Raw genomic sequence first — 144,179 nt, 5'->3', positions numbered from 1 at the left:
CCAGTATTTTAACTGGAACCAAAAAAAAATCCAGTGTGATGATTACTAGGATTTGATTACATTTAGCAATGGAGTAACCCTTTCTCTCTGAAGACAAACTGCTGGCAGAGACAGATTTACCACTGACCAACAATGTTTTTATGCAAATGTGCCTGAGTGAGCGCAGTAACCCCAAATTATAAGAGTCATTCAATCTCTTGCCAGGACAGCAATATTTATATATTGCAAAGATAAATTGGATATCAAACCAGTTCCATTACATAGGGAAAGTTCTCTATGTAAATCAGCATTTCTAATCATGTTTCTTTCCACCCCCCTACCCCACTTTGCTTTCCTTCCTTTATCTTCAAAGATGAATTCCAAATGTGTTTTCCTATTGTGTATTCACTTTGAATATTGAGTGTTCAGCTAATGCCAAGCTAATGGATAATGTAAACTCCTCACTAGGAAACTTTAAAGTCTCGAAGTGTTTCTTCATGCCCTGGGAAGTATAAAGGGGTCATATTAATGTACAGTGCTTCGTCTGCTCTTGTGCAAGTTTCTGTTTGGACTTCTATTCCTCCTGCTGTCTGATGGGAGGAAATGGGCAGTAATCTCCCTAGAGACTTTATTCCCCCATCAGGAATGAGTGCAAGGGGTCAGATGCCCCTCTGCATGCTAGTCACCATCTGCTGACAGCAGCACTCCCCCGGGAGAGCAGGCTTTGTTTACTGATGGGGCTAATATGAGGAGACACGTGAAGTCGTTTGGTTTGTGGAAGAGGGCAGGAGAGGCATGGTGCTGTGAAAACATTCCCACACACTCTAATGGCTCATTCACATAGAAAACAAGAGAGAGCCTTCAGCGCTTTCACATAGCTCAGAGCAGAACAAACCGACTCCAGAACCCCAAGGCACCAGTCAAAAACACTTTACTAATGCACTGAGGTGCTCTCCGTAATAGCTTACCTATGAGACCTCAGCTCTCATTTAGGCAACTAAAGACTTGGTTAGATTGAAAAGCTGCTTGGTATAGCATTGTTGCCATTGTTTGCTGTTAGTTCCTAAACTTTTTTTAAAAAAACGTAACCTTTAGTCTCCTAAACCTACAACATCCTAAAACTGTTATAATAGCTGAAACGTGCATTGGAGCACGTAGAAAACATTACCAGTACAGTCACCAATCTATTTACTTTAGAATAAAATGTATAGAACATAGAAGAATAAAACCTGCCTAGAAATACAACCTGTCTAAAAAGAAATGTGTTGTTTTGGTTTATTTCTCTGTATTTGGTAGACACACCACACATACAGACGTGTGTAATTTTAGAGTACAATTTAGGGAAACAAATAAGTGAGTTTCTGAATTAGATTCCAGCATAGTTGGAACATGTCTAGGAAAGTCCATGTTATAAGCCGTTTTAAGTGATGACTGATGTTTAATGGGCAACAGCATTCATTATTTGAACTACAATTTAATAAGACTATAAGAAGCACCAATACAGTGCCACAAAGTCACACACATGGTCATATGTCAGTATCTGACTTCTAACACCAGCCTGCATAGCATGATTAGAATAAGCATAAGAGGGCAGACTTATAGTAATCCTTCTTTAAGAATCTTACAAGATCTTTTTTGATTTAGGGAGTTCTAGGTCTAGTATGGCATCATGATTTAACACTGTATTATGTAAAGAGGATTTCCTGATTGTTCTAGAAGTGCTATGAATCTCCTTAGATTTTATTTTATTATTTTTTTTTGAGAATACTAAGTCACAGTACTGTCTTCACCTAATCCATGCTATTCATGTTTTCCTCTACCTATTGTTTTTCCTCCACATATTTCTTTCCTTTCTTAAGGGTCCTAGTCTAATTTCTTTTCATACAGAAGCTGTTCTTTTTGTTATCATGTTTGTTGCCCTTTATCATTTCCAGTTGTTTTACATCTTTCTGTGCCTTGTTGATCAGACCATAGCCACAAACTCTATACTGTATGGAGGTCCCAATCATAATGTAAAATAGGTTTTTTGTTTGTTTGTTTGTTTTATATCATTATTGAGCAGATATTTTCATAGAAATTACCACAGTAAATCCATAATCTTAATTTCTGCAGGACAGCATTAATTGTAACCCAGCACTAATTGTAACCCAGTATATGTGGACAGACACACACACACACCACACATTTGTTTTTAAACATACATGCATGATACAAGCTACATATTATCATTATCTCTGTCAGTTAGCTCTGTTTCCTTTCATGGACATTAAGTTGCATGTACTGAATTTTCTGCCTTCTTATTGTCCATCACTCTGTACTGTGAAATTCCTAAACTTTTTTATTAATTGACCTTTTTGTTTACTTTGCTGAATCCTCAGCAATTTGCTATCTACTTCTATTCCCAAATAATTTAGGGGAATATGTTGAGCAGTACAGAGCCCAGCACAGATCCTTTTGAGAAATCAGTGATACCCTTCTACCAGAATGAAGAATGACTTCCCCTTTCCTATCTTTTAATTTAAAAGAAGACTTGACCTCTTTTAAGAGAGCTTAGTTTCTTTCAGAGTCATTGGTGAGGAACTTTTAAGAACAAATGCAACCTATTCATTGGATTTATATTTAACCAGTGTATCCGTACCCACATCTTTGAAGAAATGGATGAAAATATCCACGTTCCTTTTTCCACTTTTGTTTACTCTAAATTCTTATCAAAGTCAATACAGCTCAAGGATTTGTTGAAATGGATGTGGCTATGCAAAGCCATCAGGTCAAATATATTAACTAACTACTTAACTAACCCTAAGTTAAGTTTTCCAAGTAATTGTTTGTTACATTTGCTTTAGTTTTTACTGCTTCTGAAAGGATGCTATGTCTAATTTAAGTTTGATTCTAAAAATATTCATATTTAGCCTAAAATAACGCCACTTAGTGAATGTGCCATGGCATATGTAATGTTTAGAAAAGGCTTCACTTTTCTGAGAATTAAAAGTATTGTTCTGTTTAATCTTCCAATGTTTAATACACTACATGTTTGGAGATGTGTGGTATGGCTCAAAGGGCAGGATTTGGCCCTTTGTTACCTACTGTTACTGGCACTAGTCTCCTAGCTATTGAAGAATGATGCATCAAATTTATATCACTGCAAATGTCACTATTCTGAATCTTGCATATGTTGCCTGAGCTGTCAGTAATAAAAATCTGTTCTTAATTATTCTCCCATTTAAAAAATAATAATTTTCTAGTAACTCAGTGAAATGGAATTTGATGTCTCTTTGGCTAGAAACATTTGAATGTTTTTAATCTATAAAGTTTAGTGTGCTTTTGCAAATTAGTAGGACTTTCCCATTTAAATCGCTTTGATTAACAATGAAAGCAGAATTTGTTTAAATCTCAGTTAAGTTTAAAAGTGCATAAGTAACTTAAGGAAAACATTTAAAGAGAATACCATCTTTAAAACAATTCAACAGAAAGCCAGACGTACAAAATTGGGTTTGTGAGTGGTATAGGGATGCAAACTATAAAAATGCATAGTTAAAATTAATCATGTTACATATTTTAAACTTTTGTCCATCTTGTTCTTCTTCCTTAATAGCAAAGAATAGGGTTTGGTTTTGCTTCATTAATGTTATGTGGAACTAATTTCACTGTGAAGAGAAATTGGAAATAGTGAAGAATATTAAGAAAAATGGAGGCATTGGATAGCATCAGATTTTCTGGTTGGAAGCAGAAAAATCCAGACCATAAATCCTATTTGCTTTTAATACTTTTTTTTTTTCTATCACAGTACTTCTTTCAGTTAATTACCTTCATTCAAAGCCCAAAGAAGTGAAGAGAAAAGACTCCATTTGAAACTTTAGACTAGCCTCATAGATATGATAATTAGCATGGAATTCTACCTTCATTAAAGGTTGAAGGGTTTAAAATACACAAAGAGTAATGTGCTCTCCTTTCTTTGTTTTTTCAATGTGATGATAGACTTGAACATTTTAGCTCATCACTCTGCTTCACCGAATAACATGTCTTTTGGAAACATGGGTATTAACAGCCAATCTATAAAACACATAATATACAGCTGAAAAAACATTTCTTTTTCTTGTCCATCTGGTCTTGGCAACATGTATTTAAACCACAGCATATAAAACATGTTATACAAAACACGCTAGTTGATTCTGGATAATATTTCAATACCTTGCTTGGTTGCTTCTCAAACCAGACTGCTATATTACTGTTTAAGTTTCTGGTTTAAGTTTCTGGTTGTATCTCTTTGTCCAAAATTCTAGACGAAATTTGTTCTTGCTCCTTGAAGTCGAGCAAACTAAGATTTATTTGCCAGACACATTATTAAAATATTTTTGGAAGTTTAATGCCAAAAAGCTATGTAATCAGAAAGCAGTATGAAACATACTATGGAAAGCTAGACAAATATTTGCTGATAAGAATTTTTTTCTGCCCTTTTTGCATTTAATCTGTGCACTAATTGAGGCAAAAATCCAATGGAAAAAAAAAAAAAGTGGTCCCATAAACAATGACCGTAATAATGTATGTACACAAGGACTGAATTAGAGTTGTACACATTGTCTGGAGAGAGATTCTAGCAGTATATTGTGCAGTGATTCTTCCTATACTAGACTTTAAATATCTGTTGAAACAATAAACATACACATAAAAAGTGTAAATTTCTAAACTACAAACACTTCATTTTTTAGTATTTCCAATTTTTATATTTTCCTATAGTTCCTATTTTATCATATGCTAAAATTCTTTGTTGTGTATGTATGTATGTATTAAAATAAACCATTGAGATTATTACTGTAGTTTAGAATTATTTTGGTCAGGATGTTTTAGAGCGGTGTGACAACAGGCCCAGATGTGCCCAAACTTAAATCTGTAATCATTTAGAAATCACTGTCTAAACCATTTTCACCTGTTCTGTTCACCCCCATCTTTTATCTATTACCAGCTGGCCTTCTGACCAGTTTGCTAGTTCTTGCTAGTTAGGATGACCACTGTCAAAATCACGGCAAGACCAAATGCAATTTTTTCAACTTTTTCAGATCTTAGTGACCAACTTATGGAAGTAGTTGGTCTGGAAGGAGCCATGGAGATGGGTCAGATATATACAGGTCTGAAAAGTGCTGGAAGACGGCTTGCCCAGTGTTCTATCTGTTGTCATCAGGTATTGTCAGCTTTAATTTGCACTGCACTGGTGTAGTCAAACAGTAAAGATTTTATATTATTAGTTACACTTTCTTTGGTAGCTTAATAGTCATAAATACTGTAGTTAATGTTTATGAAAGTATCATTTTATATATTAAATTTATTCTGTCCATATTCTATGTCCATACATCTTCCTGCGTTTAAGTGTGTTGAAAAGGAAGAAGGAAGGAAGGAAAGAAAGAAGTGTTTAGATTCAATCTTTACATGTTATATTCAGCTGTCATTTCATCCTTTGAAGAAATATTGTTAAGCATTTGGAGAAGAAGGAGTAAGGCAGAAACTTGGACTTTATTATTGACATACATTCTATGCAGTTTAGAGCAAAAAGACATCTAACATTACTTTAATGACACATTTTAACCCATTTGTAATGCATTCCTCCTCAGGGAATAGTAGCATGTAATTAGTATTTGTAACCATTTTTTATCCGTAGAAGTCAAAGTGCTCTGTTTTCTAATTTATTTGTTATTTATTGAATACTGACAAGCCGTTGTTAATAAATGTGCTGGTATGTGTTAGTTGTGAACAGTGGAGCAGCCTAATTTAGTTGTGTTTTATCATCTACTGTGATAGAAATGACCAGTACAATTACAATAGAGGAAAGATGGATTCGATCTTAACAAGAAGATAACTATTCTAACTTTGGATCAGATGAGGGCTGGAAATGAGAGAGGTATTCAACTCTGAAGAATTTTTCAGGAAGAATTTTCTGAAATTTAAATAAAATCATAAGCTAAATAATGATAAGACCAAGAAGACTAAAATAAGACATAAAATAAGGTAATTAATATAAGAGTAGCATCAGAACTTTAAGAAAGTAAGTTAGGATTTCCTGAAGTTCGTGGCATATTTTTAAGACTATTCTCAGGACTGAGTGATGTTGGCTTCAAAGTGCTCTTTCATGAGGATTAGGAAGAGAAATGAGGATGCCGAGGCATTCCAAACTTTTCTGGATACTGAGAAATATTTTTATAATCACACATGACAAGACCACAACTGCAAAAAGAACCAGAACCCTTCCAAACCTAAAAAATTAGAGCTCATTGAATGTTCTTCTCTTCCTCCACTTATGGCTGTAGATGACAGTGGTTAATCCCACAAACTGCTAGTCATTTTTAAATAACGTCCAAGTCAGAGTTTCCAGCTGAGAGGTCAACTGACTCATTTTCCACTATGAGAATTATCTGCTTCATGTTATCTTGAATAGTCCTGTATGCAAACTATTATAACACAGAAATAGGGTTGGAAAAGAACATCCAAAAGATCATTCTTTTTTTTTTTTCCCCCCCCAATCATTTTTCTATACTTTTCTAAATATGGTGCTAGAAAGTAGACATGGAACAATCTAAACCTTTATGTTAAAATCAGTGAGGCTTCACTAACAATTTAAATTTATAACATAGTATATTAAAGCCTCTGAACACAGTACAACAGTCAGTTGTTAGTGCTCTCAGTTAAATACAAGTGTAAAAGTGTGTTTTATTATTCTAATAACAGCAATAATAGAGCTAGAGATTTATTTCTCCCTTTCTTTATAGCAGTCAGTCCAAATCATTAAAAATAGCAAGGCCTTTCTTTGTGTTTCAGTGAATAAGGTTTATTCCTAAAGTTCTTGCATAATTCTCTCTTTATTTCACAAATTGCAGAGTATTCTCCCATGAGAGTAGCGTATTTCTAGCAAGACGTTTGAATATTTGCAACGTTTTTAATTTGTGTTCAAAATAAAGCTAAGGCTTGTTCATGCTGCCTTTTTTGACTAGGTTACTTTTGTAAGCATGTTGGGTCGTGCTGGAGATTACATAGAAGCTTGGGGTAAATCAAGTATTATATGTGTGTGCCACCGCATGTGTCTTCTTAAAAAATCCATTTATCAGGTTTGTCTAGTTACTTTTGCTTATACTGTGAAATATATCGCTTTAGGACCAGCAAGTCACTGCCTATGCAGATAGATGGGGAACCTTGGATGCAAACCCCTTGCACAGTAAGTATACTGTTATCTCTGAGGAAAAGAAAAGAAAATGAAAAAAAATAATGATTTTTTTTTTTGCAATTGCAAAATTACAGTAGTCAGATATATTTACTTATTTATTTTCAATTCTTCAATGAAAGAAACAGAATCTTTCAATTTAAACCTGTCATTGGCATTAACTCAATTGCTTAAGAAATGTGTTCACATGCTGTATTATGAAGTTCAACACCCACTGCATTTTCAATGCATCATGCTGTTTTTTCTACAGGTTGGGATGGAATAAAAGGCAGTTATTTCAAAAGTTTGGAAAATGTTCAGAGGGTGCAGTTCAGGCATCGCTTTACCCGTTGTGATCATTTGTGATGCTGTATCAGTTTTATAGTCTCTTGCTGTATTGCTGAGGAAGATTCAATGTGAGTTTTGATGCTAATATGCACAAGTAATTAATGATCCCTTAAAAACTAAGGCATATTTTCCATTTAAGAGTTCATATCAAGAACATTTTATTTAAAGCTGAAGCCTTGACGATGCTGATTGAATTATACGACAGAAATAATAATTAAAAATTCCTTGCAATTTGAAGAAATGAAGACTCTTGCACTATCATAGAGCGTTCCAATCCCCACATGTATCAAGTGAGGGCAACTAAGCGGGAAAGAGAAATCCATTCCTCCAGATAGGAAGGATCTTGTTCAGAGCTGGTTCTTTGAGGAACTCCAGTTGTTCTGTTCAACTGAGTGGACAATGCAAGAAAGGTAGAACACTGAGATCTCTCCCTTGTCGTCTGTCTCTGATATATTATAGAGGGTAACCAAGCAGTTCCAGATGTTGAAGAAGTCTAAGCTTTTCACTGTTGAATATAGTCACAGTAATGTGTTTTATGTGCAATTTTACTAATTTTTACTTAAGAAAACCTGTGTTTTTAGGTAGATGAGTTACTATCACCTTACAGTGCATAAGTCTGATGAACCAGTAATGTGACAAGAAAGAAAGTGTCCCACTACAGAAGGGAGTAATTCTCCAAACCTGGGTCCTGGATCCTTTCACGATCTTCGTCTATAGTAAAGGCAACATGAAAAAGTAAAAGGGAGCACCTTCAGTAAGGTGCTAACAGGCTTGGGAGCTGATAAAGTATGGGCTAGGATGAAAGTAAAGGGTTATGATAGTCCATGTTTTGCCCGATATTCTGTAGTGAACAGCAGAGAGCATGCCTAAACTCTAATTCTCTATGGTAAGCTCTCAGATACTGCAAAGAGAGGGGAACCATGTGAATGCACAGTATGTGAAGGCAAAACAGTGGGAATTTTGACGTTTATTCCAAAAAACCTTTTGGAATTAAGAGATATTATCTTTACTTCTTCTACAGCAATGGCTCAGTGCAGAGCAACAGTACTGTAGCCAGTATTTACTTGTTCGAGAAAAAGATGTAATTTTTCAGTTGCCAGATTACAGAAGAGAATTTATGGAAGGATGCTGGCAATAACATGTGATTTTTTTTCATCTTGATTGCTTGCTCTGTGCAAAATCCCTGCTATCTGATTGATAATGCTAGCAGAAGCTGCCTGCACGATAGAGGACAAACCTGGAAAAAGAGACAGTTCATACATTTCAATTACTGCCTTAAGGAAATGGCAAATTATTACTGATAATGACTGCTGTCCAATTAAAGTAACCTTTTAAAGGAGATTGAAATAGCATATACTTTCTTGTGGACCCTATCCCTTTTGCTGTATCATCGCTAAGAGAATATGCTTTGTGTTACATAAGAAAACCCCGCTGTAAAATTTATTTATTTATCAAGAGAACATATTTTGTCTATGCTACAGCACCACTATGAACTTAGATATAGAATAATTATTTTATGTTATATTATTCGTTTTACAGGAAAAAATATGTTTGTTTGTTTTGTCTGTTGAGGAACTTAATGTATTATCTACCCCGCTCTGTTTCTACATCTCACAAATTAAAAACAGGTATAGACCCACCTCTCCTCTCTCCACTAATTCTAACTATGCTAATGTTTTTCCTTGAAGTTCTTTACAAAGTACTAGGAATTGCTCCTGACACAATGCCAAAGGTAGATGTTAGCCTTCTTTCAACTGGGTTTAAGATTTGATTTCCAAGGGGTCTTTGGAAGCCAAAGGCATCTATTTGATCACATAAGTACAAGGATGATCTCTTGTGGTGTATATCCAAAACTGGAGTCTGAAAAAAATATAAAATCAAAAATATTCTATGTGTAGCCAGCTATGTAGCCAATTATTTGAACCTGCAAGATCTCAAATTGCAGAAAAAAAAAAAAAAGATGAGACCAATATGAGAATCATAAGATTTTATCTTCTCTAGAAACAAAACTGCATAAAAAAATTGCTTGGAGGTAATTTTCTCACAAAATTACCTGCAAGCAGATGATTAATGACCAGCTTTTAAATGGAAAATAACTAGATCAGATTAAGAAATCCATGAGTTTTGTTGCTTAGGAGACATATGAGAGTTTGCAGTTTGCTTTTCCTCTTAGAAATTTCTTTCCCTGGCTCTTACAAGGACCTGAGGACAATATATAAAGATGCTGGTATTTGTACAACATGCATTGTGACGTGGTGGGACATTCCTATGCTTCACATCAGGATGCTGAGGGAAGGCAGTTATTAGTTTGCTAGATGTGTTATTTTAAGGACAGAGACTACTGTCCCCACACAGTAGATATAGTGAGATGGATATACCATCTCAGTAGTTCTATATACATCAATTAGATCATGTACAGAGATCATATATGTCAGTTAGATAAGACAGCTGAGCTTCAGCTTTTTGATTCTTGGGTGCTCTAGACAGAAAGCTACTGTTGAAAAAAGGCTGCTCTCTCTCCCCCTCCAACTGTGCTTTAGAAAGCTGAAATAACACAATTTTGGCATGGTGACCTCAGGAATTTCATTGTCATTTAAATTCAGTAGCTTTAGGGGCTAACCTAAAAAAATTACAGAGCCCAAGTGAGAAAGAAATTCATACAATCAGCATGTATTTAATCAACCTTGCCCCAAGGTACACATGGTTAAACAGAACTCAGAAGTCTTAAAGGACTTAGAAGTTCTTTTCTGTTTCTCCTTCAGATTTTGGGTACAAACGAGGGCATTTTGTAAATGATTACTCAAGAAATCAGGTTCAACTTGATCAAAATTCTCCTTCTGTATTCCATTACATTCCACTATGCAGATTAAGGAAAGTAAGTTCTGTATCCAGTCCTGTTATGTATGAAATGCAGGCTGCAAATGCAGACTTGGAAGTTTATTTTCCACTGAAGAAATCAATAAGTTTATCTTCGCTACTTCTCCTCTTTTTCCTTCTCATGCACAGAGACCACGTTCCCCCAAAATGATAGCATGGGCTCAGAATAAATAAATAAATAAATATGATTTATATAATCAGAATCACTGCATTATTGTATTCCATTATATATATATGGAATATATATATATAATGGAATACAATAATGCAGTGATTCTCCAGAAGCTATGATCTGTGATTTTTCATTCCTGTGATCTCTTTTAGTACTAAAGAAGTTGCAGCATGCTTCTTTTATTATCTAATCTTACACATGCACCTAACATCCCTAAAAGACAATTCTATAAGTTCTGTTAATATTTAAAAATGTGAGTGGCCTCAGTCTAAACATCTAATAAACATCCAGAATTAATTCAATATTTTGAACACATGCAGACATCAGTATCTGACAAAGTCACTCTGCTCTGGTATAATAAGATGCAGAATCTGAACATCAAATTGTATTTTTTTTATTCTTTTTTTATAGAAGAATCTTCGGGAGAAGGAAAGATGATAATGTTAATATTATGTTAAACATCTCGTCTGATTAGCTGAGGAGGAAATTCTATCAGAGCTCTCCCAGACAAATATAGAAACATGAAAGATATCTATGGTTTCACCTGATCTCCAAACAGGTCATTAATAGTAATGAAACTTCAGAGATTCTTAAGTTAATTCAATAAACTTCTAGCTTTAGCCATCAGGAATTTTTTTTAAGTAATCTTTCAATTTAGCTATGTAATGTATCAACATTGTTTTGAAAAATCTATAAGAATATTCCATCTTAATTAGAAATAACTGTGATTTTAGTTCTTTCTTCTATTCATGACTTGGTTGGCATCATATCTGAAAGAGTGTCAAGCTGCTAGCAACATTAGACTAAATAAAATAGAAGACAGAAACGTCTATAAAAGGTGTAAGAGTATTGCCAAATGAAGGAATGGTAATCCATATTCAAAGCCCACCTGGTAGATTGCCAGAAAAAATAGTTTCATAAACATCTGAAATGTTTGCATATTTTTAAATTTAAATTTAAAAAAATTAAATTTATTAAAAAACAGTATTTTTAAAAATTATTTACTGATAGGGAAAACTTGTCAGAACCATTTAATTATGGAACTCAGAAATTATATTTTGAAATATTATAATTTGTATGCACCTTAAAAATAAGTTTTAGTGAATGACTGGATACTTTCTTTCTAGCCTTTCCTTTACGGATGTGATGAGCATGATCTCAGAGGACTTAGTGAAGTCCTACTTTTGTATTTAAATCCAAAGAGAAAGAAGAACAAAATACATATCACATTCATGATATGCCAGGGCTGGATGAAAAAAAATGAAAGACAGTCACAGATTTGTTTTATGTAGATCCATTGGCTCCAAAACTCCATAAATGGCATGAAGAAGTTGCAGCTGTTTTCTAGACTCTCAGTCTGTAAAGTATCCTCTTTCCATGTCACTGAATGTAAATTTTTTTTTTGTTTTTTGTTAACATGGGAAATTAAACTTTGTGTCTGCTTCTTTCGAGCAAAGAGGAACTGGATCCTAGATATGGTGGCTGGTGTTTGTAGAATGTTGTATAATAACTACACAAGTATAGTTATTCCCATAAATGGAAGTCAATTGCTAGAAAAAAAGTTTTGGGTGTTATACTGAAATGCTACATTTTCCCTCTTTTGAACACCAGTGTGCATAGTTTTGAGGCCGGAGTGGTTTGTTGAGCTTCTAACACTTTATTGTGCAGTTGGGCATTATTTTTTGTGCTCACAGGTACACTGCACATTAGTTTTGTTTACCTATGCATTTTTTCTTAATTTCACAACAGTAGTTTTTGTAATTGACAAAGCAATTTACTGCATGTGTGCTTTCTGCACCCCAGACAAATACTCTATCATGTAATGCACCTTTCTTTCCAGTTCAGATTGTTAAGAAAAGAATTAGTTGTGACTAATTGCCAATTAATTTGCAGTGGTTCAGGGAGGAGGGAGGAAAAAAAAACAATTGTACCTACTAATTAAAATTTGAAATATTCCAAAGTGTCATCTTTAGGTGTCTATGGAATACATAATTTCCATTTTAGTTCTGCACTAGATCTGTAACAACCCTGAGTTTGACAGCTCTATTAATTTAAAACCTCAGTGATACCTATTAGTACAAAACATGAAAAAAAAGCCATTAATCATTTATTTTAATTTTGCAGCTCTGTCATTTTCTCAGTATGTTTAAAAATTATGATGACACCATAATGTTTTCCAATCTACCTGTGTGAAGGGGAAACGGATCACACTACTTAGGAGAGAGACTAGAGTATATTATTAGAGCTTAATTAATGCCAAACTGATTAGATTTGATTGCACTTTGCACAATAATATTGTTAAGAAATTTATTTAAAAGATGTATTGCATAATGCTATATTTAAAACAACTGGTCTAGACCTGAGAGATTTGACCAAAATGTCACATAATGCAAATAACAGGTTAATTATTATAGCACTGCTTATATTCTGTGCATCTTAGTCATCCAGTACAGCCCTCAATCACCTATGAGAAGTTAAAAGTATTTGCCACTTCTGTGATATAGAAGTGCTACATCCACCTATTTCCTGTAAGAGAAGAAGCAAATGTGCATCAAAACTGGGAAAACCTTCATACCCTCAAAACTATCAACAGCCAGACCCTGATGATAACATGGAACAAAGTGACCATAAACTAGCAGGTCCAAGATGTATTGCATAATGCTATATTTAAAACAACTGGTCTAGACCTGAGAGATTTGACCAAAATGTCACATAATGCAAATAACAGGTTAATTATTATAGCACTGCTTATATTCTGTGCATCTTAGTCATCCAGTACAGCCCTCAATCACCTATGAGAAGTTAAAAGTATTTGCCACTTCTGTGATATAGAAGTGCTACATCCACCTATTTCCTGTAAGAGAAGAAGCAAATGTGCATCAAAACTGGGAAAACCTTCATACCCTCAAAACTATCAACAGCCAGACCCTGATGATAACATGGAACAAAGTGACCATAAACTAGCAGGTCCAAGCTGAAAAGGAGGTTTTTGTTTCGTTTTGTTTGTTTTCCCCCCTCTATCCTTAAAATGCAGGGTTCTTTTATTTAATATTAATTGAAATATTACAAGCAGGGCTGACTTTCTCCATTTTTGGTTATCTAGTCTCATTTAGCATTGTAGTTAGCACTTGCATATGTAGCACCACATTCTGTGTTAACAGTAAGCATTTAGGCAATCTGTGAAGTCAGGAACATACAGATAACCAGTACATAGTGTAGAAATTCTAACATACAAGCAAAACTGATTGACCTAAAAGAGGTGGCTATTATACTAAAATTATTGATGGTCACTTCATTTTTTTGAGTGGATTCATTTTGTTAATGTAACTTAAAGGCATATTTTGAAACTCTGACCTGCTCCTGAAACAAATAAATTTCTGGTTTATGCATTTATAAATATCTTTAATATAACAAATTCTGGCTTCTCCTTTATCAGAAAATTTGTTATCTATGAAGAGGGAGTGATTATTAAATTACTAACTCTTAAGATTTATGCTCTTTGTAAATGGATCTTTTGTCCCTTCCCATGAATGGACACACTTTTTAATGCTAGAAAGACAATTTTGAAATTGCAAATGCAATATTTTTTCTGCTAAGCCTATTTACTAGATATAGCAGTCCTTTACATTTCTGTGATTGTGAACTCAAAGGCTAAAATCATGGCTACAGTTAGCAAATGAGAGTTTTGCCAGTGCCATTTTGCCACTCAAGCCATTCCAACAGCTTGAGATTAGCCTATAATGTTGTATATGCAACTTTCAACAACAAAAAATCCATAACATCATAGCCACTCATGTTTTTTGCTTTCATTCTACATGAAATTGCATTTCCAAATTTTTTTGTACTTTTAATTAAATTTCTTACGAATATGCCAAATAGAAGCATTTTCTTGCATTTTTTCCTCCAGCAGCACTTCAGTCAGTTCCCTAATTTATGTTTAAAATGTCCTCCATACTTGCTGTAAGTCATTCTATATTTTCAATAAACCAGAGTACATTATCTCAAAAATATTTTCTATTATTCCTTACTATTTTGCATGAGTTTGTCTGTCAGGGTATCATTAGTTACTAAAAATTTTAGGTTTGAGTTTGTTGTTTGTTTTCCTGACCAATCACTTTTTCTCTATTTTTTTGAGTGTGTGCAAGGAAATCACAGATTCACCTTGGAAAAATGAAAAAGAAAAAAAATAGTGAGCCTTATTGAAAGCTTTTTCAAAGCTTTTAAAATTGTGCTTCTAATACAAAAGACATGAAGTTTTTTGCTGAAGGGGAGAGAAAAAACAAATAGTAAAAGTTAGTCTTCAGACACTAGACATACACAGAATTTATACACAGATAGTGATTTTTTTTTAATTTTTTTTTTTTTTTTAGTTTTAACTTTTTACATCTTTCCAGGACCAGATCATCATCTTGTAATTATTATTATTTTTTTGGTCCATTTTCGCCTCTGCAGACCCTCTTAGTGTTCAGTCCTTCTTTGACCCGATACACTGTTTCCCTTTCTAAGACCCTTAGTGATCTTGAAGTGTTTAATTTCACTTGTCATTGACATAGCACCAACTTTGGTGATGTTGCCAGTATGCAAACAGAAGAAGCAACAATTCTAGGACAGAAATGCAGTAACTGAAAGTCTTGAGAAAGACAAAGTTAGTATATTTCAGGCAATGTAGTGCAATGGTTCAGTGTGTATTGTACTGATTTCTTTTTATGACCTATATATATATACATATGTGCATATATATTTCATTGGGAAAATAAAAAATCAAAGGTTATCATTGTTAACCAATGCAATATTAACTTACATTACCATGAACATGTTAAAAAATTACTTTAAGTTACCATTTTACTTTTTTAGATTCAGAATGTAAAGTATATTTTATGCCACTGGAATTGTGCCAATTTACAACAGTTGAAAATATGTCGTAGAGAAATGCATGTAGGACTCCATCCTCATGCGCATGAGTGGTTAATCATGTTCAGGCATCTTAGCTGATCTCAGCTGATAGGATACAACATACTGAAGAGGTCATGTTCTCTGAAACAGATGGCTCAAGCCAAAAAAGAACATTACAAATGATAAATATTTTCTCAATATGTAATTGCATTCACCCTCAGCAACATTGAACAGCCCCAGTCCAACATGCAATCTGTATGGGTTCTCAGGAATAACTCACCTCTTCATACAAAAACCATCTTTTGAGTTTTGCTCTTTTATTCATTTTAAGATGGAATTATTATGATTTACCTCTGAAATGAAATTCTGAGAACATTCCTATTGCCTCATCATGGCCAAATCTTGTAATATACTGAACCCTCATGCCTCTCCTAAAATTCACTCACAGCAGCTGCAGATTACTTTATGTATTGATTCTCAGGATCAGGTTGATGTCATCACTATTCCTGAGATCCAAAATATGTTTTACGAAGCATGTGAAAGTTACAGTAATCCTTGAGGCAATTTTCCATCAGCTGGTATAAAGTGACATTAATGGAATAATGCCAACTTACCCCAACTACAGATTTGGCTTCCAAAGTGGTGCCTGAAGCAGAATTTCATGTGATAAAATATGTTGATGCCAGTCTTTGAAAGCAGTAGTTATTTTCTGTGTGAAAGTAATATAGAATGCCATTAAATAAAGTATTAAAATTAAATATTAAAATAAAATTATACTACATTTGATACTAATGAACAATGTTGACAAGAAGAGATCACGTATGAAATTCGAGATTAATGAACTAAGGTGGCATGCAAATGAACATTTGGAGAATAAAATAAGTCTCTAATAGAGTTAAATAAACCCACTCATTTTGTTGGGATTTTCATGTTTCTGTCTCTTTTATAGTAAAGTAAATTTCCACCCCAAGAAATGTCCTGATCTATATTTTAATGAGCCTCTCCACGTGACATACATTTTTTGTTTCATTACTGTTAGTGAATGACAAGTGAAGGATATTCATTTTAACTTGAAAATGTCAGGTATGCACTTTAAGAGATATATTTTTCCAGTTTTTAATGAGGTGGTGTTTCTTTTTGAAAGAAATACCTATCTCTGATGTGGGTACTATGCAGATGACAACTGATATTTAATAAGTGATGGTTCTTGTATTAGTCGTAGTTCACTAAAGAAAATGTCTCGGATTGCTTTTGAAAAACTCTTAACGTCACTAGCCCAAAGGCAAGATGTGACCTTTTTATTACATAATGAGAATCATTTATTATCTTACAATGTATCTTAAAGTCACAGACAAAATGCCACTTTGATAATTGCTTTCAATTAGCTTTGAGCATAGCATACATTCATAAAATGTCTTCTCTAATTTAGACTTGAATTAGAGAAAATTGCAGACATAATCTACTTTAAGGTTGTCTCATTTAAGGTGATTCGTAGTTTTATATCAAAGAAATCAAAATGGGTCGCTTTAGAGCAGTCTTGCAAAGTGTTTTAAATAGGCTTTTCAATATTTGAGTCTATTCTATTAACAATTAATTAACAAATTGGAATGCTAGTTAATCTTTTTTGACCTTTTTTGTGTGTTAACTTTTGACTTTCATTCATAGTGGCTGTTTTGAAATTAAACAGTGTCCTGTGTTAGAAGAGAGGTACAGTTTGATTAGATGTGTAAACAAAACATACAAAGATACAGTTTATATCTTAGTAATAAGCAATGACTAGGTCTGTCAGCACATATGTCCTTTCCAGCTTTTAAATTCTTATTAATCTTGTAGACATGTAAAATATTCAACAGCAAGCAATAAATTCCACAGTCAAGAAGTAAGATCATATATTGGCATGTATTTTATTGTATAGGATTTTTAATATTGATTGCATGTATAATTTAAAGTATTTGTGGTAACAATGATTATACATACATTGGCTTACTGTACGTGTAGCATCATTCATAAAAATAAGGATATTTTCCCTTCTTCTTTGATTAAATGAAAAAAGGTTGGAAATTGCATGTAAAGATAATTCAGGCATTTCAGATACTTGCATGTAGAAACTGAACTAGCTCAATTGATAACTGATTTTCTTCTTTCTTCCCCCAGATAAAAATTACTCATAAGAACCAAGCCCCTATGTTGATGGGACCTCCTCCAAAAACTGGTCTTTTTTCTTCTATCATCAAAAGAACAAGGAACCACAGCAAGGAATAAGCCTGTGTAGTTTAATTTTTAGAAAACCAATTAGCTTTGTTGGGCTTTGGAATATTTATGCTGGAAATCTTTCAAGAATTTTAGAATATATACTACTTGCAAAATCATGGATTTTGGTTTAACAGTTTCCGTGACTGAGCTAATGTAAAACTATGCTATTAGGAAAAAAAAAATAATAAAAAGTCACAGTTTTGTAGGTATTTTGCATGAAGAAAGCAAATCTTTACATGAAGTGATACAGCATTTTTTTTCTTGTTGTTGTTGCATGCAATATCATTTACTAATCTATGCGATAATTCTGCCATGAAATATAGGAAGGGAATGCCATGAATAATTTGATTTTCTCTCTATTCTATTTCTAGCTTTTTTTTCTATTACAATGATTATATGCAATAAGTTCAACAGTATCTCTTGAATCAAACATCATATCAATAACAAATTAGACCTGTTTCAGAGTAAAGTTTATTACAGGTCTCATTAACCTGTACTTTTAGTTTATCATTTGTTTCTACCCTAAGAATATTTTTATTCAAATAGGTATTAAAATCTTATATCTTATTCTGATAACTCCTATGTATGAGTAATTGTATCTGTTGAAATCTTCTAACTCAATGTGTGCAGTATTCAAATGATCGTGATTATTCGTGTGTAAGTTTTAGCAAGACTGGAAATCAGTGGAAATTTGAGTAAAAACTATGTGGTTAAGGAGATCATGCTAAGACTGAAGATGTTAATACTTGCAAAACTAAGCATCAGTGTTGTTTGTTGAAACATTAGAATTATCTTAATGAGCAATACATCACTGTAACATGGCAAACTTTAAATCGCTCTGTGTATCGACCGATAGCATAGTGCATATGCACACAAATAACCAAAGCTCATGCCTAATAAAGTGCATTTCCCACCAAAGATTTAGTGAAGGATGCTTCAGAGAAATGGGTTAATGCATAATTAATCAAGCTCACTGGAGTAGACTCACTTCTGAAAATTTACAGTTCTTTTGATTATGTTGGCAATGTCCAGACAAATGTTGGGGTAGGAAAAAAACATTAAATTAATTGCAAATAAATACTCACTTTTCATTTGTTTCATAAACTGATAGACATAGACACATACTCTAAATATTGACATTTATAGATACTCTAAATATTGGAAAATGAAACATCTAATTTTGTTTTCATTATTATTTATACATCTATGCTATCCGTAATTTACTTGTCCTCTAAATTCATCTCTTAGGAAAGGATAAACTGTTATCTATTCCCCTTTTGTAGTCTGTTGTCTGGAATCAAATCATTTCTTGTCATAAATTTTGTGGAGGCAGTTTTTCAGGTCTTCACTTTCTTAGCCCTCTGAGAGACTTCCTAACAGCTTAGAAATCATAAAACAGGGATTTGTCTGAGGATTGCACAACACTATCTAACGTTGAAGGGGAGTCCAAGAATGGCAACTTATTTTCAGTCTTGCATTTAAACAATCTTAATCAAAATTTTTGTGCAGTCTTAACATTGTTCTTTGTTCAGAGTGAGCTGCTTCTCCTCTCTGCATGTCGTAATGAAGTTTCATCAAAAAACAAAACAAAAACTTTGCTTGAAATCCATGATTTCCCATTTTTATCTAGATTCTAAATGCTGATGATTTATTAAATCTATTTTTCTATTGATTCATTCTTCCATCAGAAAATAGTATTTCATAATTCTGTAGTGCACGGTACTGTGCATGTACTTAAATAAAGTTGATATCTATCATTAGCTCCTCAGTGTAAGAATTCAACAGAGTCCTAATTTGTATAATAGACACTGAAATGAAAGTCAGTGTATAGCTGGTAAGGATTTTGTCTTTGAAATATACAATCGGTGTTTTGTAAACATAAGGAGGTAAATATTAATTAATGTTATGTTCAGCATTAGGTAGAAAAATATGAGGGCAATTATTTGCTAAAATTAAGATCTTGTAATTCCCCATTCTTGGATCCAGTGGTGTTGATAATTAGTTACCATGAGTGAACTAATATTTTTCCTGTGCATTGCAAACACACACACATACAAAACACATTTGATGCACTTCTTGACTGCAAATATAAACATAGAGCTAAAGATAAGAGCAAAAAGAAGGAACCTGCTGATGTAATATTACATGAAGTGCACGCTGGTTTTATGGAATTATGGTTACACGTGATATTTTCAGATAACTTGATATAGGATTTTCTACCAATGCTCTTAACTTTTTTTTTTGTGGCAAAAATGTGTTTAAGGATTATATATGTGTTCTCTATGATTATCTCATGAACATTGTAACTCTGAAAAAAAATAAAAAAGATACATAAGCTATTCTTTAATAATGTATGCAATTTTAAAAGTGCCAGTCTGAATAGCAAATTGTTCACAACATGCTTTTTCATATACAGGGATAGATGGGTTCATGTAATCACGACTACATGCAACTCTGACTAGATCTAGAAAATGTAAATTAGATATGTTTGTCAGTATGTGTCAAGTTCTTACAGTAGCAAAATATAATGAAATAGCCATTTTATTACATATTGACACATTGCAACAGTAACATCCTCTCTTTCTATTGTGTTTGTTTGTTTGTTTGTTTGTTTACAATGGCCTTTAACAATTTAAAACCATGATCAAGATGAACATGATGATGATGAATAGAATATCTTAGAGTACATAAAGCATAGTGTGAAAGGAAAATGTTTGATTTAATTAAAGAGAACTTCATTTCCTTCCTTCCTTCCTTCCTTCCTTCCTTCCTTCCTTCCTTCCTTCCTTCCTTCCTTCCTTTTCATTTCAGTGTGTGCAGAACTAGCATTGTGAAATTATACAGTCATATACAGTGAAGTGAAACACAGAAAATATGTATGTATCTTCATTCAGGTGAAATAGATGCACTGTTCTGAATCTTAAGAGTAGTAGCTGTAAACCTTCCACTGTTTACAATGGGGCATTCTTTAAGGCCTCATTAATGACATTTTCAATATACATGGAAATTACGAAGATGTAGGAATTATGCCTGACATTGAATTTGCAAATTTTTCGTCTCCCTACTAGAGTGTTGCATGTGGTCAATGTGCTAAAGAAAGAACATGACGTCTCCAAAAGAAATCTAAGTTGTGAAAGTGATTAGCATCACTCTCCCTTCACTGGAGTTCCTGTTAAAGTAGAGTTCAGCGCAGAGTCAAATACAGTATTACTGCTTCTAGTACTTGTAAGATGTTTGTACACATATCGTCACAATTATTTAAAGCTAAGGGGTTTGATGTCATGCTTTGTGCTTAATTGAGTGTGTATGTGTATACATGAGCTACATCAGGTAGTATGCTAATATGCTCAGAACTTTGATGAGCTAAGAACTTTGTTTCTGAAGCAGAAATAGATATTCTATAACATTGTCTCATTCTTATCAACTCTGTATTATTACATGTAAATCATAACAGTGATTACCTAATATTCAAAATTATCTAATGCAAATAAAGTCACCGAGTTCATCATGTTTCAAAATATCAGTGTAAGTAATACAGTCAAAGAATATCTGCATTTGATATTATTACTGTATGAAATGGAGAAAAAAGGCATGCTTTAATACATAGGTTGTGTTGTTGCCGTTTTTGTTTGTTTGTTTTACTGAGACTAGAGATATTCAGACAGTTGCAACGACCTGACATATCAGTGAATAAGGATATTTTGTAATTTACTGCCTTCAATCCCAAATGAGCTCTGGGACTTGTAATTTTGACACAGATCATAGGGAGGCCAAATCTTTCTGGAAAAAGAGAAATATAGTATACCACCTCTCTGGAAAAGTCTAGAAAGAATCGCTGAAAATCTGGAAAAAAAAAAAAAGGAAAGAAAAATCAGACATAATTATCTTTAGGCAAGGAACCAGAGGAAGAGCAGAGAACTCTGCTAAGGAGTGACAAAACAGATTTGCAAAAAGGGTGGGTAGGTCTAAAACAGACCACAAAAATTGTAGTGTGGGGCCTGAGAGGCCAGATGAAGGCACTCAGGGCTAATGAGCATTGATGTGCCAAGGAAGTGAATTAATTACATTAACCTACTGTCCTATTCTACTTAGGGTTGAAGGACATAGATGTTTGTTGTTTTTTTTGGTTGGTTGGTTGGTTGGTTTTTTTTAATTCATGGGGTGAAAGGCTGTGTGATAGGAGTTATGCCCAAGAGGAAGATAAAACACTGAGTCCTTCCGGTGAAGGGAGAAAGATTTGTGAGTGAAGGAAAGAACTGAAGGATGATGAAGAAAAAAGGTAAAGAATTTGCTAGACTTTTGTTTATTCGAAATATTTGCATACACTGGAGAGAGAAGAGAGGGAGGGGGGGGAAAAAAAAACAAACACTTTTGCCCTTGCTGTTAAGTAACAGTTTTGCAAAGCTTCTAAGCAGTTATCTGGAAAATTAATAAATAAATAAATTTAGAAAGCTGAGATGGTTACAAGAAGCACTGCTCAATGTTTTATGCAAGAGTGGTGAAGAACGTGCCTATCTCTTGTCAGATAATTGCTGCTTGTCTTTAGCCCTGTGAGGTCTGAAAGCATTTTGTTTTCCCCGCACATAAGGAAGGAAACTTCTTGTGGTCCTGCTGAGGTGAGTAAAAGCCTTACTGTAGCCCTGGCTGGAAAATAAATCAAGCATAGATCAGATCTGGAAGCTGAATCTCCGTTAAAGAGACATAAAATAATAGGTTAAAATTCACAGCACATGAGGACCTGAGGGTATTCTCTGTATGCAGAAATGCCTGACTGATAGTGCAAGCTCTATATGGGTCTGCCAAGATTTCTGGTTTCTGCCAAACCTGGTCTTGTGCTATGGTGTGCCTGCTGGGTCATATACCCCCATTTGCAATCAGGTGCTGGATTTTCAGTTAATTTTGAAATAAGTAGGTTTGACCTTTCCTGCAAAGCCAGTTCTGTGTCCAGTGAACCTTTTGGAAGAAGACAGCGTTCAGGGCAGGAAGATAGAAGCAGGTTTTGTTGGGGACCAGCTGGGTGTAGAACAACTCTTTAACTTGGGTTGCAGCAGCACTGTCAGAAGTCTGTGGAGGCTTTGTGGAGACTTATACAAGCAGCACAGTTGAGTTTCTTTCGTGTGCCCATTGGAAGAACATATACTGTGAAGTTAGCTTCTGCTTTTCAGCAACTCCTACGCATCTTAAAAGTGTCTAAGGCAGGTGGGGCTGAGATGATTTTAAGAGAAGGGTAGTCATGCTTGTGCAGTATTAACTGAATAATCTTGCCAGACACCATTGTCTTTGCAGGCATAGGGTTGAATAAAAGTGTGACTTGAGCCTGTTGGGGGGGAGGGGAGGGGGGACTTTGAGTCCAAGTGCTTCCTTTTTCAGAAAATAGTAATGACTTACAATGCATCATGCATAGTAGTAAAGTTGTGTCCAGGAGTTACTACTGGATTTGTGTGCATGTGGCATGGGTATGGACATGGCTTTTCCATTATCAATTTCTCAGTTTAACAGGCATAGCTGAAGCAGAGAAACTTCTACGTGACCACTGACTTCCATTTTGCCCTACGGCTTGAAACTATAAATAGGAGAAGATACATTGTAGGCATGGAGAATCTGGGCATGGTGATGATATTTCAGAGGCTGCTTCTCTTCTTTCTGATTCATGATTCAAAGAGACTACCTGAGAAGCACCTCAGGGTGCTCTTTAAATATGACTCATACAAAGAGGAAGTGATAATCACTAGGCTTTGTTATTTATAGAAAGGTGGTAGCTATGTTGATGGTGAAATAGCAGTTTCATTGTGAAGTACCCGTTTCTAATAAACGTTGGAAATTATTTCTCATGTCTGAGTGAGAAGTAAAGATTTGGAACATTATATCTTTTTATTTTTTTTGTCTAAGGTTAATAATGACTAAAAATAAATACTTAGCTGCTGGTTGTCCTACTTGAAATAAACTTTTTTTTTTTTTTTTTTTTTTTTTTAAACCTAGGGTCAAATGGTTATTCTGTGAAGCAACATAGCAATTTACGCTAATTGGTAGCTTTTCTGGATCGGAAGTGAATGCTTTTTACTCTCTTGATGAAACATATACTTATGGCCCATGTCCTGCTTGTCGATAAGAAAATAGAAATTGTCAATCTTAAGGTTTGTCAGTCTATTTACCTTGACTACAAAAAAAAAAAAAAAAAAAAAAGAATATCTATTTGCATCTGCAGTGATTTGTATATTTCTTAGTGAGGTAATCAGACTTTGCAAACTCATCATTAGCACTGTACTAACTTTATGTCCAACTGTGAGATTGTCTCTTGCAAAGAATAGGTGTGTGTGTTTGGGGGAAGGGGGGTTGTTTCTATGTGTTTTGTGAATCAGTGAATTCCAAACTTTTTTTTTTAAAAAAAAAAAACCTGGAATTATAAAGACTTGAAAATTTGATTCATAAATACATACTTAAGTTTATGGTGTACACATAAGCAAGCAATGGCAGGAAGATCTATTCCATTTGACCTGAACTTCCATTTCTTTAAACTCAGTCCAACAGTCACATTAGCAAAGGAAACGCTAACAACTTATTAATTTTAGACAGCTTGGGAGGAATTCAGGGGAAGGGAATGGTACTCTGGTAGGTTTTACCCAAGAACACTATTAATCTTGTTATAACAATATATACTTGAAGATTAAGGAATTTTCACTTCATTTACACCAAACGTTGTTTTCTGTGACTATATTATGAACTTTTTTTTTTTAAAACTAGTTTAATCAATCTCTGAGAAGAGAGCTGAGGCCTTCATACTTTATCACTAGAAATGGTCAAAAATTCCTTAGCCTCTGTTTCATCAGAATATGCAAATTTGTGGAGAGGACCTCACTTTACCCAATTGATCTAATTTTCCCTGGGTTTCCTTTTCAGAGCAAAACCAGATTTACCTTTTTAAATGTCAAAATATTTTGTTCTAGAATGTCAAAAGGAAGTGTAAGGTTTTAATTTGTATTGCTGTTTCATTAATGTAGTGATTAACTAATATTGTATTAACTGGCATGATGCTCTTATTTCATCTGAACATAATTATCTTAATCACTGTCAAAGAATTTTAAAATTTTTAATATTTGTTCAAGCTCCTGAAAACACATTTTCAAACCTTGCATTGCTGTAATTGTGATCAGACTAAATCCTCAAAAGAAATTCTAGGCTTTATGTAACAACTCTGCATTTTTGTTATTCAAATACCTGCAGAACTCCTGAGAGTTATCTTCAAGGAGTTGATTTTTTATTTATTTTTTAATTTATACTTTCTCCTGTTTCAGATTATTTTACCATTTCAGGTCTATCTTTTTCCTGAAGGAAAACAGATAACAGGATAATGTTAAAGCAAAAGTATTTTGTGTGACCTAAAAGTTTACTAAATCTCTTGATAGTTCTCTCAAAATACAGGAATGAACAGATTTTTATTTATTTATATGTATATTTAATTTTTTTTAACAAAAAATGGAATGAGAATGCATTTGAAGAAAGGAATCCCATTATTCATATGATTATAACCTATTTTTTATAAAATGAACATCAGAAGAATATTGTTGGACTAGGTATTGTAAAATCTATTATTGACAAGACATAATGTTTGTAATCTTTTCTTTTAAGGTACCAAATACACTGTAACTTAATAGACAATCATTGTTGAATCATAATGATAAGGCATTTGTGTGTCACTTATTCATAAAATCCTGCAGTCCTTGATGTATCACTTGATCTTTTGAGTGAGTTATCAGTTAATATTCTGTGATAACTAATTCAGGAACACTTTTTCACCTTCCAGTTACCTAAAATATGTAAATCATCTGAAATTTTGATGTTCCTCTTTTAGTAGCTATACCTTTATCATGAAGAAATGTTAGAATATCTAACCCAATAAATATCATGTGAGGTGCTTGTTATGACAATCAACAGTCTTATTCTTATGATTCTGGAATAAGAGATAAGTGGACTCATCATTAAGGTTACTGGGGCTTTAAGAAAACGTTATGCTCCTTCAGTGCAAGGCAAAGTTCTCTTTTTCTGATGGGAATTCTGTCACTTTATCGGATATGACAATTTTCTCAGCCAAAGAGTTGAGATATTAGTCTGTGTGAAATGACTTCTAGATTTTCCTTGATTTGCCGGCTGAATCTTGGACAAAAAATAAATCTTATGGCAGATGCCAATTGTTCTCTGTTGGTCTGCGTGTAGAAATTTGCACTACTGCGAGAGCTAGTCAAAGCATTAAAATGTGACCAGAATGGTTGTTTTGAAAACTGAGAGCAGAATACCTGAGGTCAGGCACACAGAGGCAAAAGTTACAACAAACTGTTAGAAAATCAGAAACGTTAAACTTCCTCTGTGGATTTCTGGAATAACATCTATCTAAAAAATGTAGGAGTATAGGTAATAAATACCAAACTTACCACAGATAGCACTCTTTCCTCTGTAAAATATTTTGTGCTACTTTATCTCAAATAGAATGAAGAGACATAAGTACAGTTTTTAACTGTTTTACTATATACTACCTTTACAAAACATAGTATAATGGTATAATGTATAAAAGCAAATTTCAAACATTATTTTATTGCACTTTTTTCAAGGAACCTGAAATACATTTTGATCCAATACCACAGGTCAGCAAATGGACTTGAAGGAAAATATCAGGTAATGATGTTTCCATCTCAGCTCGCTACAAGTTTGCAAAAGTGGTAACTTCTAACTGAGCTATGTCATCCTTTATTATTTCATTTTAAGCTGTTTATAAACAAATTTGAACAATCATCATGAAACAAACCTCATCAGAACATGCAGACTCAACATTGTGAGGCAGAATTGAGAATGTGTATCTAAGACGAACAAGATCTGGAAAAAAAAAAAAAAAATCAAAATACGGGCTCCTCAATTAGGAGTGGCCTACTTGCAAGGTACATAAACACATTGGCAGTCACTACTTGGCAGTCACTACTTGTTTATTTCATTTCTCTAAGATATTAAAACACTTTTTTTCCCAAGAATAACTGATACTGAGGAATGACTCCTATAGGAGATCACAGTAGATGATACAGATTATCTGTGGCATTCTACTTCTGGTATGACAATATGGTTACATTTGAAAGCATTTAAAGTCCTAGAGTGTGACACCAAGTCAGCTTTGGTAATCATGGCCAAAATATAGCCTTATTGGAGATCATGTTAAAGAGAAGTATTGATATGGAAGTGAAATCCCAACTCCACTGAAATCATCGGTTTACCATTGCAGTCACAGAGTGAGGAATAATTTATCCCTGCTCTCTTGTGGTAGGGCTCACAACATCTTCTCAAACTCAAGTAAAATGTCTGTAAAGAATCCCAAGAAGGGGACTGAGAAAGTTTGTGCATTCACACATCCATAAAACTTACAAACCTTGTATCTACAAAGTTTTACTGTGCTGCTGGCCTGGATCCCAGCTCTCCTTCCTTTCACCTGGGTACTCTCATCTTCTTTTGCACTCCTCTCCTCTGTCCTGAGTAAGCTTGTATTTCTGTCCCGAAAAGCTTAGGTTGGCTTCACTGGGTTTTTCCATTGGTTGGTGCTTAGGCATTTTGCTGAGAAATGTGAATATGAAATTTCTTAGACTAAGGAAGAAATTAAATGCTTCACCTTTACACAGGCATTGTAAATACTGTAACCTTTTTTTTTAAGAACCAGTTAAAGACCTGTAGTCAGACTCCACACTTTGAATCTCAGAAGCAAGAGGGTGTTGAAGCTCCGACTAGGTGCAGCTCACACAAAATGTTTTATTTTGCATGCATCAATTCAAATGCAGAATTTATGGATTGTGTATCTAAATATCCTTCTGTTCTCACTATTTAGGGCCTTAAAAACTACTCTCAGTGCTCCGAATCCCACTGCTGGGGTAATGTAACACCAAGGTTTGGTACACATAAATACTTGCTTTGAATGTAGCTCTTAGGACTTATGTGTTCAAGGGAATATTGACCTGGTATCAAATTCTGTATTGTTGCCTTAAGGGACCCCCATGTAGTGCTGCAAAGCCATGTCTATGTACAGCATAACGCAACCTCCTAATTATTTTTGCCTAGAGTAGCTGCTGCTGTTGTATTTCTTGTCTTTTATGCTTAGAACAGCAGTGATGCATAGTGAGTCAGGCCTTTACCAGTGCTTAAGTATCTCATGGTAGATGCTATATAAAAACATCACTCACACACACAAAGCATGTGTGCAAACCTTGAATAACACGTGTTACGTCAGAAAGATATGTAAATTGTGTACAAAGTGTACATATTCGTTCCCTTGCATTTACATACAGCTTTCTGTTTGCAATGTCTCTTAATGTCTCTGTACTCTGACTGCTGTTTTGCTATCTTTGGTAGCCATTGTACTTCTTCAAACTCATGCTGTCTGAAGGTATAAAGCCAATCTCATAGCTCATTCATTTCAGTGTAATTAGATTGTTAATTAACATTATCAAACAGCACACTAAAACATAACAAAACATATTTTGTGGCATTTTCTCCTCCAGATCTATAATCTGAGGAAGAACAACAGTTACTTTTCATTAGACCAAAAAAGAGCATTCCTAAAAACTGCTAATCTTTTTCCTCAGAAAAATGTTGAATGTGGGATTATAACTTTAAGTTAACTCATTGATCTAACCATTTGGTAAAGGAGAAGTGAGAATTATTATTTAAAGTAGTCATTTTAGTTGTTCTGTGACCACACTGAATGCTGAGAAGGTACAAGGTTCTTGGTTTTATTTCTTGGTTTGGCTTCATTCAGTTATTTCCACGCACATCATTAGGCTGGCCTGCTACTTAGTATTTCTCTGAATTTTGGCTCATCCCTAATGAATCTTTACCTTCAATCATAAAAATCAATTGACTGCGTTCTTTTCAATTTTTGAAAGTTTTGTTTTTCCATTGCTTCATTTTCCCTCTGCTAGTTTCCTTCCTTTGCTTTGTTCATATACTTCTAATTAAAGTGCTTGTTATTTTGTATCTCCGTCAAAATCCTTGTAAATTTTCTTTCCTGTTCAGATCCATTCAGGATTCACCTCTAAAGGATCCCTGGTCTGTCAGTTTGCAATCTCATCTTCTCTCCCATGCTGTATTCCACCCCACCCCTTTACAGTAGATACAGTTCATTTGGCTTATGCCTACCTTAACAAAAGGTGGTTTTCTATCTGTACCTAAAATCATTCTAGATTTAGAGTGCTCATTCTGTGTAATATGTTCAATACAAAGGCAAGTACCTATTTGTATGAGATATCTAATCAAGCCATGATGACTATCTAATAATGTAGACCTTAAAACAAAGATTTTTAGTCTTTAGTACATGGTGCATTTAATACATTTGAATAAAATTCCTCTGGAAACATCCAAAAAGTTAATCCATTGTTTTCTTTCAAATCCTTCCTTCAAATATCTACAAAAGACCATGTTTCAGGTATTACCACAGAAACTGGAAAGTGTCTTGCACACTCTTATGCATCTTTATTTAACTGTTGTCTCTAACCTATTTTTAAATTACAAGGTTAATTTGTTGAGTAAGGGAGAAGAGTTGTGGCAGGGCCTTCTCCACATTCTGTAGTGTTGTAACATCTAACACAGCAGTGGTTCTGGTCCATAACTAATTCATTTCAATGTTACAGCAACAGAAATATCTCTCTTGTTTTTTGTAGTTGGCAGAAGAATTTGTAGCTCACTGACTATACTGCAGGTCCCATCTGCGCATGATCTGCAGAGAATGTGAACCCAGATAGAGAATTTACTCAGTCACAGTTTCAGCTTTCTTTTCTGACACTCTTCCAAACATTCTCTGTTTTGTTGGCCAGGACAACAACTGTGACATATAAAGGGATTTCACTTCTTCCTACTGCATCCTCCCTACTAGTGGAAGGAACTGTAGGGTCTTTGTCCCACAAGGGCCCAGTGGATATGCTTGTAATAGCAGATTTAAAAATATATATATATCTTTAATAATAATAATCCTAGACCTGACAACCTTGGAGAGTTTTTGTAGAATATCTGCAAGAGGCAAAAAGTGTTGTATTCTTGATTCTGACTCAGGGTAAAATGTCTTGTATTTTTACTCAACAATGATACGGGCATGCAAGATCATATCGTGAATGCCAAATACTAGTACATGAAGTCACAAAGACAAATTCATGGCTTAGACTGCCTACAGAACAACACTGTAGTGGTAATTTCTGGAATTAAGTATATGTTCATTTATTTTGATACCCTTTATTTCTCTGAAGGTTTCATTTCTATTCATTCAGTGAGAAGATGCATTGTTAAGGCACATTCCATAATTTTGGTGGAGAAACTCTGCAAGAATAATATATATATATATATATATATATATATATATATATATAAATAAAGAGAAAAAACAAAATGTAGAGTTTGTCTTAACTTCCAGTAAGCTACCTCAGTATTGTTGCCCCCACCTGTTATTTCCCATTGGTGTTCAACCAAGCAAGATGTGTTCAGGGATAAAAGTGAGAAAGTGAGATTACTTGGACTCAGGGGAAATTAATGTGTTATTTGCAACAGAGTTGAAGTGCTGTGCATTGTATAGAAGGTAGCTTTAATTAAAACCTTTATTTCAGAAATAAGTTCAAAAAAAAAAAAAGTTGAATTCTGCATGAAAGAAAGGAGGAAAAAAAGTAGCATTGTCTTGCATTTTTCTATTTTAGAGACTGTCTACAAGATGAAGGCACTTTCTTTGTCAGGCTGCATTGGTATGTTACAAGCTATGCAGCCAGGTAAAGACAGCATTAGTCTGATGTTAGCATCCTTAACTGGCTGCCTGCAAAATAGCCTGGGTTTCTGCAACTTTATCAAACTACTTTATAAAGAATCCTACCTTAAATCTACATAGTATTGATTACTCCCTTGCCCTCTCTTATGTACTCTCCTGCCCTGACCTTTTTTATTAAAACTTAGGAAGACTAAAAAAAGTTTAATGGTTTCTCTGCATTGTATTCTTTCTTGACCAAGACTTTCAGGGTATTTTGCATGACTTGCAGATAGCTAAAGTCCTTGCTTCTTTACATTTTCCTGGATGGTTAATTCTTCTTCTGCAGCTTCTTAATGTAGGAATTAAAGCTTCAGAGAAGACCTTTGCATAGCCATATTTCTTTACCAAATATTTTTAGGCAGGGAAATGGGTAGAAGTGGACATGCTTCTCCTCCCTCTCATTTATGGGCCAGGCGGTGTGTACAGAGGAAGCTAAGTACTAAAAGGAATTAAATATTTTATTTTTTCAAGATTCCAAAGGTATTTTTTATTTGTTACAATCAGTTCCCTGAAAAAATGAAAGTATAAAGGAAATGTCACTGTTGCTCCACTATGTGTTTCCTTTACAGAAATTACAACAATTGGACTGGAAGCTAATCTCATTTACTGTAATGTAAGTCAACGGCCATCCGCCAAGTTGTTCTAGATTTTACATGAGATTGGAATCTGACCTGGAAGGTTAGTTAACCAAAATAAAAGAAGGATAAATAATAGTTCTGAAAAATATTTCAGACTTCATCTAGCCATCTGGATTGAGTCTACCAGCATCAATATGTTTTGCAGATGTGAGGAAAAAAAATCCAGATTCTGCTAGCTGTACTGACAATGTTTCCTACTGCCTTGAGTGGTCCTTCCTTCCTGCAGCGGAGGTTGCAAAGTTTGTCCCATCCCTGTCCTATATGCCCCTCCCTCCCTCCCTCAAGTAACCTACCTGTTAGGAGAAAACAATTGTTCAGCTGAGCTGTCTTCCTTAAGAAGCAAGGTTTGTTTAGCTCCATAGAGAATTATTTTTCACTTATATCAGAAATGCTTTAATAAAGTGAAACTGTTAAATACGTGATTATTTATTTATTTTAAGAAGAATGCCTAGTTCTTACAGAAGGGCTTTCTTCCTGTTTGTTAGGGAAGAGAAAGTAAAATGAAACTTCTGGCATTAGTATGTTTATAATAAACTTAAGGTTTTTTCTTCCTTTTATTTTTTTCTTCCTCTTTTTTCTTCCTTCTGTCTTCTTCCCTTTCTACTTTTTTATTGCCTTTTTTCTCTTTTTTACTCCTTTTTTTTTTTTTTTCCAATTGCATTGAAATCTTAAGAATATTATTTCGCTTTGGCTCTAAAAACTGACCCTCTAGGTGATCTAACAAATCCTTACATCCTTACTGGGAAATCACTTACCTCTTACTCAGGCAAAGTTTCTATTGGGCCATGTTGTGAACTTGCCCCTTCTACATTTGTAGCATTCAGTTAATTTCAAAAATAGACTTCTTATTGATGTACGCAGCATATAAGCTGAAAGGAACAGCACACATAAGGAAGAGATACAAAAACTTGACTGAAAACTTTGAAATTTGACATAGTCTACTTTTAGAGAAAGAACATTATCAAGATGTCTCTTAATGAACAAAACCAAAAGCTGCAGCCTGCAAAATCTACAGTATAAGGCTGATTTTGTCAAACATCTACTTCACCACAAGCAGCTAGGACTTGAGACCTAACCTGAGATGTGTGACTTTGCTTGTTCATTCACTCCCTGCAAGCGTTTGTTCATTTACTGCCATGCAGATAATGCATTGCATTTCACAGCACAGCAAGTTTAATCAGGACGTGTCATCATTAATTTGTACTGATATGCACTGATGGACAATGTTTTCCAGGAGCATGACTAGCTGTTTATCAAACGATCGTCAATTCTGGAGAAGAAATAGTGCAATCCCCTTGTTGCTTTACATCATCTGTTTTATAATCTGCTCACAGGAGCACCATTTTTTTTTTTTTTTTTTTTTTTACCATCCTCTATCTCTTGCAGACAGCTTCATTTATTTCTGCTGATTTCCGGTTCCTTTAGGGGAGGTGTCTAAAAGGCAGCTTTGATTTATTGAACCATGCTGTGGGACTGAAATGGTTAACAATGGCAAGACAAGACTAAATACTACAATCTGCGTTTGATTTCTGATGCTTTCCTGTTATTTACAAAGTGTTTCTTTGAGTGTCATAAATAATTTACAGTTCAAAGTGAATACTTCTAAGTACTAGAAAGCCGAATTTACTTTTATTTCATCTGCTAATGTTTCCACAGTATAACACAAAGCATAAAAACTGTTATTGCTCTATAGCTTAACAAAAGACCTATTAGATTAACGCACACACAAAAAAAAAATCAAAAGGACTCTTATAATAGCAAGTTAAGGAGCAGAATTAGTTATTTGTTCAGTCCTGCAGTCCCTACTAAAGCAAAATTCTGACTCAAAGCACAGGACTTTATCTGAGGACACCAGAGTTAACCCTTTGACATGCAAAATTTATGTCACAAGTGCGTTGTTTTACTGCTTTGGGAAGTTGTGCAGTGAGAATAACTCCGGAAAATAATCTTGGAAAATATTGTTGACTTTCAAAATGAAATAATCATAACAAATACTTAAAGAAAAAAAATGCCATGGAAATTAAAATTTTGTCGCTGATATGCAGTTAGGCTTATCCACTTTAAACTCTAGTTCTAGGTGAGCATCATATAGATCCCTTAACCTGGCTTAGACTTCTAGAAGTAGTGACTAGATGAACACTTTCAGTACTTTATAAAATAAAGACTTGTGTATTTTAGTGGCTAGTTCTGGCTAGTGGCTAGTTTCTGAATAAAATTCATTCCAAATCTTTCTGGTGTAGGGGGAGGCAGAAGAAAAAAAAGTGGACATTAATCTTGTGGGCAGTGAAGGGGAAGCAAAGACATAAACTAAAAAAGAACATAGAAATTCACTATTCTATTAGCACTAGAACTATTAAATATTTAACCTAATATCTACATAGGAATTATCCTAGCTCAAGATAAGTGACCTCATCAGGAGACATGTTGAAGGAGGCCAAGCCCCACCCCTGTTTTTTTTGGTAAAAAGATGGATGTTAGTTCTATCCCATACATATACACCAAACAAATCACTTTAAGGTGTACTAAAGTTCAGCTGAAATAAGATATATCTGTGACTGATAAATAACGTTTAAAATTATGTGTAACTTTTGTACTATAGTGTCAAATATTGGCATTAATCAAATATCTGAAGAAATTTTGCAGAGAAAGTGTAGTTAGGGATCTCTCTATATTAAGTTTATTTTAACAAAATAATCTTAGTATTACTGACACTGGCTTATGAAAATAGTGATCAGTCAGACATATTTATTATCTGTCATTATTTGTACGCCATCCTTTCATGCTGAATGATCACCATTTACTTTACCCACAAAAGCTGATATAAACAATCACTATGTTCACTGTTAAAATTAGCCTGCAACATTTCACGTAACCTAACAGCTTTGCACAGCAGTAACCACGGGGAAGGTGAAAAGAATCAGTGCCCAGAAGGAATTTTAGGGAAATAGATACTAACTCATCAGATCGACATTTTGGCACTGGGGACGGTTCCTTAGCTGAGGTGAATAAGAGTAGTTGCCTCGGAGTCAGCAGAGTTGATTTATTACCAGCTGAAAGACTAGCTCCGGAGTGACGGCACCCCAGCCCCGTGAGAGGACACGCGCTATTCTTGGTGAATACAAATGGGGTGGGCTTTTTAAACAGGCCTGAGTGGAGGTTTTGTGTGTGCATGCCATTTGGCACATGGTCCGTTTTCTGAAGCCTGAAACGATTTGCAAATTTGGAGAAAGAATTCAACTGGCAATGAGGAGGGGTGGTGGGCAGTGAGGGGAGAGGGAAGACCAGGCCAGACCAGATTTTTTGGTAAATAAAACTACTGTAAGGACAGAGTGCCTGTGCAACCCTTTTCTCAAGTGGGATAGAGCTAAGAGTACTTGCATCGCAGCAGTCAGCCTTGAAGCCTGTCTTCCTGAAGTAACCTCTGTCATCCTCTAGCTTCTAGGAGAAGTCTCTCTCATTAGTCCTGATGTACTGGTGGAGGATACCCCTTTCTTTCAAAGCTGCACTTTAAATATACTTTGGAGCAAGCGTAGTGTGTGTTCATGGGAAGGAATTAGTAAACATAATGCCTGTTTTATAGGGAATAAATGCCTCAGGGCAAGGACTTGGACTTCTCGGTGAATTGATGGGTTTCATGGAAGTGTTGTAATTGACAGCAGAGGGATGAGGAAGTTATTAATTTGTGGCAGGCTCAGCAGGCCTTCATAGCAGGCACCAGCCTCAACTCCCAAGGCCCTCACCTCCCTTCCCTCCAGATGGGGCAAGCAAGAGAGCACAGGGGTGCAGGAAAGGAACAAAATGGCTATGGCACATTTAATACTTAGGCTGTAACAGCTCAGCTGAGGTTAAAATACCCCAGTACATACAGTGAGATTCCCTAATAGTTTATTTGATGGGGAGAATGGGAAATTCCAAGTTTTTTCTTTTTATACCATTGTTCTTCTAATGCTTTAACTCAATAACCAGAGCCCCAGTATGTGAAATGGGGAAGCATTGCTTGTGAAAAATTTAGTTTCTTCAGGTGTCTGATTACTTATTTGTCAACATTTTCCAAGAGATTTTCAGATTATTGAACCTGGTCCATTTTCAGCTGTCAACATTTAGCAAGAGGGTAATATTTTAAGTATAATAATAGTATAGCAATTAAAAATGTATATTTATGAATTGAAAACTACTATAAATGTAGTAGTTGTAAATGTTACAACTAATTAAGAGGTGCGGTTTCAATGAATGGAACTATGTAACATTTTTAAATCCATTTTACCTCTCTTTCAAATAGCATTTACTTTATTGATATTATCTTCATAAATAAGGATGAAAAGATTTCCTCTTTCCTTTTTTTTTCTTTTTTTTTTTAAAAAAAAAGGGGGGGGGGGGGGGAGGGGGGGGGAAGGGGGAAAGGAGTAAAATGCCCCAAATTCTTGAACTGCATATTCATAATCTGAAATATAGTTAGAACTGCAGGAAATTTTAATGATGTTGTTAAACCCCACCCTCACTCCTAAACTCCCATCCTGCTAACATTCAAATCCACTATTTCTACTGGGTTTGGTTTGGCAGTCGCATCCCACTCAATATGAAGGCGTGTGAGAGAAAATCAGTCTGCTAGCATACTATATTGGACCCAATTTCTTACTCATCTCATGGCACTAAGACTTCTTTTATCTGCAGGAATGCCAACTGATAGAGCAAATGACAGATGAAGCAGTCACTTGCAACAGTTTGGCTACATAATTTAGGATACTTTTTCTCCATTGTGAAATGCCCTTTGTACTGGGGAAAAAAAAAAAAAAAAAACTGTTTCTCCAAGTTAAATTTTCAAAGGCACACAAATGAGCTGGCATACAGATCTCAAATTCCTTCATACCGTCACATTAGAGTTCTTTCCAAATATTTTATTTTCCTAGATGCTCCAAAATTGTTGGGGTAAAAGCTACCTATAACTAAGCTTTTAAAGGAAAAGAGTGGGGTATCCTCAGTTTTCTGAGATGCTTGGGTTACTTTTATTAACTTGACAGGACATTTTCCCCTTTCACCAATAGGGTGAACATCATAAGAATTATACTGCAACACAGGGAATATATACAACTTTTGAAAAGGAAGTTCAATATTTCCTGTCTTAAGTTCTTTTAACTTTATTCAAAATATTACGTCATTAACATTTTTTAAGACTTCTGGTCTTCTGAAAAAGAAATTTCTCACTGCAAAGCTTTTATAAACATCTTCTATTTTCACTTTTATTACTAATGTAATTTGTGCCAGTTTTAATGAAATATTCTGGCATCTTAGAATCACAAAATACTGTGATATTTGGAGCTCATCAGGTCTTAATGTCCTGTGATATGTGGCCTATATCTGAAGTTAGATCAAAACCTCATCCAGTTGCATTTTGAATATCTTCAGGGATGGAGATTCTTCTATGTCTCTGCTTCAGTGTTTGACAACCTTCTTTGGGGAGATTTCTTCCTAGCCTTCTTCCAACCTTCTAGTTGGAAATTTCCTTCCTGCAAATTATGTCTGTTGCTTGTCCCCTGCTTCATGTGTTAGGCACATCTTATGTGTTAGAATATCTTATAGTTCTCTGCCTGGATCTGCTCTTTCTGCAAACAGGTTAGACTTCAGTCTGTTTCCAGTTCTTAGAGAGCTCTGACATTTGCCAGTCCACTCAGAGATTGCAGGAGATGGTGTCTCAATGAAACTTGGTAGTTCTCTCAGCAACCTGCTCGTTCAGTCTGGTCCCATGGGTTTATACATCCAACATATTTTAGTCTTTAAATAATTCTCATTTCCTGTGTGGTTGACTTAGGAGGCAGACTTGAAAGCAAACTCTGCAATTTGAACCAAAGCAAAAAAGACATCACGTACCTCATCCATTTCTTGTCTTCTGTTATTAACTTCTGTTTTGGCAATGGGCCCATGCTTAGACTTTCTTTTGATTTCATACAAGTGGGTTTTTACTAACTTTTGCATCTTCTGCCATCTGAGTAAGTTTTCCTACTTTTACTTGTGAATGTTCAGGAAATCTTTTTATAACCTTTCTGGATAGCTCAACACTGCTTCCATACTCTATACACTTCCTTTTTGCATTTGAGCTCATTCAGGAATTCCCCATTCAGTCAAACTGGCTTTCTGTGCTTGACTTTTCACATATCATAATGGACAATTCTTGTACCTTGAGACTATCATTGCCAAACAGTCTTCTTGTGCCCCTTTGTCCTTCAAGGCAGTCTCCTATGTGATTCACAGAATTGTAGGGGTTGGAAGGGACCTCGAATGATCATCGGGTCCAACCCCCCTGCCAAAGCAGGTTCCTTAGAGCAGGCTGCCCAGGTAGGCATCCAGACAGGCCTTGAATATCTCCAGAGAAGGAGACTCCACAACCTCCCTGGGCAGCCTGTTCCAGTGCTCCATCACCCTCACCGTGAGGAAGTTCTTCACATGTTGGTGTGGAACTTCCTGTGCTCTATTTTGTGGCCATTACCCCTTGTCCTGTCCCCACAAACCACTGAAAAGAGGTTGGCCAAATCCCTCTGTCTCCCACACTTCAGATATTTATAAACATCAATAAGATCGCTTCTCAGTCTTCTTTTCTCCAGGCTGAACAGACCCAGGTCTCTCAGCCTTTCTTCATAGGGAAGATGCTTCAGGCCCCATATTATCTTTGCGGCCCTCCGCTGGACTCTTTCCAGGAGATCCCTGTCTTTTTTGTACTGGGGAGCCCAGAACTGGACACAGTACTCCAGGTGAGGCCGGACCAGGGCAGAGTAGAGGGGGAGGATCACCTCCCTTGACCTGCTGGCCACGCTCCATTTAGTGCACGTCAGGATCCCAATGGCCCTCTTGGCCACCAGGACAGTACACTGCTGGCTCATGGTTCTACTTGTCAGTTTCCTGAACATGGACTTCAGGAGAGTAGCCTTTAGCTTAATAATTTTTCAGTTACTTGACTTCCTCATGACTCTCAGAATCTTAAAATCTACTGTTTTCTGCTCAGTTTACCAAGACTGCCCTTGACCAATACATTCACAACCCATTCATTCTTATATGTGATTAGCAGGTAGGCATACTGGAATGTATCTCCACAAGATGAAAAAAATTGTCCTTGATATACTCCATAATTCTTCTGGATTCCCTGTGTCCAGAGATGGCCTTATTCCAGCAAATATCAGTGTGGTTAAAATCTCACTTAAAAAACAGGGTCTGCAGTTATGAAGTGTCTTCCAGGTATTTCAAGAAAGCTTTATCCACTTCCACTTCTTGATCAAATGGTCTGTCATCAACCCATTGCAGCCCACCTGTAATGGCATCATTCCCTATCATGTCCCCCCTAAGTGTAATCTATGAGTATTCTATGACTGTTTTTGATCATTGAAACTTGGAACAGGCCTAACCTGATTTATTTATTTATTTACTTGATTTTTGTTGTTGTTTATTTACCTTCCTCACCCTCCTAGAAAAAATAGCTTATGCAGATTGGTGCCCACATTAAACACTAAAATCTATGCATTTCCATTTTTAAAACTCATCTGTCTGGGATGCAGTTTAATACAGTTTTTCTACAGCCTGTCGTTTGAAGTAGGATGCTGTCTGAATTTTATGAGTGCTGAGAATCCTCCAGCAATTCACAAGTTCTCCCCAAAAGGACATATCCATAACTGATGTGAAAGTGGGAAAGAATACAACAATGTCTTATCTTGGAGAACCACAGAATATACCATGTTCATGGGTGAACATAACAACAATGACAATGTAGGAAACAGAATATGGCATTGCAGTGGGGCTCTTGTACCAGGCTAGTTTGTTATCTCAGCTTCCAGTCTCCAAATTGTTATACTAGGCAGGCAAAGGTTTTGTGTTTTCGTAAGGTATAACTATTATGTCTTGAAAAGTAATGTTTTGAATTATGTCATGAAAATATAAATTGTATAGATATTATTTTGATCTACTGGAATTTGTTCTTTACCCTCATGATGAAATCAAAAGAATATTCCAGGTTAGGTTTCAGAAAACACCATGAGACCTAGATGTTGTTTGTGTTGTGAAGAAACCAAAGTGCTTTCATACACAAGGCCCTAGCAGAATAACTGAATTTTGGAGGAAAAAAAAAATTAAAAAAAATTGCAGCTTCACAATCCTGTGTTAATGTTCCACTTACCTATTGTGTTGCTCAAGGCTTTCATCCTAGCAGTTGCTGAGCATCTAGCAAAAAACTGAGTGATCTCTAGGAGTAGCAAAAAGGTAGAGTTATTCAATTATATTGCAAAGACTGGCAGCAGTCTAAGGGCATGAGTTGACTGCAAATCTTAACAAGTGTAAGATTCACTTGTGAGCCTCTAAATATACAGACATTATAGATGATATTTCCATTGCATTCTTGAACTCTGGGAACAGTCCTGACATGACAGTATCCTTATAACTTGTCTGCAGTGAGTGGAAAATTCTGCTGCTTTTTCAGAAAACTCCCTTTTGTTCAGTTCTTGTTGTTGTTTTTTGTTTGTTTGTTTTTCATCTTCAGTACTTCAAAGAAAATGATAAATATTTCTTCAGCTTGTTAAAATTAGTATAAGCTGGTTGCTAGCTATAGAGATGGTAGCTTGGTAGATTATAGATTATTTTAAAAGATCATTTGAGCATCTGAATTCTTTACTTGATGACAATGGGTCTATGTTCATACTTAAAGTTCAATATGTTTTCAGGTATTTTTGCTGTAATGTGGTTCCTCTTTTCAGATAAATTTCATGACCCAAATTTTTCTAAGTAATCAGAAGGTACTCAGCTACTACAGATAAAAATAACTATAATTCTTATTCTTTTTTTTTTTTTCCCTTCTGTAGAGGAAATAGCTCAATTAGCTATTTTTATTTGCTTGCTTGTATGCATGAGAGAGCAGTTGTCATCCATGCGGAAGTTAGATCCATCCCAGACAGTGAGTCGAGTGAACTTCGTCATCATCAAATGATACTCTTCTATCAGCTTCTTCAGGCAGATTTTGGTGTCCAGGAGTATACGGTTTGGTGAATTGTTGCTGAGGTTAATTTTGTCTCTGCTTTTACAGGTTTAAAGAACTCTCAGAGCTTTGTTTGGAAAGAAAGGCCAGCAATCACATCTGCCAACTCACTCAGCACCCTCAGGTGGATCCCATGTGGCCCCATGGACTTGTGACAGTCCAGGTAGAGCAGCAGGTCTCGAACTGTTTCCACCTGAACCATGGGGGGGTTTCTTCTGTTCCCCATCCCAGACTTCCAGGTCAGGAGGCTGAGTACCCTGAGGATAGGTGGTCTGGCTAGTAAAGACAGATGAAAAGAAAGCAAATGAAGCTGGGATCTTGGATGTTTACATGTTGATAAATAACTGCTAGGAAAATATAGTTAATCACTATGCTAATTTAATGTTCTTATCTCAATGCTATGACTGAGCTTTTCCATTTACTAGTTCTTTGATTGCAGTGATGACTTATTCCAGCCTAGTTCTGACTTCGAAATGGAACACATACTGGATCAATCAGAAATGCAGGCAATGTCCAGAAAATGTCAGAGGCTTTTATTTTTCTGAAACGTGACTCAAAATTGAACAGTATGAAAACTAGAAGAGAAGCCCAGCACAAAAGAGCTTGGGAAAGACTTCTGAGTTGTTTGGATACACATATTATTAAAAAATTAATCAAGCAACCTACCAAAATAATAATGCAAAGATTGGAGAGAAAACCAAGGCTTAGACTTTGTAAGGACAGGAACAAGCTACTACACTCTTCTTGCCCTTATTTCAATAACTGCTTGTCTGGCATACTGTCTGGAACCCTTTAATTCAAAAACATCTGGCAATAAAACTTGGAGATTACCTTTCATGTTTTCATCACTTTCAGTCTGTCAGTCTTTGAGCACTTTTCTTCCTTGTCTTTCCAAGAATAAATCTGAGGCTTTTTGAAATTTTTTGCAAAAGTTCATGGAATTGGATTTCACTTCTGTGTAACAACACAGATATTTAATCACTGCAAATGAGTTCCAGGTGCTGTAATCTTCACTGCTCAGGCTAAGAATCTCTCCATGGAATAAGTGCACCTCAGCAACTTTGTTAGCGTATTGTATTTGTTTCTATGTAAAAAATATTCAGCCCCTTTCTCACCTCTCTATCAATTGGTGGTAGCATTTAACTGTTGTGATTTTATTTCATTAGATGTCTATTTTCTTCACACAAAACTGTAATAGTTGCTTATAGTTTCAGTAAAATGAAGTATGCTTTCTGTTTCTTTATAATATTATAGTGATAGGACAAGAGGTAATGGTTTTAAAGTAAAAAAGGTTAGATTTAGATTTGGAAGAAATTAATCACTATGAGGGTGGTGTGGCACTGGAATGGGTTGCCCAGAGAAGCTGTGGACACCCCGTCCTTGGAAGTGTTCATGGCCAGATTGAATGGGGTTTGGGCAACTTGATCTAGTGGGAGGTTTCCCTGTCCATAGCAGGGGGATTGGAACTAGATGATCTTTAAGGTTCCTTCCAACCCAAACTGTTCTATGATTATTTAATTTTGTCAGTATATGAAGCTTTATGGTTCCAAAGGAAGTTGAAATAATGTAAGACTATAAATCTAGAAAAACTGCAGTTTGAATAAATAGCTATTTTCTAATAAGAAAAAAATAATAATCTTCTTGGAGGTTCTCAAGTAGTCTTTAATCCAATGTCTGGCTTTTCTTGAATTTCACACTATCTTGAAAAAAAATATATATATATATATATATATATTTATATATATATCACTACAATTTTGGAAACCAGGATGGGAGGCAGTTGCATTGTAGAGGCTGGAGCTTAAGAAGAAAACCATAGCACTACTGAATAAGAACATTCATCTTGAGCATTATCAGTTACTTATCTCTTTTGTTTCAGAATCAGCTGCAGATTTTTTTCCTCAAGCAAATTTTTAAGAAAATGTTGATCAGCTTATATGACTCAGTATTGTTTCTACTCTGAATTTTAGCAGTTTTCTTTGGTCACTGGAAGAGGGTTAAACCTTGTAGTGCAGTCCAGGTGCTGCCTTGCCATGTGCCACAAACAGAAGGTAAAACCTAAAAAGAGCTAATGTTTTGAGGTAACCGATGGACCTCTGGTAGTTTATTACAGGTTGAAAGTCTGTGGGATTTGATTCTCTTCAGTATAAGTCTTTATTTTAAATCTCTTTTCTAGGTACAACTTACAATTTGACCAGCCTAAGGAGCATCTTAGTTCACAGCAAATTAAATGACAAACTGCAGCTCATTTTTTTTTCTTCCTACTTTCTCATCCAATGTGGAAGGAAAACATTACATCACCTTTTTGTGTGAACAGGTTTCTCCCTGATGTACTTGGCCCACCGTTTGAGGCAGTGAGGAGAAGTGAAGCCAAAGGACTTCATTTTCTTTACTTCACTTGGTTCTTTCCCAACATCTTGTTACTGGAGCCACAAATCAAATGCTGCTGAGGGAGGGGAGCATTATTTCCCTGGATAATATAATGAAAGCAATAACAATCTCACTTTCTGTTGTAGAGAGACAGTGGCCTTTCCTCCCTGCACTTCTAATTACAGTCAGTAATCTAGGAAAGATAGGAAGGGTCCTTTGGAAACAAAGATCTTGGGTTTTGCCTCGAGCTTCTTTCAGGTCAGGAAGATAAATACTTAGGTGAGGAGTAAAATAAAAACAGTACTTCATTCACTATTTGTTCTTTGAAATATTCACCATAGTTACCTTTTAAGTGGAGGGGGAAGATTGGAGGAGGTAAGGTGAGATCATTTGCAGTGTTTTGTTCTGTTGTGTAGTTTTGGGTTTGTTTTTGTTTGGTTGTTGTTGTTATTGTTTTTATGGAAAATTGTAAAAGCAGCTTTTCTCTCAGTGAGCAAACTGGCCACATCACAGGCTTGGGGAGAGGACAGACATGCTGTGGGAGCACAGTGGCTGCTGCTGTCGCAATGTCTTGATAATAGAGACTCAATCAGATGGTGTTTACTAATGCATCTTCTGGCATTCCAACAGAATGGGCTTATCTGTTCACCTTGTCTTATGAGTAGCAAATTAGTTTGTACTAGACTTCTTGTTTGTTGTTGTTGTTTTTAATACGTCAACACTTTAGACATTTTTTTACTCATAGTGCCTCTCTCAATCTAATCTATTATTGAATTTTCCATTTCCAAATATGATTACCATTCTTTCTCAAACTTTCTCTTCAACACATTTATCAGACAAGAAAAAAACACATTTTCACTCTTCTCTATCTTAATTTAGAACACAGTGTACTTTTGATCCGTTTGTTCCTTTTTTCTGACTTAGAAAAATGAGAATTTTGTTCTTTGTTCTTTCTTTTTTTTTTTTTTTTCATTTCAATCTGCCTTTTAGTGGTATATTTTGTTCTCATGGCTTAAAACACATCATGTCATACTGTTTGTTTTCTGTCATTTTCTATGTATACATTGAAAGTGAAGGTTTCTGACAACACATTAAGAAGATACTCATAAGTAACAAAGGGAACCCTCATTCTATTACATATCTTTCAAGAATTAATAGTTGGGATATTTCTAAAGATTTTCATTTGTACCTTGTTTGTGGACATATACAAATGACAGACAATTTGACTGAAGCAAACTTAATATAGTTGACTCATTTATAATGAAGACTTGCCTTCAACAGCATTCCACACTTCTTTTTATGCAACCAACTGATCTAAATTCATCTGGTTTAATTTCATTCAGCAGTTCAGGAAAAGACCATTGATTACTGATTCTCTAAAAAACTCCCTGTTGTGCTACTTCTAATAGATACTTTCTACCTCGACTGTATTTTTTTTTCTGGTATTGAAGAAACTATTTCTAGTTCTATGAAAACTGTATTGCTGGCAGCTTAGATTTTAAAAATAAATAATAATTAAAAAAGACCTTTTTGTAGTAGGTCTTACTACAGAAAGAGTGAGAAACATCTGTTATGTGTGTATTTATTACACTTTAATGTATACCCCCAGAGACCTAATAGCGACACTTGCTATATAAGACTAGGAAGCCATAGGAAAAGAGAGCCAGCAGCTTTGCATCAGAGAATATGAAGTTAATGGTGGACAGTACTTTGATGACAACATTGACAAAAAGATCCAAATATTTTACTTATAAACAAAATTTAAATGTAATACTTCATCTTTCTTAGTTTGCTTTGCAGTATAACCAAGCCTCTCAGATTTCTAAATTCTACAGTACATCGCAGTATCCACCTAAATGATTTTTCTATGAATGGTAAATAAAATGGTGTTTATGAGCAGCTGACTAGAATTAATCTTCAAACTTCCCTACTACTCTTTCAAACACCATAAAAATATCCATTTATTCTTTATTTTGAGAGCATTTACCCTTGGTTAAAATGAGCATGGGGAACTTCTACATTTATATTTCATGCTGAATTAAACAATTCTGTTCTTTAATGATATCTGTTTTCAGATTTTTTGTGTAGGTTCTACAATAATAACACTTTATTTTAGAACATTTATAATTAATTTTTGTATACTTAAACTTCTAAAACAACTTTTCACAACAAATAAATGCTCTTTTCCAATTCAATAGGTATACTGTACATTTCTATTTACTAAGAATTTACCTATTCATTTCATTGGTAGGGATCAGGGGACTGTATTTATCACTTTAAAGTCATATTAACTGGCTTCCTTCCTGCTTTCTGTGTTGACACTGTTATTAACCAAATATAATTTTTATTTTATTTTATTTTATTTTATTTTTGGTGATGATGATAACTGAGGAGGACCTAGTTTGACTTTTGGATTCCTGGCTGAATCTATGACATCTCCTTTTCTTTGAATCAAGCACATTTGATGTGCAAAGTACTACACAAAAAGAGCCTTCTTACAGAGAATTTCAGAATCCATACACTTCAGACTTTAAATATAGATTCTCTCAATTTAAGGTGAGATTTGTCTTCCTGCTGAGAACAATAGCAATACTAAGATAATAGCTGTAACTTAGTAGGTCAGAAGGAAGAAAGATATCCCAACTAGAGCTTTTGTATTTAAGGTGGCTGAATCCTAAGTATCCTGAATACATGAAGCTAAATCTTTCCTGAAGTCACTGGAAATATAAACATTATTTTTACCTGGGAATGAGTTAGTCTGGTGAATTCTTTGCTTTGAAAGAAGTACAAGGAGGAGCATTTGCTCAGCCCGGAGACTAAACATTTTCCACTGGATGTCCAGATTTTCTGTACAATTAAATTAGTAGACTCTAGAGTTACAGCTCATATGTTCCTTGGTGCACATAGGTCACAGACTGACCTAGTAAGCTGTTGTACTCTTTTCTTTAGTTCAGGAATTTTATCATCCAGACTAATATTTTTGAGAACAGAAATCTACACATGTATCTTCTACCCTGAAAGAAAGTAGGAGCATATCCTTGGACTTCACAGTTGACTGTAGTATCTGCTAGAGTAGACCACGTAAGTGTGTGTGAGGATACAAGTTCTCTGGGTACACAGAAGTCTGTGCGTATTTCAGCATATTAAGCACGATTTTCACACAATTCAGTGTGACACTTCTGTGTCAGTGAATTTGCTGCTAGTATTCATTAAGTGTTTCCTCAAGCTATCTGAGGAAACTGTTCCTTAAAGGATATCTCTTATGCTGTTAATCTGTACAGAATTTTGGAGAAAAACTTACTAACGTTGTCAGCAACAGAGTGACAGGGAGATTTTCTTTTGGAAAGGGACATTTGCTTTCCTAAGATTTTTCTTGCTATGTAACAAACTATATATACAACAAAATGAAAATTTCAGCCACAAGATTTCTAGCTTAACTCTAGCATTACCAGGGAAGTTAGTCTTGTTACAAAACAGAAATATAAAAATTAAAATTTAAAATAAGTTGTTTTCATGGTAAAAATGCCTCATACATTGGTCAGTCCTACCCATGCAGAACAAGAACATGATGAACCCAGAAAGTTTTTGGACATAACAGCAACTTTCTTAGTCTTTGATAGCATTTTACAAAATTCACACTCCCAGACAATAGACATTGTTAGCTTTTTTTTGTTTAACTAAAACTAGATTAAATATCTCTACAAGTTTTCCAGTTTTGAAATGGGAGGCGAAATTGTACTTCTAATGTCTAACAATGCATTTAAACGTTTAAATAAGATCTAAGTGAAATTTAAATTTCGATATTTATACTAGAATACCTAACCACTTTCTGTGTTTGCATGGCTGATTGTTTTTGCTTTTTATTTCTTTTGATGCTTTTTAGCACTTTTTCTTCAAAGAGAAATGTTTTCTACTTGAATATTTTTTTTGCTATGATACAGAAGACGAATACATATACCTTTTCATTCTTGTGGGGTTTGTGACTTTGAAAGCAGAAGAGTCATTGTCTGTACTGTTATTTTGTCTACATTTCATGATCTTTGATCTTTCAACCCCTATTCAGCAGAAAATCAAGTTTCCCCTAGCACAAGCAGCTCCTGAAGCATCCACTTTGGCCGTATTAAACCTAGACAGGTTTCTTGAGGATGTTCACCCTCTGGTTTCACAGATTCAGAAACAGGAAACGATTTAGTGAACTTTATTCACTTGGAACGGGCAAATGCCCTTTGCTTAGAAAAAGACAACTGACCTAACACACATTACCATCTGAGTGGAAATAATTCCTTGGGCCTGCTGCTCAGTAACTTTTGTTGTCTTTGTTACAGTACCAGAAATTTTGTCCTATCTCCGTGAGTCCTTTACATTCTTCACAACACTACTCCTGTGTGTTTTGCATCAATTGAGTTGCAATCTTTATTTACAATCTAATTTACCATCTATACGTTATTTATACTTAAATATGGACAGGTGTGCATAATGCATTACTTGTTCTCTCGTTCTGTGTAAAGGAGTTGGGTAAAGGAGGAGGGGGAAATTAGGTGTGCAGTTTCTATTAACAAGCTTAGGAGTCATATTCTTGAAGCTACCATTTAAGCTATGTGAATGATGTCAATATACCCAAATTTGAAAATTGCTTTCAAAGTAGATTTTTTTTCCTTATCACTGAAGTAGGAAAGAATGAAGCCTGAGTTTTTTCTAGAAAGTCACATGCACATTTGCCTTCTGCTAAAGGCAAAAACAGAACTTTCTGAGTTCCCTAACTATTGCTTCATCACCACGCTTTTCAGTGAATAAATACTGCTCATCAATAAAACCTCAGGCAGGCGATCAATAATGGTTGAATATTAGGTAAGACTACAATGAATGTCTTGATAAATTTATAGGTTGGTGGCAAAGACAATAGAAATTTGAGAAGGCTAAACAAAATATTTTTAATCCATAGAGATTAAAGCCAAGACATTTGATGGAAGTTAGGTAGTTGTTTATCTCATTGGGAGACCTAATACTAAAATGACACGTAGCACTTTTGAAATGTTGAAGAACAGTAATCTCAACAGCATTGTCCTGTCCTAAAAAGTCTTGCTTAGTTCTGTATAAAATCTTATTTCTCACTTGTTACTTCCAGTGATAAGCAAGATAGATATTTGCTTGCCAGGCACTTCAATGAGTTACATTTTGCATAGCAGGATGTTTCTTTTATAAATTCCAAATGTTTTGCAGGGTACCTTACTGTTAGATGTATATGCTTTGCCATGCTTTAACAGATTGTGAATCTATTGCATGAGTAAGTAAGGTAACAACAGCATAAGTCAACTTCTGTGTTGGGTTAGACCATGTAGATCTCCATGTTTCTAATTCTGTGCTTTAAATGTGAAATCTCAAATCTTTTTTTTTTTTTCCCCGTGTATTTATAGTAGTGGGTATAAAGTAAAACTCTTTCTCTTTTTTTTTTTTTTTTTTTTTTTTTTAATGACAGATAACAGGCAGATTATCCATTTCATTGTAGAGCTGAATTTAAGTTGGACAACAGAAATAAGTAAAATGTACATGTTTTTGTAATCTAGGTAAGAAAGGGAATTTTGAATTCATCCTCCTGCAGTACACAGTCACAATAGAAAGCTGTGTTATCATACTGTGCGGGTTTTTTTTGCTGTTGTTTTCATCCTTTTGGATTCACAGGCATTTGATCTGGCTGCCAAGAATATTAGAAAATCCTTATTTATCAGCTGTCTGGAATAGGTACCAAATGTAACATTGTCTAGAGCTCATCTTTGTTTTTCCTGGAAAGTTAGCAGCACAACAAATATATACACTGTGGAGCAGCATTTCTATCCGTCTCTGAAATGTTTTCAGAAACTTCTCGTTGCTCACCTGTTTTGACTTCCTTCCCAGCAAACTGAGGATAGCAGAATATGAATTTGTTGTTTTGTGCCTACACAGCCTTCTTGACTAGTGCTCTTTGTGTTTCCATCAGGAAGTTGTGTATGACTCGTATAAAACTGTATTTTCAAGTGTAGAAAGGTCCTGACACCTGCTTGTATACCAGCACCAAAATAAAACTTTAATTCAAGTGAAATGTAAAATGCATAACTCAAGTCCATGCTGTGGATTTCTTTATAATTACTCTGTACATTTAAAAAAGTTGTCATGATCTTTGACTGATAGGTACAGAATCCTTAAGATATAAGGTATCATTATTAGAAATGGAGGAAAAAAGAGTGCATTCACTTTCTAAGTAGGAAAGGAGTGAATTATAAATCTGAATATTCCCTGAACCTCCATAATTAAAACATCTGAGTATCATTAAGTCATTAATTACTTCTGTCTTCATAAATATGAAGGAGCGAAGCCCTATTCATTACCATTCTCTAGGTGTGTAATCTTCAGGGGATATAAAGGGTATCTTGAAGGGAAAAGTTAACTTATAGAGGAAGGCAATTTATAGAGAAGATAACTTGTCTTAAAAGGCAAATATATCTACCATTTGGAATGGGTTATTCAAGAAAATGATGAGGTGGCTTTTATGTTTTACATATACCTATCAACCATTTTCAATTAGTTGCATCTGTGAGGTTTTTTGTTGTTTTACTTGTAACTTGGACCTAGAGATGATTCAGTGGACTATATTTATTTATTTATATGTGCAGGACTACTTTGTAAAGATATAAGCAGAAGTATCTGTCTTCAAGGGTGGTGTCAGAAATGTAGGAATGCCCACATTCCAGTACATAAAAGGATGAATCTGCTAGAGGCTCCATTTTGGAGTTTATCCACAGAAAGATGAAGTCTGCTTGATAAAGAAAAGTTCTCTCTTTTCCTCCCCCCCCTCCCACCCCCAACCCCCCGTTCTGTTGTTGAAAGGTAGCAATATATTATGGAATTTTCTGGTATGATGATGTTACTCTGAATCAATAAATGAAACCTCATGTTACACAAAGGATACTGAGCAATTTTGTTTTATAATAGGTTGCATATAGTGACCACACTTTACATTTCCTGCCCTTATAGTGGTTTTTGGCTTTCAAAGTCTCCATCAATATGAAGAAAGTAAGAGTCAAGTGAGATACAGCCTGCAGTGAAGAGACATGAAAACTAACGATAAGGTAGGAAGCAGACAGATCTATACCAAGGTTCAGGTTTCAGTCATACCTCTGTCTCCATGTATGTTGTCACACCACCCTGAAATGCTGGAGGCTGCTGCATACTGAAGAATTTATTAGACTGAGAGACAGGTGCTGTATCTGAAGAATAGTAATCACAAAAGATATCCATCGAACTCTGCATTACCACATTGCATTTAATTAACTAGCAAAACACCCTAAAGTAAAATTAAATTAAATGTCTCGCTTAAGCCAAGATAGGTGAAAAGTTTCAAAGTTAGATTTTCTACATGTTATTTCATTATTTCAAAGGTAACCTCCAGCTCTTACATAAGATCACTTATGACTAGGTTGGTCTTTGACATTGTAAGTCTTGAATGGCTCTGTGCCTTAAGCAGAGTTTCTTCTCTTTTGCAAAGAGTTTGTATGCCAACTCCATATTGGCTGTGGTGCATTAAGTGGTGTATTTTAGGGTCAGGAGATAGTCACTGTTTCTCTCCCTTTGTTCGGGTGGGGAAATGACAATGAAATTCTCTCTTCCCTTTCACTTTTGGAAAATCCTAAACAGAGGAATAGAAAGCTACTTTGGAGTGTAGGAGGAAGTTTTTGCTTACCTTTAATCTTCATGTAGTTTTTGGTATGTATGTCAAACCAGCCCATCACTCAGCATTTGTATCATAAAGACAAAAATGCCCACTTTTCAGATTTTCAGATTTAAAAAAAAAAAAAAAAAGAGAGAGAGAGAAGTCAACACCAGCCATGTTTTCACAGAATGCATTGGAAATATAAGGAAAGCTTTTGTATTGAACTTCTCCATTTCTGTCATTCAGATATGCTAGTAGCATAGCCTATATAAATGTGCTGAATATTTACATTTTAAATATGAAAGAAGCTGTTAAAATGTCCTTTGTCTTTTTTCTTCCTTTTCAGTAGCTAACTTATGATGTCAATGGAAAAGTCTATACATAATGGTTGAGAGTCAAAGGAAGTGTAGGAGACAGTGATCTATTATAATATCAATGGAAGTATATGAACTCTGCAAATAGCATCCTCAGTGGAAGTTTAAAAGTCATTTTACAAAAGTGTAAGATACATTCATTGACATGTATGGAATACATCTATGGATGGACTCAGTCCAGTGTAATTTTGAACTATTACTGTATGTCTTTGACAAGTAAATCATATGTGTAAAAGCTCATAAAGATATCTACAGTTCATACATATTGGCTTTCTTTTACATGCTCACTTTTTACAATACATATTTTTGTGTCTTTTACAGATCTTTCCACACTTATTAAGATAAAGTTTAGTTGCATGATGTGTACTGTGGACTTCAACTAGACTATTCACATGAGTAAAGATACTTGCAATATAAGTATACTTGAGTACTTATATATATATATATACTTATATATACTTAATATATATATATATATACATATACATATATATATATATATATATACTTATATATACTTAATATACTTATATTGCAAGATACTTGCAAGATAAAAGTACTGAATACAGTAACCAGCAGTAACTCTATATGGCTAAAATATGAAGAAATGAAGTGGGAACAGAAAAAGTGGTCTTATTTTATTTTATATTTTTAAGAAACAGGTTCAGAGTAAACATAATACTGCATTTGACTGCTCTACAGTTGGAAAGTTGGAAAAATGTCAGTAGAAAATGATCATAATTAGAACAAAATTATATTTTTGGCTAACAATTTTCATGTCAGATTCTGTCTTCTTGGAATTTAGTGTAACTGACATATGAAAAAAAAAACCTCTGTAAAAGATGATGAGGATAATACTGATAACAAAAATCTCTCAGAATCCCTAACTACATGTATGGTTAAGGAACTTTCCTAGTAAATAATTTATGGCGTCAAATCACAACTTCTTTTAAATAGTTCATAACTGCTATAGCCTCCTTGATCTATGTACATTATTACATCTCAAATACTTTTTTTCTTAAAAAAAAAAAAGTTTAGAATGTAGCTTTTATCTATGAGCTACTTTATTTAAAATCTTGTATTCAGATAATGATCTTCATTTCAATGCAGATAGATATAAATACCCCCCCCCCCTCCTTTTTTTTTTAAGCTGCCATTTTCATGGTAAGGAGATCACACCTCTAAAATACATATTTGGTGAAGTTTGTAAGATTAAATAAGTATGCATTTAGCTTCATGGAAGAACGTATCCCTGCATAATTGTGGTTGTCTTTCATTATTGTTACCTTTCTTTGGACTACTTTTAAGGTTGTTCTAAATTATACAATAAGAAAACCTCTTATAGGGTTTTGCTAGCTCTGCTAAGTAGCAACATAATCAGCATATCTCAACATACAGCTGTAGACTACTGGTATCAATATTGGAATGAGTACTATTTTATATTATACTTTAAAATAGTATAACATTTTATACTATAATATTATAAGTACTGTTTTATATTTCTATCTGCAATACCTCCCTTCATATCTCCGCTCAGATTTTACCTAATTTGTTTAATCTTTATTATGAGGACTGGAAGATGAATTGTATGCAAACATAGAAAAACCTTTAGCACAGAAATCTCTATAGAAATATTAGAGCTTCTGTATGTAAAACGTTGGTGCTAAAAGGGAAAGAATAAGCCCTTTGTCTGTGGACAGGGCAAGTGATGGACAGCGTGACTATCATGAACAGCAATGTTACTGCAAACGACAGTTAAGAATAGGAATAGTTTGCCTAAGGAGACTTTGGAGTCTTCATTGCTGGAGGTTTTTAGGAAATGTTTAGGCAAATACGTTAGCAGTAGGTTTACTGCCACGTGTGGCTTGGGCCGTGGGGATGGACTAGATAGCCTCCTGAGGTGCACTCCAGCCCTAATTTCCAATTTCTTCTATAAAACTTCCAGGATAGATTGAATGAGATCTCTTATTAGAATCTATGAAAACAATTAAAATCACTTTACCAAGCAAACATCTCTTTTAATTCTTTTCGTAGAAGGCTTCTGTTTACTGTAGCCTGATAGGCTTTATTAAATTGATCTTAGTCATTTATCATTCACCATCTTCTTCTCTTCTAAGTGTTCGCATATTGATTTCTTTGTTACTTAAATTTGACCTGGTAAGAAGAAAGCCATCTTCTTGTACAGTTTACAGAGAAACAATAAAAGTAACCCACACCTGTGGCATGCCCTCCCATTCCTACTATGTTTTTATGTTTTTAGATCCATTCAGCTTTTCAGTGGTCTAGTTAGTTCTTCTTTGTTGGCCTGAGTAACCCCATAAATAATAAGAATTTCTTAAAACAGAAATATATTGTACAGTAGCCCTACAAAAACTGAAAAGGGAAAAAAAAAAAAAAAGGACGGTTTGTCTCAGCTAGCTACACAAACTTGAAAAAAGGGGAAGGGGAGGGATCCCAATTTATATCTGCTTTAGGTTTTGTAAAATTGAAATATTAAGACAATTTAATAAAAGCTTATCAGAATATGACATTATTTTATTTTGGCATTCCTTGACCCTTACAGTCCAAGTTTCTGTTCTCTAAGATTTACATATTCAGTCCTGAAATAAAATTCAAGCATAAAGGATGTTCTTTTCATCAGAAAGTCAGACATATTTCAGTTGTTTTTTGGTTGGTTGTTTTTTTGCCAGAACAAAGCACAACTTGCATCATATATTGCAATATCAATACGTAATAACACCAGTACTATTTACATTAGCAACAAATTTTCGGTGCATAATGTTTTACTTTTGGAAAGTCTGGAATGACTGTAGAAGCTCAACATTACTCTCAATCAGTCATGCACCTGAAACTTGAGTTCACCCTGTTACAGATTCTGTAAAGAATTAAAGAACTTCTTGTAAATTTGTTATATACAATTAGCAAATCGTATTACTGCAGACAGGTATTTTACAGACAATTTTTCTAATACAGCTTAAGCTTCCAGGAAAACCTGTTGCTCTGCAATTGAATTAGTGCAGGTTCAGATGTCAACTGATAAGGCAGCATTGCTTTAAAAATTATTGTGGAACATTTCTATAGAGCCATTTATTACTGTGCACTGTATCTATACAAAAATCAATTCTATTCTGTTTACCTGTTTACTCTCTTTATCATTATATTGTGTATTTACTGAGTTTTCTTTTAGAATAACTGGCATGAAGCAGAAAAATGGAACATTGAGAGCAAAGGTGATGTCAATACACTTCAGTGCAATTTTCATGGCATAATCTGTAGTGACTGTTAATTTGCAACATGATGAGACACCCCTGAGATAGGAAAATGTCTAACACATCTGTGACATTTTCAGGAACCCAGATTACTTTTGCAAGGGAATCTAATTCACTTAAATCTGCATATCCTCAGCAATTTACTATGGAAATACCCAGTGGAACAGAGAGCTAGAGGGTTTGAAGCCAGCCTGAGGGAGAGTATCTTTGCAGCAAAAACTTCACAAGATTGCCTGACATCCCTGTCCCCAGAAGCTTTCATTTTAGCCCTGTCTACTAAAGAAATAGAAATATACAGGATTCTTAGTATGAAAATGCCTCTCTGTCACAGTACACATTTTAACAGAATCAGTAACAAGCTTCTTGTTATGACTAGTTTATGTTGAGTTTTAACAAGTATTCTAAAGACATGTTTGTGGTACAACAAAAGCTGAGGTATTAGAATATTGCACTAGATGTAGTATATATTCCAATAGATTGTGGGAGATGGAGTGAAAACACAGATCAAGCACAGTGTGAATGTTAAATGGACAATTTTAAAGCCTTTAGGCCAAATTACTAACCTACTGTTAGAGCTGAATATTCTCATAGAGAATATAACCTCCATTCTAATTAAGTTTAAAACAAGCAACTCTCTACCTTCACAATCCTACAAATTTAAAATTCGTTTATGAAGGTAAATTTAATTCCTTCACAAAACTCAGTGAAGCAGTAAAGTAGATGATGTACATATGCCTCAAATACATGCATGTTACATTAGTATAAACATTCTTTCAAAAAGATGTACTGGAAGGGTGAAAAAATTGGAATGCTCATAGGTTTCTTTTCACTGCGATGAAAGTTCTAAAGTTTACAGAAATGTTTCCTCAGACTTAATTTGGCTTTACATGAAGATCTAAGGGGTAGATCAAATAAAGAACTTGCTAATTTAAAGTGGGTGTAAGTGTAGGTACTTTTGTTGCCAGAATTGATAATAACTGATTCCTACTTCTCTGTCCTGTTTGTCTAGAGGCAATCAACAGAATAGGTATCTTTTTTTTCCGTCTTATCTTGAAGTTAATCAGAATTATGTATCAGTGAATGTGTAGGATTGAAAGGACTGGGCAGATGAAGAGTTACTATGCAACAAAGCTTAACTGGCATCCAGGAACCTTCCTTTTCCCCAAAACCTTCTCTGTGGATGTAGAAGTTGTGTCCACACCACTGCCTGTTACAGCTGATTATGTCACAAACTCATTATGTGACTTCACCTGCATGTGTATGAATTACACTCAGTTTTTGCACATCAGTTATTGTTGCTGTTGTTTTAATAGAATTAAACTTGAAATACATAGGGATGTTATTGTTTCCAAAAGCAATGTAACAAAATATATACCATATATATTTACACACACACACATACACACCTATATATATCTTTATATGGCATCTGTTTTATGTATTTATAAGTACTTATATATACACACCAAAATGGGAACCTGGTGAAGTTCAATAAGGTGCAAGGTCCTCCGCCTGGGTTGGGGCATTCCCAAACATTGGTGTATGGACTAGGTGTTGAATGGTTTGAGAGCTTCCCTATGAAGAAGGACTTGGGGATACTGGTGGATGGAAAACTTGACATGAGCCAGCAGTGTGCACTTGCAGACCAGTATGCCAACTGTATCCTGGGCTGCATCAAAAGAAGCATGGCCAGCAGGTCAAAGTAGGTGATTTTTTACACTCTGTTCTGCCACTGTGAGACCCCACCTGGAGTAGTCCTTTCAGCTCTGGGGCCCATAGCACAAGAAAGACATAGATTTGTTAAAGTGAGTCCAGAGGAGGACCATAAAAATGATCAGAGGGCAGGAGCCCATCTCCCATAAACAAAGGCTGAGAGAGCCTGGAGAAGAGAAGGATCTGGGGAGACCTTATAGAGCCCTACCAATTCTTAAAAGGGGCTTACAAGAAAGCTGGGGAGGCACTCTTTACCAGAGAGTGTAGAGAGAGGACAAGCAGAAATAGTTTTAAACTAAAGGTGAACAGATTTAGATATTTGGAAGAAATTCTTTACTATAAGGGTGGTGAGGCACTAGATCAGGTTGCCCAGAGAAGTTGTGGATACCCCATCCCTGGAAGTGTTCAAGGCCAGGTTGGATGGGGCTTTGAGCAACATGATTTTGTGGAAGGTTTCCTTCCCTGCAGATGAAGGTTTCTCATGGCAGGGAGGTTTGAACTTGATCTTTAAGGCTGTTTCCAAACCAAAATATTTGATGATTCTAAAATTTTCCATGTGATTCTGACATGTATCTGCATTGACTATCTACAATGAAATTTTAGTCATCCTACGAGGAATATTATTTTGGTATGCAATATCTATATGTGGAAGTAAACTATTTACTTCATATGCAATTATTTTGCAATTATTTTTTTTCTTTAAGATGAAGAGGTGTTTTAATGCTGAAGGTGAGAGGAGTTACACTTTCTCAAGTATTACACAATGACCTTTTTTTAAAGTCCTCTTAAGCCATCACTAGAGAGTAGATGATGCTCATACAAAACACTCAATTATTGATTTTTAAGCACTTTTAAGATTCTCAAGATGCAGTTTATAGTTTAAAAGATGCACCACAGCTCATGCTTTGGAAAAGATACCAGATATTTATGGTTGTGTGTCACACACGACCTCCCAAGGAAGTACTCCTCTATTTGAAGTGCAGTCAAATCAAAAGAATAGAAAAAAAGTGAATGTTTTAACAATAATTAACAGTAATATAAATTCCTTAAATGTTTCAGTCTCATAGATTAAAAGGTGTGACAATATAAAGCACAAACAATATTTCTTTTCCATATAATTTTTAAATGTTTCTCAAAATCCTTGGAAATTTTGGCATGCAATCTCACTCACATATTTTGATGATGATATTTTCTTCCAAAACTGTTGACTCGTTGAGTAAATTCACATTTGATTTTAGGCTTCTGAATATATTAGTAACACATAACCCTGATTGATTTCAGTAGAGATTACAAGCTATAGTATCTATCTCTGTCTTTAGACACCTCTGTATCTGTCAAACCCATAGCTTTAATTCTCCAAATATAAAATATTTCTTTTCAAAAGCATAGAAATTCATTTGTTAATGAATTATAAGACTAGGTGGTCTAACCTGAAGAAGTATTTGATTATTTTATTAAGTAGACATAGATCTGAAAAATTTTCTCGAATCAGCATCTTAAAGTAGTTCTCAGCATTACTTTTAGACTCAAATTTAGGGAGAATAAAAAGATCATTTTTATTATTTTATATTTTGTGTCAAAATTTTAAATGTTTATGGTTTATATACAATTACATATTAGCTATAACTATAAATGCTATTTTCAGTTTCTGCAATATGTTAGCAGAAAAATATTAATAATTTTATGTTTCTTGGATAGACATCCAGTCTCTAATATAACTTTAAATAAGTATATATATTTTTTTGTCTGTGTGTGATATACATTTGTTCACAGATGAGACTAAATTTTAGCTAAGGTCAAATTTGTTAGTCATCTATTTGATCTTATCAAAAATAAAATTCTTGAAAGGATATGGTTCTGCAGATTACTATAAAATCTATCTCATAAGCTAACTTTAAATATGTTATTGTTATAAAATCTGCTACTTTTGTTAGAATATTTTTAAAGTCACAATGGTCAGTTTTCATTAATTACTTATACCAATATTTTGATAAATATATTTATCCATAATTATTTTTGTATTCTTTTCAGCAGAGGATGAGTTACACAATATGTCCAGGTAAATAAAGTAAAGGTAAATAAAGCTCAAGGATAAATAGTCCAGTTTTGTATGCCCAGACAGAATGATCCATTTCAAGTTCATATATTTACAAAATTGAATGGTTCTTTAGAGGTTTCAGGGGGAACACTCATTTGTGACTTCGTAAATGAGAACCATCCCTCACAGGCTTTTTGTCTGTCCTGTTTCTTTACAGCCTTTACATCCTCTATGTTGCAGCCTGTTAAAATCCTTGCAGTTTGGAAAAGGAATGCTTGTGTACTGGACAGGGAAACCTTCCAGATGAAACAGGAGATTAGACCTTCCCCAGTAGCTAGTGATCATGCACAGATGGCAGAACCTTCTGTGGTACAGCATGGAGTAGTTGAGGTGCTCACTTTAAAGAATCCGAAAAATCCAGCTTTAGAAATGTAAAGTTTTTCTTTTTTCGAAGAAGAGGAAGGAAGGATAAGCACTCACTTCAGTGACAAGTTGCAGAGGAAGTTCTCCATAAGATATTGGCAAAATTGGAATGTCATTGTGCAGTTAAATAACAGGCTATATGAGTTTTTTCTTGTCAGATACCATTTGTGTTGTGCTCTAAAAATTGCTCTCCTGATTAGGGATAGTAATAGGATCTCCTTTAAAAAGTAGGCCTTACTGAAAACTTTCTCTGGGTTTTCTTATTGATTAAAAATGAAAAAATGCAAAACAAAACAAAACAACAGCAAAATGTGTTCAGCTGCAAACAGCACAGTTGGAATGGCTAGATGATACTACCAAGGTTTGATCTCAGTTCTTAGGGTTGGCCATGACTGCAGTGTTGGAGGATATGGGGAGATGTGCTACGTAGCACCCTCTCCATTGTTTTGATATGCAACAGAGAACATATAACCCTGACTAGTGTTTTGGGGTGACATCCTTATCATCTTCCTCCTTTTACGTCCTCAGTCCCTCATGTCTAATCTGTGTTAGAGATCTAAGACATTAAGTTTTGTTGAATTGCTGTGCAGCATACTGGTTTGTCACCTACAAAATGAAGTTCTGGCTCGAGTGAAAATTATAACAGAATGCAGTGGATGTTTGTTAAATTTATCTATTCCACTCTATTGGAGTTTCACAGCAAAGAAAGGATGGATTAAAATGTGTGCTGATTACTATACAGCTGGGACTTTTTAGCAAAACGGCTGCATACTTGTGGTACACCAAAGAGCTCAGCTATGTTCTCAGAAACATTTAAACTGTGAATCTCTGAGGACCTTTACTTGCAGGAATGAGGTCCCAGCTTTGGTCCCTCAGCACTCTGGGCTATGTTCCTTGTGTGGGTGATGTTTCTGGAAAGCATAGGCAAGTTCTGGGTGTCTCTTTAGTTTGATAAGGTCAAGACAACTATGATGTGCTTTGATGAATCTAACCTCTATCCACCCGAGGGTATTAAGGGAGCTGGCGGAAGTGCTCGCCAAACCACTTTCCATCATTTATCAGCAGTCCTGGATATCAGGGCAGGTCCCAGTCAACTAACAACTAACAAATGTGAAGGCCATCTACAGGGGCTGGAAGGAGGATCCAGGGAACTATAGGCCTATCATTCTGACCTCAGTCCCAGGGAAGCTTATGGAGCAGATTATTTTGAGTGCAATCACGCAACACTTACAGGAAAACTAGGTGATCAGGCCCAGTCAGCATGGGTTTGTCAAAGGCAGGTCCTGCTTGACGAACCTGATCTCATTCTACGACCAGGTGACAAGCTCAGTGCATGAGCAAAAGGCTGTGGATGTGGTCTATCTAGACTTCAGTAAGGCTTTTAAAATAATTTCCCACAGCATTCTCCTGAAGAAGCTGGCTGCTCAAGGCTTGGACTGGTGTACGCTTCATTGGGTTAAAAACTGACTGGGTGTCCGGATCCAAAGAGTCATGGTAAATGGAGCTAAATCTAGTTGGAGGCTGGTCAGTAGTGGTGTCCCCCAGGGCTCAGTACTGGGGCCAGTTCTCTTCAATATCTTCATCAATGATCTGGACAAGGGGATTGAGTGCATCCTCAGTAAGTCTGCAGATGACACGAAGTTGGGCACAAGTGTTGATCTGCACAAGCACAGAAGAAATCTACAGTGGGAGCTGGATGGGTTGGACCGATGGGCCGAGACCAACTGTATGAAGTTCAACAAGGCCATGCCGGGTCCTGCACTTGGGGCACAACAACCTCATACAGTGCTACAGGCTGTGGGAAGAGTGTCTGGAAAGTTGCCAGTCAGAAAGGGACCTGGGGGTATTTGTGGACAGTTGGCTGAATATGACCAAGTACCCATTATGCTGGCCATGTTCATTCCATCAAATCGTCTAATGCTGATGTGATAACGTTATTTTTTTTTACTTCATGTGCTCTTTGTTTTTCCCGTCTACGTGGGAAAGAAATAGTCTTGTAAATGGGCTTTTCAGGTGATATTCTCCCCACTTGTCCCTTTCAGGACAATTTTATTCCTCTTCCATTTCACTGACTACAACGGTATAGAAAATGTAAAGATTTACCTCTATCTTTCAGTACTAGACTAAATAATTGCATTTGACAAGTACATACTTTCATAGTCCTATCACAATTGTCAAAATTTCCTAGTCCCAGCATCATTGTAATCTCTATGGAAATTTTAGGCAGAACAAGAAACTAAATATATTGAGTTAGGCTAGAAATCAGACTAGCATCAGTAATTACAATGAAAATAAATACTGTTGTATCAAATTTATACTGACAAGGCAGATTTTGATTTAGGATTAGTGAAATGTGCTCTGTTCTGAGGCTGATTTGCAAAATGTGATCATTTAAAGCAATGACATTCTTATCCTTTTTTTTTTTTTTTTTTTTTTTTTTTTTCCTGCTAGAGAGACACCCTTTCAGATGATGCCAAAAGTCATCCATGATCTGACAGTCTACGGAGTCAATTGGTCAGCTCTTACTCTTTTCCAAATCTCTTCTCAGGGTTGCTAAATGTGGCTAATTTGATGGTTAACATTTTTGATAGCACTTTCTCTTTTACTATAATGGTTACTTATACCACAATTTGAAATAACTGAATATCTAAATAAATACATAAAACAAACAAAAAAACAACACTTCTATTAATAAACCACATATGACACTACCATCATCACTCTAAGAAAGCAAGCTACATTTTTTGTACTCGTCATTCTGATATTTACTAATTTATCTTAACAGTGATAAACAGGATAGGATATGGTTTTGTATTTATGCTGAGGTGAGTTATGTTTAGTGTTTCATTCTAAAGCTTTATGTAGTATTTTTGTAATTGCTTATTCTCAAATGTTTGTACAGATATGAGAGGGCTTTTGAACATGTTTCTATATACTTATATTCCAGCATTAAATGTTCAGAACAGCATATGATATCCATATGGAAAGCATGACAAATATAAGAAATTCTATATTCAGACAGAAAAATTGTGTTTAGTGGTCTTGCAAAACCACAACTACAGTTGGCAAGAACGTTTTCCTTGTTGACAATCTTTGCTCAGAAGCCTAAGCCTAATGCTCATCAAGACTCAACTGCACTCTTGCCTCTAGAAGTGTTTCCCTTGGAAAAGCTGAGGGATGTTTGTCAGACAGTACTGGCAGCACAGATTTCTCTATGTTAAACCAAATATAAAACTGCTATCTTTTGAATGCACAGTGTGGGTACCTTGAGTTGCCATTCCAGTGTTTTCCCAAAGTGCTCACTTCCCTACAAACAGATGCATTTTTCTTGTTGTTGTTTTGAAGTAAATGCCAAGAGTATTTGGTCTCTCTCTTTTGAGCATGAAGGTTCTTGTGCATTCAGGAGAAAATTTTTAATTTAACCACTGATAAGGGCTTTGAGTGAGCTTTCAGAATTTCATAGGCTGCATAACCCTGTAAGATACACTTAGCTGAGGTCTTCCTCTTGCTAAAAAGAACCACATTAAAAAAAAAAAAAAAAAAAAGAGAGAGAGAGAGAGAGAAGTATTTGGAAGCTATAACAATTTATCCCTAATAGTCTCAACTTACTATACTGTTGCAGTGAAGTGGCATAGAAAGACTATTGAAGAGCCCAAGTTGGTTTATGCAGAAGTTACTCCTGTATCATCTGCACCTTCTGCAGAATGAAAAGTCACTTAAAGCAACTATTAGTTGGAAAATGGTGAAACCACATCTGTTTTCTGAAACAGGCCAAGGAATTTTGCAAACACTGTCTTTTAGTCTTTTGTGACCTGAGATTGAGTCCATTCTTCAACTCTGAAGAAATCAATGAGGTCTACAATTGCTCCTTTGTAGTAAGGAGGAAAGCTAAAACATTTGTTTAATTATTTTTTTATTATTATTTTAATTATTTATTTTAAGTATTTTATTTTATTTTATTTTTAATTAATTATTTTAATTTAATTTAATTTAATGAGAGTGAGAGGACAAGAGGCAACAGGCATGAACTGAAGCACAGGAAGTTCTGTCTGAATATGAGAGGGCACTTCTTTAACTGTGAGGGCGGCAGAGCACTGGCACAGGTTGCCCAGAGAGGTTGCAGAGCCTCTTACTCTGGAGATATTCAAAACCTGCCTGGATGCCAACCAGTACAATGTGCTCTAGGTGATCCTGCTCAGCAGGGGTGTTGGACTAGATGTTCTTCAGAGTTCCCTTCCAAGCTTGGCCATTCTGTGATTCATATGTCAAACACTAGGATGTATTCTAGGGCAAGAAATGTTTTTAACTGATTAAAGAAATACTTTTAAACTGTTCAGTAGTTTTGAACGCTCAGAAATTTCCCTCTCTCTCTCTCTCTTTTTTTTTTTTTTTTAAGGGTTGCTCTTTTTTTTTCCCCTCTTTTGTTCTTTAACAACCTGTACAGTAGATATCAGGAAAATTTAATTGTGCATATATTTATTCCAATACTTACTTATGGGAAACTTTCAGTTCCATTTAATAATAAGAAGGTATTAAAAATATATTAATATATCCCTGTGGTAATAAATTTAGGAAGATATTAAATTGGGGGTTATTTTCCTCTGCTTTTGCAACAATCATTTATCTGTATTGGTTGTCTTTAAATGCTGACATCTTCTTTATAAAAAAAAAATATTTTTTAATTTCACTTTCTTAAATTTCCAAACCTTCAACTTCAAGGCTTAGAGCTTACTCTTGTTTTGATTTTGCTGGTCTGGATTGAATATTGAACTCTGGGATATGCGTATGGACATCTATATTTTTCATTCTTTGAGTCACCTAAAATAACTAGATATTTTGTCATTTTATCATTATAAGTTTTTGATAGCTTTTTGAACTAATTTAGTTTTGTGTGGATAACTTTGATATATGTTGTCAATTGTATGAGCTGAGCTGCACTGTGCGTCTAACTGCATTGCCTAAACTTTTGAGCATTGTCCGAGAACATCCTAACAAACTGACCAGTATCTGTCAAGTGCACAATTTTTATTCTCCTAGGGGTAAAATTCTTAATGGTATATTTACTATTTGCATAATTTTGGGTGTCCTTGCATATAAGTGCTTCTTTGTGTATATTACTGCACCTTTATACCCATGTCATATAAGGAGCTTGTACTGAAGACAGTATCTTTATGATAAAATGACAGGAACATCCCTGGGAGGTAAGGATAATTTTCATCCTGTATCTTTTAGTTTCTAAAATTAATATTTTTGACACCCTATCGAGAGAACTGATAGTGAAGAATGGGATCTAATCCAGGGAATGAGGCAACAGATACATTGTACCAACTAAGAGTGAAAGTCCTCCTTGGAAGGGATTTTTTTTTTTTTTTAATTTGTTGTCCGGTTGTAGACCTCAAATGTCTCAGTACATACTCTTTATCATTTTGCTATCAATTACACTTACAAAATGTAATTTAGCAATTAGAGTTGATAAAAACAAATAAACATTAAGAGAAAGCATGCAAGAATATTCTATAGCTCAGGTATGTTTTCCTTTACATCTTCCCTGTGAGTGGGGAAAAAAAAATCACAGTGACTCAGGGGACTGAGCTTAGTAAATCTGAGCTTTCCTTTGTAAGATGTGAATAGATGCCAGCTTTCTTCCTTAGGCCATCATCGAAAGCATAGTGTTGATGATAAAAAGAGCCAACGGAGTTTGTAACTGGAACACCCTGAATAAAGTACCAGATTTCAGAGATTGTAACCCTATATCTAAGAAGTCTTGCATTCTTATTGTTTTCCTGAGGCAAATTTACAATCTGAGGATTTTTATGCCATCTTGAACTTCTGTTCTTATTTGCAGTGGATTCTAACTGAATGAGAAGATTCATTATTATTATTATTTTTAAATATAGCCTGGCCCTGTTCACAATGGGATTCCAACATTTCCTGTTAGAATGTGATTTACCAGGAATTTAATTAATCTCCAGTTCAAACTGTACTGCAGGCCTCTAAAATTAAAAAGAAAAATAAACATAGCAATTAACATTGAAAGAGAGCTAAACTTAGCACTTGAAACTAAAATTACAATAAATAAAGATGAACCCAAACCAAAATTGAAAAAATGAATGCCAGTGAAGGCTATTATGTTCAAAAGCCAAATATGATTACTGTGTTCTAAATCTTAGGTTAAGAAATGAAATAGATCATGATAAGAAAGACATAATGTAATTATATAATCTGGGTCCTACCAAACATAAAGTGTACCTTTTCTATTGCTGTTTTTCTTAGAGATGTTTATTTCTTCTCTTTCCCTCTTTCTCAACCAAGATGTGATTTCGAAACACAAGCAAATAAATGTCAAATCCTTCTGCCTCTGCTCTGCCATTCTATTTCTGAAATTCTGCCAAACTGAAAATTTCCATTCAGAATGACTGGCATTTGTTGCAACAATTTTTTTATTATTTTATTTTAACACTCATTTTCAAAAGTAGTGGAAACTTTGTGCAACCCTTGTTGTGTCTGTGCATGACATTTTAAGAGCAGCTGCCTCTGTGGATCTTTTTCACAATAGTACATTTTTTCTGCAGATGCTTTGAAAAGCCCTCACAAAAAAAAAAAAAAACAACAAAAAAACCCTTCACTTACTTGTGAGCCTTGGTCTTTGCTGTTTCCAAACATGCATATAGAGCAGATACCACACATTTTAACACTATGCCAAGATATGAAATACAGAAACAAAATCAAAGGCTATAGTAAAGAGTAAATAAAATTAGTGGAAAATTTGTTAAAATCTCTCCCCCATCTTCCTTCTCTGAAACAGAATAGAAGATTTTACAGATTTTGGCTTCAAAATCTCTGCTCTACTACTCAGTTAATTTTTTTTTTTTTTCATGATAAAATTTAATAATTAGAATAATACACAGGAAAATGGCTGTAGCAAAATGGCTTATGAGGAATTCCTTATGTAAAAGGCTTTTCATGTTTACAGTAGAGTAATTTCTCCAGTCTGCAATGTTTTAGAAAGAAAAGTAAGACCATGAAATATCACTCTGCTACAGGAAGCCTTCTTGTTCTTTGTGGACCACGCAGGCTGTTTGCTCATTAAGGTAGCAGACAGTTCTCAGAAGGTGTACCTTTTTAGTTATAGAACCATTTTTTTCTTTCATAAAATAAAGAAAAGCCACAGGTGAATTCCTCTATGGTTTTGCAGACCTGAAAAGCCTATACCACTTTTGTGCAGACCCATAACAAGATGTTTCACAGAGCAAAATGCTTCTTTTCTGGGCAGGTTCCTTTAAGCTGCAGTCATCTCCTCCTATTTACTTCTCTATAGTGAAGTTATCCATAGCTGTAACACCAGCAGTAGCAAGTGGGGCTAGACCATATTTGCCCTCATCACATAATGAAACTTCAATTCCAACTCCTGCATCCCAGTTCATTTTTGTTTGTTTGTTTGTTTGAATGCAGGATAATTTAAAATATAATTTATGTTTCAAATCAATGAAAAATTTTATGGCAAAATAAAATCCAATATGAACCAGTAACTTAAAGAAAATAATGCCTTATTAAAATAGGATAGTTAAAAAAAAGAAAAAAAAAAGAATAAAGAAGTTCCTAACATTCGAAGATAAAATTACATCTTCTTCCCTTCTCCCCTCTTTTTCAAATACTGAAAACTAATGAATTGCAAAGTTACAAATGATGGTAACCTTGTGCACTCTATGTGGAAAAAGCCTCTGAAATCAGAGCTGAGTTTGGTGACCCAATTGCTCTAGGTCAGAGAAGCAATGAAGTCCTTGAATATGACTAAAATTCTCCCAGCATGCAACATCTGTCCCTCTCATTGATCCTTGGTATACTCGCAAGAGCTTCACTTTCCTTTTTAGAAAAACAGGGGTAATTATGCTTCCATATCTTGCTAACAGATTTCAGGAGGCGCAAATGAAAGTTTTTAAGCATATTAAATTCACTGAACAAAAAGATTACTTCCTGCTTTTAAATGTTCCGTGCCTGCTATGTTTTATAATTCTAAGGGTTCAAGTGTTACTGTGTTGATATGTCTTTGTGACATTTATTATTTCTGTGAAGCTTTGCACAACTCATTGTGGGGACTTTTGCGTGCCTCTACATCCTACTCCTCTCTGTATGTACAATTTTTGGCTCTGTTTTTAGGTGATTTCTTCCCACCTTGAATTCCTTCCCAATTAGACATTTACTAATCATATCATACTTTTATCATATGGGTAAAACTGTTGTTTATGCCTCAATTTAAACCTTGCTTGCAAGAAAACGTTAGCTTGTAATTTGCATACCTCTGAATGTCTTTTTTCTTTTTTTTTTTTTTTCTTTTGCCATCTCTGCCTGCACACATCTTGTAGTGCTATTAAGCACTTGCTCCTTGTCTGTATTGCCATCCTCCTCTTGTTCCCCCAGCTTCCATGCTTTCCTCAACCATCTTTCATAGAAGCACTCTGCCTTTGGCCCTTGACTAATGCAGTTCACCCTAACAGTGATATTGTTTACTCCAGTCAAATAGCTGTAATAGCAATTCAAGCAGTATTGAAAGCCTGCAGTGCTCTCTGTTTTCTACTTTATTTCTGCTTTGTATGGGAAAAGTTCACATGGAAAGCTCAGGAACCTCTTACATTGTGCTCTTTCCAAGTCTTCTTAAACCTGTGATTAAGATGTCTCTGGCACAAGTAGTAACCATACCTTTCTACTACATATTTTATTACCTCTGTCTCTTAAGGATACCAGTTTTGGAGGAAAAGGGAGCGCACATTTTCATTTGCTTCATGAAAGAACATACATACACTTTCTGGGGCAGAGATGGGCATCTTTATTCAGCATCTTCACAGACATGACAAAGCCCTGCTGCAAGGTTGGCATTCTTGGCAAGTGCAAATTACAGAACATATTAAATATGACAAAACTGAGAACTTAATGTATATGATCTGATTATCCTCACTGAAGTTATAGTGCTTTTCTCCCACATTAGCTACTCCATAACAAACACATATACCCTACTGCAAACAGACACAAAAAATTAATTCATCACCTGAACATAAATGGAACTACACATCTACAACTCTTGCCAGCAAAGCAGCTTCCCAATGAAACAGATATTGGGGCAAGGTTTGTCTCTGAAACAGCATTTACAACAAATATGCTCTTCAGCTAATGTCATGGTTTACTCAGGTCTTTATTGTTTGTTTCTGTTATTAAGACAGGATTTGCTTCCTATTTAGGAAAGCATTAAGATATAGTATTCACTGTCTTTTAATTTTTTTCTTTCTATAACTAATCCATATCTGCTTTTCGTTGTCTTGTTATATAGTGTACTTGGAGTTGGGCTTAGATTTTGTCTTTTCTTTGACACCAGTATCATTTCTCTTGGAATACTGAAATGTTGTAGTCAAGCATCTGTGTTTAAGGATGGTAGGCATGCAAAGGCAGAAGGTTAGGTCTTAATGGTAAAGGTGTTTATGTGATTTCACTTGTACTCATCCAACTGGGGAGACTAGGATATAAAGAGGAGAGAGAGTCCCAGATAGTTAATATAAGAATAGTACAGGTATAACAATGCCAATGATATGATTTAGTATCAATATAGACGTTGCCTGCTAATAGTAGTAGTTCTGACCATTGCTGTAACTGCCAAAATTCATGAATGAACATTTGTAGAGAGAGGTAGTATTTTTTTGCTAGCTAAGTTGAAGCAATTACTAAAAAAGAGCAGATACCCTTCTTTGGGTTCAAAAGTTTGGGTTATTTATTTTTTGTTGTTGTTTTTCCTTCCTTTTTTTTTTTTTTTTGTCATTACACACACTCATTTAATAAATGGCATTGCTTTTTCCTGCAGATCTCTTGATGTTATCTGTGCTCAAGCTCTGAGTGTGTCCAATAGTGATCTACAATTCTGAAAGTGCACTTTATATCATCTTTGTGTCTTTAGGATTTCAGGTTGTCAGGAAGGCTGAAATCATGACCAAAGTCACATGATGTGTACTGAACAACCTCTAAACAACAGATTTTCCAGCAAAGTTAGTAAACACAATTGATAAGCTTTTCTCTTCCTTATGTTTCTTCCATGTTTGTCTTAGACTATAACTGCATCAGGAGATTTGAGGTTTTGTACAGGCCACATGAACTATAATGGGACAGAAATCTCACGTAAAATATGTGAAGGATTCTGAAGTGTTTGCACGATTCTCTCTCAGTATTCATAAGGGAGGACATGCAGATTAAAGCCATCTGTAGATTAGGGTTTGTGCACAAATTCTTTGACTCGCCTGATATCCAAATGACTTTTAGGCTACTTCATTAGCACTTAATCATGGCTGGCCATTTTGTGAGTGTAATTGCAATGACAGCAAGCTAGGAACTTCACTGACCCTGCAAGAACCCATTGCAGTTTACTTTATATGTTTCTACTTGGTTTGTTCTTACAGTGACTCATATTGTTATGTTAAGTCTGAGGCTAGTATCTTTTTTATTTTATTTTGGTTTGCTCGATCGGTCAGGAAATGAATACTGTTGAGACTGGAGAGTAATGATTTATACAAGTTGATCAAACTGTCATTTAACTTGTTCTCTGGTATTTTGTGGCAGAGGATTGCTTACTGCTTTGGTTGTGATGGTACGCACAGTTGAGTGTTCTTTCCTGAGCATCAATTCAGAGGTCTGGATGACCCACTTCTGTTGTGTAGCAAGTGTTGTTGAAGTTACTTTGTATGTGTAGCATGACTTTTGCCCTCCACCAAGTCAGAAAGAGGTAGATTATGACAATCCAAGGTGCTAGGTGCAGTCAGGACCTGGACTAGGAATAGGCTTTTTGTTATTTTCAACAATAATTCTCAAATGAAGAAAGAATCATTGTCCCTGTTCATAGGAACGAAAAAGCAGTGAAATGCCAGGGGCTGCCCCTTCAGGGATTACCCAGCAGACTACTGGTAGAGCCAGAACCAGACTAAGTTTACTTCGCTCCTCAGTGCTCTGCGACAGTGCTCTGTCAACAAGAGTTGCCAGGCTTTCTCCTTAATAAAGCTTTTATAGCTTTAAGTCTTATTAGTTATGATGAAAGCTGAAAATATTAAACTGGGTTCACTTTCCACCTGTAATATAAATAAATAAATAAGTGGGGGCATTTGGTTTCTTGCACAATTTATGGTGTATCTTAATTTTTGTTTTCCTGGCTACCGTAAGTTTCTTGCATGTAAATGTTTACTTGAAAATTACCTTGCATTGCATTAGCAGGTAAACAGGCATTTAAATGTGGTTACTTAGGAAGGCCTCTAGGTTTGTGCATTGCGAATACTAAATTACAATGATGTATGCAATGTGTTATTAATCCATATGTTAAAAACTAACTGAGATTACTTCTTTGTTTTTCTTCCTTCTTTCTTTGAAGACACTTGTTTGTATACATTTTTAGTTCCACATCTGATGGTTTACTATATGGATATAATCATAGTGTGTTTCCTTCCTACTAGTACTTTCTTTTTCTAGTTTAAGGTTTGGTCATGGATGCTGTATTTGAACCAAAGGCTTTCTAAAAAGCCACACTGTTGGGCAAAAATCTGCCATTCTCATTTATCTTTTTTGTTTATTTGTTTTTTTTTTTTCTTTTTTTTTTTTTTTTTTTTTTTTTTATTATGTACTACTTTGTTGTGTGCCAGTAGCATTATGACAAAATAACCACTTCCAACATGCCGAAAGATTCATCATCAGTAGGTGGTCAAGGGTTAATTTGTCAGAGAGAAAACTCATTAGCTTTTCATAGTTTTGCTGAAGTCAGTCACACACTTAGTTGTTATTATATTGAGTCTGCTGTAGACTATGCTTTAAATTTTGCTGTTCAACAGTTGTTTGGATTGATGGCATCCCTTGTTTTTTTTGTACAGCAGGTTCATAAATACATCACTTTTTCTGGGGAAATGCCTGGAAGGAATGGTTAAGCTAAACAATTGGGGAAAAAAAAAAAAAAGGTAAGATTTTTCTGTTTTTAAGTTATTTTAAAACATACTTGGCTACTTGTGATTATCCTTTTTCTGAGGCACTTTATGAAGGTGTCTAAATGGCTAACATTTTTCAGCATAAAGCATTTCTGAGTGTAATTCTCTGTTTTGTTATCAGGTCAGCTGTTTTTGTTTTGTTTTGTTTTTAATTGAATTTAGTTTTCATCACACTGGATTATGATAATTTATTTCTTTATTTGAAAATGTGGTTAAATTCTTCTTACATTTTCCAGGAAAAAACAATGTTTATCAGATATTCACTTGCTCTGCCTGTCTGGATTTACTTTTTTTTTTTTTTTTATGTTAAAATAATGATTTGTAGCTCGTGTGTTTCATATCAAGCAAGAAATATATATTTCATTGTCCTCTTTAAGATATGTGTGAAGTATACATTGCCATTACAAAATGGAAATAATATATTATTTTCAATATATAGTGGAGGTTAATAATGTAATAGAACAACTCTGTTTCTAAAAGAAAACAAATATTTTATTTCTAAAACATTGACTTAGAAAAGATGAATTAGTTTAAAAAAATATATTGAAATAAATTCACATTTTTGTAGAATATATTCAACTTGACCAAAAATGTTCAGTGTGTTGTTTTTTTCTGGAAATAGTTAAAAAAAACTTTTCTTTATCATGAAAATGAAGCAAAATTTCAAGATTTCTGACAAAAATGCAAAATTACAAAATAATTACTGTGGCTGCACCAGTTTACATATAACATACGTATGACTGGTGATGGTACAAGGCTGCATTTCTGCACAAGGACCTTGGAGTGCGTTACCACTAGTTATGTTTCTTTTCTTTTTCTTTTTTTCTTTTTTTTTTTTCCTGTAAGCATCTACCTCTTAATAGTTAATGAAGTTTCTCTGAGTACCACTCAGCACAGTGGATGAACAGAGAGGAGGATAAAGAGGGCTTCAAAATAGCTTTACTCTTCTTTTCCTCCTCAGCATGTGTGAAAGGGCCAGAGATGATGAGGAGGAAAGGCAGAGGTGTGTGACGTGAGGAGCAGCAAGCACGACAGCGTGTCTCCTGCCAGGGCACCTGTAATGCTCATGTAACTCTCGGAGTTACGGCCTAACCAGGAGCACAGACAGCTTGGCCATTGCAGGGTGCTGGCCTCTTCCAGCTCTGTAAACCACCAGTGATGTGCAGGCCGCAGTGCAGGGAAGCACAGGATGGGATCGAGCTGCGCTAAATCCACAGGCAGTGACAAACACCTGATGAGTCTGAGGTCCCTCAGAAACTTCATCCGGGGAACATACACACTAACAATCTTTAGTGCACTGTTTAGAGAGAAGGCAATCCATCACTGCTTTGGATTTAGACTAGAGTGTCTTGTGTTTTGGGAGCTGATTGATGAGTGGCTCAGACATCAGCTCAACAGGATGGGATGGACAACCAGAGAGCTTCATCAGCTCTGCCAAAGGCAGATAACCTGGCTGGTCTGTGGGTTAATACCAGGTGCTCCCTGGGGACAGATCTGTAGCCAGAGCCCACTGCCTTCCAAGCCCATCGTGTTTCCCTGACTCAGTGGCTGCTCTAGTCTGGACATGGGTATAACTAAGTGAATGATGGAATCATTATCCAGGAAACGGCTTTTATACCTGTAGATTTTTATTTCTCTATTACATACCACAGAAGCAGTGTACAGGAGCAGCAACTTAGAGATTTGGCCAAGAACACAATAAAATTATTATCTGTTTATACAAGGTTTAGAATATAATCAAGTACCCTCCTGTAATTCCAGGAGTGCTGGCATGTGTGTGGGGAGATGGCAGCAGCAAGAACACAGAAAGCTAGCAGCGGGTGGTGGAGATTTTCCCTGAAAATGCAGTACGGGAAGGAGGATGTGGTGGCAACATGGGGCTTCGCTCTTCGTTGGCTGGACAGGACCAGTAGCAAGTGAGTATGAACAGTGATATCAGAACAGAGCAGAAAGGGGAAAAAGTTGAGGGGAAAGTAATATACTTCAGAATATAGAGGAACAACTGTCATTTTCAATACAAATTAATCTAGAAGTAAACTAAATTTTGTTAATACCACTGTGGGCAATTTGCACAAAAGGAGATTTCTTTAGTTGCCTTTACACACTTAGCTGTAAATAAGACCCTCGGAAATGGCCGAGGGCAAAGTAGGACCTGGTCACTTGGGGATCTGCCTGTTGGTTGTGAAACTGCACAAGATCCTAAAAATCTGAAACTTTGTATCTCACAGCAAGCCCGTGTCAGGAGTCCTGACTATGCCCCCCGATTGCTGCAATACCTGCAATTCTGTGCGCAAAGCCAGGACAGCTAGGGCTGCTGTATGAAACCACACAACTTGCTTTGTTGAATTTTGGCAGTTCAGAAAATGCAAGTGTATTCAGACACAGCCTTCCAACAGCCACTCTATGCAGAGAAAGAAACTAACTTTGAGAAGCCATCAGAAATCCTGAGCTTATCCCATCCTGGCACTACGGCACCAAAAAACACAAACACTCGCTCTGGTGCCTCGATGCAGCCAAATTCTGTCCACAAAACCTAGAAATTGTGTCATCCTAGGAGAAGTAACAATTGCTTTCTATGATTCAGATAAAATATAGTAATAACAATAACAACAACAAGAACAATAATAATAATAACATAATAATAATAACAACAACAACAACAACAATAATAAACAACCCTGGGATGCCACGGGGTCATGACAGAGTGGTGCAAAGCCTCCAAAGTGGCGTGAACCTTTTGCTGCGTTCACCTCGTCCTCACCTCTGGGCTCCGCGAAGTTTGGTGGGACTGCTGTGCCACAAGAAAAAGCGGGGCAGCGTGTGGCGGGGGTGTGTTTTCTTGCTTTTCTGAAGCCAGGGAGGCTAAACTTTATTTTATTTTATTTTATTTTTTTGGAGGGGTGGGGGGCGAGATGGGGGGTTAGACGGGGGCTTGCCTTGCCACCTGGGGGCTGTGGGGGCCGTGGCGCGGCCGCAGCAGGATCCCGGGATCGGTGTGGTGGCACGGCGGCGCATCCGAGCCATGATTTCCGAGCCCCCCGGCAGAGGAGCCGAGGGCAGGGCTGAGGTTCGCCCTCGGGGCCGGGGCCGGGGCCGGGGCCGGGGCCGGGCGGCGGGCGGCGATCCGGCGATCCGGCGGGGGGCGCGGGGAGCCAATGGGCGGCGGGGATCCGCCGGCGCGGCTTGGGGGCCCCTGGAGGAGGAGGAGAGGAAAAACCACGGGATTGAGCTCTGTCAGTGGCGCTCGCCGCTTCCGAGGGGGAAGTGCCGGGGGATAATTAATGTTTTTATTAAATTTGGAGGGAATTTTTTCGCAGCCGACCGCCGCGCGTGGCCTTCAGGTGGGTCTTCCCCGCAACTTTGCCCGGCGCCTCTGATGATCGCGCGGTGCTGGAGGGTGGCGAGAAAGCGATCGTGGGGGAGAAGGTGGCCGGGGGTGCGTGTGGGGGTGTGTGTGTGTGCGTGGGTGCGTGTGCGGGTGCGTGGGGGTGCGTGTGTGGGGCTGTGCGTGGCGGCGGCCGGCGGGCGCAGCCGTGAGGTGCGCGGCGCCGATCGCCATTTCGAGCCGAGCCCACGTTTGCTAGCCGGGGCTGCCACTCGCACGGCTCGCCCGGGGCTCCGGGGGGAGCGTGAGCAGCCCCTGCCTCTCGCCTGCCTTTCCGCTCCTGCCTCCCGGGGCTTTCGCGCCCTGTTTTCCTGGCAGAAGCGCGGAACCCAGGTGAAGGCAGGGAAGGGAGGGTTGTTTTTATGAATGGGACTCTTTGAGGTTAATTAGCTATGCAAATTCGAGCAGTTCATTCATGATTTTTTTTTTTTTTTAACCTAAAAGCCATCTTGTATTCCCCTTTAGGCTGACTGGAGGCCAGATCCCGAGGAAATCTCCAGATCCAATGCCCAGTAAATAAAACACTGGGCTAAGACTTGTGGAAGAGCCGCAGGATGGATGGATTTTATGACCAGCAAGTGCCTTACATGGTCACCAATGTGAGTGATCACTTCAAAGTTGGTGTTTATAAACTTGACTCCGACTTATTTCTGTGGGGGAGTTTTGCAGACAGAGTATCTGCTTTGTTACTGCTGTAGGGGCGACTCTTCATCTGGGAGCTTTGCCTGCAAGATGGGCTTATCTTCTTAGTTATTTCAATAAAGCATCGTGTTCTTTTAAAGACAGTTCTGGGATGATTAAAAAATCATGCACACGCTTAGAGGATCAGAAAGGCAAGAGCAGCAGCTGCATTCAAAGTTTCTGGCTGCATTTGCCTGCAACACTCAGAAGAATGAAGTTGAGGCAAACCTTAACTTTTTTTTTTTTCCTTTGCTTTCAGGACTTTGAAAACAATTTTATAAGTAACGCAGGAGGGAAACAAGGCGGTCTATTAGAATCTTATATTTGGGTTCTCCTGCATAGCATATGCAGAGAGGATCTATGTGCTATTGGGTAGGTTTGTGTACTTTAGATGCTAAAAATACATAGTTGGTATTGTGTTGCTACTCGAACACATTACACATGTATCTGCACAAATGGATGTCTACATGGATAGCTAGAAATGCATTGCATTTAGACACAGGAATCTTTTGGAAGATGTTACGTACTCAGCAATATCTTTTGCTAGAAGCTGGAGGCTGTAAGATGATCATTTCCCTGTTTGAAAACGTAAAGAATTCATGCTGGCTTTGAGTATTCTTAATTAAATGAAAAAAAAAAAAGAAAAAGAAACAACAACAACAACAAAAAAAAACCTCAGATTTCTAAAGTAACTGATCTTTCCTGTTTATAGAATCCGCGTGGGAGAAACTGTAATGAGAGACCGACAAATGTCAGGAAAAGAAAATTCATTAACAGAGACCTGGCTCATGATTCAGAAGGTGAGGGCTTGTTCTACTCTCCCCCCCTCCCCCTTACTTACTAATGCAGAGAAGCTTTCTGAGAGCTGTTTTTTTATTTATTTTTGAGATATATTTATCTAGATCAATCTGAATAAACAAGACAAGAAAATTGCTTTTACTGTTGCAAAACAAACTGGCAAAGGCAAAAACTGATAAAGTTGATATTCTTTCCTTGACTTACCCAGTTGCATTTAGGTATCACTGCACATGTGGCACATGGATGTCATACGCTGAGGCCAAGCCTTTGCAGCATCTGACACAAGTCACAGACAGAATTCACCTGGCTTTTTCACCTTTAGGCCTCATGAGATTCAGGGCTTTCCACATTCCTCCAGGCTTTTAACATCCTTTTCACTGTGTGTGTTCACTGGTGGTTGCAGGAGTGGGAATGCTGGTGTGGAGACCACTTTAGCTTTTCTGTAGAGCTAGTAGTCAAACTCCTGTTGTCTGGCAGCCGGTTTCTGTTACTGTTCCGGTGCCAGCGTAACACTGATAGGGTTAAAAGCCCTGGGAAATTTAGTTAAGGAAGCCTAGAATGGAAGATGTTTTGGAGAGCCAAAGGTTTGTGACTTAGTCCCATCAGTAGCTGCTTGCATAACTGGGGTTTGAGATCTGTAGTCTAGTTAACATTTCTCTAGGTTAAAAGGTCAGTCAGTAATTATGAAAAACATACAGGAGTGTATATAGGGGCCTAAATCTTACCCCTACATCCATCTTATCAGGATGAGGACAGCCTGATATGCTTTTAAAACCTCTAATTATTTGCGTATTGGAAAAGTTTATTCTAGGGCAAATGCAAAAGAAAACAACTTTCTGATTGTCAGTGAAATGATTTCCCAACACGAACATGATGTATCAGTCCACAAAATAAATGAATAGCTTCTGTCATTTAAGTGTATGTAAATAGCTATCTGTCAGCATTCATAAAAGAGGAAGTCACTCTCAAAATACAGTAAATTAAAAATAAACCATTTGTCAGTTCAAATATCCTACTTAGCTGTCCATAAACAGAGTTTTTGTAACTTGAGTTTCTGAGCTTTGCAAATAATCTGAATGCTGCTCTGATTTGCACCCATTATAACCAACTGATTTCAGTGAACTGCAAAAAGGTTATGCTGCTGCAAAACTCAGTCCATGAAGGAAGTGGTTTCACTTTAAAGAAGTACAGTAAGTACAGTATAGAGGAAATAGTGGCGATTCTCCTGTCATACATGGTAAAACATCAGGGGAAGTACAAAAGGTTTTCGATTTCTGTTTGCTGTTGCAGCACCTCAGGTCGTTGCTTCAAAATTTTTATATGATCAGTACGATCCTGCTAATAAAAATATTCAGTCTTTGCTCAGGCACAGCTTGCGTTAAATTCCAAGAGAGACAGATATCCAGACAGATATTGCAGGAGGAGGCCTGGGTTGTATAGGGAGAAGTAGTTCACCTGTATTAGAAATACTAGCAGTTTTAACTTCTCTCTGTGTTGCTGAATAAGCCTGTTATTTTGTAGAACTTGATTAATATTCTGGTTATTATTTCAAGAGCCAATAAAATAATACAGTAAGTACTTGTTATACAGGTATAGAAAAATCATTAACTGCAACCAGAAAATATCTAATTTGTCTATATGTTTGATTGCCAAAATAGAATTCACATATGCTTTTCTTCAGGGGGAAAAAATGTATTTTTGAGTATATTTTAATCTTATGAAGAGATTAAAGGTGTGAATCTTTTATCCCTGTCTTCATCTTTTTGCAGAACTCTTTCAAGATCTGAGCCAATTACAGGAGACATGGCTTGCAGAAGGTAAGGGAAAAAAATGCTTGTAAAAAGAGGAAAAACAACTCTGGAGGGAAAGAAAAAAAAAAAAAGTCCTGAACTTGCTGTCTTAATGTTCAGCCCAATTAATTGAGCTCTAAAAGAGCCACCTCATGTGTCATGCATACATTAGAGCCTCTGATGAGTTTGTCTTTGGGGACTCTGGGGCTGCTCTACCCAGTGTCATCACAAATTACCAGGAGAAATTGCTTCCAGCTCACAATCACATCTGCTTTTGGCAAGAACTAATGCACCAAGACTTCAAGTTCTAAGCCTCTGTTCAGATTTTAATTGCAATTGATCAGGTTTATATTATTGTACCTCGAGAGACTACACACAGCCAGAACTGGGCTTGCTGTTTCCTTTAGAGCAGCACATATAATTATTTGGTGTTCTGGTGGAGTACTTTTCTGATGGCAGAAATTAGTTTCTCTGGGTTCATCGGGACGGGATGCTTCAAGATTTAAGTGCAAGTGTCTTCTTTCCACCCTGTTCACAACACAGAACATTAGGTGTGTATGGAATACTTTAAAAGTACTATTTCTTTATTTTATTTTTTTTAATGAAACCTTTAAATATTTTGCATGTTATTTTTTTTCTTCCTATTTGTAGTTGTGAGATTGTGTATTGGACGATTAGAGAACTGACATCGGTCTTTTTTACACCTGTTTGTGCTTTTAAGTATTTTTAATAATCTTTCAGAGCGCATTCTGCTGAAGAGAGGATTAAAAACAATAAATTTAGAAATCTGAATTTAGAGTAGCTATTGAGAGATTCATTTACCAATAACAAAAAGATGAGCTGCTGCTGTAAGAGAACTTTAACAAAATGCAGAGGAGCTTTCTGCTTGTTGAAGTGTTTTTGTTCTCTTCAGCAATGCTTTCTGATATTTTTTTTTCCCTTGATATGTAGAGTACTGTTTATTTCAAGCACAAAGATTTTTATGCATTGTCTGTTCTTAATATTGCTGGTTTAAATTTTAATGTAAACTTATGAAATAAATCTGATTTTGATGCAAGCTAACATAGTTTTTCCAAATTTATCCTGATTTAAATGAATGTGGATATTCACATATGTTTATTTTTTATTATGGACTGGACTATGCACAGTTGTTTATAGAATAGATATTCAGCTTCTGTGGGAAGGGAGAGATGTTGGGGTGAGCTTCTTGCTGCTGGTTTTCATAGAAAGAAGGAAATATTGCTGGTGACTACTTGGCTACATACTGATTTTTTTTAACAGCTTTATATGTAGTTAGTCAAGTTCTTAACCTACAAATAAGTTTATTCTGCTGACATTCTTATTCTCCTATCATTATTTTTAGCATGTAGTTATTTTTGAGTAGTCAAAAAGTCCTTTTTAAATTCACGGAACTGAGGTTGTATTTTTAGGAATTATTATGATTCTTTCCTAGTCATTGGAAAGAGAATGTCCTGTAACAAGATAGTTTTTGTTTGTTTGTTTGTTTAGTTTTTTTTTGTAGTATAATGATCAGATACAACTGTAACTGTCTCTCTGTGGTAATTTTACTAAGGATCTCCTTATTTTGCATCAGCTCATTCATTTTAACTAGCCAGAAGTATGTTAAAATGCTATTCAAAAGGTACTATTTTTTGATGGAGAGGAGAACTTTTACTTTGATTTTTCACTGGCATGGATGTTTTTGTTTCTGAAAATGATTTGATATCTTTGATCATAAGTCAGAAAAATGCAGGAAGATTCATAATGCATGTGCAGATAATAATGTAAGTTTGAAAAATAATATGGAATTTAAAACTGATTTAATCATTTCTATAGGTACATAAATTACTGTAATGGCAAATGGGAAAATGCTTATTTTAGACTAGGATGAATTGTTTCAAAGCTTTTTTTTCCCTTTAGTTGTGCCTACTTCACTTAATAAATTTAGACAGGATTTGAGAGAGAAAGGTGTCTAGTCGTATGTCAGGTAGGTGGAGAAACCTTTGTAAATGCAGATAGCATCATCTGGTAAGTATTCAAAAATAATTTAAAAAAATAGGAAAAAGTTGTGTTTTCATAGAGCAGCATTAAGCTGCTATATGTTATAATAATGTTTTTGACAACATACTAAAACAAAATGTTACAGATTTTTCAGTGTTCTAGAAATACTTCAAGAAATCTATGTGTTTAAGGCCACGCCATGTTTTTAGCTATTCTATAAAATACAAACTTTGCACAGCTTTTCTAAAGGCTAAGCTAAAACTGAAAGAAAGAGTCGAGATGAGAAAATCAAATATTGTTTTATTAACTTGAGCACAAAATTTTATTAAAACAACCAAAAAACCAAAAACACAAAGCCCAACCAACTACTTTTGGTAGTCTTTATAGCATGCTAGTGTTTGAGGATATTGTGGCTCTGCTCAAATGTCTACATGGATGAGCTTAGCCAGGAAACAGATTTTGAAATCAGACTTGTTTACCCATTGCTAGATGTGTCCATTTATGTTCTTCTGGACCTTCATAGGCTAGAAGTCTGCCAATTTGGCAGCATCAGTAATGTTTACATATTTCTTTTCATAATGCTCTGGAGCCAGGGAAATGACCATGAAATTTTAAAACATCTTGACCCTTTTTAAGAAAAGCAGTGGCAGCTGACCAGGTTTCTCCCACGAGTTCAGATCCCCAGTGGGGAGTAACCAGGTCAAAAATCTACTTATTAGTTAGGAGAAGAAAGTGAGTTGCTTTTTATTATATGCAAAGAATGCTTGCTGATTTTTTTGTTTTGCTCGTTTCATTTTTCCTGAAGCTATCCATACTACATCACATATTTTAGCCTGGAGATCATTTACACTTAACGTCACCTGTGAAAAGTTGGTGGCAAACAAGAAGACACAAAAGAAATGTGTTCTTTTCCTACTGAAAATGGTGAAGGTTCATATGTATAAAAGAATTAATCAAAAATGTAAACATTTAGTAATCTCTTAAATATTTTATTACTCCATAATTAACAAGCTATATGCTACTTGCAGAAAACTTACAAATGTGTTCTGCTAGCTGCACAGTAGATTTTTATGGAAATGAGTTTTGCTTTTTACTCTGTGTAGTATTAAATGTACAAGAAAGAATTATTTTGATGTAAAACTTGGTTTAAATAAGTTTAACTCTTGTCACTTGTTATGCAGGACAGAATATAGATTATAACTGTTTCCTGAGGCCAGAAATTGAAAGTGGGAAGCCTTTAATAATTGCTTCATCCTTCAAACTTGAAAGGAAATAGTTAAAATTACTTATTGCTATCCAAGGCAAATATTATTCAGATATTATCTTTAGTTTTATATTTAAATAACTTGATGGCAACATTTTGTCATGATAAAATTATAAAATGACTTTATTGATTCCGTATATTTGGAATTAGATTGGTTTTGGCAGATAGCGATTGTTCAGTGACTTGAAAAAATTGGTTCAAATATTAATCTAATGTTATCTCATCATGGTAGCTGTTACTTTTTATTCCGTAACAAAAAGAAGAGAGAAAACAAATTCTTAGTGAGCGAGAGCCTCCTTTGCGTGGTGAAAGCGTTTGGGTTTGGGAGAATAATAGATTAACCAAGAAACAGATTTTTTATTAAAAATTACTGTTTCAGATACAAATTCCTCTTACACTCTGTTAAAGATATGTAAAAAGCATCCCAAGCGAAGACAAATAGTTAATTTATGGACTGGATCTGCTTCTTAGAGAGGTAGATAAACTGCTCTACAGCTGGTAATAAACCGAAAAAATAAAATATTATGTTCTTTGGGTGACGTGAAAAAATACTAAAGACTTAAATGAACAGTAAGATGTTTGAAATAATAGCTACAGGTAATGGGTTCATGCCTCTACCATAGCTTAGCTAAATTAAGTGGATGGCTACTACCGGCTACCAGGATCTAAAAAACAGTCTTTGGTATCTGAAAATAACTTTAAATATAATTAATATAAATAATTAATACCCACATTTTAGGTGAACTTTAGGAGATAAGTTTCTGCCTTCTAGTCTTCTGTGGTAAAGGATGCACCAGTGTTGTGGTGATGCCTAATCTAGTGTTGACTTCTAGTTTATTCCTTAAATGAGGAGGATGAGGAGGTATGAAAAAGAACTAAAAACTAGTCATAAAGGAACATTTTCAATAAAAGAGGTCTTCTAATACATCTCTAGTTAAAGTGGTTTCATTTAAATCAGTGAAGATGTGTAGCAGCTTACTGTGACTAACTAGTTTTCTCCTGCCAAAAAGTTGTAAAATTGAGCCAGTGTAAGGCAAATGCTATGTAGCCATATTCAGCAACTATCCATGTTTTCCTAGGAGCAAAGATAGTTGAGAAAGGATGCCTTAATACCTTCATAGCCGAGCTCTGGGCATACTGTAAAAAGCAGTGAAAAGATTTTCATTTTGGCATTTGTAATACAAAGAATAGCTTCTTTTTTTTTTGGATTCTAGTAGTCTGACAGATTCAGCTTTCAAATACTCATAACTCTTGATCTTAAGTATTTGTGCAAAAAAAAAAATGGAGAAAAGTTAGATTAGGCAAAATGGGAAGGGTGTGTGTGTTTTCTTTTAAAAAGAAATCCAAAACAAATAAAACCACCAGAAATCTACAAGTTTGAAAGTTTGTATAATAATAAACTTTTTAATGTTTTCCTTGTTTGCTGGAAAAGTAAATTCCTTTTATTCAAAATAATAATTTTCAAAGGCATAGTGGGGCTTGCGAACCATGAGGGATGTAGCAAAATGTTAAATGCAAGTGTTCCTTCTAAGCTAATTTTTTTCTCATTTTTAGTATAGCACCAAATGAAGAGCAGATTCTGCAAACCCATCTTCATATTCCTAGGGATTATTCACATAAGGAAGAATTTTGAGATCTGGAGCTAGTTTTGAACTGCATTTAAGTTTATTACTCAGAGCATCTCACTTATGTAAAAAGGGCTTGGTGTTGTTTTGACAGCAAATCCAGTGCTTATGGGAAATAATTTTTTTTAACCATCTTGAAATTTGTCACTGTGTTGCCTTCTGAATGCTCCTTTGTTAGAAACAGTTGTTCCTCTGGAGAAAAAAAAAAAAAGCCAAAAAAAAAAAGGGAGAAAAAAAAAAGCAACTCCCTACCCCCCCTCTCTAGCTTTCAGGAATACTTAAAATGTATACAATCTTTCAGATATTCAGAACTGACAGTGAATCAAAGAAAACTCAATAGACTCATTACTTCTGAGGCCTGAAGTCTTATTTTAGCTCCAGCCAAAACAGCACTGGCCATGTATAATTTCCTGTCAATTTCAATTTCTTTTGGCACTTTGAATAAATCACTGATATTTTAAAACAAATGTCTCTTGGCTCTAAAAGTGTAGCTTGAGGTCAGAGAACACAGCACCAGAGGAAGTGTCATGATACCCAAAATAAAGTTTTAAGTGAAGCAAGGAGGTTTGCAGCTCCTTGTTTTTCTGGAAAGTTGCTGGGTTTTAACAAGAACACCTTTCCCTGGAGTGTAGTTTTGCTTTTGGAAGCAGTTTGTAATTGGGAGAAGGAAGAGTTAAATTTAAGCCCTTTATAGCTCGCTTAACTTTTCATTTATTAAATATGTTCCTCAGCAGGTCTGCACTACATCTTGAGACAAAGCAGTGAAATCAGTGTGTTTATGCCTAAAGTTCAAGTTTACTTTGCTGTAGCTTTCTGGAAGGGTGTGACATGAAAAGCTTGTGGTTGGGGCCACATGGTTCATGCTGGACTGTGTTTTTGTGAATGGAGGCAGAACTCCAGTTCTGACTGCTTGTCTTGAGGAATTGCTTCGGAGATCAGCTGTCTCATTCACTGGCAGAAAGAATGACTCATACATCTTCTGCCTTGTTTGGCTCCAGGTCATTGTTACAGTGGATAGAGCTGGTTTTAATTAAATATTAACTCCTCTTGTCCTGGATGCTTGTTAATAGAGACTTTTTATTTTTGTTTACTTGCAGGGAAAGCAAGCTAACTGGCTCTAGGTTAAAACTTTCTTTTTTTTTTTTTCTTTTTCTGAATTGTTTTCCCCTTGTAAAATGTGCTGTCAGTTCAGCTTTTTAAAGGTTTTTAAAGCTCTGAAAACTACAAACAAGTATTACGTATTTTTGTGCTGTAAATGTTTGCTTTTGGCAAACTGGTTTTAACTGAGTAGGTAGTGAAACTGTAAAATCTAAACTGATAATGTCCTCGAGATCATCATTAACATCTTTGTGCACTTCCCAAATCCTCTTGAGACGTTGTAGCTTAATCAGAGGAAAAAGAAAACTTTTGGTAATAATCTAGACTGAGCTGGATAGTTTGTGCTGCAGATGTTGTCTACTTCAGGAGTCTGAGACTTGATGGCTATGAATGCAGAACGAACTGATGTAGCTGCTTCTGCTATTAGCAGTAAAAGCCACGTGCTTAATATCCTTCAAAACCTTTTATTAGCCTTTTGGTATATACTTCCCTTCTCAAACCCCCATAATTAAGTAGCTCAGGGAAATAGTCTCACTCAGTTAGATGATCATTTCAGGTATCTTTTTCAATTTTCCTCTGAAAGGCAAAGTAGAAAAAAAAAAAAAGTTTTGGTGATTTATGCATTGTGTCCTGTCTTGAGTATGTTAACAGAAGACCAATGAAGATTTTATGGCAGCCTTGCTGAATTGCAGTATTTGTGAATAAAAGAAAAGAGGAAATGAATGACATACCTATACAAATGTGCAGACAGTTGCAACGCTGCAAGTTACGTTTTCCTTTCAGACATTCAGGTTAAAGTGTCTTTACCTGTCCTTTTAATTTGCTGCAAAGGCTGCCTGTAATTATCCAAACTCAGGGTATAAAAGCGCTCTTTCCTTTGAGTAATGGGATGATGTATCCAGACCGTTCGCCTTCTCACAGCAATATGCTGTCGGAAGAAGTATATGTATTGGGTTGACGGTCGCTTGCATTTCTGCAATATAATCATGTGTAAGTTGCAATTCTGCTAGTTTAAACAAACAAACAAACAAAAACCAGATTAAATGAAGGAATAATTTACGTTCTCATCTCCAACAGTTAGTGGGTCCTTTTAATTTCTTTTTATAGGCTTGTGTGCTTATTTGTAAGGTACTGATGCTATTAAAAATAGATTCCAGTAGGAAATGTATGTTCCTGGGTTGAACACTTTGGATGTTATTCTTTGTTTTGTTTATATTTGGCAGGGTTTTAAACACTTCCTAGCTTGCTGTATTCCTTGTCCTACAGAGGCTTTTTAGGCTATGTCAGTATTGTATTTAAAATACGTTTTGACAGCACAGTCTCCACCTGTTTCTACAGTTCTGATGCACCTTGATTTTTATTAAATATGTCTTCATAAATTTTTGGGATCCATGAATGAAGTGTATTTTTCTTGTTTACTCCAGACCACATCAGGGGTAATGCCAGTGTCTCTAAAGTAATAGACTGGTTTTGTGTGAAGATTCAACCAGCTGTATTTTATGTTTTCTTACTTTTTCACTGGGAAAAAAACTGACTTCATTTGCTGAAATAGTAAGTACCAGATTTACTTGAAGTAAGTCATGTTAAACTGCTAAAGCCAGAATAAAGCACCGGTGAAGCAGTCCGACGCACAGAATATGCTCTAGAAACTTATATAAGATTGCTGTTCCAGTTCTATAATCACTAAATGTAGCGTTCTGATTTCAACAGGAGGGATTTTTTTGTTTTGCTTTCTTTAGCCTTTTTCAAATATCCCAGCTTCACCAATTAACATATATATATATATATATATATGCTCATATGTGTATAAAAAAACATTAGAGTCATACTAACCTCCTTGCTGCATTCGAAAATGATAGCTGGCTTAAGAACAATGTGTGGGATGTGTCTTCAGTAAACAAGAAATTACTTGATAGAATTACTTTAAACTCTGAATGTTTAGAGTACAAACCTTTCAAAAACAATCAGGAATGTATAAAAACCATAGGAATTGATTTTTACATAGAAAACCTTATTTTCATGGTTGGATTCTTCAGTGGCAGTCAAATAATCGGCATTTTTGTTAGGAAAATGCCTAACATTTGAATGTAGTGAATTACATCAAATGTCAGAAATTACAGAGTGTTAATATATGGGCTCATGTTGTATACCTGAGTTCATTTCTGGTAGGAGTCCTGTGGTTTCTCTGGAGGAAAGAAAGATTTAATGCATCAAAAATACTGGGAGTATTTGGTTTGGTAAAATGCATGTTTTATACAGATTCAAACTTTGAGGAATTAACATCCTCAGAGACACTGGCTTCTAAGAGTCTCTGTAATGTTTTTTGAAAAAAAATAACAACAGTAGTTATGTATTTTTTTTCAGAGTAATATTAATTACCCTTCATGTATTTACCTTACTCTCACTTCCTTTAAAATCTGTGTTTGCAGAGTTCCCAAGGTCATTTGTTCTTTAGAGGTATTTGCTGCAATTAAGACACTAGGACTTTAAACATTTGTTTTAAAACCGAGAGCAAATAATTTTTTGGTATGATGAGCCTGATTCTGAGCTCTTTACTCAGGAAAAAACCTTCCAGTTAAGTCATTAGAAATATTTCCTGAGTAAGGAGTGGAGATCTGGTCCACGAAGAGTACTGTAGTGCACATTCAAAATATTTGTGAGTAATTATAATTAAATCTATGTTTTTAATTCATATATATTCTGCTAAAACTAGTATCAATTGTACATATATGAGGGAGAAGATATGTGTCTTAAACTAGAAAGTGTTCTGAAGGGCATTAAAGTTATATTTATCATTTACCGTATTTCATGTTTTGGTAGTCACTGTTTCAGTAAATGATTATATAACCAGTATTTACCTCTTGAATTTTGTTGGGTAACCGGATCATGGCAGATGCTTACTTTTAATTAAGATCATATGAATTATTTGCTTGTCTTTAGACAAGAACTGTGTAAATTAAAATATTTTCAAACAGATACTTTTATGAAGCTTTGCTGTGATGATTGTAGTTAGCATATGTTGAGCAAAAGATGACAAAGTTCAGATGCGGTAAGCTGAATCTCCCGTAGGATGTAGCCAGAACCAGTCGTGCTCTGAGGATGCTGCTTCTTAGAATAATGTTCTGCCGGTATTCAAATGTACTCACCTGTAACATACGTTCAGTGGTATCTCAGCTTAAATGGTTCAAATGAGTTTTCAAGACAGTACGGTTAATGTCCTAGGTACACAAAGAAAAGGAACTGTGGTACCACAGAAGCAAAATTATGTTATCAGCAGACCGTGATTGTATTTTGTAGCTCACATTTCTGATGAAAGTTTCTTAAGAGCGAAGATGATCTTGCAGAAGTCGAATGGATGTTAATAATGATTCTTGTTTAAATAATTTTATTTTATTTTTTTATTTATTTTTTTATGTCTGAAATGTTACTGAACCAGCAATTCTGTGGTCTGGTAAAATAGCTGTTTTTGAGTATTTAAAATAATAGCGAAAAGAACCCTACTGTGTTGGCTGACTGCCACGAAAAACTGGAATTGTTTTTAAGTATGCCGAAGATGCGGTGGCTTGGGGTTAAAGATGCATAGGTGTTAAATGCTAAGATTTGGTGTTACTTAGACTTTCTGTGCAAATGTTTTGCAAACGAGCACTGTTGGTTTTCAATGGTGGTATAGCAGGTGCAGACCCTGGTGCGGGCAGTGAGGCAGGGTGGGTGCCAGAGGCAGCCTTCACGTCCTCCTGCCCTGATCGCTCTGTGCCGGGGCCGCTCGGGGCTGGCGCTGCACCACACAGCTTCACCCCAGGGTTTGTCCGATAGTGACATGGTTCGCTTTGCCTGATTTTTATGCCCAACAATGAGAGAAATGAAAACCCTAGTTTTAAACTTGGCAGCGCTTCAAATTAAGCACAAGAGTCTTTATTTATGCTTTAATGGCTTCTTTTAATTCTTTCCTCGTTTTTTTTTTTTGTTGTTTTGTTTTTTGTTTGTTTGTTTGTTTGTTGTTTGTTTTTGTTTTCCTTTCTTCAGCTCAGGTACCTGACAATGACGAGCAGTTTGTGCCAGACTATCAGGCTGAAAGTTGTAAGTATAGTATGAATCATTGCTTTCTTAAAAATATGTACTTGTATATTTATATTTGGCTCTTTGTTATTTATTGTGTCATCTGTAATCATGTGATGGTGCCTTTTGCTGGGCAGTGACATCAGTGCAAGGAATAGATAAAGCAAGCGGTGATTTGATGTGCAGCCAAAAATGGCTCTTTGGCCTGAAGGTATAACCTTTAGCGGGGGCCAGCTACTGTCATTTCCAACCCCAGGGAAGCAAGGGAAAAGTCCTGCCTGGAGGCAGAGGGGCTTTCTCTGTCCCTGGGGTATGAGGAGGTGGATGTTGCCCCAAGTCAGGTGTTAGGGACGTAGGAGACAACTGTACCGGGCAGAAATTGGGCTGCTCGATAGGTTCTGTGTACCAATACATAAATAAACGTCTGCACATAATCAAGTACAGACACTGCTGGAGCATTTTTAAGTAATTCTAGCATGTGGCATTTTGTTACTCAAAACACAGTTTTAGTTTGAAGTAAAGCAAGAAAGCAGGAGTTGTATTAAGTTGGATGCTTTGTGTTGTTTGCTATTTTACTAACATGTCTCCAAAGTTATTTTGTTAACCTGTGTCCCTCAAATCTTGCCCATACCTGCTAAACTGCTACTCATTCTGGTAAACAGAATACTGTACGTGCTGGTCTGTGGTTTTAGGTGGTTTCAAGGGCATTTTAAAGATATGGCATGAGAGATGCTGTGTGACCAAGTCACAGACTTCTTGCAGCTTCTTCACGCATCCTTCTTCCTCATGGCAATTCTTCTCTCCATCATCAGGTCTTTTCTAAACAGTGTCTGCTGATTGCAGCAGAGCGCATGGTAGCTTTTCCGTTTTGCTAAATAACTTAAATAATTTATCCTATCAGAGTGAATTACTGCAGTTCACTAAACCAGATAGCTGTTAAAGACAGTCATGTACTGATATGTTGGGATTAAAATTTGAGAGATCAGAAAAAAATGAATTACAATAGTCTTTAACCCCTAAAAAACAAGTTCAGAGTTGTTGAGTTTTCATATAGGTATTGTAGAGGATTTTTCCAGTTATTTAGAAACAGTTTTAAGAATATTTGGAGCATATGTGACAACATTTCATGGAGAAAAAGAAAAAAAAATGTCTTCCCTGGAACGCTGATAGTATACCTAAACAGCAACAATTTAGTTTTTGTTTTTCTCTACAAGTTTCTGTACATATACCAACCAGCAAGCACGGTCACTTTTAGAGTTACCCTTTGTAACAGTTTATTTATTTTTTTCACCTCAGCCTTCACAGATTTTTTTTTTAATGTAATATGAAAGCTGAAACTGTTCTATACATTGAAAATTAAATACTTTATCCTACATATGGAGCTGTGTCCAAGCATACATCCTTTGTGTAAGAGTACAAAGTACAGTTAGGGCTTCTATTAACCCACAATTATTGTTACACAACAAGTCAATGATTCTTGGAAAATAATTTGTGAACTGTGAATGAAAAGCCCCATTGAAGCTTGTCACTGCTTTTGGTGATAAAGAAATTCTCCTAATATAGCTATTTCATTAATGCTGTTGTATTTCAAAGTTCCTTAGCCACAGCTTACACAGTATTATCAAAGGAACATTTATTTCTTCATTTCAGTTGCTTTCTTTATCTTAAGTAAAGGTCAGGAGAGCTTCCTGGAGAGTTACTCTGGCAAAGGTTACGGAGTTTCAGACATACACTTGTATATAATGTATGTAGCTGTGGGCTCTGCAAAACAGGAATGGAGATGAACATAACCAAAGCCATGGGGAAATTACCGTTGCAAAAGTGCTGCGGTTGTGACTGTTTTCTCTAGGATCCAAACCTGCCTTCAAACTGTATTATAATTACTTACTATATATAATCTGTAAGTCTGAACAGCGTTAACCCTGTTACTGGCAAGAATCTGGCAGGAGCACTTGGCTTTTCTTTCTCTTTCCTTCTTTCCCTCTTCTTTCCCTCTTCTTTCCCTCTTCTTTCCCTCTTCTTTCCCTCTTCTTTCCCTCTCTTTCCCTCTTCTTTCCTTCTTCTTTCCTTCTTCTTTCCTTCTTTCTCCTTCTTTCTCCTTCTCTCTTTCTCTCTTTCTCTTTTTCTTTCTCTCTTTCTCTCTTTCTCTCTTTCTCTCTCTCTTTCTCTCTTTCTCTCTTTCTCTCTTTCTCTCTTTCTCTCTCTCTTTCTCTCTCTCTCTTTTTCTTTCTCTCTCTTTCTTTCTCCTTCTCTCTCTCTCTTTCCCTCTTTCCCTCTTTCCCTCTTTCTTTTGGGAGAGGATGGGTGAGTTTTCATTGCAAAAAGTGCACCTATGTGGGTTCAGTGACTAATACACTCATTTAGGCCCCAAATGGTGAAGGACACAAGTATTAAACTAGTGAAGGTCACAGTCATTTTCTGGTCCAGAGACAAGCAAGCCATGCATTTTTGGTGCGCTTTATTTCTCCAGCCTCATTTAAATTTTCTGAAAAAAGCTCATTTATGGTGCCATGTACAGATAAAGGAGATGGGTTAATGTGATTTACAGAATATGTAAAGAAAAGTAGATGCTCCTCTAAAACAGCTACAGCCCAGGTATAATCTTAGTTATATTTTATTTCTAGCTTCATTCCTTGAAAAATAGGCTTTAAAACTGAGGTAGGTTTGTGGTCTTAAATTGAAACTTGCAACGTTTGAAAGGAGTTGTAAGAAACAGTGTAACAGCGGCAGTTCTGGGAAACTCTGGTTAAAAACTTCTTCCCTAGTTAGAACCAGGGTGGTCAAATCTGGAAGCAAAGATGTGGAAGGCAGCAGAACAGGTGATACTGCCAAGAACATGTGCTGTGTCCTGGCACTGAGCAGGATTAAATGCCCCTTAAAGTGCCATAGGTTTTTCATTTCTTTTCTGTAATAATGATTTTAACTAGTGAAACTGCACTTGTATTAGTAACTAAGGGAAACATTTAGTTTAGATTAGATATACAGTCCACTTTATCCACTTAGGGATTTAACTTCAAAGCTAACTTGGGACCATGAATATTTCAATTATGAGTTGCTATTAAGCTTCAATCAGTTTTTAAAAAGCAAACATAATATATGTATTTATAGGTAGGTGTGGGCTCTAGATACTATGAGTGAGATCAACAGTTAGCATAACTTCATGTCATATTATTGACATTGCTGGAATTATATATATTCCTACTAGCTAAGGATCTAGCTAGTAAAGCTTCCCCTTAATGCTTTAAACTTCATTTTGCCTCTTTAAAATTGAATTTATTTTGTTATTCCAGTGTGCCTTTTGGGAAAAGGTCCTTCCTCCCAGAGAAATCTTAGACATGTCTACACTTCTAAACCTTTATTTTTTTTTCAGTGTCCAAAGCCCCATCTTGTCCATCTTGTATTACTTTTTTTATTATACTTTTTTTTTTAACCTTGAATACATACTACAAAGAACAGTTTTGTAGTTTAGCTCAGAGTGAGAAGAATGAAGAGTAGATAACAACCAGTCTGTTCTGCTGAAATTTGAAAAACAAATCACCATTTAGTTTCTCTTAACCTTCTGCTTTTTGCAGCAACTGAACTTTGTAAGTTCTGTGGGAGAAAAATGCATCACAAGATGTTTTCATCTTGCAATTATGCAGGAAAAATTATGGAAATTGCATATTAAATAGTGTAATTTTCTTACTCTTTCCTTTCATGTCTATTCTTTAAAGATATACAAATTCCACAAAAAAAGAGCAAGGAATCATTCTGTACCAAGCAGGATGGTTTCGCCCCTCTCTTGAATCTGTTTCTGTACTTCATGCAGCAGCTGACCTGTTTGCTATGTTTTAAGCGACTTACAAATGTCTCTTCTTCCAGCAATTATGTGAAAAGTGGCATAAAGCAAAAATACAAAGACTGTTTCTCCAAGAAAAAGTTTTTTGATTTATGTATTTTTTTAACCACTGTTCTGTATGGGACACTTTTTCTGAATTCTTAGTTAAGCTGTTTTTCTGGCCTTATAAAGTCTCTATTTACATGTCAAGAAGGATAACCTGTGTTAACTTCCTCAGATAAAGTTTCCTATTGTTGCCAGTCCATTTTCATATACTGAGGAGGAGCCAGATCTTGAACTGGCTGTAATCAGTGGCAAGGTTTTCAGATACCATAGAACAGCAAGGACTTTCCAATCTGGGAGTAAAAATGAATAAATTGTTCAGTTTGCTCGAAGTTAATAGCTGTTGAGGTGAAGATTGCTTGCTCCTATTGTTTGGATGGTTTTGGATGGAGGAAGTAGGTAGGATTTGCTGATGTCTAAAGGATGTAGTTGGCAGAGAAAACTTGGTATTGTCAACAGTGCAATGATTTGTAATTTGACCTTGGTGCTGTTGGTTATAAACGGGGATTACCCTGCACCAAACCAGATTGCCTGTTGTTTTAATAGCATAGTCATGTTTCGCTATTTTAAAATAATTTGTATTTACATTGGTCTGTTCTTCTAGAGTTCTTTTTTTTTTTCCTTCTTCTTTTGCCCTAAAACATTGGTTACCCATTTAAAATTCTGTATAAAATCTTGCTTTCCACTATTTATTATTGAATTTATGCTCATGAGGATTTGTGCTGTGCTTCGTGTTCTTGACCGGTGTCCTTCCTGCTCTTTCATTTTGTGCCTGTATTGTTTCCCTGGCCATCATGGTCTTAACTTAACACTGCCAAGGGGTAAGTGTTAATGTTAATGTTAGACCACATCTGTTGACAGTAAATGGGAAGGGCTGGCTGTAAAATCCCTGCTCCTCCATGTCTGATTAAACTTTAAGATAGGAATAATGTTTTGTAGCAGTGAATTTGTTGCCGATCTTTCGAGACCTTTATTCTTTCTCTCTCTTTCTCTCTCTCTTTTTTTTTTTTTCCTCCAGGTTTAGCGAAAGAGCTCTTTCAATGTAGATGCCAGGAGCCTTAAATTATTCAGGGATGTGCTTTTTAGATGCTCTAGCTTGCAATCTTTAAAAGCCTGTTAAAGAGAGATTCTTTACAAAGGCTTCAGGTAGCTGTATTCTTCTGTCATTTTAACTAATGGCTTAGGATATTCCAAATGCAGTTTAAATGAGGAAAAGCTTTAATATTTATTTACATGTTTGCAGCATATAAGATCATGCACAGCTTTTTTGCACCATCAAGAGAAAAATGTTCTGTTTGTTTTATTTTCTTTCACTTTCTGTGACTTAAATTTCAAAAGTGAATTTTACAACCTGAAGAGCATTTCCTATTTGCCTCAGTATAACAAGAGCTGGTGTGAACAGTTGGTGGAGCTTAATTTTCACTTATTTTTACATATTTTGGAGGAGAAATATGCTGTTTAAACGAAGTAGAAAATACCAGAATAACGTAAGTTCTGATGGGCCTACCAAAGTCAAAAGGAGATCTGTTTACTGAGTTTGTTTTTGTTTGTGCTGTAGAATAGTTTAATTTTGCAGCTTCTAGAAAAAAAAAATAGTGGACTGAAAAAATGTCAGCATTTTTAACATGATGATTCAGTGCATAGGCAGCTGGTAGTCATATCTTGGTAGTGCACAATGTCCTAGAAATAGCAGTTGGTAGTGTTTTGGTTTTCTGTGTGGCAAGTTGCACACACCCAGTGTGCTTTTAGTTTTTTTTTTAATTTTCTTTCTTTTCTTTTTTTTTTTCATTTCTGCTGTTGGGGTATTTTTCTTTAGAGACTACATGGCTGGAATCACTTTTTCTTTAAGTGTCTTTCTGCAAGCATGGTACTGCAGGAGACAGTCTGACAAATATCCTGCAGGGTGGTGCTAGTTCTTGATACTCAGCTATTGCCTCGTAGGGCTTTCTGCTGCAGCTGGGCTTTGTTTCTTGCCACTCAACTTTAAAACTACTTCCTTTCATAGGTCAGACATTGTTAAATACAGATACGGTTATTTATTTGTTTTAGAGTATGCCCAACTAACAGATTCTTCTTAAAGGGCTGTGAGAGTCAGGGCTCTGTAAGTTTGCCCTTAGCTTTGCATGACCTTGGGCATGTTGCTTAACGTCTTTGTTTCTTAGTTTGAAGTAGGTGCAGAAATGCATGTATCACTCTGCTGTGAGGTATACAGCTTTCTTAATGATCACTTATCTAGAGATCTCAAAAGCATTTTACAAAGAGTCCAATGCAATTGCTGTTGTAAGAGCTGGAGAGGTCAGACTGAGGAGTCGATGCTGACCACCTATCTCCCTTCAAGGTTCCCTTAGATAGCCTCGCTTCTTTCATTGTGTTCCTGAGCACTTGTTTCCTTTGTTTAAAGCAGGACTGAAACTGTTATCAACCGTTAGCTAGCTTTCTTTTTCTTCCTTTCTCTCTTTCTTTTTCTTCCTTTCTCTTTCTTTTTCTTTCTTTCTTTCTTTCTTTCTTTCTTTCTTTCTTTCTTTTTTCTTTCCTTTCTTTCTTTCCTTTTTTTCTTTCCTTTCTTTCCTTTCTTAATCAAAATAAATTTGGAATTGGTGTCTTTCAGAGAACTTTGTGGGCTCATTTTGTGGTTTGTTGCTGGGCATTGGTTTATGCTAATATAGATTATTTTTCCTACTCCTTCCTCTAGAGGATTTTTGGAAATATTTAATTCTGCTGGAGTTGTGACCTGTTCTATAATTGCAAGATTTAATTCTTGGAAAAGTTTTACCAAGAGGCAAGTGGTGGACTCTAAGGCCTTTAATTTGTGACCTTAATGGCAGAAAAAAAAATGTTGATTTGCCTTGATTTTAAACATTAGTTTCTGTTTATATGATTTTCCGCCTGTATTTTGGTGCTACATTTTCACCTTTGAAGGAACAAGGATTTAGGTTCTCCTGAATTGTAGCAGTGGCACTAGGTCACAAATTGTGCAAGTACCTGTGGTGGCAATAGCGCTGTGAAACAAATGACAGGACATCATTGAACATGTGACTTTTCCTTTCTGAAACTTTTAAAGTTGAAGCCGTTCCTTTCAGAGTGCTCCGCATGCCATGATGGGAATTTTATTGCTAATTGTGAGGTACCCCTGGGCGTCCCAGTTGTGATAGTGCAACCATATTATGTAAATGTGGTTTAACAGCACAGGGCCAGGCTGTGAACCCCGTGGTTTCCAGCGCTGATGTATGGAGGATGCTAAGCAACTGGATGGGGTTGTTGTTGTGGGACTTTTGTCACCCTGTCCTCCCCTGGCCTTCTACCCGCCTGTCCTTGTTAGACCAAGCTGACTTGGTGCTCTTTCCTCAGAGCCCCATCCTCATTTGCTGTTTTATTGCAGATTAAAGGCTTGGGTTGCATGTGGAGGTTATCAGCTAATGAATAAACTTCAGTCATCCTGTCCTGTGATAAATCTGTCTCGTAGATCAAAGATGAAGCATGTAGACCTTTTTTCTTTCAAATGGTAATTTCTTAAGGCTGTCAGATCACTTCCTGAGGTCTGTTTACATAAAAACAAAAAACATTAAACATATTTTATTCAAAATGTTGGATTTTTAGTTTTGAAAAAAACTTCCATTTCCTCTCTGAGGAAACCTCCCCTCCTCCCATCCCCATAAGGACTCTGTGAAGATCCCATCTGTGGAAATACAGGCAAGCCTCACGCTGTAACTTGTAGTCACGGCAGTATTTTCTTAACACGACAGTTATTTCTGTTTTAAAACAGATAGTTGTTTAGTTAATTTCATCAGGAGCATGTATATGTATTAGAGCATCTGTTCAGCTCCAGTTGTATTAAACAAAGTATGCAGATTTTTTTTTTCTACTGTATTTTCACAGAGAAATCAAAACCAAACAAGGCAGACTGAAGGGTCTCAGTGATTGTTTAATACAAAATCGTTATTCTCTTTAAACTGCTTTCCACGAAGTGTTTTTGCAAAAAGTATTTTGTATTCCAAGAGCAGCCTAAATAATGATTTGAAAATCTACGAGCTCTGGAATGGTGTAAAATAAAGAGGCAGTCTGCAAGCTGAGTCCGCTGCAGTTTATTTTCTGTGTTTCCGTAGGTAAAATGTATTTACAGGCTGTATCGTTTTTGTGTCTTTTTTTTTCTACTGTTTGCTACGTCAGCAACAGAAGACAGAAGTCAGGCTCTCCCACAGACTGCCGTGAAGTTTTCAAAGGGTGTAGAAGGAAAAAAAGGAAGGAGAGAGTGACAGTCCTCAAAACATCCATTAGCGTTGGACAGTTTGTGATACACTCATGGCATGCAATACCGATTTTGCTAGCCTCTGTGAGCATACAGGAAAATATGCCCCTTGCTTAAGGTTCTCTGTCCTTTTGTTGTGGTCCTGTGCACTTCAGTGCTGGGAAGTAATTTGGGTGGAACCTTTTATAAGCTGTTAAATATGCATAAATTATGATATTTGTTAGACTAGCTACTCAATGTACTAAGTAGGCAAGTTAAGCTTTTCAAGTTTTTAGAAACGGTCAATGCTTTTTCCAGAAATAAACCCGAACTAGTCTAAACTTGTAAATGGAAAACCGATTCCTTTTTAAAGGCATCTGCTCCAGTCTTTTGCCTGAGAAGGTTTCTTTTCTTGTCCTTTTACTTATTCTTCTTGATCTCCGTGTCTTTGATGCATTACTCTTACCCATTTCTGGATTATAGTTTGACCTTGATTTGAGGTGAAAAGAGAAGTGAACTGTCTTGGTGATATCTTTTTTCTTATGTATCTATTTGTTCTGTAAGCTGAGGATTATGCATGTTAGAAAAGAGTGAATGATTAGCAACTTTATTTCTGGTTCCCTTTTTTTCCTGTGACTGTTTATGAACTTATTCAGCAAATGTGGTTGCCAGTAAGTTAATGTAGTGAAATATTTTTTAGCAGTGACATTTACTGCCAAGTCCTGCAGTCTCTGAATAGGAAGGTTACTGACTGGCCAGGTTGTTGTCTTTAAATTTATATGTTATGAGTCATCATCAAGGACATTCGAAAATTTACACGTGCAAAAACAATTCCCAGTCTTACTAATTTGATCCTCTTTGCTCAAATATTGTTTCTTTTCTGCTTCTAATGTATATCTGAAAAAGATAACCTTTTTTTTTCATACTCTAATGTCTTCTTGCTGAAACTGAGCGCAATATTTTTTTATTAACCCATCCGTAAAGCAAACTTCACATAACCAAAGCACTAACATAAATAGAGATATAAGGGACTTCAAAACAGTGCCAATATTTAGAAAAGAACAAAAGTTTTAAGTATTTGAGAGTAGAATTTGTGAGCCAGATTTATACAAATGCGCATTTTCAAAGTGTATACTCTGTGTATCTGTATATTCAGTAAATAAGAAATATACACATCATGTAGTATTCAGTCTTACTGGTTGCATGCATATGTAAAATAATCACACAACATCAGGAACGATGAGCTTCAGAAAATATGTGTAATGTATGTAATGGTTCTGTGTATTCCGTTGTGAGTCCCCCCTACAGAAAGGATGCTTAAAGTGGCAGAAGCCTTAAATGTCTGTGCTGAAAATCAGAGCCTGGCTGCAGGTGGTCAAAATTCCACCAGCTTCAAAAAGAGCACTTTGCTAAGAGTCTTTAAATATCAGGCTACTTATTTGAGTCCTGACTTTTTGTTCCCAGACGTAACCACTTTTGACAATGGCTTCTTTGTTTCCCTGTTGAATCAGTGATAAAAACTTGTGAGCTGAGTATTATTGTTGACTCATTTCAGTGGCCTTTTGCAGTGGAGATTGCAGGTTTTTGCAGTGTTTTTTGTGGTTTGGTAATAGACTAAGGATTTAGATTTCAGCCTCACTTTTAACAGTTTTAGGTTAAGGTTGTTAGAGTTGCTTTACTGGTGAGTATTCTTGAAAATTTAGCATGGAAGTATGAAAGACACATACATTTGGAATGGTGACAGTCTCATTCTTCCAACAAAGTAAACAAAAATCCCATTAGCTAGCCTGCGTTAGTGTGTACTTGTTTTATGAATGTATACATGTTCTTACTGTAAAAGTCAGAAACAAATTAAAAATCATTTGCTGGAAATGCAATTTTGTTCCTTTCGATGCCTATCATTGAGACTTGCTAAAATAAAAACAAATTGTAAATAATATTTTAAATTAGTTGTTTAATTTATGCTAGAGAGCTAACTGTGTAGTCCGTTATTTATTGTCTCCTCTTGCTTTCACATACTCTTGAGTAGCTAACTGACAGACAGGCATGATTATCCTTAAGGATAATCTATTGTTATGATGTTCATTTATTATGAGGATATTCCTATTTTACAGGGAAGCAAATTGACACACTGATTATGAGCCTCTGAAGGTAGGCTCAGAAGCCTGAGATACTTAAAACTAGAAGCAACCTTCTAACACCAAAAAGATATTTAGGTTATGAACAAATAATGGCAGAACCAGATATCAAATCCAGCTTCTTTCACTTCTTGTTCAGCTGCAGGTACAAGATCAGCTGCCTTCTCACATGTAGGTGGTTATTAGCTCTTTGTATGAATATGTGTGAAAACATACAAACAAAACAAAATAAAGCAAAACAAAAACCAAAACCCAAACTAGAGTGATGTGACTTGAAACCGTTGTGTAAGAGGGAAATGAATCAGAATCAGTTCCTGTTTGTTTTCTGCTGTCGACATGCTTTCCTAAATTTCTAGATTTCATGTCTTTGAAACAGAACACCAAAAAAAAAAACAACACTTTATTTTAAAGCCTAGTATTATATCTGCCAAAAATATTTGTTAGAATTTCCAAAGTTTTCTTCATGCTATTTCTGCCTGTGCATCCTATTAAAATCCAGACCTGAAACCCCCCACATTGCTAATTTACCTGAAGTCAAAATTGTGTGTGTATAAAATGCTGGGATATTATCTCACTTGGATATTTTAGTAATGGAAGTTATGTAGTACTTAGCCATTACCTCTTGCAATTTAAATTAAATTTTGGAAATTGCTGCAAATGGAACTCCTGTCCTCAGAAGAGCACACAGACCCTGATTTAGTGGCCAGCTTTCTTTTCTTCCCATTTAACTTTATTAATAATTCCCAGGTAGGAATACAATTTAAGTTTTCTCCCAGGCTTGATTTTACATTAAGACTTTCAAGGAGGTTTCGCCTCCCCTTACACCCTGCCTGGGAGCCTTTGGAGCCACATGCATTATAAGTAACTGTAGGAACAAATGCTCCTGATCTCCTCCCAGGACTGTAACACCACAAGCTAATGCACATGAAGAACAAGCCTTTCTCTCTGGGGTCCTGGATGCTGCCAGGTCCAGTATAGGGGGATTACAAATTCTTCAGATTTTTTTCCCTCATAATCATGTTATGCTATCCATGGGTTTTAGATCCCAGTTGGTTTAATTTTTATGAGGTTACTGCTTCCTTCTTCAGAGAGCCCTAAGCCTCTGTTTGTTTTGGGGGCAGGGGAGCAGGGAGATCTCTTCCTCCTGCCTCACCTACTCTCCTCAAACACTAAAGCAAGCCAGTTTGCTCCTCCTAGCTTAATCCTCCCTTTCTCTCTCCTACCAATGTTCTGCAAATTTCCTTACCTTATTCTTAGAGTTACCCAGTGTCTGTGGTGTTTATCAGCAAGTTAACTTTTGCCCTGGAGGTCCAGGTTCGGGGCAGCGTGGGCCTCTACGCCTCTGGCAGCGCTTTCCCCTGGGCTGCCTGCGTGGCAAGCTTCATGAAGTCAGACAGGTAAATGTCTGGAAGGAAAGGAGAACATTGCATGAAGGGGACGTAAATCAGTATTAAGCAGTGCCCATGACAGCATTTCTGTGAGATTGCCGATTTCGGAGGCTAAGAAACTGTGTCAGTGACTGCAGCTCCCAATGAATGAAAATACCTTCTGGACAATTCTTAACTAGAAGCTGAAATCTTTTGGGGGTGGATGAGGAGAGGGGGTCAGCTAAGCAAAATTGTGTCAAATTAGTCGTTTGCTTGGAGGTAGAGGAGTATGGGCAGTTTTATAATCCCACGAAGCAGTCCAGCCAGTTAGCAGCTGCCTAAATAAAGTGTCAGTTTAGGCCAAAAGGCTTAACAAAGTGTTTACCAGCAGCCTGTTGAAAAGTTTGCCTTCTAATTGTTCTTTGGGTTTGGGGAGTAGGTTAACTTGTATTGATGTTTTCTGAAACCTTTCCCCCTCCCCTTTCTCTAGCCAGGTGGGAAGGGTTGGCTTTTTTTTTTTTGATACACAGAACATACTTGCAACTTCAATTTTCAACCGGCTTGGCCCTCTTAAATGAGAAGCCAAGTGGCTACAAATATCCAAATTATCTCAGTGGTGCCTTCAGCACTGCCAGCATCAGAAAGCTGCAGGGGTACCCTCGGTAACTCTAATGAATATTTCAGAAATTGCAACTGTGCAGACAAGCAAACAAGGGATATCTTTTTATTAAAAATGGGGACTAAACCAGTTACTAACTATATGGGTACAACCTCTAATATTGTATCCCCGACTCCACACACAGGTGGAGTCACCTTCCACCTCTCAAGAAGGCTTCATCTACTGTGGCAGTGTGTGTGTGTGTGTGTGTGCGCGTGGGGAGGGGGTCCTAGGTTCGTTGCCCAGAAATAGCTGAATTGGCACCAATTTTTAGAGTCCTAGCAGACAAGCTTTAGAAAAGCATGTTTCAGTTAAAGAATGACATTTATTTCCAGTTCTGAAGAAGTGTCTAGAAGAATTTCTTTGCTGAAAAGAGGCAGGAACATCGTTTTTAGGAGTCAAGCAAACTGTGCTGTAGGGAAGTGGCATTCATCTGCTCTATAATTGTAATTTTGCTGGTCATTTTTTCCCATGTACAAATGCCCTACTGTAAACCTGCTGTATGGATACTGATGCAACCTTGCCACAATTTCGACATGCTGTAGGTACAATGAACCCCTCTCTGTTCTCTAAATACCTTCTTTTTGGTTTTAATGTTATTCTCAAATGCTTTGTAGTCATGCCAGATTATAGTAAAGATAGGAATAATTATGGTTGATATACAGAATTAACATAATCTAGAGATGAGCAGGTAATTCAATTAATTTAAAATTGATTTTCATCAATACTTGTTTTTTTGTCTTTTAGTCCTTAATATGTAATGCTTTGTGGTTTGCATTAAAAAAAAAAAGAAAAGAAAAAACCCACAACAAAACAAAATAAAACCCTTCCCCCTACTCCTAAGCAAGAGAAAATTATTATAGCAAACAATCCTTGTTAATGCAGGGGCATTACTGCCGACTTTAAGGTCCAGAATTATCCAGTATCAGTTGTAGGAAAATATGCAGTTATTTTCCGTCTTGAAACTCTGCAGTACTACTCTACTGCTTTCAGTGCAGTTCATCTTCACCTGCTTACTGCTTTTTCCTATTTCAAATTCAGAATCAGTATTTTTTTATTCTCATACCATGTTATCTGAAACAGTCCATGGGGATTTTGAGAGCAAAATCCCCCAATTTTGGACTGTCTCTTATTCTTCAACCCCCCATCCTTCCCCACCCCCCAATGATTTTAAAGACTATACTATTATGTAGCATTCTGGCAATGCAGTATTCAAGTAGACTGTTAATTGACATGCACAGTATTGTATGCTTTAGGCTGGAAGAGAAAATAAGCAATTTGCTTCATTTTGCAGAGTGAGTTCTAACTGTTATTAAAGTGCATTTGTAGTTGCATATTTTCCAGTAAAGGTGACAGATTACTTCAAAGCTGGTATTTTCTTTTTGTTAAACAAGGTTCTCAAATAGATCCATCTTGCCCACGTATTCTATTCTTGCCAGTTGGCTTTGAAAGCTGGTGCTTGGGCTCATCGTTAAGAACTAGCTTCCAAAAAAATGAGATCCCATGCTGTTTCTATCTATTGAGCTGGTAGGGGCTGGAAGGATCTGATCTGAAGCCAAGGCAAAGACTGAATTGATGGAATCATATCTAATAGGTTTGCCAAGTACTGCCCAGTGATGAAGTTCCACTTTCTGGGAAAGAGCACCAAGGTGAGGGATGGCAGAACATTCACAGTGATACCGGCTATCCACAGATTTCCTTAGAAATTTGACTTAGAGCCAGGCCCTTACATACAAAAGGACTAGTTTGAGTGAATTATTACACCTTTAATTCTTGTTCTGCATGCCTCTTCCCCATATTCTTCATAGTTGCATATATGTATGTAAAGAATAAAAACCTTACTGCCTTTTATTACAGTATTATACGTATTTTGACTGTACATATTGTATTGTTGCAGAGGCATTCATACACATTCACTATGTTTACTTCCAATTGACTCTCTCTGCACACACACAAACGCCCAAACACTGATGCATGCTCTGATCCAGGTGGATGGACCCCATCCATGCAGTGGGACTAGATGGAGGCCAGTTGTCTTTAGGGACAAATTCTCTGTCTTCAGTAAGTTCTGATTTTGTATATGCAACTATAAGATGGGCAGTAGCATCATATCAAAATCATATATTTCTTCTTAAAAAAAAAAAAAACTGACAGGTTTGCTTAGGGATGTCTCTTTTCTAGCAGCTTGTGTTCATGAGATCCTGACAATTCAGGTTTTTTGTCTATGTTCAGTTTTTATATAAACTTCCAGAAGAGTCTCTGAAACCACAGCGATGATACACATCTGTGTGTCAGATATCCAATTTGTCACCAGCTTCTTCCAATATCTGGCAGAGAGCAGGACCTAAATGAAATCCAGTTGACTGGAGCTCAGCTAAGATCTGATAACAATGACTTTGATAGATCAAATGGATGGAGAACTTGGTGGACTGTGTAGATGTAATCTGCTCAGTCACTTTTGAAACAGTCCACAGTCTTCAAGTCTTGCTCATCTTTGTAGCTGTTTCAGTGGTCAGAAGCAAAAGATTTTTTTTTTTTGCCGTTGTCTAGCCAAGAGATTGCACAGGGTGAAAACAATTGCAGATCTTGCCTTGATCTGTGTTTGCAGTCACTTCTGTCTTCAGCTATTGCAGTGATCTATATGTGTAGGCTATCATTCAAAATCACTGGGAACAGGTTAACTGGAATGCCGCAGTTACCACCCTTTACTGTCCTTCTGTCCTCCAAACTCTCCTCACCTGGCATCTGCCCAGTGTGGTGTTTTTATTTCATTTTTTTTTAGTACACTAGGCTCTATGCCACATTCAGCTGTAGCAGCAGTAACCTCCAGAGTACGCAGGAGTGGTCAGCTGGGTCCAGCACCTGCTTTAGCCAATTCCTCCTCTGCATCCCACCAATTACCAGCAACATGTAATGTATATTGGAATTGTATATTAATGTATATTGGAATGAAATGGAAGAGCACCCTGTTTAGGCATCCTTTTGTCTATAGTCAGATACGTATTCAACGTTTCTTGAAATTCAGAATGCAGCTGTCTTCAGAGGTGTGTAGTTCAAATCAAAATGATGTAGAAATAAATATTCAGTAAATAATCTCCAGAACGCAGAAGGCAATTATTCCATAAGTTAAATAAATATTTTTAAAACGTCTTCAGAAAATATGTATAAATTCTGGCATTCCCACATGGAAGGTCCTATAGGAAGTATTTAGTTTCATAGTTCATTGCATCAAATTCTTAAACACCTATACTGAATGTACAGTTTAAGTGGTAAGTTACTGTTGCAGAATTAGATTGTTGCACGCCTCAGATGAACCTACGTCATGTTTGGCTTTATTTATTTATTTAAATGTCTGCTAATAAGAGCACCTAGGGTCATTGCTATCAGATAAGTAACCATCATTTTATCCTCCTGAATGAACCATTCAATAAATGCTGGTTTATTGAAAACAGATTTTCTTTCTTTCTTTTTTTCTTTTTTAATTAAAATGTCTACCTGTTGTGCTTATAGCATAAATAATTTCTTTGAATCATCAGGTGAGTGCTGTTCAGTTATACTGAGTGAGGAAAATTGCAAAAACACGTATTAGGGTCCCTGTCCTTAAGTGTATTTCAGTTTGCATTTTGATAGCAGTTTAGAAATGTTATCGCCTGTTTTGTCACAGACATAATTCACATCTTTCTTCAGGCACTGTAAACAAGAGAAATGGTTTAATGGCTCCATAAAAGGCACTCTGTGCTGATAGCTGAGATTAGACCCTTTAGTAATGGATTTTTGTGTGCTGGGGGAAGGGGAGGGCTTGGCAGAGGTAAATGTACTGGAAAAGAATCTTTGAGAGACTCTGATGTATCTGGAGTGCCTGCTGCATTTCTGCGTGCATCGGGAGATGGATTCAAAGTGTGACAGTATTGGCTTTATCCGTACAGGGACCTGCTCTTCTTGCTTTTGAAATTTTACCGAGTACTAACTTGGGTCACTTCAGTTAGTCCAGCACCTGGAGCTGTAGAGGTATTCACACAGAAATTTGTCTGGTTTTGTCTTGCTTTTGTGAAAATCAAATCCTGTCTATTCAAATGTGTTCAGGAAAGCTCTGTAAACTTACGTTGCCTATTAACAGTTTTGTCTCAATCAATCAAAAAAAATGAATCAGTTTATTTGCAAAGTTGGGCTTAGACTGTGGTGTGAGGGCATAAAAGTGCAAAGCAATTCAGAAACACACAGCAGAAATGTCCAGGGCATGACTTACAGCGAATTCCATGTTGCATCCTTTTCTCTGCAGGTACACAAAGCCCTCAAACTTATTGCAGATGAAAGTAGTATTACTTAAGAGTCATTGGAGTTCACTAACAAGCGAGTTTGCTGTTCTTAGTTGATTTAATACCATGTAGTAAATGCTACAAGTGTTGATAATAAGACATTTTTGTCCTTTTTGGTCTGTGGAGTCAAGATTGTCTGCTGTTCACCAACATCATTGAATTACCAGAAATATTTAATGCCCTTTAAAAATACGTTTAAATCTGTTCTTCAGAAAATAAAATCAAATTTTATATTGTGCTGTGGGTAGGAATCTGAAATTTGGAAATTATAAAATAGCTTTTTGCTCAAAGGAGAAATGACTCTCAATTTCATTTAAAATATTTTTGATTTCTTCGTCTTGAATAATCATCTCTTGAATAGAAAAATATGTGAAAACTTTACATTTATATTTGATGCAGTGCATTTCTGGGGCTTTCTCAAAAGAAGAGATTCAGTTCTGTCCGTACAGAGATGGTACTTTTCCTGTTTGTCAGCCTAGGGAGTATACAAATCAGTCTCCTCTAAGACAAACAGATTTCTTCTTTAATTTCAGAGTTCTTAATAATACTCTTCTTGATTTGGGTCTTAAACTGGGTTTTGTTATGAGCAAAGTGATTGTTACCTGTTGGCAGACTAATCCCCACTCAAAGGAGAGGAACACTCCAAAATGAGGGGTAGCAGCCCATATTTCTGCATGTTCTGTGTGAGTTTATTACATGGTGACATAGTCATTGATTACTGTAAAAACACTTAAAACCACAGAATACTAATGTAAGACTATGCAACACCATATTAGATATAAAATACAAGCCCTCTTATTCTGCAAAGCTACATAGATGTATCTATACACAGAGAATATGCATACAGTAATGCATTATAGCGTAATCAATTTGCTACAGATGGTAGCAGTCCTTCTGCTTGCCTTATGTCTGCGTGTTGGCTTCAGAGGAGCTCCAGGCAGGGTCTGCGCATTGAGCCCATTCTGGTGCTGATAATCCTGACTTTCCCCAGTACTTGAGATGAGGTTTTGAAGCCGGCCATCTAAATACAGGTTCTAAGATTGTTTGCCTTTCAAGTTGGGAAGTAGTTATCTGTACGTAATCACTTGGGATGAAATCTTGGCCCTTGGTCACTTCTTAATAAGGTCGTTATTAAGGCAGAGTGCCTGTTGCCATAATAGGGTTGAGACTCATTTCTGGGGTTAAGTAAAATGAATTTGCCATCAGGAAGAATGAAGTGGTGAGGAGCTGGTTGCTTGAAATGTCATATTTTTAATTTGGATGTGTTGGTAGTTGGGTATGCTGCACTAAAATTAGATTATATAAATAAGCAACCTTGCTCTCATCAAATGAAAAGTGAATGAAAAAGTAATATAAAATCCAGCTTCACAAAACTATGTGTGTTTAAAAACTCTTTTAATAGGTACACTATGAAATAAGTGCCATACTAAAATGAAGAGCAATGGGTGGAGGTGGCAGTGATGATGTGAGGAACTGTTTTAAATGTTTGAAATTTTTTAGTTGGAATAAGTCTGTCATCTTCAGCCACACTTAAGATGTGGTTTCAAAGGTCAAGTAGCCTTCGTGAAAGCCCCCCCCCAAGCATAGAAAGTATTTTTCTCAGACTTTTTTCCTTTCTTCCTGTAGAACATACACTTAAAAGTTACAGATAAAGCTTAGCATGGTGACTGTGTCAGGGGACTGCCGGAGGAAGGCTTTAAATTTTACAGCTACATTATCTTTCTGGACGTAGTTAAGATAAAGATCTAATATAAAATCACTTTGGACTATAATGCTTTCCCTAAATGAAATGAAGGCGTTAACCTACTTGATTTCATACACTTTATCCTAGCTTATAAAGCTGGGAGGAAGGTGAGGTAAACTTTAATTAAAACTACAGCACAGATGCCTCCTAGCACTGTGCCCTGTACCTTGCTAGGACTGTACAGTAAGCAAAATAAAATGTACCTCACAGCCGAGGCAGCAGGCTGGAGCCGTGTTCAGTGAAAGTAATTTAATTAGTGTTGATCATGACTCCAGATGATGGTGATTTGATAAGGAATAATTTAGTACTTAACAGCCTTTTACATGCACCAACTCCATGTGGGAAGGTAAAGCAAATTGCACAAAATGAATGTGCTGCTTTCACTTGTGCCTGTGCCAGTGAGCTGGAAAACTGCCTGTTAGCAGACGTTCAGGCTCTCAGCGCTGTGATGAAATACCCAGCCAGTTCTCCGCACAGGGCTGTGGTGTGGGAGTCTCTGTACTCCCGTTATTTAAAAATAAATAAGGGAAGTAATTTTTCATAACAGATTAACTCTGAGGAAGTAGCAAAGTTAAAATAAAATAATAATAATAATAAAAAAAAATTAGAGCAGCGTGTGGCCTTTGTGCAAATATGTGATACTGGCTTTAGAAAAGAGTCTTGTTACAGTTGTGGTTTTAATTCTCTGGTCCAAGTCGAAGTGCTTGCCTACCTCTGTGCCGGAGCCACGGTTCTGGAGATGTGGGTTCCATCATACACATTAAACGCACAGTGTGCATTATTATCTGACCAAGACACGTGAAGATAGTCAGCAGTAAAAGTTCACTAGTGTAAACCCAAACCAAGCTACTGGATGTCAGCCTCTTTTGCAATTACAGTAGAAAGCTGACCATGGGCTGCAGTTTGCTTTATTACTACAGTTAAAAACCTTGATTCAAGACGTCCAAATGGTCTTTCATTTTACTGTAAATTCATACAATTTTATTCAGAAAGATTTCTTCCCTTGTTGTGTTGTTCACCACTTTTCATCTTGTCTTTCTTAAGTTACTGTGCTGTGTTGCTGTGTTTCCGTGCCTGTGTTGCTCCCTGCTTTTCCTATATAATCTTTCCAGATAGATTACTACTGTCCACCAAATACAGTAGCTGAATAACAGTCTTAGAGACAATTTTTATGCGTTTTGTGAAAATACATGGGAAAATAATCCAGCGATATCTTGCAGATGTCTCAGCTGAGAGATAATAATATGAGCTGTCATGTAAGAGGGTAGGAGAGGATCAGTTTGTGAAAAAGTTCTCTGAACATTGCCCAGCTGTGGGAGAACCAGTGGTGAGAATCAGGAATGAACATCTAGCATAATAAACTGGGGTTTATTCGTTCTAATGCTCACTTCTTAATGTTTCATTTACCTTTCCCTCACAACAACCCTGTCCATGTGCATGCAGGTGCCTTAGTAGAAAGTATATAGCATGTAAAAACTTGTTTTTCGGGTCAGGTGCAAGGGAAAGGACAAGATTCTTCTTAACAGTAGTAATAATGACCTAATTTTGCATTGAGCTTCTCTAACAGAGACTTCTGCATATATGTGGATTTCCGCAGAGGCGCACCTGTTTGTGTCAGGTGGAGCACGATGTCCAAACTGTGGTGTTTTGGTGGCAACAGCAAAATCAGTCATGAGAGTTGATCCCCAAACTCTAGACTGCTCAGAGTTCAAAAATGGATTTGAAATCTCTTTTTTTTTTTTTTTAAATTTGAAGGGCATGTTTTCAAGCTGTTAAACACCTGTCTTTAGTCCTTTGTCCTCCTAGCCACTAAATTTAGATTTGCCTACATTAGGTGAACTTTGAATTTTCTTCTGTTTTAATTTTGGTTAAGGTTACCTATGAAATAAAGGAAAGTTGGCTGGCTTAAACTAATATGCTAGTTAACCTTATCTTTACCTTTGGCCTTTACCTTAATCCAGACCAATTTGTGCTTCTCATTAACGATGCATTTCTGTCATACTCCCTATGTTCTTTTGGCTATTTAAAAAAGCATGGCTATTTTTTTTTCTCCATTCACAATCCATCACATTTAGTGTTGACTTCGGCGAGGCCAGAATTTTACATTGTGCATTTTTGAGAAAGTGTACTGAAGGCATTTCTCATGTATTTTTTCCAGATATTATTTGTATAACTAAAGAAACATGTAATCACCCTATTTCATAAGTTTCACTGCAAATTTTCATGTATTCGATGTGAGAAAAAGGTGACCGATCATATACCTGAGGCTGGTATATGAGAAATTTATTTTGGAGTAATTTGTGTGGCATTCTTTGAAGTGATCTGCTATTGCATTTATAGCTAAAAGCTACCTCACTAATATTACTTAGAAACATTTGGTGCCTGGGAAGTATTTTGCCTCTGACAACATTTACAGTAGTTAAGCCAAATATAAGTAGGCTGTTATTTTCCTGCTAATGAGATGGGATCCTGGCCATCATTCTATTAAACAATAAAAGTGCTAATAACCAATGCAAAGGATCTCTGGTGTCTATTTTTCAGTTGACACATGAAAAAATCCTTGAAATGTTTATTTCCGATATAGTTTTTAGTATTACAATGGTTTAATTAATCATGTGCTTAATTAGCAGTGTCTAGTTTACTTGAGAAAGCTCATTGTTAATATTGTACTTGGTTTTCAATTATATTTTCTTTCTCTTTCCAGTGGCTTTTCATGGTCTCCCTGTGAAAATCAAGAAGGAACCCCATAGCCCATGTTCGGAACTTGGCTCTGCTTGCAGTCAAGAACAACCATTCAAGTTCAGTTATGGGGAAAAGTGCCTGTACAATGTCAGGTAAAGCAATCAGGAATATGTTTGCAGTGAGAACTGCTGATTTAAATGAGGACTGACTAAAGACTTATAAAGCCATAATAGAGATCTTATAAAAGTTACCTCTTCAGCAGATAGCAGACTGATGAGATAATGCATTTAGCTGATGAACACTGATGGCGTTGTTTACAGTTATATCAAACACGTAACTATTTTAAAGCAGTGTTTTTCATCAAAATGCATATTCTCTATTCCTCCTTCATGGGAGACAGCCAGAATTTAGAAACTCGGGGTGCAGGCGTGAAATGGAAGGATTGTCTGGTTTTCTATGAGTTGTGTTGAAAATACTTTCAAAATGCATTACACACATTAGGAAAGAGAGCAAGATCTGTGTAACAAGCAAGAGATTGGCATGTCTGAGGTATTTGACATGTTTTGCAATGATATTTGTGTGCATTCAAGGATGATTACAATTTGAAATAGTATTTCATTAGGATCTGCATCTTTGTTATCTTTTCAAAAGTAAATTGTCATCTTTTATAAAGGTAAATAGTAAAAACTGTAATTATTCTGGGGGCTTGATATGACTGCATTCTTTATTGACGTTCTTTTGGTTTGCACTTACATGTCACTCCTTCCTTTAGCAGTGAAGGATTTCTTACTGACATTTCAGTCTATTTTAGAATCTTTCATCTAGTTAGTGAGTTTTTGTTCTCATTAACGTACTACCAAAACTGATAGCACTTAAATAATTTGCATTTAACTTTTTTGCATGTGAAAGAAAACTAAATACAAACTGGCACCTTCAATAGTCATAGAGGAATGGTTTTGATTTAAAAAATCAAATGTGTACATTAATGGGTTTGATGGGTGCTGGGGGACCCGACATAGGAAAGTATGCAAGTTCATGCTTACTATCTGCCTTATGTCTGTGTTTTTCCTGTTTAGAAACAAGAATAATCAAAGTGTACTAAGGTCCTTTCCTGGTCTGGAACACCTTTATATTTGCAGGACTTAAACTTTATTTTTAAGACAGAGACAGAAAACCTATCAGGAGAGCCTGCTGACATCTTAGTGTGGGTAGCTAAGCCAGCATAGCATTGTTTTTCTGGGTCAGATCCCTTCCCTCTAGTTGCGTTCATTGTTTTACTGTTTCACTTTGTGGTTTTGTGCAAGCTCTAAAAAAGAGTCTTGACAGGTACTGCCAGCTCTTCACACTCTAGTCCAGGTGCATATAATACAATACTACGTTTTTGTATTTTGTGTATCTCTTGTTAGAATGTCACTGTAAGACTGAATCCTTTAAAAATACATTTCTAGGCCCCAGAGAAGAAAATGCTGTTTTGAACCACTTGCCTTTAAAATTATTTTTTTCTGTGCTCCTCTTCGTGTAGAGAATTTCTCTGCCCCAAACTGCTTAATAAAGTATGTGTAATAAAAAGCTTATATGTGACACTTGCATTTTTATTTTTTTTCCTGAACATACGTGCTACATGTTTTTGCAGAAAAAATAACCTAACCTTCTTTGTCCTTGCTTTTCTAATAGTGCCTATGATCAGAAGCCACAAGTGGGAATGAGGCCCTCCAACCCACCAACGCCATCCAGCACTCCTGTGTCACCGCTGCACCATGCCTCCCCAAACTCAGCTCAGACTCCTAAACCTGACCGGGTTTTCCCTGGCCATCTCCCTCCATCCCAGTCCATTCAAGACAACAGCTTCCCTATGGATCACAGGTAAAACACAGAATGTGTGCAGGACCTATGCAGAAGTTATTTCAGTGGTGGCCGCATGTCTCTCATATAGGGCAGCACTGGCTTTAAGCCAGATAAGGTCAGAATGTCAGAAATGTATGTTTTGTGAAAGACTGGCACCCTGCTTGATGGACTTCAGTAGGAGCTGATATTGGCAATGATACGGTTTTAGTGACCTGCTTCTGCTGACTTGTGAGGGCAATTCACTTGAGGCTAGTAAGTGACACGAGGTGATGAAGTCACTAGCAGGCATGATCCTGGCTGATACGTATCTGGCTCCTTGCTAAGAAATTTACCTGTCCAAGAGATAAGTAGCCATATGTGTTACTGGTTCAGAATATTCAATGGAAGGGTGAATCATTTTTCCAATCCCTTTAGAAATATAATATTTCAAACAAACTAACACGCCAACATAAACTGTGTTCAAATAACATTAGTCTGAGTAAAAGCCACAAGAGCTGGAGACTAGAATTAAAACTTAAACTGTCCTTAAGTCACCCTGTTTTGTTTCGGTATCTTAGAAGTCCCCAGACAACTGACTGTCTTTTTTAGCTCAGTTTTGCAACAAATATGCTCAGTGAATTTCCCTTATTTTTGAGACCAAACACTTGTTTGTGGAATTCTATTAATCCTAACCTTTATTACATGAACCTGTTTTTTTTTTTTTGTTTTTTTTTTTGCTGTGTTGTGTGATTGCTCTGAGCATTTTGAATTTCAGCTATATATAGAGGTATATATGTTTAGAGACTTGTCTTAGCACTTACACATTAACAAATTAAGAAGCACCTGAAAAGAAAATCACAGTTGTCGGGAGTGTGATTTGCATGCTTCTGCTCTAATAAGGGCTATTATCTCCAGGGATTTGTGCAGATCACTTCTGGAGGAGGTTGCTACAGTTTATATTGCCATTTTGTGCTCTGCTGAGATAGTATTAAATATTACCCAAGGTCTGTGTGCCTTTCTGGTGGTAAAGAAACACTGAATCAGCCCTGTAAACTGCCATAGTGCTGTTTCCCCCATCCTTGGACTGTGGTCTAACCATACCAGCCCCCAATGAAGCCAGGATGCAGTTTTGATTGCAGGAGGGTGGATAACTGTGTTTTTGTATATACACCCAAGTTGTCAGGAGACTGAAATCTCCAAAAGCTAAATGGCTTCAGTGAAGAGAGCAGTAGTATTTTTCAGATGAAAAAATGTTTTGATTTAGAGCAACTTGTAAAGACAATACTGTAGCTGTATGTCAGCCTTAATTTGAATATTTATAGAGATTTGCATACACCCTAGTTTATTTTCCTATGACCATAACACTTGCTCTGCACAAGCTTTATGGGTTCTTTACATGATTTTTTTTTCCCCCATGCCTTTGAAATTCATGTTCTTTAGGGCATTTTGCACTGATGCTTTCTTTGAGTGATAGAACATAACGTGTTTTAGTGAAGTCCAAATTAGCTGACTCAGGGCAAAAATCTCATTTTTCTACTTTTTTGAAGAAGGTATGATTGTAGTGGAAGGTATTTTTTTTTCACCATTTTCTTCTTTACTTTGAATCTTCTTCTTCTCCATTTTTTGAAATAAATGTGTACTTCATATTTTTGTGCAATTCAAATCTTCCTGATTTACAAGATGATAGCTACAACAATGAATGTATTCAAAAAATGTCATTTAAACAAATAACCTACCTGTGTAAGTTTGTATATAAATCTATAACTCCAAGCATTTTTCTTTGGAACATGCATTGGTGGTATAAGATAGGATCAGTATCTAGAACATACAGCCCATACATCTTCATACAGGGCATGAATATAAGTGGTCCTAACAAGTACCAACAGGAATCAAATCCACTTGTATAAACAAATGGCTTGATTCCATACAAAGCTTCCAGTACAACAAGTATTATTAACTTCCTGTGAGGCTTTGTGAGTGAGCCTGTTTCTTATTTTAACTTCAAGTTGCAATTTTCTGATTCACTCCTTGACAGTTCTTAATGATAATTTCTGCTTCTTTTTTTGGCTAATGAAAAAAGGAAAAGAGGGAAATGAATGCAGTGCCAGTCAGCCTAACTGTTTCATAATACATTTGAGTTTCTAAGTTTATTTTCTGCAGGTGTAGGTGGAATTGCAAAAACCAATGTTACAGTGCACTACTCTTTTTATTGCAAAACAGAATATTTACAGCAGCATTAAAAATAATAATTTTGTCTCCAGTGCTACATTGTAATAGTTTCTATCCCTGTAGCTCCCACAATATTTGTAATTAAACTATGACAGTAAATATTTGTCAGACCAAGTTCACAGCAGTATTTTGACAGATGTTAGTAGGGTTTAAATTGTTTCAGGAACACATACTACATATAAGATGATATTCAAGGACTGTGTTGCTTATGCAGTCAAAACCCTGCTTTCTTCACTCACCCCGTTTTCTCCAAGAGAATGTCTGCTTTTGCTGTCATGAGGGAAAGTCAGTTCAGCTGCAAAGTACAGGAAGCTGAAGAATAATTAATTCTTGATTTTTAGTGTGACAGTGTGAAACTGGCAGAGAAAGACACAGGTTTCTCTCCTTTTTTTTTTTTTTAAAAAAAAAAAGTATGCTTTCATGATGAGTGAATACAGGGCTAGCAAGCAGTTTGTTGCAAGAACATTGCATTTGCTGTGGATTAGTGCAGACAATTCTGGTGGTGATGGTTACTGCCACTGGGGTAATCTATAGGAGATGACAGGAACACTTTGTACAGTTCATCAGAGCACGGTGGGAAAATAGCATCCTTGTATTCTCTAGGCTTCTGAACCCACAGATGTCCTAATAATTACCTTCAAAACTTTTCATTCCTGTTTTATGGAAAGAACAACAAATGTAGGTTCTTGAGTACTGCTGCATGGAAATGAAGTTGATTTAAAACTGAATTCTCACATGTTATGCTTATTGAAGAGTATTTTGGAGTAGTGAGTGGCAGCTTGGTTTGTGTGGACTTCTTCTTTTATGTGGAAATGACTATGGGAAGAAGTTAAGGCAGGAGGAAAATTCTTAGGCTTTGCTTCTATTAACAAAAATCTGTATGCTGTCCTTTTTCTGGAGTGCTTAAATTCCCTTCTGAAATACAATACCAGCTTTGCAGGTAGACCTCCCACAGTGCTATCCTCGAGAGGACAAAACTGTGGACTTATACCCTGGCATGATTCCAGGTGTTTCAACAGACAATACTCTTTGTTCAAAATAGTCGTGTTTGTTGTCATGGTCAGAATGGTTTCTATGTAACAGTAAGAACTGCAAGAGTGAATTAGAGTACAAGCAATACATCATTCATTCTCATGAAACAACAGAGAACTCCACATAAGCCTCTTTCATGTTACTGTGGTAGGAAAACGTCAGTCTTTCTGCTGGTTTGAAGCTGGTACATTTTTGGTTGGCCTCTTTTGATGAGAGAAGATACTGAAGGAAAAGAAGGTGGTGGTGGGGGCAGGTACCAGAGTTGGTATTAATAGGCGGGGGGTATGTTACTTTGCTTCTTGCTGTTCTGCAACACAGCCATAATCATAATCCTGATGGCAGCATTTGGCATTATCATAAACAAAATGTTTACTATTGAGGAAGTGATATAGCCTCTTGCTAATCATGATCTGTGAAGATCTTTGTAGAATGGAATGTAGCTTAAGTCCTTTACATGACCTCTCTAACTTGTGTCCTAGATTTCGCCGCCAGCTCTCTGAACCTTGCAATTCTTTTCCACCTTTGCCTGCAATGCCAAGGGAAGGACGTCCAATATATCAGCGGCAGATGTCTGAGCCAAACATCCCTTTCCCACCTCAAGGTTTTAAGCAGGAGTATCACGATCCAGTTTATGAACACAACGCTATGGTTGGCAGTGCAGCCAGTCAAAATTTCCCCCCTCCTCTGATGATTAAACAGGAACCTAGAGATTTTGCATATGATTCAGGTAGGTGAGACTCTCCTTATTTCTGCGTAGTAAAGTAATAAATGAGTCCAAGCTAGTGCTATTGATGTTTTGATCCTCTGAATTGGAACTTGCTCTTCTGGCTTCTAAATCTCCCAAAGTAATCTATGTCCAATGTAGCTTACAAAGTAGTAAGATTGCCACATAGTACAAGGTGTCTCATGCCACTGTTGCCTTATCTTGCTCTGTGGAGGTTTTCATTTCCCAGAACTCTCTGTCCAGACAATACACAGGTTAAAGAAGCTGGAGAAGAAATGATCATGGGTGCAAAATTGAGCTTTGCTTAAGAGGGGGCTTGCTCTGTATTATCTCATCTCTGACCTCTAAATTTGTATGCTCCATTTTATGAGCTCTTTCATTTGTCTGCCAGAAGTAGAGGACTCTCTCCTCTTGCCTGCACTGCTTTAAATCAGGAGTAACTCCACTGAAGTGGGGTTTATACAGCTATAAAACCAATGAGGGAGAAGAATCAGCCAAATCGGTGTCAGCTTCTCAATTTGTGCATACTGCTGTGTTTTGTGGAGGTACATAATCTGTGATGCCAGATTGCTGATGTAGAGAATAAGCTGTTGCTATTAATAATGTTTATTATTATTATTGTGCTTATAGGGCAACCAAAATGGAGCATTATTGCTCTACAGACAGTACAAAATAGAGGAGGTGGTGGCAGAGCCCACTCTGAATAGCTTCTCGTCACAAAGGATAAAAACATGAATCAAAGGAATAACATTTGAAATTTTAGGTTACTTTGCCACAATTTAAAAATAATATTTATATTATATTTGGGGAAAGAGAAAGAGAATTGGGGAAGCAAAAAACAGAGTTTAGTGATGAGAACCGAGTAAAGAGGAGAGGGAAGCTGAGGTTAAAATTGCATGGAGCAGGCTGGATGGGGTAAATGGGGTAAGCAGTGATAAGTATGGTGTTGACAAAATTCAGTCAAAACACGTCTTTCAATTCCTATGTAAGCGATTTCTGCAGCTCCTCATCAGTGCATGCCTCTGTCCTGCTTTGTGTATGCCACACTGTTAAAGAGAAGGGATTTCAGTGAGTTCTTACGGTGCTCCCAGGGGAGGGTGCATCGCTTTCACACACATACCCTGATTCGGGGCAGGGAGAAGGTGGGCCTTGCCTGACTTCTGGGCACTGCAGTGCCTCCAGTGCTTACCTTCTGGTTCAGTTCCTGCCTAGATGCTGTTGCAGTTTCTTTTGCAAACACTGCGTGGCTGTTGAATTGAGGTCTCCTTTGAAAGTTTAGCCTATGACAAATTATTTTGCAATTTGATACAGTGAAAAATTTGTTTTTATCATCTTTTCTATAGCTAACTTAACATTGTCTATTTAGTGGAGTATTCTTTGGTATCTTTATTGTAAAGTAATTGTTTTAGAACTGATCTCTATCTTAGAACAGGGAAATTTGGAAAGTAGAGTTTCTCCTTTCTTATTCTTTGCAAGCAAATAACCAATCCTTTGATGAATTTGAGTTAGGCATATACAAGGAGGGGACTAAGGAGGAAATATTTATCCAAGCTGAAGTATAAGACAACATGAAAATAGGTTCAAATTAAAAGGATGAAAGCTAGAACTAAACCTGTGCATTGATTAAGGTTATGAGATATGTGGCTTTGGCAGTCGTGTATCTTTAGTCTTAACAGAACAGCATGGGAGAGATTGTCTGCATAGTTAATGTGGCTATGGATAATAAATAGGGGACTGCAGCTTCAGGCACTGCCAGTCCCTTGCAACCTTCACAAGCACCGTTATTCATCCTGCTAAATTAAAGGGTGAAAAAAGGCCCTTTTGTAAGCATGCTTCATATTTGGCTAGGAAGTGGGATCTCCTTATTGCATGCTATTACTTTAAATCTGGGTTGGCTGCTAGCATTCATCTTTCATTGGAATATTCTTTATGGAAAAAAAAAAAGCAACTTTTATTCTGAAAGGAAGATGTGCAAACTTGTGTCAATTCTGGAATGCTTTTTTTTTTTTTTTTTTTGTGCCAGCAAGAACAACATTTCACTTTATAGTAATGACGTTTGAGCAAAATTGTTTCTTTTGTGATGAATAATTAGTTTTTTAAAATGTAATAGCTGTGTAACCAGTGGTCATGAAAAATTAATCTGTTGGTATCAGGAAGTACTTTTATTGGCCTCAGAATCACTGCATTTAAGTTGACACATCTGTACACTCCATAAATTGCAGTCAACAACTGTGGTCTGTTGATATTTTGTCTTGTTACCATCTGTTCTCTAGAAACCATCATTTTCCATCCTTCCTAGGAGTACATTAAATAACCCCTTAGGAAACATAATGTATTTGTCACTGAATCATTGATTTCATTTTTCACCTATGGATGTTCAGGGAAGGAGGAATGCTAGAGTGAAAAGTCTTTTTTGCATGCTACTTTACTGCAGCTCAGATAAGAATATAGAAACATATTTAAAAAGTTCATTGTAATGCACCAAGATGTTCCTTTGGGGATGTTTTTGAAAGAGCCTCATAAAAGTTCATTGCTTTTGTGCACTATACTTTTATACTTTGTGGGAAGCTGGTGAATGAAAAGCATTATTATGGAATGATTATAACTCTATTAAAACATGACATTAATTATGACATGGGAAATGGCAGATCAATTAGTTGTAATTGTAATTGCAGGTATGCAATTTCTACTGCAAAATGTTTGAGATAATGGAAAAAGAAAAATGTCAACAGAGTAGAAGCTCTTCCTTATCCATCTACACTTCTAGAAGTCACAATGCATCATATATGTCCAATCAGACTTTTTCTGCCACAAATTTTTTTGGGCTGCTAGTCACAGATATATTTAGTACCTGATGGTTTATCTAGCAACTTAAAACACGAAGATGCAGCCAAGAACATATAGAACTTGGATATTTTACGTGCTTGATGAATATACCCTAGAAGCCTTCCCAAGATATTTGTTTACAAGGGTTAATAATGGAAATTCTTGTACAGTTAGTACTTCTACAATTCAATCCATGTGTTCGGTTATTTTAATGAAAAGGTCAACTTGAGGAGCTTTGAGCTTCCTCAATTCTAGGCTTTATTTTGAGGTAGGACCCTTGAAGGCTTGATGCTTCCTACTTCACTTAGTGTATTTGGAAATATACCAAGTTGACTTTAGCTATGCATGTAGATTAATAATAAAAATAGTTTTGCAATGACATCTTAAGTTTCGGTTTAAATCTCACATTTTGATTCGCCCGATTAAAATAGTTATTTTGTTTGTGAAGTTCTTTTGTGCCTATTTCTTTAACTGAGAACTTTGAAATCTATCACAAGGTAGTGTTAGAGATTAGTAGACGAATTGCTGCTTGCATATACTTATTACTGATTGCCAGGAATTCATTTGTTGAAATCTAGACAAAATCAGTCTCTCCTGAGCAGATTAGAGGCATTGACATGGCTATTCTTGCATTTCAGTGTAGTCTCGTGAATAATAAATTTGAATGGACCTTAGAAAGTTTGGATTCTATCGCTGTCACTTCCAAAGTTTTCTTCTGAGTTACTAGTCACATCGCTTGTGGAATGAACTTTTGAGACAGAATAATTATTAGCCCTTATGTCTTCCTTGCTGGGTTGCTCATCCCTCTAATTTCTGAGGCCTCACAAACTATGTATACCTTTTGGCAGCACCCAAGATATGGTTGGAGGCAGAGACACATTGGATAGAAACCTGCTTATTTGGGGTACCCAGTTAGCACTGGGAAATTCTTAAAGAACACTGTGTATTAGATAAGTTCAAAATTTAGCTCCTAGGGACTTCCTTTGTATTTAGAAGTGAGAAAGTACAGAAACACCAGATTAGGATCCCAGTCCAAGAACCACAAAAATAAGAAATACATAATGTGAAAAAAATTTGGCCAAGATGACTTGACTACTTTGGCAAACTTCATTGGAGCTGGAATGGCCTTTGTTGAGTCCTAAAATTGGCCATTCCAATACTGATAAAGATATTCATCTTGAGGTCGTCTTTTCCTTTCTTGAAATGTTCTGCCTCATTAATGGCACAACTTCCAACGTCTGTAACAACTGAAGCAGGGGCTCCACCTGCAAAGCTGTTCACTGCACCACTCTCCTTCCCCAAAACAGTTTTGACTTGTGCACTCAAGAGGCAAGAGTCCTGAGACAAAAGGCTATATCATAATTCATTAGCAACAAAGCAGTTGTATAAATGTTGCCCAGGAAGTTGTAATTATGACACTTACTAACCACCAACATTTCCACCTTTAGGTATAAGATGTTGTTACCATTCTACTATCCATGTTATAAATGTGTATTTACCTAATGACTGGAACAGAATAAAAAGCAAGAGTCCTTTCAAATACCTGATGTAGTGCTCTTTGAAAAGCAAATCAATGCAAATTAACATTGAAAAAGTTCCCTAGTAGCACATTCTTCCCTTGAGATCAGCTGACATCTCTTGAAATTTGGGAGTTGCAAGAACAACATTAGAGAATGTGTTGAATTAAAATTTCAAGGGAAAAAATAGACTTTAAATGTGTTTCTTGGAAGTATATTTATTTGCAGATTTCCTTCTCTCTTTCTCTCTTTTTCTCTTTCTCTCTCTTTCTTTCTTTCTTTCTTTCTTTCTCTTTTTCTTTTTCTTTCTTTCTTTCTTTCTTTCTTTCTTTCTTTCTTTCTTTCTTTCTTTTTTCTTTCTTTCTTTCTTTTTCTTTTTCTTTCTTTATCTTTTTTCTCTCTTTCTCTTCCTCTCTTCCTCTTTTTCTTTCTTTCTCTTTCTCTTTCTCTTTCTCTTTCTCTTTCTCTTTCTCTTTCTCTTTCTCTTTCTCTTTCTCTTTCTCTTTCTCTTTCTCTTTCTCTTTCTCTTTCTCTTTCTCTTTCTCTTTCTCTTTCTTTCTCTCTTTCTTTCTCTCTCTTTTTCTTTCTTTCTTTTTCTTTCTTTCTCTTTCTTTCTTTCTTTCTTTCTTTCTTTCTTTGTTTCTTTCTTTCTTTCTTTTTCTTTCTTTTCCTTTCCTTCCTTTCCCTTCTTTCCCTTCTTTCCCTTCTTTCCCTTCTTTCTTTTTTTTAAGAACAGCAGTTGGATATTCTATTGTACCTCTTGGAGGTACAGGTTAGACATTTGGAGATGCTAGTAATGAAGGAAGAAAGGAAATCTTAGCTGGCAGTCAGAGTCGATGCAGGTTGGCTTTTTCCAGGATATTTGCTAGTGCCTTGACCAGTGCAGCATTTAAAATGACAACTCGTGGTATTTCTACTACTGTCTTTAATTATATTGGCTAATTTTTCTACAGTGCTTTGAAAATGTAAAGCACTGTGTGAGTGCTAAGTATTATTACTACAGTTATTCCCTTGGGAGATTACTTCACAGACTAATAGACTTCACAGTTAAGAAATATTTCTTGATAGTAAGCCTAAATTTTCCCTTTGATCAGTCTCATTCCACTGCTCATAGCTACACCTCTTTGGCTCATCCTAAACAATTCCTTGGTATTAACGTACCACCTCTAAATCTCTGTAGACAGTCTGCATGTATACTCTTAGTTTATCTGTGTGAATCGTTGTTGAGATCCTGCTTCATAAATCCTCTAGCTGCTTAATCTTTTCCTCAAATTCTCTCTAGGTTTTTCCTTTCTTTTTTTTTTTTTTTTTTTAATTTAAGTCAGGCTGCAAATATTTGCAGTATTTTCAGCATAATTTTATAAAATGTGAAAATGTGAAACAGAACTAACCTCATCCTTTTACAGGATGTGGTGCTTCAGTACGTGCATCTCGAAGTTGCATCTGCTTATGGCCTTAAAGAAATTCTTTTACACGGTGCAATTGTTCTGAATGAAAATCTGGCTGGGATAAACGCAGGAGGGGATAAGGGCCAGGGGCTTGCTCTTGAGTTCAAGGTTTTCGAAGTCTCTCCTCCTTGTTCTTCGTTTTGCAGTTTTCCTGAGTCCCGCTTCTGTGGCTTAAAATATTTCACTGTCTTGTTTCAGGAGCTTGTCTTTACTGTATTGTTTCAGTGAATGAGCATGGGTTTCGTTCAGTTGTTAAGCTGCGCCGCACTTTGTACTTGCTCTTAAAACACATAAACACAAATCTACTGTTGGATGATACAACAGTAGAAAATAATAGCATCCGAGGATGGGAATTTGAAAAACCTGGACTAAGGAAGATTGCTGTGGAAGGCAGAATTTGAACTTTTCTCTTGCTTCCTATCTAGCCGATTCCTTCTACTCACTAATTCTGTCTAAAAGAAATTTGTATTTAGAATAGAATTAATTTTGTAACGTTATCCTTACAAACAAAGGGAAATCTGAACACCGAGTTAATATGAGCATATAGGCAGGAGGCCACACAACTATTTTTCCTTTCAAAGCAGACAATATGATCTGAAAAATTGTCCTGCAGTCCCTGTTTTTTTAAAGAAATGGATAAATATCCTCTAAATCTACAGTTACAGTAAGTGGCACTGGCTAATGATTTGATTTGAGGATTGAGAGCACAGTCTGGATTTACTCTTTGTGCATTAACGCAGGTCAAATGGACACAGGCTGCAATTTAAATCAGTAATGGAAGGCTGAAGCCTGCCTTAAACCAATCACATCAGCCTTACCCAAGACCGATTGATCCCGAGAGACTGAGCCCTGTGAGCACAGCTTTTATATGAATGGACTCTGTGCAGCCTGAAGTTTCATTCATAAAATGGATGCTGAAGGAAAAAAAAAAAAAAGAAACACCAAACCCTGGAATGTCCATTTATACGAAGCTGAAGGGTGTAGTGTTCCCTCAGCTGCTGCTTTTGCCAGTTGCCTTAAAGTAATGATTAATGCTCCTTGGCCCTGCCTGACTGTAACCTGACTCCATTTATGGCCTTGGTGTGTTTCTAATGTATAGTGAATGAGAAGGCTACATTCTCAAATCAGAAACATAAACAGGAACTGGTTGGTCTGAATTCCATTCAAATATGTCACTTCAGCCGTGCAGTGTTTGTCCAACTTCGATTTTACAGGCAGGGGATGGGGTGGGGGAGAAAAAGCAACACAGACAGTTTTTTGCTGTAAGATTACCAACAAAAGGAGAAAGGGAGAGAGAAAATACCGCTGTGTTTTGTTGAACTCGAAAGGAAGCGATGTTTAAAATACATTTTACAGTTACTGAGGTTAATAAAAGCAAATACATGATTTTAAAGTATGCTCAAAAGATCAGTTCCATGTGGAATTTCAATTCGGAGCCGAATGTATGAGCCTTTGTTTTCCTGTTCTGCTGTATAAAAAGTTACACATCGCCTAGACAGGCTGTTGACATCTGGTCTCAGAAAATGCATTAGATGTTGTCATAGATCTAAAAACCAAAGTTGTGGAAAGGAAGCTGTTTGCTTAAGGTTTTATTTCTGTGTGTGTGTGATAATTGCACTTAGACGTGAGCTGTTGGGGCCTAATCTGGTAGATTTTTGTCAAGTAAAAAGCAAGAAATTGAGCTTAAGAAATCGAAATGAGTTATCTTTTAGAAGGGAGGGTGTGTGTGTATTTATGAGTGCACATACTTGTAGATGTTATTGTTTGTCTAATTGTTGGTATGAAGGTTAGTAGCAGGCAGAATGAAGAATAAAATCTTCCATTCTGAATGTTTTGAAACTGCATGATGATTTGGGAAAAGCAAGATTAATTTTTAGATGGATTTTTAGAGGAGACAGTGACTGTTTTTTACCTCTGTAACTACAGTGCATCTACATATTTCATACTGACCCTACTAATATGACATTAATGCTGACTTTTGTTTTGCCAGGATTTTAGCGGTTTGTAGCACTGTGTTGAACCATGTAGTTTCTCAGGGGACGATGCTTTCAAAGGCAGTTGAACTAAAACCTGATCCACCAGCATTTGAGTTGTGAACATGCACGAGCAATGCCTGTTTAGGAAAACTGTCGTTAACTCTTGTATTTCTACCTGAATCTCTTTTAATGCACAGGTGTAAGTTTTAATTTCAGTGTGTTCTGCAGGTTTACAAAACCATAGGTTCTGTATCAGATAAAATCATTAGGTTTGTTTCCCTGCGTAATGCAGATCATGCATTTTATTTAGTGATGCCTGGTGCCACTCGTTGTGATCTAGTGTGAAGAACTGCCTTTCCTACCTGAAAAACCCTGTCTGTTTTCCATTGATCTTAGTATTGCCCTTGATCCCTGAGCTGGTCAGAGCTTCTCGGTGGCAGTAAATACTGCTTTCCACCATGAGGCTAAAAGTGTTTCAGTGGTGGATGAAGCGCTCCTTTGTAAACAGTTTGTCAGCGCTCTTGGAAATTCATGAACAGAATAGTTATTTGCAGTCTGATTGTGATGTTACCAAGTTTGAGGCTGAAAGTACTATGCATTTTAACTTGCTCATTTTATTTTAAAAAGGCTACTTTTGTCAGGCTACCTTTGCCTCTGCATCCGGTAAAAACTTCTCCCACTGCCCCAGCTATCTCTGTGCATACCAGGGCAGAGCTTGCACCGCACAAGAAGACGGGAGGAGGCAGCGTGGGCAGGACTGGCACAGCAGCAGGGTCGGGCTGTCACATGCTGGCATCTGCCTGGCAGCTGGGACTGGGGCCAGTCCCAGCCCCTGAGGGGCTTGTGTGTGCCCCCCTGCACCCAGTGGCACCAGTGAAAGGGTCTGCACATGCAGGATTTCTTGCCTGTGGGAAGAGGGGTGGCACAGCACACTTAAGTATATGTAGAAACACCAATTCTGAGTCACTGAAATAGGAGTCAAAGCCTCTGTAATTCATTTTCAGACCAAGAGGTTCTTCCAATTGAGAAGGATATGGTGTAAGTTAAATTACAGGGTTGGCTGTATCCACTGCCAATGGAATCACTGAAAACTTTTGGGGAATTGTTCCTGTTGTTAATATCACTGAGTTGGTAATAAAGTGTAAATCAGAGAACTGGGTGAGCAATAGTAACACGGTTCCAGTTTTAGTGCCATCACGTATTTGATGCCTGTCAGGAAGGAGACAAGTTTCACATGTGGGTTGAGGTGTTTGATGAATGTGAGCAACTCGTTCACAGGCTCAGCGTGTAAGGCAGCTGCTGGCCAGGACACCATGCTGCTCACCGAAGCTGCCATGCTGAGCTGGGGGCCAGGCTTGGTCTTTTCACCCACCCAGCTTAAGCCTGTGTGCACCTGCTGAGCCTTGGTCTCTGCCTCTCTGCACATGCACATGTGTAGTGCACATGCACGTGTCACACTTTGCACTCTTACATGCATGTGGGCCCTGCCCTGGGCCTCCACATGTTAAGATGCTGCTGATAAAGTGAACTGAAAAGTAATTCAGAGTTAGAGCATAATGTGACAGCTTCTGAGACAAAGTGAGGAAGGCTGCGTAGCGTCAGAGCCGCAGGAGCAGCCGAAGAAGAAATCCTGATGTGGTTTCCCAATTTCTACTGCATTCAAGAGCAGCAAGTCACTTCATCAGTTTTCTTGCAGAAGCTTTCTTTTCCCTGTGTCTTCCCCAGCGAGAGAGACGGGCTGGAAATTGTTTCTGTGCAGGCTGTGATTGTGGGTCTGAAACCTGGTCCTTATCTCTGCATAACAATTGGGAAAGGATTTGAAGATTCACTACCCACCTTGAGTTAGACAGGGCTGAGACGGCCTAACCCTTTAAATTCCACTATGGTAATTAATATGAAATGCTTCCTTACTAAGAGACTACTCAAATGCTTTATTTGATAATGAAACCTAGAACCTGTGATTGCTGAATTCAGCAGTAGGTTTTTCTAGTCCTGGGGAAGTCTATTTGGTCTTTCTGCATTTATATATTTTAAGACACAGCAGAGCATATTTCTAGTGGATTCTCTGTAACATTCCTAGATGATAAGGTATTTCTGCAGTGTATAGATTACATGTAATTTTAAAATAACACCTAATGGAGAGAAATAGTTCCAGAGCTACATGATATAAGACCACATTCACTGTTTTAAGATGACTGCTATGTTGCTGTTAGCAAGAGGAGCAATGAAGAATGACCTCTAGCTATTCCGAATTAATGATAAAAATAAATTATTTTTTTTTGTCTCCATATTTTTATTTTTTTAATTTTTTTATTTTTAAACAACAAAAACTGGACTCTGCTGCTCTTGAGATGATGTAACTTCACAATGTGAACTACTTCATTAAGAGTCTGAAATAAGCTTATCGTGTGTCCTAAAGCCAGGCACATTTTTCCTCAAAGACTAAAAATTACTAAAAGGTGGTAGAGTCAGTCACCTCAAATGCTTGTACCCTGCCCTGGTGGTATTTTATGCCTAATTCTGTCTTATTTGTTGTCTTAAAACAATACTTTAAGGAGAAGAAAACATATAATTGCTCTGTAATTTCTGCACTAAAATGTTTTCTTTTGAAGTAGCTCCGCTTAGCTAGTAAAAATACTTCTGGGTCTTAGTCAGGCATTTAGTACAATTTAAAACTGCAATGCTAAATTTCATTGGTTGGACTTTTTATTAGATAAGGTAGAAATGAAAGCAGCAGGCAATTTAATTAGCAGTAATTTTTCTGGGCAAGTCATTACTTTGATGAACTTCAGAGCAATGTTTATGGCTCCTAATTAACCATGTTAGTCATTTGATTGAATAATCACTTTGGAAATGTTTCTACAATTTGATTAGAGTCTGACCCACTCTGATAGTCATAAATTAACTGATAGCACTTTAGGATAACAAGACTCTAGTTACTTTACGAGAAATAAACTCTTGCCTGCTGTATTTTTCGGTCCTCTGTGGACTGTTTAAGCACAAGCTAACCAAAAGATTAAGTAATGTTGGTACAAACAATGCTTGCCTTAAAAAGACTCCAGATGTTAATTATAATTGACATTGGGAGCATAGGAGATGAAACCCCAAATTGGCTAAAAACACAGCTTCTTGGATTCATACATAACTCTTTATTCTGTATACTCTGCTGTATCACTTTGCAAGAGTGGAGTTCATGAGTCAAAAAGGGTTTTGCTGCCAATACTAGTGAATTTTTACCTAAAATAGAAAATAGCATCTGTTTCAGTTCTGCAACTTCCTCTTTTTTTCTTTTTTTCTTTTTTTTCTTTTTTTTTTTCTTTTTTTTTTTTTATACGTAGATTTTTCCATGCTCCTTAAAATTCAATCTACTTGGTAAGATGAGTGATTCTTTGCAGGTGAACCACTACTTGTAGCCTTGACTTCTAGTCTACAGAGCTATACTTGACTTGTGTGATCACTGAGTTACCGAGTCCTGTGTCTGCTCAGAATAGTTGTCTGAGACATTAGAGATCCTCGAGGCCTGAGTAGGCAGGCACTAAACATGTAATCGAGAGAGGAGGTAATAAAGAGTTTGGCATGGATGTGCAGGAGAGACTGCGGACTGTTAGAGGAAACTTATTATTCCTGTCCTGTGTTTCACTTGTTTTGTGAAGTCGGTGTAAAACCTCATTTTCTTATGCAGCCAAATCTTTGATACTCATCACTAGTCAGTGAACAGCAAAATTTGGAATCACATTCTGAAAGAGTTGGTAGGTAGTGTTGGAAAAATAATGTCTGCTCTTTCGACCTCTGTTTGCATCTCTTAAAGAGTTACAAGTTACTGGTGTCAGATTGTAGCTTAGGGTAGGAGTTTATCCCAAGATTGAATACATGGTGTTAAGCAAGACTTTCAATATTCAAGAGGCGGTTTAAACAGTCTAGAAGGGCAAACGTATATGGTGTATTTTTGTTTGCAAGTCCCTGTGCACAGCATGTCACTATTGGAGACAGTGTAAGACACAGGAAAAAAAAAAAAAAGACATTTAAAGAATACCATTTTCATTAGTTCTGGTTTGTTTGTTTGTTTGTTTGTTTCCTCATTCTTCTTGCATATTTGAGTAGATGTGAGGAACTGCAAATATATTTGTGTATTACTTAAAATGTGCACAATTTTTTTTTTTTTTTTTTTTGCTTTTAAGGGGTTTCTTTTTTGGTTAAGGGTACACAAGCAGAGGGTGAAATTGGTGCAGCTGAATTCCGAGTTTAAATGCTTAGCATTTGCAGAAAATTTCTTTAATGTTTCAAGACTCAGCCAGAGTCTAAAAACCAATAACCTACTGTAGATTCATCCTGACATTCCTTGTATTAATGATACTGTATTTGTAGAGTTTATAAGTGCCTACTATGATTGGCAGACTTTTCTGTGTAATTGATTAAAAACAGTGCGTTGAATTAGTTACAAAGATGGATATACGATCACAGGGTTTAAAATATTTATACTGTTTGTGTGGATTTTTCGGTCTGTGAATGATCTCAAATGTGTCGTGGAAATCAACTTTTAGTAAGGTTGATTGCGATAAGGGTTTGAGTTCAAGTACCAATGTTGTGTGGGTTCTATGATCTTTATGGTTTTCTCTTTCGCCATGCCTTGTGCATGCTGCTCTGAAATGCTTACTGGGGGTTGTCAGGTTCCTTCCCCCTTGCTGTAGCTTGCATCCTTCTTAGTGTTCTTCTGCCTGCAGCCTTTGTCATTGATAACCTGAACACTTCAATTCCAGACAGTCTTTTGACTAGCATTGTCTTCTCCTTTCAGAAGTGCCTAGCTGCCATTCCATTTACATGAGGCAAGAAGGCTTCCTGACTCACCCAAACAGAACAGAAGTTAAGTTTTCTATTATGTATCACTTTTGTATGAGAGAAATTGGGGGGAAAAAAAGCCTGGAGAGATTTGGGTTTCACTGGTTTGATCCTGCTGCTGGGAAGACTCCGACATCTTTCTTTCTCTTCCCAGTCTCGAGTTTCTGCTGAGCTGGTCTTTTGTAGTTTCTTCTAGTGACACAGGTTGGTTAGGATAGAAGCAACTTTGTTATGAATTTATTTATTCTGCTTTTCAGTGCCTCCAGCTGTTGAAGGGAAGTGACGCTAACAAATTTGTCCATATTACCCATTCTATTTAAATGATATTTTCCAGGCTACTAGTGTGACAGGCTTGGTTAACAGTTAAGTAATCCATTTTACACTTTAAAAAGTTTTCATTTTTTTTCTCTCAAAGTTTTGGTGCTTTTTAGACCATTTAATATATACAAAAGCTGTTAATGACTTCAGTAAGGAAGAGCTAAGATCACTGTCAAAATTAATAATTCTAAGTAACAGCACTTTATACATATTAAAAGGCCAGCAGAACTAGGCAAAAATGGCCACTGAAACATAGCTTATGCCATTCACTCTTCTCCTTTAATGCATCCTTTTTGTCAATATGTGATTTTTTTGTTGTTTAGGGTTTGTTTGTTTTTCCTCCAAGGGGCTAATTTCACAAACCTGAGGAAAATTGTTTATGAGATATTCAGGAATATGAGGAATTCAGACAGATGCATGAGTGAAAGTCCTGTTGTAAGGCTTCATTCATTAGTAAAAAGACACAACACAACTGGAAAGATAACAAAACTAGCTAAAAGCCCACGTGCTTCTGGAGTGGAATAAAGGCAGAAAAATAGAAATAAAAGTTAGTATATCACAAGGAGGATGAAAAAGCAGGTAGAAATTTGTAACAGCCTCAGTATATGAAATTCTATGATGTATATAAGCTTGATAAGAGAGGTGAAAGACATCAGGGAAAAATCCACAAACTACAGGGTGAGGGTTAACAGATTTGAGTTTTAATCACGGCATAGATAGGGGAGAAACAGCCTTAGCCATGTTATGTACTCGTAAGTTCTTGGTGGTGGTAAATTTGTTATGAATGACGTAGAAAAAGCAGCCGTGTTCGGTAAATATTTGTTTTCTGTATTTGGAAATCAGTCAACATGATTTTATGGAATAAAGGTCATGTCAAAGAAATCTGATTTCATTCTTTGTTGAGATTAAAAGTTTGATTGATAAAGATACTTGTCTCTTGTATCATGTAGTTGGCCATTTATATGGCATTCAATTTGCGACTGTGTTACATTCTGATTAAGAAGTTAGCACTAAGCAGTATCAATAAGGTACACATTAAATACATTAAGACCTGGCTTACTGACAGATCTAAAAGTAGCTGTCACTGGGCAATCATCACAGAATGGATTTGTTTCTATTACAGTTCTGTATAGTTCTGTAGGAATTGATATCACGAGTGTTGCTATTCAACATTTTCAGTAAAGATACAGAAAAATGTTAATTGATAACTGTGTGGCACAGTGGTAAATAACGGGCAGGACAGGGCAGTCACACAAAGCAGTTTCAATTGCGTGGTAATCTGGGCATGTTAAAGAAAATGTTTTTTTAATACGCTGAATGCAGACCAGGCCTATGGAATTGGGAAACAGTATATTGGAAAAAATGATGTTGAGATGGGCCTCCTCCTCCTCAGCTTCGCAATGGGAAATCAGCCCAGCCAAACATTGCAGCCATACGGCAAAAAGCCCTTCTACAATATTTGCACAGTCAAATGGAGAGCCGGAAGGAGGCAGGAGAGGAGGGCTTGTTTTGTCTCTCCAAGTTGCATTAGCAAGGCTGATCCTGGCATCCAATACAGTTCTGTTTAACTAAAACATCAAAATAATACTGCAAAATAGGAGTGTGCACAGAAGAGGGTCCTAAAAAGAGTGCAAGGTTGCAGAGGGTGTCTTTTAATGACAAAATTTAAATTTCAAATGATCTTAATTGAAAGTAACATCCACTGAGTGACTTACGTAGGTATGGGGAGAAAATACAGAGTAGAACTTCTTTAGTATAGCAGGCAGAAGACACAGGAACTAATGGTTAAAATGTGAAGCCATGCTAATTCAAATAGGAAATGAAGCAAACATTTTGGAATAAATCGTAAAGAAAAATGAGTACTTTTTCATTTTTGCAGGTGGCGATTAGCAGTCTTTTGGGAATGCACACATTAATTAAACACCCTTATACTGAGGCCAAAATGTTGTGATTGGGTCGTGTGTAAAGGATGTGGGATATTAATCTAATTCCTGTATGACTTACTGTTCCCTCTGGCATTAAGCCTATGATCTCGTCTTTCTCCATGCATCTTTTAAATAAACACCTCTTTATCTTTAACTTACAGGTTGTATGTATGAAAAGGGACCTAGGCAGTTTTATGATGACACTTGCGTTGTTCCAGAGAAGTTTGACGGTATGTATGGCACATCTCTCACTCTTTTCTTGTGTGGCAAGATAAAAAAGAAAGAGATGAGGGACTTTTCTCTGCTGGTGATCAAAAAAGGTCGGTAACGTTCCAATTTAGGATTCCTTAACACACCGTTTGCAGAGCGCCCAACCAAAGCTGACCTTTGTCTCTTGAAACCAAAGTCTCCTTTACAATAGGATGTCGTTTGACTTTTGCCAGTGAAGGGTTCTATATCCGAAGTTGGGGCAGAGGAGCTCAGTTCCTGTACTGTTGAGAAGGAATAGGAGGATTTCCATTGCACTGATCACATACTGCTTGTTGTTAGAGATTTAATGAAAGCTTCTCTTATAATTAACAAAACAGAGGAGATGGCAGCAGCTTTGGTTTTAGTGAGGATTAAGCCCCTTGTCACATTGTCTGTGAAGATATGAACAGGGGGGAGTGAGTCCATAGGACATTTCTGTATTGGTGTATTTGTGCTACATTAGGCATTGTGCTAGTGGTTTATTTTTCAGAAGGGTTCTGGGGTCAAGTAAAATAAATGGCCTGAATTATCCTCAGTTACTCTGATGTAAAATCAGTTTCCTGGTGTAACTCAGTTGATTTCAGATTTATTTCATTACAGACAAAGTAGATGGACTCAGTATTTCTTGCCGGTGACTCTGTTAGTCTGCAACTTTGGGAAGTAATTTGGAGATCAATTACTTAAATTTGCTGGAGTGGCTTCTTGAGTTAGTGTATGTATGTCCAGCTTTATTTATTTTTAAGCAGGAAGGATTAGATACCTTCTGATAAACTTGTGAATAGCTAAAGGAAAGCTGGAGAACTTACAGTGCTTTTTTTTTTCCTCCTGCTTTATGTTGTTTGTTTTCGCCTGAGAATCACTTAGATGGATTGCAAAACTATTGTGTGTCTAGCAGCATTTGTTGTGTTTACTGAAGAAGGGGAGACTCTAAAATGAAATTAACCTGAAGAATTGTACATTCCTCAAACTGAGGTGTCATGTGCATTTCAGGGTTGGTAAGGAATAATAAGAAATAAATAGAGGATTTTAAATAATACTAGCTTTCACCTAACTCTAAAGATTGCTCAGTCCGGTATTGCATTGTCACAGGATTGACATATTCACTGAAAGGGTAATTTATTGAAAATCTACTTTATACCTTGGCTTTGGATTCTTTATTTTCTTTTTTTTTTTTCTTTTTTTTTTGGTGGTGTTGGTGGTTTGTTTGTTTTTCTCAAGCGCACTGTGTCAGGTTCCCCCTCCCAAAAAACATTGTGGGCCTCATCCATTTCATATCAGTGGCAAAATCATTTTTATATTTATCAGCATGGGATCAGACCCTGTTCTACAAGAAGTTAAAAATATTCAGGATGAGTACTTGTTCATGTCATTCTTGAAAAGCCTTTTTGTTTGTTTGGGTTTTGTCCAGGGAAGGGAATGAAAATGGGAAAGAAATACGAATAAAGTTAAAAAAAAATAGTGTGGAAATATTTGTGTTCTTGCAAAGCAGGCAGTCTGCTACTAGCTGCTGTGAGTGACCGTTGAGACAACACCTTGTACTCTAGAAGACTGATGTCATGATACAAATATGTGTGTTTATACTTGTAGCATGATGACTTTTGAGGAAAAAATAGCAGATGTGTCATTATGTTTTGGCCAGTAAAGCTAAAATGGGATAAGCCCAGCAGTAGCTTTGTTGTTTCAGAAGTAGATTCTCAGCTGCTTCATTTGAAATCAAAGATCGAAATAGGCAAAGAATCTGATCCTCTGTAATACTGCACTTGCTATTTTCACATTGCTCAGCTATCATTAAAAGAAAAATCCTGTCCTTGAGAAAGAAGGCCTTTCAGGACTGGAACTTGAACCTCACATAAACCCAAAAGCCTTGTGCTGATTTATTTGTTTTCCACAGCTATTGACTCAATTTTCTTTCCTGATTACAAAAGGAAATGCTCCATTTTTAATACTATTATTCTTACTTTCACTACTTGGAGCTGTTCTGTAATGGCCATCAGAACATCCTAATGCTGTGGTTGAATGTAACGTCCTGGCTTTCTGTATTAAACAGGTCATTCTGCTTATTAGCAAGGATTGCAGTTCTGGTACTCGAAATGAGGAGTTTTACCAGTTTATCAAGGATTACTGTCATTATTCAAAGAAAAAAAAATAAATCTCTGCTTCAGCATCAGACCTTTCAGCTGTTTTTGTTTGCATGAGTTGTTTAGTATGAATATGATTTAAAAACAACAGAGACACGGTATGGATGAAGCAGGACAGTTTTTCATTGGCAATTTGTGGAACAGCAGAATATTATTGCTGGTTTTTAATAACTTCCTCTGGATTTGAAATTTTAGAAAAAATTACTTACTGCTTTTCAGGGGGAATACTAATGTAATATGTAGATACAAGTAAAAGTAATGTGTGCTATATGCAAGTCCAATATGCCACAGAGGAACTCGCATATCTGCAGGATTTGCATACCTATACGTAAAGCACATGCTGTTTAAATCCAAGTCAAATACTTTGTCAAATTTTCCTTTAGAGAATTTGCATGCAAAAGAAGTTTCACTCAATAGGGCTTTGCAGCTTTATGAAGCATACATTACATTTCCAAACAGAGGCTTGTTCGAAGTACGGTACACAAACGCAGTTCTTCAGACATCAGAGTTGCTTACAAAAATAGTTCATGCTCTTTCAAATAGAGGATATTACAAAATGGTTTGCAAGCAAGATTTGCATGTATCAGAAGTGAATGGGGGTAGGCTTAGGGAGACTTCCATAAAGTGTGACTGAATTTAGGTACTTGTTCGTATATGAATATGTTATTGTAAGAGTGTTTACAGTTAATAGCAGGAGGGGGACTATTGCATTTATAGACAGCTGGGTAGTAAGAATTCTTTAATTTTATTAACCCTAATGCTTGCTTTGCCAACTTATCACACAAACTGAGTGACAATACTTGTTGTGCATTGGTCAGCTAACACTGTTATTCTGTGCAGGTGACGTCAAACAGGAGCCAGGAATGTACCGTGAGGGACCCACGTATCAACGGCGAGGCTCACTTCAGCTGTGGCAGTTCTTGGTAGCGCTTCTTGATGACCCATCAAACTCTCACTTCATAGCATGGACTGGTCGAGGCATGGAATTCAAGCTGATTGAGCCTGAGGAGGTGAGATAGATAAACAGCAAGTCTCAATGTCCACTGCCCCGTCCTGCAAATTTAACAGTGCTCCTTCAGAGCTAGGCTGTATTTTCCTTCCATATTTAATTTCACAGAACTTTAGAAGGATAATAGAGAGAACTGGTAGGGGAAGTGTTGGGACACAGGTACACTTGAGCATAGACTTGATTTCATAGTCCTATGAAATAATAACAATATTGCAAGTACCAGAGTTTCATAATACTCAGCACTAATTGTGGAGCCCAGATTTTACAGAACCATTTTCCAGGAAGAATCGTTCCAAATTCCTTTAAAAACTTGTCCCTGAGTAGTCTTTTAGTGCCAAATATTCTTTAGTGTAAAGGTGTGGGCAGTTGGAACTCTATCTGTAGAATGAAAGACCCCATCTGAAACAGCTGACAAAGGAGTTTAAGAATGCTACGCAGTAAAATCCCATTGAAATTATAAATAAAAACTCTCTCTTTAGAGCCTTATTTAGAGCCTTCTTGCTTATCTGTATCATTAGATTGCTGAGTGCATGTTTAGATCCTAGTCTTGCAAACACTCTTGCACATGCACAGCTCCCCTGAACCATGAAGGACTCATGGGGTAGATAAAATTGCTTGTATTCATGAACATTTGCTGAACCATGACTTAGTTCACTTGTGTGATAAACAGGAATAAATTGAACATTTTATTACATGAACTATTTTGACTAGCTAACATTAAATAATCTATCGTGTGTTCTAAACAGCAGTGGAAACTGTTAGAAAATCTGGTGTGTGTGAATTTTATTGTAATGCTGATGTGGATGATTTGATGAGTACTGTCAAAAAGCAATATCATTCTGGTTTACTTGTTTGCCCCTTGGAAGGGTTTGAGTATTAGAGGAGACCACAGTAAATTTTAATTCAGGATCCCCTCTGAGTCAGAAGCTTCGGGGGTGTAAGGCAGCTTCTGTGTTCCACCAGCTATTTCTGCAATCCATCTGCTGCCATAAGCGATATGAAAGCTTTCTTGCATTTAAGTTACACGATGTGCCAACAGCCCTAAGGGTAGCTGAGGATGGAGATGGTACTGATGTCCCTTTTCTTCCTGACATGGTCTGGCTGAGGGGCAGGCTGCTGCAGGGACCCATGAGCCGGCTCTGCGCTGTCCGAACATCCCCCGTGCTAGTAGTCACCGTGGCAGATCCTGGCATTGTGCATCTGAGGATTTGATCACAGAACATCTGATTCTTTCCCCTGGCCAATCTTGGCAATCTTTTTAACTTCTAGGTTTTGTCCTGTCTTTAAGGTATGTCCAACGTTTTTCAAGATCAAAGAGATTTATTGAACAATGGTTCCCAGCATATGTTGCAAAAACTTTATAGATTTTATTAGATAAGGAAAGGAAAATAACAAAATAAAACCCTAAGAGTTACACATTGCATAATTCCCTGAAGAATTAGATATTCACATTTAAGTTAGCCAGATCATCTGCTTGTCTGACTGCACAGCAGTTGCTTTGTGGTTTTGAGCAGCGCTGCATCTAAGATCTGGAGGAGGCAGACAACTTGAAACTTGCTTGCTCCTCTGTGCTCTCTGTGAATGCAAAGAAGACTAAGTTGTTTTCATGTGAATGTCATGGGTCTGACAAAAGCTGTCGATTAGAATAAGAATAGCCTGTGGGAAGTTGCACACTTCTGCTGGTTGCCAAGTGTAAATCGAAGGCAAGTCAAAGAGCTTGTTGGTTCAGCTGTGTAAGTGAGGATGTTAGTGGCATGATCTTTCTATCCCATCCCTTTCTGGACGTTTATGTCCCGGTAGGAAGGGTGTTAACAGAAACAAGTATGTATCAGCTTCTCAGACACCATAGCTCATTCAGAAAGCGACTGTGAACTGTGGAGGTTAAGAATTGGCATAGGTCCATTTCCATTGCCTTATCACCAGCACAGTAACCTTCAACAGAAAAGTGGCACGGAAGCCTTGAACCCTGAACCTCTTCCCCAGAGCAAGATTTGATATATGTTGTAGTTGAAGGACAAGAAGACTTTCTTACCAAGACTAATTCTGGACTTGCTTGCCTATTCATTTATGTCAAGATACCACACAATATAGCATATCCTCAATGATTATTTTGTTATAGAAAACTTTGCTGTGTACTTATTTATTATGCAAACCTGATACAGTAGTGATTTCTAGGACTTTGTTTAATGCAGGAAAAAAACTTGGCAGGAGTGAAGAAAGAGAGATGTAGGCATGTGTTGCAAAGATGAATAGGCGAATCAAGGTTACATATCTAGGCCAAATCTACAGCTGGAATAAATTGACATGATTTGGAGGTATGTTTTGATACAGCTATAACATAGCTAAAGTTAGCAGAGCCATGATAATTTACATAAGCCTGAAAAGCTGCACCATTGAAAGGAAATAATTATATAAAAAGAAATTTTAAAAATTATTGTCCAGATGGAGATCAAAGTCATGGCTTTTGCTGTTGCTATTTAGTCCCCTTCAATTCTCAGTGCTGCATGTCATCTATGGTTTGCATCAAATGACTCCAGACACCTGTGGGAAAGTTTTGTAGAGCTGTCTGCTGAGAAGCTGCTTGGCTTCTCTTTCCTTTTCCCAGAGCTGTATGCATATGCACCACACGAACAGTTTTATAAAATGTGCTCTAAAGAGTTCATCAACTCTTATTTTTCATCATAATATTTTTTTTATTTTTTTTTTTCCTCCAGTGACATGATAGTCATTTGTACAGCCAGTAAATGAAATGTCACAAACAGCAGATTGTAATTTTGGGTGGGGAATAAGCAGTTAAGCTCTTTAAACAAAAACTCTCTTTCTCCAGAACTACCTTTGACAATAAAACAGGAAGCAAGTAGACAGGCAAGTAATCATAGGAGCAGAAGGCATATTGTTCTCTGAAATGGCTTCACAAGTTAATTGTGGCTTCCTTTTTAATTTTACTTTTTGAAGAGAAATACAACTGCAATCATGCAGTTTCTATCCTGTTCTTCATACTGCCATATAGTTCCTCCAAGTGATTACCCTTCCTCTTCTGATAATTTATTTTCTTTGCTGAAATTGTATTTAGGACTCAGTTTTGACTCCTATCTCGTAACGATTTCAGCATTGCCATCATTCCAAGTTACGGTCTGTATTAGTTCATGAACTAAGCCTGTATGTATGTGTGTTTAATAGAATTTGGTAGTGTTAAGACAGGAAGGAAAACTCAAGAACAATTATCCATATTTTCAAACTAAGAGACGTTTTCATCCTTTTTGAAAGTTTTCTGATGAAGCTTGATGAATATTTTTTGTCTATAATCTCTTTATGACTTGAGTTTTTCATGGCTTTCTTTAAAAAAGCAAAACAATCCTCCCCCCCCCCGCCCCCAAAAACAAAACAAAACAACAACAAAAAAAAACACTGTCACATTTGCAAATGAGTAAGTCTATTTCAAGTTTAATGGATGAGTGGTGAGTCCAATTAAGAATCATGTTAGTACATGGGAAATTCAGGTCATGGCAACATTTTCTCTTTTATATATGCATTCTACCTGCAGGGTTCCCCCGCTCCATCCCCAAATAAAATATCTGATGATAAGATCTGCTTGTTAAATGCATTTAACAAATCAATGCTAATCCATTTATGTGGCAGGTGGCACGTCGCTGGGGGATTCAGAAAAATAGGCCAGCTATGAACTATGATAAACTTAGCCGATCACTTCGCTATTATTATGAAAAAGGAATCATGCAAAAGGTGAGCAGCTAATTCTGTATTAAATTTCACTGGAATGTTGCATGTTAATCTGTAAGTCAGTTTACAAAGAGTACTTGTAACTGCATTGCTTAGATAGGTTTTTCATCTATTTAAACAAACAATAAGCTCAATTTTTCACCTACCAGGTCAAGTATATGCATCAAGATATTTTTTTTCTATGTAAAAAATGTCTGTGGTTTCAATTCACACAATGCACATCATGATTACAGGAAAAGAGGTAACATTCAAAAATATCCAAAAGAGCTTCCTGGCACCTGGGAAAGGCAAACAGCAGCATACAATATGAATAATATTTTGCAGATCTGAATTAGCTGCCCAGTGCTTGGCTACTTTGGTAACTGCAAGATAAGGGAGAAAAATGATACCTATTAAAATACCAAATACTTTAATATTTTACCGATTATGTTGTAATAATACCATTTTTAAGTGGAATTTAATATTTTATAAAAGGCTGAATTATGGGAAATATTTAACAATAATTTATGTATATCAGTCTGGTCTTGCTGACTGTATTCAACCTCTTTTTTTCCTGTGGCTTGCTGTTTACATGTATGTTTTTAAATCTTGCTATGTAGTGCCATGTAGATTGACTGAGAAGTCACTGGGAGAAACCTTCTGCATCAACGAAATTTGTAGATATGATCAAAGATCATAAGAAACGCCTTGTATTATATAACTTGTTCCATAGCTTTGCACATTAGTATTGTTGTCTGTGTTGACTAACATGTTTAAACCTGCCATTTCCCAATTCCATGAACGAAAACAATGCCCTCAGCTCAAGTTGTTGGGTAACTTTTCCAGTAGGGTTTGTGAAGTCTGGGTTTGGAGTTGCCTGCTCCAGATTCTGTAGCGGTGACTCTGGGATCATTGTAGTGCTTGCCTGTTTCACTCTCCGGGTGTCAGCTTGGTCAGCCTGGGCTAGTACTGGCTTATGGTACACAGTGCCTTATCCCCTTCTGTGTATCACTTACCTCTGCATTTAGTCTTTGTAAAGTGGACAGGAAAAAAGGTACAGTCGGGGAGAAGCAGAAATGCTTGGTTTTGCTTGGCAGTGCTGCAGCCAGAGGCATGCCTTGCTACAGGTTATAGCTCGGCTCTGTGGGCACTTGCATGGCCACAGTTCAAAGGCAGCACAGAGGCAAGAGTAAGTGGCAAACAGAGGGAAACGAGTTGAATAGATGGGAACAGGAATATAATATGTACATATGCATTTAATATGGAAAGTTCTTCTGACAGCTAGCTTGCTAACTCTCTGCTACTTTTTTTTTCTTTTTTAATCTACGTGAGTGTGTTTAACACACATTTTAAAAGCTAATTTGAATGTTTGTTTTTCTGGCAGAGCAATGTTTGAATTTTTCGCAGGGATCATCCTAGCTGACCACTTACTGTATACTAAAAAACTAATGGAGATTATAGATTTGCAGTAGGCTTCTTTACTTAAAAAATTGTATGCACAATTTTCCCCTTTTGTTTAAAGTTAAGCAATGGTAATAAGCTATGCAAATGTCTAGCTTCCAAATGCAGACTTCAGTCTGTCAAACATGCTGACTTTAATTTGATGAAAAAAAAATCTACTACAGATATAGCCCCTACCAAGACATAACATTATTTGTAAATAGATAAGCTGAAACTTTAAGGAGGTGCTTCAGACTATCTTACACCTTTAAGAACAGAGTTAAGTTTGCAGCACTTTTGCCACCTTCATTCGCTTTCAATCCCATACTAGCTCTAGTTGCAGGAATTAGACAGTATGATCTTTATTTTCAAATAATTTTAATAAATGGTGAGCATGCAACATGTTTCTTTGCCATAATTCTTTAGGGTGATTGAGAAGACATGATTGACCAGCATTTTGTTTTGTTTTTAGATGAAGCACACCCATTTAATGGTATTTCTGAATAAAGGAAAACTTTAGGATTGTTGGACAAATTGCCCCTCCATAAGCAAATCCAAACGTCCCAGGCTTTGCATGAGCAATTGCTAAGTACATATTAGCCTACGTATTTGCTTACGCTGTCCCTGTACAATCAGCATGCACTATAACTAAGTGCTTTTATACTTAAGTATGAATCAATTTACGTAAAGTGAAATTCAGATCTCTATCATGCAATGTGATACTTTTTTCCACTTCACACACTGTGTTGGACTTAGTCATTTTATTTTGCCACTGTAGTGACAATTTGTTTACATTTTCCAATATGAACAGTTCCATTTGTGGTTAAGTATAGGAAACAACCACAAACAAAGTTTGAAAGGAGAAGAGCTAGTTCATCTTCCAACAGGATATCATGTGTCTCAAAATCAAGACAGATCTGCACAGACTGCTTCTGCAGATCCCTGGTTTTGCTAGGTCATTGCCTTATCCATTCTTCTGTATCATTATTAAGTAAAAAGGTGCATTCTTCAAGAAGTCTGTTGAACTTGGAGTTGCAAAACCACAAAGCCTTACACTGCACTTTTTTTCTTACTTCTGTTATCCTAAGGTTGCTGGAGAAAGATACGTCTACAAGTTCGTTTGCGACCCTGAAGCGCTTTTCTCCATGGCCTTTCCAGACAACCAGCGCCCCTTACTGAAGACTGACATGGAGCGCCACATCAATGAGGAGGACACTGTGCCTCTGTCCCACTTTGATGAGAGCATGGTCTACATGCAGGACGGTGGCTGCTGCAACACCCACCCCTATAATGAAGGCTACGTCTATTAACAACAGTGACAGTGAAGGGGATATTTTCCCCCTCCTTTAGGCTTCTCCTCTCTCACAAGACCCAGAGGAAAGCTGAAACGACTTCAGTTTGTTTTTTAAATAATACACTAAAAGGGGCTTTTCCTGTTGCATTACTCCTATGGTCTGCCATGGACAGCGCACTTTATTTGAAGGGGGAGGGTTGGAACCTAAACGTTATTCTGTGTAACAGGAGGAAAAGGGTGGGTTTGCTTTTTACTTAAGTTTGGGAAGGGAACATACAGGTTTTAAGTACAAAAAAAGCTATATCATGTCTGTTTTGTTTCATATCAGCATAAGATATTGTACATTTTCTCTGGGTATCCGTAGTACAGTTAATTCTCATTGTGCAAAATAACCACTTGCTGATGATATCAGCGCAGCATGCCTCGGGCATTTGTTTCTTGCCATTCTTAATTGTCTTTCTACAGTTATGAAAGAGAAGCAAAGCATATACCACAGCATTTAATTTAGAAGCTTGAAGTGGTGGACCTTGCACCTTGCCTCTAAAAACAAATATCTTGAGAATTTTGCTTCTTTTTTTTTTTTTTGGTAGGGCTTCAAAAAATCCCATTTAATGACAGGCAGATTGGCCATAAGTACAGTGACCAAATAGCAAAATCCGTGACTGCAGACCACAAGCTGCATGCTGTAACTGGTGCCACATTGCTATTCATATATGGCCCATGCTATGGTTTAGACCTTTCAAGATCCATTTGAGGGTAGTAATTACATGTGGTAGGCTTTCTGATGATCATGTCAGCATTAAATACAGGATCATGATCAGGAGGGAGAAAACATTTTGTATCCTTCCATTTCCTTTGGTACATAAATAAGTTATTTAATCAATAGGAATTAACTGTACTAAGTCACATATCTAATTATGCTGTTTAGACACAGCAAGCACTCCTTGAGAAAAATATCCAATACACTAAATAGGTACTTTAGTAATTTTTAGACACGGTACCCATTAATATGCATTTAAACCTTTTACTGCTGTGTTATGTTGATAACATATATAAATACTAGATAATGCTAATGCTTCTGCTGCTGTCTTTTTCTGTAATATTCTCTTTGATGCTGAATTTACTATGACCATTTATAAGCAATGCTGTAACTACAGGTAGCATTTCAGGACAAAATAGATGACTTGAACCATTTATTGCTTAGAAAATAGCTTACGCCATAGCTGTGCTATAAGCAGCTTTTATGCGCATCCACAAATGACTAGTAAGCTTCAGCTTGCTGAGGAAAGCTCTGCAGAGCCTTTTGTAATTTTCGGTGGAAAAGAGACTTAGACGAACTGTCAAAGAATACCATGAAGTCGCTGTATGACGTTGTAGTGCTGGCACTGATGTTACCAATCAACTTGTTTTGGACACTAAATGTAAATGTGATCTGATATGCTCGGAAGACAATTTAAATTTTGAGTTCTTTTTTTTCCCCCATTGTTTTTTTTTTTGAGAGGGGTAATCTGAATACAAGCCACATGCAATATTCTGTATGTAAAATGAAAAAAAAGAAAGCAAAAAAGCAAAAGTTTTAAATATGTATGAGCACCTTTTCTGAAATATAATATTTACTAGTTTGAAGGGAGTTAGAGAGGGTAAGATGTGGATTTCTTTCTTTCTTTGCCCAGTGAAATTTAAGTGTTATATGGATTGCCTCATTTTCCTATATTCATGAGAAGTGGGAGGAAAATGAATGCATAACCATAAAACAAGAATAATTTTCATCACAATGGATGGATTTCAAAGACAATCCTAGGTGGTGGGTTAATTTTCCATCCTGTGTCAATTAAGACATGAGTTAAGCTATGAATATTTTAACATGCAATTAATCAAAAGTACAGAAGTAGTGATCACTAGAAACCACGGGTGGATAAAAACATTTGGGCAGGTATTTAATTTACTCAGATACATAAGACAACATATTTTATGGGAGTGTGTGTATGCCTTAATATGTCACCTAATTCTGTCATCTGTAAGTCTCAATGGCACTTAAATTTGCAGTGATCAACCCAGAATCACAAGTCTCAAACTGCATAATTACCAAGAAGGAAAGGGAAAAGGTTAAATAAGATTGTTTAAAACAAAAACAACAAACGTAGTTTCCATTGAAATAAGGTTCAAATGAAACATGCTTTGATGAAAAGTCCTTGGATTGATTTTTATTTTTTAATGTCATCATTGAGCGCCTCCTGCCTGTGGCAGGATGTGGGTATGGGAAAGGGGTTGGACAAAAAAAGGAAAAAGAAAAAAAAAAAAGGAAAAAAATGCATCAAATGTGTAATATTTAAGAAGAAATATATATATATATCTGTATACGGTAGTGACTCACTGAACAAAACAAGCAATCAGACCAACATTACCATGATCTCTCAGCAGAAGATATAAAAGTCTTTCACTGAACTGATTAACCCTTTTTAAAATGTACCTAAGAGGTTTATTTAAAATCTGTTTTTATTCCACTTTTTTTTTTGTTTGTTTGGTTGGGTTTTTTTTGTTTGTTTGTTTGTTTGTTTGGGGTTTTCAGGTAGAATAATAAATCTGGCAGCTGATTTCTGCAAGATTGTTGTGTATTGGATTCCTAACCATTTAGACTGGATTGGCCATTGAAATAAGGTTCTTCTTTTGGAAGAAGAGATGACAATTGTCTGTTCCCAGTGCCTAGAAAAGCATCGCACAAAATGTAAGCCCTCACCCCTCACCCCACCCCCCCCAAAAAAAAAAAAAAAAAGAAGAGAGAAAAGTGAGGAGTACATACAATTCACTTATAGGTATATTATAGCTATATGTTATAGCTGGTATTTAGGTTGTCAAAGCATTGTATTTGACTAACAAAAGGGAGGAGGGTGGACTATGTAAATTTAGAGAAGGATTGATTCCAACTAGAAACACATACACATTTTCACATGCCCTACAGAATTTGATTGTGTGTGTTTGGGGTTAAGGGGAGGGGTGCTTTTGGTTGGTTGTTTTTTTGTTTGTTTGTTTTCAAGCTGTACCTCGGCAGAAGGAAGAAGGACAGGCTTCACACCTCTTTTAGGAGCAACTGTTCTGGAGTTAGATTGTGCATGCTTGCTTGTGTGCATTTACTGCCCATAGTTGTGAGCAGCATGAAGTAGTGCTACTGTGAAGCACATCTAGGAGGCATCACTGCAAGACCCGTGCACGGAGGGATGGCTGAAGTGTTTGGACATTTTTTTCTCCACTGTGACAGTTCAGTTGCACCAGAAACTGAAGAGGTACAAATAGATAAGGACTTGGCAGACAAACTTCAATCCATTTAAGAGAGTTAAGATTACAGTTTTAGGTATGGCAATGCGCAAATTTTGGTTTAGGAATATGGCTTTCCATGACAGAGAGCCTAAGCCTTTACTCTCCAAGGTCACCAGTGTAACTTTCCTGTACATCAACTACAGTGCAAATCTTAACATTATATTTTCTAAAAGCATGAAGTTCATACACTTTTCAGACCAAATCTGTCTGCTTTACTTCACAGTTAGCTGTTGTGCTAGTGAGGACAAATTGGGGTATAGGAACATTTTCTCCAATGTTCTCTGTGAAAAGCCCTTTGCTCAGGATCTTTTCTTCTTTGGGATTCCCAGATACCTAGGACCATTCCCAGGGGTTAATTCTTAGAGATTTATTGCCCCTTGACATCTGACTGGTTTGAACTGCAAGTCCAACATCACAGGATAATATCATCTAGTAAATATTTTTGCCTTTTGTTTTGTTTTGTTTATTTTCTTTTTAATAGCAGGAAATAGATCAATGTGTGCAAAAGGTATGATGAAATCTCAGAATCGTTAATGGTTATACTTTCTTCTCTGGAGCGCATTAGCTTCAATTTATATATTACAGGTAATAGCAATCATGAATAACCCTATTCAGTGCTCACATTAATAGCACCGAGGACTTCTCCAAATAATCTCCTTCAAAGATGTTTTGGGAGTCTTAATTAATGTGGTATCCTACACTCTAAGAATCATCACTCCAATCTATTTATTTATTTACCAGAGGCTTCTCTGCTCGAAAAGGGAGTAGCAGCTATGAGCAGGTGCCAGTACCTCAGAGTCCCCTGTACTCATTTTACTAAGGTACCAGGGTGAGAACTGGAGCATCTGTGATGCATAAATGCACCCTGCTCTCCTTGTTCTCTTATGGAGAAAGAACTTCAGTGCATCATCGTCTGTTGCTTCTGCTACAGGAGTGGTAATTTGTGGCAGAGTGGGAGGGATGGAAAGCTAGGTAGGGGCAGGAGCATTTTAAAACTACAAGATTACCCAGAGGATATCTGTTAGATCCCTAAGAATCATAAGTACATCTGCAAAGGGCTGTAGCTTGCCACACAGCTTTCATGACTGTGTAGGTAGGTAAAGTTAACTTTATCTCTTGCTTCAGGAGGCTGAAATATTTGATTCTCCTTGAATACCAATTTAATTTCTGTGGGAAGGAAATATTTCTGCCATCTTGTTATATAAGAGTCTGAAAATTCCTATGAAGAATCTCATTGACATTTTCCCAAAGAACTATTTTTGTGTGTGAAAATGACACACCAAAAATCACCAAAAGAAGGGGTAGATAAACATGATGTTCTCCAAGACTACAGCATTATTTATCCTAGAAATGTATGACATCTTTAATACTGCTGCTGTATTGTCCTTACTGAAGGATACTGAAGTCGTTGGATTGACCTCAGCAATACACAGCCTACTCTGAAGTTGTTTTTTGTTTTGTTTTGTTTTGTTTTGTTTTGTTTTGAATTGAGCATCCTGGTGTTAATAGACATTACAGGAAGGTACCCCTGAGACAGTGTCACAGTCAGGTGTTTGGATTTGGTGATCCATAATTCTGTCTTTGATTTTGCAAAGCTGTCTGGGCATTTCTGCCCATGTCCATGCGTTTTCCACAGCAGTGAAGTTATTACAGCCATTGATATTCGTATTCTTTTTATTTTTACTAGTTTGCTAGTAGCCTGGGTTTGTTTTGTTGCAGAAGAAATGCCTTTCCGTGCCTCTTTCCATACTCCAAATAACCAGGTAAATGGTTACAGTCCAAAATAGCATGTTTTCTGTGTGATCTGCACTGCAGGCTATGCCAGTTCATTTTCTTCAAGAGCCCCAGAAAGCAATGAGTAGGCGTGATCTCACTGTTTTTTGTTGTTGTTGTTGTTTGTTTTTTTCCCTCCCCTCCACGGTAGGATGCAGCTGATCCATCTGAAGATATTATAAACCAGTTCTTCACTCACCCCCAATATTTTAGCTAACACTGCACTCATTAGAACAGTAACACTTTATAGAAGCTCAGGTATGGAGAGTTGAGTGGTTCAGATGTACCACAAAGGGCTCTCTCTACAGTGGCTTTCAGTCAGTTTTGCCTGGGAAGTGGCATATGGCTACACAGCCCAAACAGCAGCAGAAGGAGGTGGTTTTGCAGAGGCACCAGCTCCTCAGAGCTAGAGCTCTGCTCAAATATGCAGTTAAGGCTGCTGCCTGGTCAGCTGGGGTGAATGCACCCTGGGAGGCCTGGTGAGGTCTGTGTTCGTGTAGAAGGCCAGAGGAAGCATGATCCCAGTGGGTGAGGCACAGAAATGGGTAAAAGCCTGTTGGTGACAATCCAGCCCTACCAAGTAGCTAATCCAGAACTGATTAGTACAGGAAGGAGGAGGCTGTATGACCAATATAGTAAATCACGGAGATAATTACTTGAAAGACATGCTGCAGGAGAATCATAAGAAATGATGGAAACTAATAAACTCTGTGAACAGTAATGACTTTTAAGACCCCAGTGCTTGTGGGAGTGCTTCAGGAAAAGGAAGAGAGAAAGTAAAATGCAGAAAGGGACAATAATATTAGATGAGAACAACAGGAGTCAAATCATGAGCTACATTAGGGGACCTGGA

General features: G+C 36.5%; 2 protein-coding genes across 10 annotated transcripts in view; both read left to right on the top strand.

Moving 5' to 3' along the window:
- DGKB (diacylglycerol kinase beta) overlaps positions 1-21,605 on the top strand; it is a 357,454-nt gene extending 335,849 nt beyond the window's left edge. Inside the window, 4 exon segments of the mRNA XM_040548594.1 lie at positions 5,034-5,140; positions 5,142-5,155; positions 7,117-7,177; positions 17,607-21,605. Coding sequence (XP_040404528.1) covers positions 5,034-5,140; positions 5,142-5,155; positions 7,117-7,177; positions 17,607-17,714 — 290 coding nt within the window. The 3' untranslated portion in view covers positions 17,715-21,605.
- A 51,376-nt stretch (positions 21,606-72,981) lies between these two features.
- ETV1 (ETS variant transcription factor 1) lies at positions 72,982-140,841 on the top strand. 9 transcript variants are annotated; one of them, XM_040548184.1, is made up of 13 exons: positions 72,982-73,095; positions 73,879-74,012; positions 74,807-74,894; positions 76,662-76,709; positions 86,694-86,747; positions 107,759-107,888; positions 109,411-109,599; positions 113,301-113,548; positions 126,105-126,173; positions 128,553-128,621; positions 131,619-131,788; positions 135,427-135,528; positions 138,033-140,841. In XM_040548184.1, exons 2-13 carry the CDS (start codon positions 73,968-73,970, stop codon positions 138,252-138,254), a joined length of 1,434 nt encoding a protein of 477 aa, XP_040404118.1. In that variant the 5' UTR covers positions 72,982-73,095; positions 73,879-73,967; the 3' UTR covers positions 138,255-140,841. The 9 variants fall into 9 exon arrangements, with proteins under 9 accessions (XP_040404118.1, XP_040404122.1, XP_040404117.1 ...); XM_040548183.1 differs by lacking the exon at positions 72,982-73,095 and adding an exon at positions 73,147-73,369; XM_040548182.1 differs by lacking the exon at positions 72,982-73,095 and adding an exon at positions 73,526-73,746.
- Positions 140,842-144,179: the final 3,338 nt, after the last annotated feature.

The sequence above is a fragment of the Cygnus olor genome, chromosome 2, assembly GCF_009769625.2.
Source record: "Cygnus olor isolate bCygOlo1 chromosome 2, bCygOlo1.pri.v2, whole genome shotgun sequence".
NCBI classification, from domain to species: domain Eukaryota; kingdom Metazoa; phylum Chordata; class Aves; order Anseriformes; family Anatidae; genus Cygnus; species Cygnus olor.
The sequence above is the reverse complement of the archived record's forward strand: the minus strand, read 5'-3'. Positions and strand labels throughout refer to the sequence as shown.

What these genes read in the sequence shown, in the direction of transcription:
- ETV1 (XM_040548184.1), top strand. Translation starts at nt 73,968, where the DNA reads ATGGATGGATTTTATGACCAGCAAGTGCCTTACATGGTCACCAAT. An exon ending in CCTGGCTCATGATTCAGAAG is followed by an intron (nt 74,895 to 76,661) that starts GTGAGGGCTTGT and finishes ATCTTTTTGCAG; the next exon opens with AACTCTTTCAAGATCTGAGC. An exon ending in AGCTGATTGAGCCTGAGGAG is followed by an intron (nt 131,789 to 135,426) that starts GTGAGATAGATA and finishes TTTATGTGGCAG; the next exon opens with GTGGCACGTCGCTGGGGGAT.